The 136571-nt window shown below is 36.4% G+C and overlaps 21 protein-coding genes and 1 pseudogene across 49 annotated transcripts in view; 14 read left to right on the top strand and 8 right to left on the bottom strand.

Annotated features, from left to right (window-relative positions):
• Window positions 1–3408, bottom strand: part of LOC127258818 (uncharacterized) — a 10616-nt gene extending 7208 nt beyond the window's left edge. For 2 of the 4 annotated variants that reach the window (XM_051285843.1, XM_051285852.1), the window contains exons 1-4: window positions 2590–3408; window positions 2183–2491; window positions 1830–2113; window positions 479–1510 (exon numbers count right to left, since the gene is read on the bottom strand). In XM_051285843.1, the coding sequence (XP_051141800.1) occupies window positions 479–1510; window positions 1830–2113; window positions 2183–2491; window positions 2590–3322 (2358 nt within the window). In that variant the 5' untranslated portion in view covers window positions 3323–3408. The remainder of the gene's footprint in view (window positions 1–478; window positions 1511–1829; window positions 2114–2182; window positions 2492–2589) is intronic. The other 2 variants (XR_007840365.1, XM_051285831.1) reach the window with 2 other exon arrangements.
• Window positions 3409–3980: 572 nt separating this feature from the next.
• Window positions 3981–14110, top strand: LOC127258766 (general negative regulator of transcription subunit 3-like). 3 transcript variants are annotated; one of them, XM_051285765.1, is made up of 17 exons: window positions 3981–4194; window positions 4292–4423; window positions 4501–4638; window positions 4847–4897; window positions 5480–5569; window positions 5639–5785; window positions 6042–6152; window positions 6537–6605; window positions 8412–8577; window positions 8660–9135; window positions 9889–10059; window positions 10718–10874; window positions 11946–12091; window positions 12348–12629; window positions 12711–12845; window positions 12942–13120; window positions 13905–14110. In XM_051285765.1, the coding sequence occupies exons 1-17, from the start codon at window positions 4102–4104 to the stop codon at window positions 13969–13971; spliced, it is 2610 nt and encodes an 869-aa protein (XP_051141722.1). In that variant the 5' UTR covers window positions 3981–4101; the 3' UTR covers window positions 13972–14110. The 3 variants fall into 3 exon arrangements, with proteins under 3 accessions (XP_051141722.1, XP_051141713.1, XP_051141729.1); XM_051285756.1 differs by having other exon boundaries at window positions 3983–4194; window positions 10709–10874; XM_051285772.1 differs by lacking the exon at window positions 6537–6605 and having other exon boundaries at window positions 3983–4194; window positions 10709–10874.
• Window positions 14111–25507: 11397 nt separating this feature from the next.
• LOC127258725 (glucan endo-1,3-beta-glucosidase 8-like) lies at window positions 25508–28558 on the top strand. The gene is made up of 2 exons (XM_051285680.1): window positions 25508–26485; window positions 27300–28558. Exons 1-2 carry the CDS (start codon window positions 26133–26135, stop codon window positions 28423–28425), a joined length of 1479 nt encoding a protein of 492 aa, XP_051141637.1. The 5' UTR covers window positions 25508–26132; the 3' UTR covers window positions 28426–28558.
• Window positions 28559–29061: 503 nt separating this feature from the next.
• LOC127258732 (putative H/ACA ribonucleoprotein complex subunit 1-like protein 1) lies at window positions 29062–30894 on the bottom strand. Of its 2 annotated transcripts, none has more exons than XM_051285694.1 (4): window positions 30613–30894; window positions 30347–30501; window positions 30146–30261; window positions 29062–29459 (listed from the first exon to the last, which is right to left on the bottom strand). In XM_051285694.1, exons 1-4 carry the CDS (start codon window positions 30752–30754, stop codon window positions 29300–29302), a joined length of 573 nt encoding a protein of 190 aa, XP_051141651.1. In that variant the 5' UTR covers window positions 30755–30894; the 3' UTR covers window positions 29062–29299. The 2 variants fall into 2 exon arrangements, with proteins under 2 accessions (XP_051141651.1, XP_051141659.1); XM_051285702.1 differs by having other exon boundaries at window positions 30353–30501; window positions 30613–30888.
• A 9804-nt stretch (window positions 30895–40698) lies between these two features.
• Window positions 40699–43826, top strand: LOC127259623 (adenylyl-sulfate kinase 3). 8 transcript variants are annotated; one of them, XM_051287107.1, is made up of 8 exons: window positions 40703–40959; window positions 41168–41233; window positions 41368–41518; window positions 41844–41993; window positions 42686–42801; window positions 42891–42975; window positions 43161–43207; window positions 43303–43826. In XM_051287107.1, exons 3-8 carry the CDS (start codon window positions 41395–41397, stop codon window positions 43426–43428), a joined length of 648 nt encoding a protein of 215 aa, XP_051143064.1. In that variant the 5' UTR covers window positions 40703–40959; window positions 41168–41233; window positions 41368–41394; the 3' UTR covers window positions 43429–43826. The 8 variants fall into 8 exon arrangements, with proteins under 8 accessions (XP_051143079.1, XP_051143064.1, XP_051143073.1 ...); XM_051287116.1 differs by having other exon boundaries at window positions 41349–41518; XM_051287122.1 differs by adding an exon at window positions 41718–41767 and having other exon boundaries at window positions 40699–41518.
• Window positions 43827–52926: 9100 nt separating this feature from the next.
• LOC127258871 (uncharacterized) lies at window positions 52927–59139 on the bottom strand. 2 transcript variants are annotated; one of them, XM_051285923.1, is made up of 2 exons: window positions 57985–59139; window positions 52927–53281 (listed from the first exon to the last, which is right to left on the bottom strand). In XM_051285923.1, the coding sequence occupies exons 1-2, from the start codon at window positions 58768–58770 to the stop codon at window positions 53078–53080; spliced, it is 990 nt and encodes a 329-aa protein (XP_051141880.1). In that variant the 5' UTR covers window positions 58771–59139; the 3' UTR covers window positions 52927–53077. The 2 variants fall into 2 exon arrangements, with proteins under 2 accessions (XP_051141880.1, XP_051141886.1); XM_051285929.1 differs by having other exon boundaries at window positions 52927–53278; window positions 57985–59138.
• Window positions 59140–60500: 1361 nt separating this feature from the next.
• LOC127259232 (40S ribosomal protein S5-like) lies at window positions 60501–62535 on the bottom strand. The gene is made up of 4 exons (XM_051286412.1): window positions 62328–62535; window positions 61164–61435; window positions 60884–61087; window positions 60501–60777 (listed from the first exon to the last, which is right to left on the bottom strand). The coding sequence occupies exons 1-4, from the start codon at window positions 62421–62423 to the stop codon at window positions 60723–60725; spliced, it is 627 nt and encodes a 208-aa protein (XP_051142369.1). The 5' UTR covers window positions 62424–62535; the 3' UTR covers window positions 60501–60722.
• Window positions 62536–64710: 2175 nt separating this feature from the next.
• Window positions 64711–66892, top strand: LOC127258085 (serine/arginine-rich SC35-like splicing factor SCL33). The gene is made up of 6 exons (XM_051284729.1): window positions 64711–64802; window positions 65014–65164; window positions 65613–65690; window positions 66127–66291; window positions 66393–66509; window positions 66609–66892. Exons 2-6 carry the CDS (start codon window positions 65022–65024, stop codon window positions 66715–66717), a joined length of 612 nt encoding a protein of 203 aa, XP_051140686.1. The 5' UTR covers window positions 64711–64802; window positions 65014–65021; the 3' UTR covers window positions 66718–66892.
• A 209-nt stretch (window positions 66893–67101) lies between these two features.
• On the top strand, window positions 67102–70810 carry LOC127258062 (histone-lysine N-methyltransferase ATXR4). 3 transcript variants are annotated; one of them, XM_051284720.1, is made up of 7 exons: window positions 67102–67239; window positions 68660–68711; window positions 68801–68920; window positions 69348–69417; window positions 69556–69735; window positions 69993–70064; window positions 70390–70810. In XM_051284720.1, the coding sequence occupies exons 2-7, from the start codon at window positions 68703–68705 to the stop codon at window positions 70506–70508; spliced, it is 570 nt and encodes a 189-aa protein (XP_051140677.1). In that variant the 5' UTR covers window positions 67102–67239; window positions 68660–68702; the 3' UTR covers window positions 70509–70810. The 3 variants fall into 3 exon arrangements, with proteins under 3 accessions (XP_051140677.1, XP_051140661.1, XP_051140669.1); XM_051284704.1 differs by having other exon boundaries at window positions 67102–68325; window positions 68660–68715; window positions 68794–68920; XM_051284712.1 differs by lacking the exon at window positions 67102–67239 and adding an exon at window positions 68228–68325.
• Window positions 70811–70953: 143 nt separating this feature from the next.
• Window positions 70954–74865, top strand: LOC127258053 (fatty acyl-CoA reductase 2, chloroplastic-like). Its single transcript, XM_051284696.1, has 8 exons — window positions 70954–72031; window positions 72122–72225; window positions 72320–72519; window positions 72636–72736; window positions 72864–73083; window positions 73168–73329; window positions 73519–74043; window positions 74156–74865. Exons 1-8 carry the CDS (start codon window positions 71641–71643, stop codon window positions 74334–74336), a joined length of 1884 nt encoding a protein of 627 aa, XP_051140653.1. The 5' UTR covers window positions 70954–71640; the 3' UTR covers window positions 74337–74865.
• Window positions 74866–81101: 6236 nt separating this feature from the next.
• LOC127258135 (dirigent protein 19-like) lies at window positions 81102–82159 on the bottom strand (annotated as a pseudogene).
• A 101-nt stretch (window positions 82160–82260) lies between these two features.
• LOC127258139 (60S ribosomal protein L21-1-like) lies at window positions 82261–84223 on the top strand. Its single transcript, XM_051284839.1, has 2 exons — window positions 82261–82595; window positions 83791–84223. The coding sequence occupies exons 1-2, from the start codon at window positions 82359–82361 to the stop codon at window positions 84046–84048; spliced, it is 495 nt and encodes a 164-aa protein (XP_051140796.1). The 5' UTR covers window positions 82261–82358; the 3' UTR covers window positions 84049–84223.
• Window positions 84224–84617: 394 nt separating this feature from the next.
• LOC127258120 (carbon catabolite repressor protein 4 homolog 1-like) lies at window positions 84618–91739 on the top strand. Of its 4 annotated transcripts, none has more exons than XR_007840219.1 (12): window positions 84618–85299; window positions 86730–87474; window positions 87706–87792; window positions 87867–87950; window positions 88039–88125; window positions 88230–88316; window positions 89191–89244; window positions 89568–89659; window positions 89756–89870; window positions 89960–90104; window positions 90233–90447; window positions 91337–91739. XR_007840219.1 is itself a non-coding variant. In XM_051284809.1 (12 exons), the coding sequence occupies exons 1-11, from the start codon at window positions 85142–85144 to the stop codon at window positions 90376–90378; spliced, it is 1800 nt and encodes a 599-aa protein (XP_051140766.1). In that variant the 5' UTR covers window positions 84619–85141; the 3' UTR covers window positions 90379–90384; window positions 91337–91739. The 4 variants fall into 4 exon arrangements, 2 of the variants coding, with proteins under 2 accessions (XP_051140766.1, XP_051140757.1); XR_007840218.1 differs by having other exon boundaries at window positions 84619–85299; window positions 91387–91739; XM_051284809.1 differs by having other exon boundaries at window positions 84619–85299; window positions 90233–90384.
• A 737-nt stretch (window positions 91740–92476) lies between these two features.
• On the bottom strand, window positions 92477–95136 carry LOC127259481 (uncharacterized). 2 transcript variants are annotated; one of them, XM_051286849.1, is made up of 3 exons: window positions 94880–95136; window positions 94690–94815; window positions 92477–94188 (listed from the first exon to the last, which is right to left on the bottom strand). In XM_051286849.1, exon 3 carries the CDS (start codon window positions 94174–94176, stop codon window positions 92899–92901), a length of 1278 nt encoding a protein of 425 aa, XP_051142806.1. In that variant the 5' UTR covers window positions 94177–94188; window positions 94690–94815; window positions 94880–95136; the 3' UTR covers window positions 92477–92898. The 2 variants fall into 2 exon arrangements, with proteins under 2 accessions (XP_051142806.1, XP_051142814.1); XM_051286857.1 differs by having other exon boundaries at window positions 94690–94810.
• Window positions 95137–96803: 1667 nt separating this feature from the next.
• LOC127258675 (actin-like) lies at window positions 96804–99556 on the bottom strand. The gene is made up of 5 exons (XM_051285614.1): window positions 99401–99556; window positions 98621–98693; window positions 98153–98546; window positions 97218–97831; window positions 96804–97118 (listed from the first exon to the last, which is right to left on the bottom strand). Exons 2-5 carry the CDS (start codon window positions 98678–98680, stop codon window positions 97053–97055), a joined length of 1134 nt encoding a protein of 377 aa, XP_051141571.1. The 5' UTR covers window positions 98681–98693; window positions 99401–99556; the 3' UTR covers window positions 96804–97052.
• A 3154-nt stretch (window positions 99557–102710) lies between these two features.
• LOC127257956 (nudix hydrolase 23, chloroplastic) lies at window positions 102711–105497 on the top strand. Its single transcript, XM_051284561.1, has 7 exons — window positions 102711–103230; window positions 104184–104315; window positions 104461–104537; window positions 104605–104740; window positions 104856–104996; window positions 105088–105152; window positions 105277–105497. The coding sequence occupies exons 1-7, from the start codon at window positions 102922–102924 to the stop codon at window positions 105335–105337; spliced, it is 921 nt and encodes a 306-aa protein (XP_051140518.1). The 5' UTR covers window positions 102711–102921; the 3' UTR covers window positions 105338–105497.
• Window positions 105498–105671: 174 nt separating this feature from the next.
• On the top strand, window positions 105672–108089 carry LOC127257951 (probable plastid-lipid-associated protein 13, chloroplastic). The gene is made up of 7 exons (XM_051284548.1): window positions 105672–106028; window positions 106340–106461; window positions 106545–106628; window positions 106870–106966; window positions 107250–107466; window positions 107587–107639; window positions 107770–108089. The coding sequence occupies exons 1-7, from the start codon at window positions 105777–105779 to the stop codon at window positions 107863–107865; spliced, it is 921 nt and encodes a 306-aa protein (XP_051140505.1). The 5' UTR covers window positions 105672–105776; the 3' UTR covers window positions 107866–108089.
• Window positions 108090–108219: 130 nt separating this feature from the next.
• Window positions 108220–111778, bottom strand: LOC127257964 (zinc finger CCCH domain-containing protein 14-like). The gene is made up of 3 exons (XM_051284571.1): window positions 111486–111778; window positions 110774–110834; window positions 108220–109222 (listed from the first exon to the last, which is right to left on the bottom strand). Exons 1-3 carry the CDS (start codon window positions 111547–111549, stop codon window positions 108460–108462), a joined length of 888 nt encoding a protein of 295 aa, XP_051140528.1. The 5' UTR covers window positions 111550–111778; the 3' UTR covers window positions 108220–108459.
• A 217-nt stretch (window positions 111779–111995) lies between these two features.
• Window positions 111996–115119, top strand: LOC127257938 (enoyl-[acyl-carrier-protein] reductase [NADH] 1, chloroplastic-like). Of its 2 annotated transcripts, none has more exons than XM_051284527.1 (13): window positions 111996–112161; window positions 112479–112772; window positions 112871–112980; window positions 113077–113132; window positions 113225–113309; window positions 113383–113430; window positions 113820–113894; window positions 113983–114094; window positions 114178–114229; window positions 114308–114359; window positions 114436–114493; window positions 114570–114668; window positions 114752–115119. In XM_051284527.1, the coding sequence occupies exons 2-13, from the start codon at window positions 112496–112498 to the stop codon at window positions 114907–114909; spliced, it is 1182 nt and encodes a 393-aa protein (XP_051140484.1). In that variant the 5' UTR covers window positions 111996–112161; window positions 112479–112495; the 3' UTR covers window positions 114910–115119. The 2 variants fall into 2 exon arrangements, with proteins under 2 accessions (XP_051140484.1, XP_051140493.1); XM_051284536.1 differs by having other exon boundaries at window positions 112001–112161; window positions 112489–112772.
• Window positions 115120–122659: 7540 nt separating this feature from the next.
• LOC127259031 (uncharacterized) lies at window positions 122660–126278 on the top strand. The gene is made up of 3 exons (XM_051286168.1): window positions 122660–123009; window positions 123133–123838; window positions 124939–126278. The coding sequence occupies exons 1-3, from the start codon at window positions 122660–122662 to the stop codon at window positions 126055–126057; spliced, it is 2175 nt and encodes a 724-aa protein (XP_051142125.1). The 3' UTR covers window positions 126058–126278.
• Window positions 126279–126524: 246 nt separating this feature from the next.
• Window positions 126525–129687, top strand: LOC127259039 (transcription termination factor MTEF18, mitochondrial-like). 3 transcript variants are annotated; one of them, XM_051286195.1, is made up of 3 exons: window positions 126525–128817; window positions 128901–129020; window positions 129535–129687. In XM_051286195.1, exon 1 carries the CDS (start codon window positions 126626–126628, stop codon window positions 128378–128380), a length of 1755 nt encoding a protein of 584 aa, XP_051142152.1. In that variant the 5' UTR covers window positions 126525–126625; the 3' UTR covers window positions 128381–128817; window positions 128901–129020; window positions 129535–129687. The 3 variants fall into 3 exon arrangements, with proteins under 3 accessions (XP_051142152.1, XP_051142145.1, XP_051142137.1); XM_051286188.1 differs by having other exon boundaries at window positions 129525–129687; XM_051286180.1 differs by lacking the exon at window positions 129535–129687 and having other exon boundaries at window positions 128901–129185.
• A 1049-nt stretch (window positions 129688–130736) lies between these two features.
• On the top strand, window positions 130737–135593 carry LOC127259000 (FT-interacting protein 3-like). 6 transcript variants are annotated; one of them, XM_051286146.1, is made up of 4 exons: window positions 130737–131242; window positions 131968–132061; window positions 132163–134503; window positions 134727–135593. In XM_051286146.1, exon 3 carries the CDS (start codon window positions 132181–132183, stop codon window positions 134500–134502), a length of 2322 nt encoding a protein of 773 aa, XP_051142103.1. In that variant the 5' UTR covers window positions 130737–131242; window positions 131968–132061; window positions 132163–132180; the 3' UTR covers window position 134503; window positions 134727–135593. The 6 variants fall into 6 exon arrangements, with proteins under 6 accessions (XP_051142103.1, XP_051142112.1, XP_051142096.1 ...); XM_051286155.1 differs by having other exon boundaries at window positions 134711–135593; XM_051286139.1 differs by having other exon boundaries at window positions 130740–131242; window positions 131974–132057; window positions 132163–135593.
• The last annotated feature ends 978 nt before the right edge of the window (window positions 135594–136571 follow it).

Below are 136571 nucleotides of genomic sequence, written 5' to 3'. Positions count from 1 at the left end.
TATAGCTAATTTTATTTATTAGAATTGTACTGTGTATGTCATTTCATGTAAATGTTTGTGAATCATACAAACAGTAGTAATATACATCAGGTAAATTTATTGTTCATGTTTTTATGTATTATAATCAGTTTCTTATGTATATATTTCTGATTTGAGTTTAAATATGGGTATGGTTTGATTTCAAATAATTCCATGCATAAATACATTGATACATAGGAGGAAAATTGGTTTAAAAATATGGTGTTTTGTTAAAAGGGACTTTATTAGAATTCAAACTAAACACAGACTATGTTTTTTATACTTGGTGTGCCGTTTGCAGAATTTCATAAGGGATCTGATTACTTGAAAACTTGAGTTATACATCACAGTATTGGGTATAAAATCCGGGTTTCAACAGAAATTTAAAATGTTTTAGTTGATATTAATATTTCTGTAAGCAATAAATTATAAAGAACTCAATCTGCCAATAGAATCGTACCTTAACCACTGGAGAATCAGACAAAACATGAGAAGCAACAGTTGGAGAGGATTTCAGCAAGCCATTATACGTTTCCTTCGAAGCCCAGCTAGATATTGCATCATTCATCCTATACTGTGTCATCAACTTTGTCGCAAGAACCCCTTCATGTAAAGATGATGCTCTTTCCAATAAAGACACTCCTAGACCACCTTGTAAGGCTTTCCTAGATAAGATAACAGGTGCTAATTGGCATTGATCTCCTGCAAGCACACACCGCTTTCCCAGCAATATTGGTATCCAACAAGAAGGTTCAATGGCTTGACCTGCTTCATCTATGACTACCAAGTCAAAGGGGCTGAGCCATCTAACCATTGGGTCAGCTGCTCCGATATTAGTGGCAAGCACAATCTGAGCACTTGAAAGAATTTCTCTAACTGTCTCCCTCTCCTTCTTCTTCATAGTCTTTCCCAACTGTTTCAAAAGCTGACGTATACCAGCAGCTAAAGAATCATCTTTTAAGCAATGGCTCAGGTCCTTTCGTAAATCAGATTTCTTCCTTTCAAATTCTGATTTAAAATCTGCAAGTCTACAGTTGACAATTTCAACCAGGGATTTAGATGCAACAGCAGGAGATATTCGTGCTGGATTACCTACCCGCACAACATCAGCTCCGATGTCAGATAATTGCTCAACCATGTTATCCACAGCAGCATTAGTGGGTGCTGTGACCAGTACCTTTTCCCCCTGTTCCACAACAAGTGAAATTAGTTGCTTCAGCACCCGGGTCTTCCCAGTTCCAGGAGGTCCTTGAATTATAAGTACAGGACGCTTTCTGTTTAAACCTAATGCAATAGCTCTTTGTTGTGATGTGTCAAAAAACTCAGTGTCTACTAGATCATTCAATTCCACATTCGCCCAATCTATCAAGCTATTATCCTCAAACCATGCAATATCTTCTTTATCTCCAAAAACTGTAGTCACAACAGCTAATGAAGCATTCTTTTTCTGTAAACCCTTCTTCTGAAGCAGCATTAAAGCTTCGCAATTGCGCTGCATGTAGTGATAACGGAAGTGAAATCCTATGTCCTTTGCAAATGAAATTATAAAGAAAAAGAAGGCAACATCTTGAAATAATATCATGTTAAATAAAAAATAGTCCTTGATATCATAGTACCAACTTTAATAGAAAAACAAAATGAATGCATTCCTCATTTACTTCAAGCTAACATAATAATCACCTTATGCAAAATAAAAATGAAGAGCTCAAATAAAATTAGCCATTTCTATTTCCCATGTGGTTGTAATTCAATGTATATGGGCTCAGAAGAAATGGGTTGGCGTGGTGGGTAAGGTTAGGCCAATTTAATACCTCATAAGTGACAGCATCAGCCAATCCTTGGATGCGATCAATACGGATATTCTTGCCAAATAATTTAGAAAAGGTAGGATCTCCATGACGGGATTCTAGCGCCACACTTATACTACATCCATCATCCCCCAGATTATTAACAAATCCTTGCATGCAAGAAGTTGCGCCAGCTCCCCTACTATCACATATTCTCACGCAAACCATATCTCCTGGAGAGAGGTTAGTGGGAGGCAATCTGTGGTTTCCTTCCACTCTGAACAAAACCAAATGCATTCCTCCTAGACCTGCATGCGCAAGCAAGCGTATTGTTACTACCAAGTATGTGATAATGGTATGAATCCTAGATATTCAACCTATAGATGTGCTGACTGCAGTCAAATTGCAAATGGTATCACAAAGCTCTTGCTCAGCCTGGGCATGGCTGACAAGGAATTCAATGGGCTTCAACGAATTGGAATGCTCATCAGGCATAGGAATAGCATTCAGCTCTTCCTGAGTGAACTCCAATTCCGCGTCCCTTTCTATGCGTAGTAGATCAGACATGTGCTTGGTAAATTCATCGATCCTACTCTGAATGGCATTGACCTTGATGAGGTCCAATCCCAACACACCCCGGACCAACTTGGATGGGGAAGTTTTCCTTGCAATGGCTCTATGTTGTGCTGCAAATTCCGAACCACATATAAATTAAAATTTAAGAACAGGCAGATCAGATCAGAATGGTCAAATGGGCGGGCAGTACACATGATATGAAGAAAACCTGAATTGGCGAGTTCCTTGAGCAGCTTCCATGACTCGGTTTTACGCCAGTCGTGAATGAGCGTTTTGTGCTGGAGCTCCTGAAGAACGTCTCTGAGTTCCCTCTGAAAGTGGTCAAAGAGGGTAGGATAATGAGTGCAAGTTTTGAGGCAGATGGCTTCCAGACCTAGGGGCATGGGAACAGCATTGAGGTAAGGCTGAGCCTGGAGTACAAAGGTGAGACCCGGCCCCATACGCTGTTTCAATTCCGCAAAATCGCCCTGCAGATCTGCCATTGCGAAATCCAGGGCCATGGCTTTCATGGCTTGGCATATCCATTTCACCACGCCTTTGCCCAAATCCTTCCGTCCCAATGGATCTCCATTCTGATATAGAGCACGAACGCCCACAGGGTCGCTTTTCAGATCATTTTCTTGCGGGGGCAATTTCTGTTTGCGCACATCATTACCGCCACCGGCGCCGTATTCTCTTCTGTTCCTGTGTATTCGTCTCTTGGCAGCGCTGCTGCTGCGGGTTCTGCTATTGCTATTGCTGCCGCTGCTGCAACTTGCACTTGCACTTCCCGGAACATGGTATGAAATTGAGGAACCCAAGAATACTCGTCTATCACTGTGACGGTAAAGAGAAAAAGATTGAGTTGAACGCCGGCGTGTGCCCAAGGCCAAGGATTCAGTAGTTAGGCCCACACGTCGCCACAGAAAATGTACGATGCTTCCCTCCTTCCATGCTTCCATCGTAAATAGCAGCAGAGCAGGATTTGGAGAAACTAATTAAATATCATCATATCAATAAAAATGCCTGTTTATTTATTTTATATATGTGGAGAGAGAGGGGGGGGACAGTAGCCAATAGCTAATGGCTGGTTCACGCATTGCCATGGCCCTTGTTTGTTTGGGTGGTCGACACACTTCCAAGTTTCTACCAAGTGCCACAGTCACTCGCCTTATACTCTTCCCAGTTCCCATCGGGCCCCGCCCTTGCAAATTAGAGAATAATAATTAACTAAATGGAAAATTGGAAATTAATCCTCATTTCATAAATTAATTATAAATCAGTTCTTAATAAAAATTACTCACACAATTGGTTAGCGTATGGTTTATAAAATATTATATCAGAACCATTATTATTCAACAATAATATTTTTGTTATTTCAAAATCATATTATATTTTACTTAATAATAATATTTTATTTTTTTATAATTTACTATAAATGTGTCCATGTAAATTGGGACGAATGTAATATAAATTAATTGTGAAAAAAGGATATTACAAGACTATGGGGTTGACATCCGTGCAGGCTCAGCTTCAGTCCAGCCCAAGCCCAGGGCAGAGCCCAGGCTGGGTGACCGACCCGCAGCCACAAATTAGCGAGCGAGAGGGCGAAACATATATAATAACTCTTTCTACTCCTTTGTCTTACCTGTGATTTCTGGAACGCCTCACCCTCACTCGTGAATCGGATCGTAGGGTTTTAAAAGATTTTGTGGTTATATATTTCGTAGAGAAATTGTCAATGGGAGCTAGTCGGAAACTGCAGGGTGAGATAGACCGAGTGCTGAAGAAGGTTCAAGAGGGTGTGGATGTTTTTGATAGCATTTGGAATAAGGTCTTTCTCCCATGCTATTATTGATCGCTAACTTTGAATTTCCCTTGATATGATAATCTCAAGTATAAAATTGGTATTATTGTTTTTTATTGTGCAGGTCTACGACACGGATAATGCAAATCAAAAGGAAAAATTTGAAGCGGATTTGAAGAAAGAGATAAAGAAGTTGCAGAGGTACCGAGACCAGATCAAGACATGGATACAGTCCAGTGAAATTAAAGATAAGAAGGTTATACTAATCTCCTGCTAAAGCAACGTATTAAAATTTATTAAAACTCACGAGATGGTTTCTTTCTTTTGGCATAGGTAAGTGCCTCCTATGAGCAGGCTCTGATTGATGCTAGAAAGCAAATTGAACGCGAAATGGAAAGGTTTAAAATATGCGAAAAAGAAACTAAGACAAAAGCATTCTCTAAAGAAGGCCTTGGTCAGCAACCTAAAACGGTAGGCATCACAATACTGTTCTGCTATTATATTGTTCAAACCTTTAATATGCTGGTTCGAGTATCTCTACAATTAGCATCCATTAGTGGTTCTGAAGGCCATTCAGCATGCAGCCGAATGGTTATACCATGAGGGCTTTCTGATTATAGTCTACTACTTGTAGATGTTATATCAGTTGAGTGAGTATGTGTTCTTTCCTTTGATGCAGGATCCAAAAGAAAAGGCTAAATCGGAGACAAGAGAATGGCTTAATAATGTGGTATGACATTGCAAATTTGTTTGCATCATATTCACTTGATGCCCATATTTTGAAAGGGGTGGCAGTATTATAATTTATAAGGATCTTTATGTGCTCTTCTTCCCTCCATACTCTCCATGACTGTTGAGGAACCTATGGAATAGCTATTTGCCTAATTGTTTTTGATATATATATATATATATATATATAGTTCTCATGCTGTTAACAAGCCTAGGAATTTTCTTTTCTATCTTGTTCAACTGACAATATTATGAGTAGTACTAACTGATCTGGTTAGTTTCTTTGCAGCTTTTCCCATGGTTTATTTATTGAATTATTAATAGCCAATATTTAGCTGTATTTCTGGCCTTCAGAAAGTGCATATATATATTTCATTACCTTATAAATTCTTTGAATGATATTTCATTAAATGTACATTGTGTTGGTAATTTGGTATGCTATAACGAATTATGATTATTATTTTTTTTTTAAAAAAAAAAAGAATTATTATTCCCTTCTGTCACTGTTTTCTTTTCTTTCTTTGAACACTCCCCTTTAATGATCGATGAATAATCTAGAAGATACAACATTCCTCTTGAGTAGGTCAGCGTACTGGAAAATCAAATTGATAGCTATGAAGCTGAAATAGAGGGGCTTTCTGTTAAGAAAGGGAAGACAAGACCGCCGAGACTGGTATGGTAAAAGGAAAGACATCTTTTGTGCAACTAACATGTTTGCATTATACAAATCTTTCTTTTGTAGACTCATTTGGAGACATCCATTGCTCGTCATAAAGCTCATATCATGAAGTTAGAATTAATTCTGAGGCTTTTGGATAATGATGAACTGAGTCCAGAGCAAGTCAACGATGTAAAGGATTTCTTGGATGACTATGTGGAAAGAAATCAGGTCTTTTTAATGAATTGTCGTCTTTATCCATCTTGTGAAATTCTTTTATGGAACCTAGTGGTTGATGACCAGCTTTGCTAACATGATTTGGATCATAAGAAGGTTTTATTGCTGCCTCTTTTTTCCTTTCTTCTTTCTGATAAAAGTTCAAATTTTCGTTAAACTATTCTTATTGTTAGATATTGGTGAAAAGCCAGCCATGCATATTGGTACTTAACTTGGACTTACACTGATCCTCTGTAAAAATATATTTTAGGAGGCCTTTGATGAATTTAGCGATGTAGATGAACTTTACAGCTCCTTACCATTAGACAAGGTTGAGGCTCTTGAAGAATTAGTTACTATTGGGCCTCCTGGCCTCATGAAGGTGAACAGCTTATCCTCAATTAGTTCTCTTTAAGATACTTTAGTCCAGTTGACTTCTTTCAGTTTTGCTTCTGTGTCTCTATCTGTCTGCATTCTTAATATATGCGCCCAATGTTCCCCCATTTCTCTGTTATATTATCATTTATCTGCCATGCACACATGGATGTAGCTCATCCTCATTGGTTTTTGTTTTTTTTTGGAAGAATCCTGTTAAAACAAACACATTACACATAGTAAGCAAGCAAGATCTGAATCTGTTTCTTAATCTAAAATTTTTTCATATTGGTCTTTTGTGTGTTCTTTCACGAAAAGTAAATTCCAATTCCTTTGTTAGGTGGAAAAAAAATATTGAAGCAAAATCCTAATCACATTCTGTTATTGACAGGGTGTTGGTGCTTCTAATACAGTTTTAAGCATGAAAACTTCTTTGGCTGCTGCACCTGCCCAAGCTCCTGTATGTACATTTCCTAATGCTGCACATTTGCACTCCAGTTGTCTGTTGAAGTGAAAAAAAAAAACTGCCTGCTTTGTTTTGTTTCCTAAATTGATAAGCTGATGGCATCAAATACTAAGGGTGTGTTTGTTTGTGGGTTTTAGTTTTTGGATTTGGATTTTTGAATAGTAAAAAGTTGAATTTGAATAGTTGTTTGATGTGATGTTTTGAACATAAAATAAATATGTAGTATAATATAAGAAAAAGAAAAGTAACTGTTGTGATATTTTTTGAGGGAAAAAAGAATCTGAATAGTAAAAACCTGTGGTAAAACTAGGGGTGTCAATTCGTGTTTTTGGGTCGTGTTCGTGTCGGGTTGAGCCATGGGGATAACAGAACAACTGTCAACCCGAACCCGAAATCTGATCTAAATTCGAACACGACACGAATTCTTTCAGGTTGGGTTCAGGTTGACCTGAATTAGTTTCAGGTCACCGAAACCCGAACAAACCTGATACAAACCCGATACAAAACAGACCCGAAAATTTTAAAAAAATTAAATTGACCTAAAAAATATCATTTTTATTTTAATTTTTATATTATTTTATACTTAAAATAATATAAATATTATAAATTAAAATAATAATAATAAAAATTTCAGGTCAACTTGAAACACGACCTGAATACGACACGAATTTTTTCGGTTCGAGTTCGGGTCGACCCAAATCTGAGCCTGAAAATTTTCAGGTCGAACGGGTTCAGTTTTTCGGGTCGAGTTTGCTTTTGACACCCTTGGTAAAACCCACAGAAGAATACAACCTAAGATTTTCATTGGGGTCATTTCTGTTTTAGCTATTAAGAAAACAAGTGCCATTGATAGATGGTGGTGCTTAAGATTTATTTTGTGCACTGGAGCACCCATTCACCGTGCTAGCAAACTTTTATGTCTCTATGTGATACCAAATTTGTTTTTGTGCTTGAACGTTCTTTCTACCCAGTAAACTTGTGAATTGTTTTATTGAAACATAGCTCTGAACACTAAAACTTCATACAACTGCCCTATTGTCTGCTTCACCCTTTGAGCGTTTCTCCTGTTCATTGTTGGTACTTTTCATTTCTACAAACTTGTCCACAGAAACTGGTTGCAATTTCACTTTTTGTGTACCTCATAATCCTCATTTGTGTTATGTATTCAGCGAAATATTCTACTGTAGAAACACCTTGATCATATGAATGTTGGTCTACTCCAGATACTGAATGTCTCTTCTATTCCTTTTTAGGAAGATGATGCTAATTCTGGGTTGTATTTTTTTAAAAAAATCTTTTTATGCCTTTTCCATATTTTCCAGACAATTATGTTTGAATTAACACTTTGGGTCAAAGTTATTTATTGATCACTTATTTGTTAGTTGGGTCAAGGTGGCTCAAGCTGAAGTTTGTGGTTGTGCCGATTTCTGTGAATGAAATTTGTGAATTGTGATTTTTAATGTGCCCATTTTGGCAAAAGAAATTAGGCATTGTTTGACCTTACACTAACCAGATGGGGTGCATATTCAAATGCGATCCCATTTAACCTTTGGGGACCAATTTCAACTTCTGTACTCCATGAAACAGAGATCGAAGCTACTATTTTATTACAATTTTATTCTTTTTATTTATTTAGTTATTATCTGTTCTTTAATATCTAAGCTTGAATATTCTGATCAGATTACTTTGAATTATTTCTTTTACTTGTCTGTATCTTTGTATTTGGGTTCTCTAGTTGCAATGTTAATGCTTCTAGTTTAAATCTCTGTTACAAAGTATCCTGATGACTTCTCTTTCCAGCCAACTACTTCTGTCTCCATCCATGTTACTTCGACGCACAGTCAAGTAGATGAAACAGCTTTTCAGGACAATGTCGTTGCGAGAACCCCTCCCCCCAAGAGCGGTGCTATCAGTAGTTCTGTACCACAATCGACTACAGCAGGCCATGCAACTACTGGCATGACAGGTAAGTCAATATAATTATGTTTAGTCTCATTTTTTTCCTACTTCATTCTTTGAGTTTCTCATTTATGTTTCTGAAACATCAGTCGCTGCTGGTTCGTCATCTCCGCTCACTGCATCAAGTGTTGCAAAAGAAGAGGAGAGTGCAAACTCTCCTGGTCCGAAAGTGTCACCAGCACCTACAGAAAGTGGAATAAGGACTGCAGGTAGAGGAGGCACCTTGCCTGCTCAACCTACTTCTGGCCTCCTTGGCTCTGGCAACACAACCCCCAGCAATGGTTCCCTTGGTGCCATTCCTTTGGTTCCTGAAATTGTGAAAAAAGCTACTTTGGGTTCTGATGATCGATCGAGTGGTAATGGTATGGTACAATCTCTTGTTTCCCCCTTGAGTAATAAAGTGCTCTTACTGCCACAATCTGCCAAAGCTAGTGAAGGTCTGGCATCAGCCGAGACTGTAAGTGTTAGTGATACTGCAGTTATGGGAAACAGAGTTTTCAGTTCACCTATGGTTCCTGGTACACAGTGGAGGCCTGGAAGTCCCTTCCAAAGCCAGAATGAACAAGTATGTTCTACTGTTCTGCTTTGTAGTTAGAGGTGACCTGTAGCTCACTCTTTTGTGCTTCATTTGTACATTATGTGAATTCTCTTCTAGTTTGAGTATGCATATATACATATATATGTGTGTATAAATGCATATCTTTAGCCATTCTTTGCCCTGCCAATATTGTTGCTTATTTGATGATTTTCTCTCAAGGAAGATCTGATAGGCCTATTCTTGTTGTTGGAGAGAGTGGTTTGAGTTTGCGAATTTTTTACTATTTAGCCCTGGATAGTGGAAGCCTTATCTTGTGTCATGAGTAAACTTACAGGCACTATGGCTTGAATTTCCATCATCATATTTGTAATTTGAAAATCGAAAGTTTAATTATTGAGGGATTAAAGTGTTAGAAGTACATTTTAAGGAGCTAGATTAAAGCAAGGTTTTATGCTCAAGGGGTTGAACGACTTGGAGAAACACCCTTTTTAAGGTAAATGGGATGAGAAAACGGTATACTGGTGTTGTTGCCTCTTTATATATGTGATTTCAGTTAATTTGATATTCTTAGTCATATGTGGAACTTAGTTCATGCTTTATATGTAATTCCAATAGCTCCTGTAATTCTTGTTACTCCAATTGCTTCCAGATGTTGTTCATGAGTTGCCGCAATTACCCTTCCAACAGAGACCTTTCTCTCTTACCCTCCTTTTGATGTTCCTGAACATTGATGTTGAAGTCATTACTAACCTTGAAAGAAATAACTTTCTATAATTTTAGGGACAGTTTCGTGGAAGAGCTGAGATTGCCCCTGATCAAAGGGAGAAGTTTCTACAACGATTTCAGCAGGTGCAGCAGCAGCAGCAGCAAAGTCAGGCTAATCTTCTTGGTATGCCACTTACTGGAGGGAAGCAGTACAGTTCACAGCAGCAGAGCATTCTGTTACCACAGGTGCTTTGTGCTTAGGTTTTCATGCAGTTCCTTCTTTTACTTCCCTTGGTCAATTTTAGTAGGTTGTTTATACAAATAATAATAATAATAATAAATTGTACTTATTTAAATGAAATCCTAATGCCAAAGAATTTGAGGGCTGTCTAGGGTTTTTGACAGGTAGTTACTTTTAAAGAATTTTGGTCTTCTCAAGAAAACCCTGCATGCATATTGGTGTATCTTCTTGGCATTCTCTCTCAGCTCTTCCATTAAACTGATGAGAGAGAGAGATATATATGAGCGATGAAAGGGTTTTCCTCTCATCCCATGACCTTGTATCCTTGACATTTAATATTGGTTCTCACATTAAAGATATGATATCTTAGAGATTTGGAAAATTTATCCTCACTTGAGAAATTAATTGTAGTTCTGCATTTATCAACTAGTAAGGTAAAGACTGTTAAATGTGTTTCGATTTACTCTTTAAAAGTTTCTGCGTACACTTTCAGAGTGACTGAATGAAAATATTGAATGTAATGGGCACTGAGTATTGTATATAATCCATGTCTGGGTGGCCGAGTTGATCTGATTGAAGAAATTTCTTTAACTTCTATAAGCTCTGTTGACATTGTTGATGTATTGACTATTGAGAATAACTTTCACTTGCTAGAATCCTCAGTTCAATGTTCAAAGTTCATCTATCTCTCCTCAACTTGCATTGGGGATTGGAGTTCAAGCTTCAGGTGTTACTTCATCTGCTTCACTGCAGCAGCAACCAAATGCCATTCAGTCATCTAATCATCAGCCAACTGTAACTTCAACCTCAAAGGATGCTGGTAAGTCGATCATTGCTTTGTGTTTTGGCATAACATGTTCATTGACTATCCAGAAACATAATAGTATGGATTTATAAACCAAGGCAGTTTTATGTGATTTACTTTATGCAAAAAATTTGATTTATACTATGATAAATATTAAGGGTGTGTTTGGTTACCATCTTGATTTCAATGGCACTATGCTTCCAATTTTTTATTTTTTTTTTCAAATATTACATTATATAAAACCCACACAAAATTTTATATTTCTACTTCTCTCTTTAATAAACAAATATATTTATATACATTCAAAACTTTCTATTTTTCTATAATATAAATTTATGTTAATCAAAAATAAATATTTATATATTTTATTTATTTGTATTATATAAAAGTTTATTCTATACAAATAATATCTATATTATATACATTTTATTAAATTGTTAGTTTTTAAATACTTTTGGACACACATAATGAAAACTGAGAAATAACAGGATTTTGTTGAGTTCATATATGTTTTATGTAGTGCTTTCCTGCCAAAATGAAACTGCTGTATATTGAGTAAGCACCAATTGATGCCTTCTGTGGGCAGCTGATTGTTGCAATCACCTTCCACACAATGACACAATGAACTTTTAGTAAATTCATCACACACGCACATATATATAATAGAACTGTTGTAATCCATGGAAATATGTTTGACAGTTCTAAGTTGTGCATAGTTGTATAACTTGATATGTTTGTTATGTATTAACTATATTGTATGATTTTGTATCCTGGAAGCATCTGACCTTATATATATCCTAAGTATTTGTTAGACTGGAAATAATTAATTTTATATAAAGTTGTGAAGCACCTCTCTCCACTTCCTCCTTTTCTTCCATAAATTCCAAATTCAAATAAGGCATTAAGGTTTTTTAACTATATGTATTTTTTCAAGTATGTAGTTATTTATTTATTTATTTTTCTTCAGTGCTATGATTGTAACAACTTATGGGTCTGCAGCACTGCTCAAATTCCAAAAAATAATCCTGTTGTAAGACAATTGACAGATGGTAACATTCTAATAGCAAAGTCTCATTACATGTGTAGAAACAGGCCAGGCAAATTTTGAAGATATGCAGCAGAAACAATCACTTGTAGAAGATCCATTAGCAGATTTCGGTTCAAACACAGGAACTGGGAAAAGCATTGTGCAAGAGGATGACTTGAAAGCTTCTTACACATTAGATTCTGTGGTATGTTAAAGATTTTTATTGTGTCTGAGAAATTTTCTTTGATCTCTATACTTGTTAGGACATTAGTTCAGGCACTGATGTTTGACAATCCTGCAGCACATTTACTCAAAACTGATAATATTGTTGTGAGATGATGAGGCTGCATGATTCTTTGATTTCTCAGTGTACCTAGAATTTGGTGTCATAAAATTGCAAGAGGCATTTTCTCTGAACAATTGTGAAAGTAGTTTAATGTTGTGCAATTGTGTGCAAGCAGGCTGCATCTGCTTCTGGCTCGCTTACTGAGCCTTCACAAGTGATTAGGGAGACTGACCTATCTCCAGGTCAACTTTTGCAATCATCATCATCTTCTGGAAGCCTTGGTGTTATTGGCCGAAGAAGTGTTTCAGACCTTGGTGCTATTGGAGATAACATTAGTGCTCTAACTGCAAATTCAGGAGGAATGCATGATCAAGTATACAATTTGCAGATGCTTGAGGCTGCTTATTATAAACTTCCTCAACCCAGAGATTCTGAACGTGCAAAAACATATACTCCAGTATGTGGCTAAATTGTCCAAGATTTTGGTTCTCAGCCCAAAATTTTCATTTATATAAGGCCTTCCTTTTGGTGTGTACAGAGACATCCTGCTGTCACAATTCCTAGCTATCCTCAAGTCCAGGCTCCTATTGTTAATAATCCCGCCTTTTGGGAGCGGCTTGGTGCAGATACTTATGGAACTGATGCTTTATTTTTTTCGTTTTACTACCAACAGGTAGTTTGAAACTCTATTCAGTTGTATATAGTCAACCTGCACTGTATAACGGTTTTATGTTTTTAATCTTGTTGTAATGTCCTCCCTTCTTTGCAGAATACTTACCAGCAATATCTGGCGGCTAAGGAATTGAAAAAACAGTCATGGAGATACCACCGGAAATATAACACATGGTTCCAGCGCCATGAGGAGCCCAAAGTTGCCACAGAGGATTTTGAACAAGGAACATACGTTTACTTTGATTTCCATATCACCAATGATGAGCAACATGGATGGTATGCTTTTCCGGTCTCATGGTTCTTCTACGTATAACTCACATCTATATTATTTATTGCATTGTCTTAAGTTTATTTCCCAGTTTTAATATCTGCACCCAGTGCTGCGATACTTTTAACATTCATTATGTTGATTTGCTATCTTAATTAAATTAGTTTATCTGAAAGGTCTGGCTCTGATTGTTTTCATTGACTTGTATCTGCTGTTGTTAGGGGAAAACATTTTTCTAAATTAAATTAGTAGGAAATAAGAAAGATCGATTTCTGGAGTAGCGAAGGGTAATAACGAGCATTGAACAGCCACAATCTCTGTCAATCCTCACTCTATTCCTTTATGTTCATGATATTGAATTATTCATATATGCTTTATCTGGTTGCAAGCCTTGCAACTACATGTGTACCGTCTTTCTCATTTCCTCCTTGTTTCTATATACTGGTGGAAGAATTTTAATTTATTATTTATGCTGTTATTTAGAAAAATTAAAGTAGTGATTGAGTTGAATGTGTTTATTTATTTCATGGGGAAACTTTTAATTTCTTGCTATTAATAATTGCTGCCACTGACATAGGATCTTGTGTACTGTTATCTGCTGGCTACTCTGTCTTGATTGCACTTTAAATAATTAAAATGTATTGATTGTTTTATTAGGCTAGGCAACTTTGAATCTCGATATCAAATATCAAATCAGTGTTAATTTAATTTGTATGTAAATTTGGTTTTCTAGTTCACCCTGATGATTGATCACTTATTGATTGTAATTGCATTTTTGGGTTGTTGTTTCAGGTGTCAGAGAATTAAGACAGAATTCACTTTTGAATACAGCTATCTTGAAGATGAACTAATGGTGTAAAATTTATCTCTCAGCATGTTTATTTTGTTTGTCTTTCTAGTTTGATATGAGATAAACTTACAGAATGCTTGCTACGGTAGGTGTTCTTTTTCTTGTATATGTGAACTTTATTCTGTCAATTTAGTGAAAATTTCCTGTCTCTTTAACCTCTCATCCAAATTTTGTTTATGTAAAATCCTTAAATTTCTGGGAGCTTCATTCATGGCAATGATGTAGAGCATAGCATGGGTTTCTCAATTGACCAGGATGAATGTCACTTTTGCTGCCCTACAAAATGTATATAATGCTGTGACTGTTATGAACTTGATGATGTTCTCTTGTGCTGATGAATCTGATGGTTGGTTTGAGGGTGCTTTTAACCTGAAGATTGGTCTTTAGATGTGATTCCGTTGTCATGTTTAGGATTCAAAATGTATTTCTCATGATAAAAGCACCTAAAATCATTAGCACAAAAGGCATAATCAGCGTTCATCTGATGAGAAATACATTTTTGAATGGGAATAGACCTGTTGCAATCGTGGTTTACTGTCTTGGCCGAGTCTAAGTTGGACCCGGAATGACCGAATTCCAATTGGAATCGCAACTATTGATTTCATTTCTCTCCGTTTCATTTGACTAATGAAAAAATTGTTGTTTCTGGATCAAATAACAACCTATGAAATGAGACTCGAAAGACTATGTAATAAAATGCAATATTCCCTTTTGATCCAGTGTCTATCAATATTCTCTTCATTGGTTGTGGTCTAAAGCTATATTGGACGTAAGGGCTATTTATATAGTGTCGGGCTTTCTTTGTCTTTTCATCTTGTCTATTTTTAGGCGGCTTGAAAAATATCCAAATTAGGCTTTAAAGAATGACTTTGCTTAATTCTTGATCATATTTGCTTGTCTCTAGCTAATCAGATCTTCTTTCTACTAAGAGACAGGTTTTTTCGTAATGAATAACCTTCAAAATCATAACATGTTGATATATGGTGTAAATCCCGAATCTGTTACTGAAAATTTGATTTTTGGGCAGAGAGGTTGTGCGCGGTGAAGAAGGGTTTTCCGATAAAATTTATTAACTATTATAAATATATTTGTATAAAATGAATTTAAATTAATTAATTATTTAAATTATATACTTAATTAAATCTATATTAATCTAGATGGTTTGATATTATTTTCTTAAAATAAAATTAAATATTAAATGTAAATTTATTGTTTAAATTTATTTATTTAATCTTTTAATAAATTTTATACAATTTCTAAAGTTATTGCTAAATTTGCAACATAGTAAAATATCTTGTGCTTTCAATTTCTCATATAAATTCGCTTTAATTCATAAATTTCAAAGTCGGTTTCAATAATATATCTTTTTGTTTTCAGTTTCCCCACATTAGAATTAGTTCTTTCATATATTTTGTGCTCTGGTCTCTTATTCTGTAGCAAGGAAGCAAAATCGCTGCACTCAACAATATGAATATGAAAAATTTACATTGATTAACGCCTGGAGGTGAGGAGCATTGGAACTTATTATGAATTGAATATTAAGTCTAAGATATTCAAATAATTTAGATAAGAAAATAAAATGTAACTAGTCGAATTCAAATTTATGAATTAATTAAGAGTATTATATTCTTCAAAGTTATTTTTTACTTACGGGACTCCAGTTACTGAACTAAAATGATAAAAGGCAAAATATTTTAGATTTCTCTACAATTCTTTTCTACAATGAGATATGAAATAGTAATGTTATCATATTATTTTTTTTATTAATTAGTCACGTAAGTTAATAATTTAACGAGTCTCTGCAAGTAGGAAGTCTCATTTACTAAATATTTTTTAAACTCAATAAATTTGATAGATCAGTTCAAATAGTTTAAATTACTAAATATTTTTTAAATTCAATAAATTTGATTGATCAGCTCAAATAGTTTAAATTTAATCCATTAGTGAACGTTTAATCCACCAAAGAAGGCGTTGGGGTGAGAGTGGAGGAGGGAATTGATCAATCTAATATAGTTGTGTTGTGTGTATCAATGCTATCTATATCTCTATCTATCTATTTGATATGGCAAGTACATTTACTTTATATTACATGTGTTGTTGTTGTCGGTAGCGCAGTGCAGAGTAGATGGATTGGATCACATAAATCGGATCAGGGAATTAAATAGCCATGCTGCAACAGCTTGGAACAAATTATGGGAAGTGAGGGAAGTGATGAGAACAAAAACATCTATAGGAATTATCTCTAATTTCTCAAAGAATATTGGGGCAAATTTATAGCTTCGAATTCTTGTATGCAAAAGAGGAATAAAAATCTACAATTGAGGACGAAGGCTTAACCACCCCCAACAACCTCACTAAACGACAACTAAAGGGAGTTAGGCTACAAAATGGGCTTAAGGAGAGAATAAAAAATAAATACAAGAAACAAGAGAAATTGTTCAATTTCAGACCTCGTTAAATACAAGCAAGCTTGTCTGATTCTTCTTCAATCTCGTCAAAATCTTCATAGAAGCATAAACGAGCTGAATGAATCCCGTGGAGGAAGAAGCAGTTGGCACTACGTACAAATTAATGCGAGCAAGCTAGCTAACACACACAACATCCAATTGTCGGAAAAAGAACTTTCACTAGCGGGAGGTGAGGGGCAATCACAATTCACAAGTGAAGGTGAAGGTGTAGTTGTAGTTGTTTCTGCGGTATTATCCATCCAGCATCGATCCATCTAATCTTTCACCGGTGATAAAAGCAAACTAGATTTGGTGATTGGTGATTGAATTGAATACTTGTGAATGTGTGGGCATGATATGTTAATCAAAAGCTCCTTTATTTTTGTTGTGTAAAATAAAAATGGTCGATAAAAAAAAAAATGACTGAACAATTGTGTGTGAACATGTTGTATTGATCAACAATTCCTTCAAGTACTTAAATATATTTGTGGTAGATCCATAAAGGCCTTTTGTAACTTCTTGGGCTCTTTGTTGTATTATCATTTGTTAGGTCCAATCCATTCGTAGTCCATTCTCCTTCTCTTTGTTGTTTCTTTATTTAGTTTGTTAGAGAGAATCTAGTTTGTTAGCATAGAAGCTTCTCCTCTCCTTCCTCTCCATCAATTGTATATATGTACTGCGTGCTCTCTTGAATAATATTGTGGTGAGAAGTTTTCCAAAAATTCCTCTATGCTTTGAAATTTCTCATGATATCAGAGCAGCTCTAATCTTTCTATATATTCTCCAAAATGGATTCAAGCCCCTCATCTGCATCTGCTACGATGTCAAACCTTTCACGCCCAGTTGTGAGCTTTATTTCTCACATGGAGCTTCCTTCTTCAGATCATCCTGAGATGATGTTGATTACCACCCAACTAAGTGACTCCAATTATCTAATCTGGAGTAGAAGAATTTTGCGTGCCTTGGTTGCCAAAGGCAAAACTGGATTTGTCACATGAAGCATCCCAAAGCCAACTGAAGTTGTTGCTGCTGCCATCTAGGAAAGGACAGACAACATGATCCTACAATAGATTTTAAACTCCATTTCCCCAAACCTTGTTGATTCCTTTGGATATGTCAATACAAGCAAAGAACTGTGGGATATTCTAAAGGAAAAAGTATGAACAATGCAATGGTCCTTTGAGCTACCAGCTTTAGAGAGAAGTGTCAAACACTGTCCACGGTAACATGAGTTTATCTGCTTACTTCACAAAAATGAAGAATGTGTGGGATGAAATACGATGTTTGGCTCATATACCTGAAAACAAGAATGAAATGAAAGAATATATTCATAGGCAACAACTAATTCAATTTCTTATAGGCTTAAATGATTGTTATGACTCTGTAAAAAGTCAGATCCTGATGCAGGACCCTTTGCCCCCTATGAACAAAGTCTATGCTATGCTTTATAGCATTGAGAAACAACAAGAAATTCAAGGTTTCATGCAAGAAACATCACATACAGTCCTGATGAACTCACACAAGATGTCTTTTAAGGCCTTTGAGAAAAAGAGAATTGACAAAAGAAATATTGTTTTGTGATCACTGTAAGAAGACAGGACACACAAAGGAAACATGCTTCAAGTTGCATGGAACCCCTGAGTGGTTCAAAGCTATGCAGGAAAAATGAAAGAATGAAGGAATAAAGGTGAACAACCACAATGTTGCAACTACTCTAAATCTCATTGATGATGGTACTATTGGCTCGTATGGATCCTCTTGGTCCTCAGATTCCATCGCTGAATTGATTAAAAGGGAAATAAGTAAAGCTCTTGGGGGAAATAGCGACACTCCAATAGATCAACTCAACTTGGTAGAGTCTGAACATGCAGGTAATGAGCTTATCAATGTCAGTATTATGAGTTTGAGTACAGGGACATGGATCTTAGATTCAGGAGCAACTTTCCATGTGAGCAACACGATGTTGCATTTTCAACACCTAACCCCTTGAGGAAACCTGTCACGATTCACATGCCAAATAGAGCAATTCAGCTGGCATATCATACAGGCACAGTCCATCTAAACTCATTTTTTATTTAACATAATGTGTATTTTGTGTCCACCTTTAACTATTGCATTAATTACATATTCAAGCTCTGCTAGGATTCAAAAGTTTGTGTGACCTTTCAGGTTGATACTTGTGTCATTCAGGTCCAGCAAAGTGAAAACATGGTCGGGAGGGGCAGGCTCAAAGGACACCTCTACCACCTTACCCAAGAATCACATCATCAGTTACTCTTCATCTCTACTCTTAGATCTCCCTGACACCTCAGATTAGGACTGTAACACCCCCAGTTGACTCACACTGGAAATGCTACCGCCACACTGCATCATGAGGTCGTTACCTCCTACTTCAGGCCCCACAATACAGTGTTAAGGCTAAAATTAACCATAAAAGCGCATAATTATATAACAAAATCTGATTTATGAATATTTACAAAACACACTCCTAAACAAAAGGTTTTTCCGGTTAAAAATTACATATGATACAATAGATGTAAGTTCACTCACTCAGCCCGTCTTTCTATATTCCAAGACGTCCCCTGTCCCGGAGGTGCCATGCATACTTGAACCAAATATTTTTCTTAAAAGCAGTATAGAATTAAATTTATGTTAAGAACTAACATGAAATATGTCATGTTATACCTTTTAAAATAAAGTCTAATTTTCGTCAATCATAAAATACGTGTCATGTCATGCCAATAGTGAAATGATGCAACAAAGATATCAAACTCGACAATAATGCACATGCACACATATATATATCCGCTAAAGTGAGCAATTGGAGTAACCTCGGCTCCATAACAATAGGCTCACTGGACCATCATCAATAAATAGCCGAAAAATCATCGGCTCAAAGAAGGACATGATAAACCCATAATAATATAATGGTCATCCGGTCACTTTCATATACTCACCATACGACTCCCAAAATCAATACATGGATAGCCGAACGTTGTCGCCATTAACCACAAGACGCCCCATAGTCTGAGATAGTGAATATAGGACCCTCACTTACTAGCTCTATCTCATGTAATATAGTAGAATCCGTGCAACCTGGAATCACCCAATGGAAACACGGAAACTCTACTCCTCCTCGCGTGCCCTAACGGGATCACGCTTGGAGTTTGACATATGATCCTAAACTACCGGTAGACCTCACTAGTAGCTACTCCAATTAGTGGAACAACACCGAACACAAACTAGATCAAATACGTCTCAACTACAATGGGTCTAATCCCTGAATGACCGTGTGACTAAGTCACCCAGTTGTCCGACTACTATCGTCCACTATCGCCAAAGTGTTACGATACATCGAGGTCGAATATTCTAACCCCAGATGATGCCCTCGCCTAGTGCTACCGCACACGGCGACTAAACGATAGATCCATAAAATATAACCGATAAACTGTGCAATATGTATACAGCATGTCAAATAAGTGTATTTATCAAAAAGGGCTGGTGAGACCGCTCACCTATCCTTATTTTCATAAATTCACCGACGCGATCAAATATCATAAACCATGAAGTCTTTCACATGCATACGCACACATATATATAAATATATACATGCACTGACAAAATGATTCACATAATATCACATTAGCATATTAATCAGAATCGCATGCAACATGCATACTAATTTCTTAAAATTAGATTTAATTTCTTATTGTTTACCTCTTATCGACACTCTCTAACTTTTGCAATCTCACCCAAATCTCCTCCAACATACCCCTGCCCCATTATTTACTCAAATCAGATGAGCTATATGTTTATTCATAGGAGCTATCTGCTTATTCAAAAGCTAATTTCTATAATTAGCTCGTTGGGTTTCAAACTTTTATATTTGGTAGAATACGATATTTTAGCTATAAAACTCTTATACCTCATAATATTTATATCGCCCGATTATTAAGTAAAAATATTTAAAGATATGAACAAATAGGCAGCTTCAGTACATTTCCGTTTTCAATTCGGCTCGGATCGATACGAAATTCTCAAAATATAACGCTAGAACTACGAATAAGCTATTTGCTAAAGAAATTGATCGATTAAATAGTCAAATAGTCAATTATGAATTTTTGAAGAATTTTTAATTTAATATACCCAATATCTAAATTATTAAAATTCATTATTAAATTTTACGTATAGTAAAAAATACAATACCAAAGTCGAATTTAAAATCAGACGACTAAATTTTTTTTTTCTTTCTTCCTCTGCTTTCAGTTCTTCTGTTGCCTTCGTAAGATTTGAGTTTGTTTATATATATATATATATATATATATTATTATATTATACTTATTATTAATCTTATTATTATTATTATTATAATCGTTAACATTATCATCCATCATCATTATCATTTCAATCAACGCTATCTATTTATTATTATTATATTCTATATAATATAATTTAATTTAAGTTATATTTATATTTATATTTATTTTTATTGATATTGATATTTATTTGTTTTAACAGTGATTATAATTATAATTAATATACAAAATAGAAATAAAATTTATTCCAAAATATTAATTTCTTTATCCCAAAATATTATAAAAATATTTATTTGTTATAATAATATTATTTTATACACTCCGAAATCGGGGCATTACAAGGACATCCCTCAAAAGCTGTTAGAACATCTACCAAACCTTAGTGATAATGCTTTGCCTAACTTTCCTTGTGATACTTGTCACTTTGCAAAACAAAATAAACTCTCATTCAATAAAAGTTCTTCTATATCTTCAACTTGTTTTGAATTGTTGTATTTGGATGTGTGGGGGGACCTTATAATATTTCATCCAATGGTAGTAGATACTACTTAACAATTTTAGATGATCACAATAGAGCGACCTGGACTTATCTCATGAAACTCAAATCCCAAACTCAATCCATCTTTGCAGTTTTTCTAAAATTGATCCAAAACCAGTTCTAAGCCCATGTGAAGACAGTTAAAATTGATAATGGCTCTGAATTCACCAACCACATGTTTTATCAATTACTTCAAAAAAAATGAAATTATTCACTAGAAAATCTACCCTTGTAATCCCCAGCAGAATGGGAGAGTGGAGAGAAAACATCAACATCTGATGAGAAGCCTACTTATTCATTCAGGGTTGTCTACCTCATTTTGGGGAAGCCTTGCTCACTGCCACCTATCTAATTAATCTTCTTCCCACACCTATTCTAGAATGGAAATCTCCTTACTACATCCTCTATAAAACCAACCCCACATTAATTCATCTTCGGGTCTTTGGATGTTTATGCTTTGCATTAAACTCCAATCTATCAAAAACTAAACTTGAAAGAAGTGTTGTAAAATGCATATTTATTAGGTATGTAGATGGAACAAAAGGGTACAAGCTTTTAGATGTTGAATCAAATAAATTCTTGATTTCTAGAGATGTTGTGTTTTATGAACACCTATTCCCAAAACAAGTTGAAAACACTCTTTGAATCACTTTCTGTAAGTTGTTCCTTACCCTATGCAGGTACTTGGGTTCTTGCTCATTCAATTGCCCCTTTCTCAGTCCACGGATCTCGCTCTAGCTGGCTCCTCTTCTCAGGCCACTGCAGAGAACTCCTTAACTCTGCCTGTCAGCCTAGAGGTAAGCTCTCTGTCACCAAATTTGAATTCAGAACCTAATCATCAACCTTCCTCCATTTTTCTTTCTAACTCTCCATCACACACCACTACCCATGATTCATCCTTACCCACTGAACCAACTCCAAGACCTCACAAAGCCCTTAGAAAACCAACTTGGATGCAAGATTATGTGTTCTCATGTGGCTTGGTGTCTAATGACTCTAGTGAAGTGGAACCTTACTCATAATTTGAAGTTATCAAACATACTCACTGGATATCAGCCATGAAAGAAGAGTTGAAGGCCCTTGAGGAAAACAAAACTTGGGAATTGGCTCATCTGCCATAAGGGAAAAGAGCTATAGGATGCAAATGGATCTTTCGAATAAAGAAGGATATAGATGGTTCAATGAACATATATAAGGCACGACTAGTGGCAAAATGATATCTCTAAGTTCATGGAGTAGACTTTGGCGAATCCTTTGCTCCTGTGGTTAAAAGTGTAACTGTTAGATTGATTTTGGTTGTTGCAGTGATAAAAGGATGGAAAATACAACAAACAAATGTGAATAATGCCTTCTTGCATAGCTACTTTGATGAAGAGTTACACCTTAAGCCACCACCTGGGTACTTGGCTCAAAATGGTCTGGTCTGCAGATTAAAGAAGTCCTTGTATGGACTTAAGCAAGCCCCCCCGTGTATGGTATAAGACATTTACAGAAAAAGTGTTCGCCTTTGGATTCACACAGTCTTCACACGATCATTGCTTATTTGTGAAATTCCATGACAGAGACATTCTCATTCTCACTGTTTATGTCGATGATATATTACTCACAGGGTCATCAGAAAAATTAATCCATGAAGTGAAGGAATACTTGCATGAAGCCTTCACAATCAAGGATTTTGGGGATGTTAGTTTCTTTCTGGGCATTGAGATTAAACAGCATGATGATGGAATGTTGTTGTCTCAATCCAAATATATATTTGATCTTTTAGAAGACCACAAGATCCTCGATGCTAGACCTACATCTACTCCACTGCCTGCTGGGTTGAGATTGTCCTCTCAGAATGGAAACTCCCTCTCAGATCCCACCAGATATAGAAGACTAATTTGAAGACTTCTATACTTGAATTTTTCCAGACCAAAATAGTGTTTGCTACCCAACAACTCAGTCAGTTTATGGATAAACCTTTTGTAGCTCATTGGAAGGCAGGATTACACTTTCTTTGATACTTAAAAGATCTATGAACCTCCATCTGCAATTCTCGGCTGATTCAACACTACAATTTCAAGCATTCTGTGATTCCGATTAAGGAACTTGCCTAGATTCAAAAAAATCCATAATTGGGTATTGCGTGTTCCTAGGGTCTAATCTGATCTCATGGAAAGCCAAGAAGCAACCCACAGTGAGCAATTCATTCACTGAGGCTGAATACAGGAGCATGACAACCACAACTTGTGAATTGCTTTGGCTCTCGTATCTGTTTACTGCCTTGAAGCTTCATGTACTAAAGTCTATCCCTCTTCATTGTGATAATAAGTTTGCTCTGCATATTGCTGCTAATCCAGTATTCCATGAAATGACTAAGCATATAGAGATTGCATGTCATTAAGTTCGACAGTGATACATGGAAGGTTTCATTGCTCTTAATTACGTAAGGTCCAAATCTCAATTAGCGGACATCTTCACTAAACTCTTCTTGGTTTTGTGTTTCAACCTCTGCACACCAAGCTTTGTTTGATCTCGCATGGCTTCAGGAGCAAGTGTGAAAATCAAGATGAAGAAGAAGTAGATCCATAAAGGCTTTTTTTAACTTTTTCGGTTCTTTGTTGTATAATTATTTGTTATGTCCAATCCATTCACAGCTCATTCTTCTTCTCTTTGCCGTTTTTTCCTTTAGTTTGTTAAAGAGAATTTAGTTTGTTAGCATAAAAACTTCCTCTCTCCTTCCTTTCCTTCAATTGTATATATATGTACTGAGTGCTCTCTTGAATAATATTGTGGCGAGAAGTTTTCTAAAACTCTTCTATGCTTTGAAATTTCTCAAACATGTTGTATTGATCAACAATTCCTTCAAGAACTTAAATATATTTGTGGTGGGTATTCATTGCACTTAAATATATTTTTTTTTTTTCATTATTTTTTAGGTTTGTACAAACTCAAAATTAATACTTATCTATTGTACTTCCAATGTTACGGTTGCTATATATATATATATATATGTATATATTGCTGGTCTCGGTGCTTGTATTTTTATTATTTTGTGATGGAAAATCAATGAATGCATTTTATTTATTTGTTTGATTATTAAAATGAATAGTAGAAGTGTCATGGAGGATTGAATTTCAACTTTAAAACACCCAAAGAAAATGAGATTTCCAATCGTCGTAACTGGAAATAGAAATAGCCGTTGGATGACGGAATCTGGCTCTTCCTTTGAACTTTCTTTCCCACGATTAATTACTAATTAAATTAGTAATTACCAGTACAAATGATTGGGGATGGTTTGGCGATCAGATATCCCAATTTAAATTTAGCCGGGCTGATCTGGATCTGGGCCCACCCTTTCTCTTTCCTTTCGTCGCAAACAAATCAAGTCAAACCCAACGGTTGCTGACGAGACGAGACGGCCGCGCCAATTTGAATTCCTCATCTCATCTCCCCACAGCATAGAATAGAATAGACAGGAACATTTGAAATAATAATAAGACAGTCAGTAGGGTAGGGCTGGCATGGTCGGTTGTAAGATTTGCCCCACCGATGCAACTTTTTTATATTTCTTAATAGAATAATTTATTTTGTTTTTTTTTTCAAAAAAAGCACCTAATTGTTTTGCTCATATCACAATAATAACCGATGATAAATGTAACCGACTAAAAATATAATATTTTTTCCGCTTCGAAAATATCCATTTTTTTTAATAAGTATACATAATATTAAATATGTTATTATATTTTTTATTATTATGTAAATATTTTTATTATTTGCATATCTTGTTTCCTGATATTATTTATTTCTAATAATAATAATACTAGTTTATCGGAGGGAGGAAGTGCCCGTGGGCCGTGGGGGTGTGGATAGATAGTAGGAGTAGTATTAATATTATTGTAGTGAAGTGTACGCGTAACGCGTGGGTTTTGGTTCTCCTGGACTTGACCTCATCTAATATACCCAACGGTCAGATGAACTCGGATTTCAAAATTAGGGTTTTTAAACTCATCTTGGCTGGCTTGGCCAATTGGCCTCCTTAATTTGCTGCTGCTGCTGCTGCTTGTATTTGAGGTCGGTCGCCACAGCCGCCGCATGGCCCGCCCCGCCTGGGGAGTGGAGCGGGAGGTTTCGTCCGTGCGTCCAGGGGGAATTGAATTACTTAATACATTTTCTAACACAAATACAATCAATAATTACGAGGAATGGTTATCAAGCATAAATAAATAAATCAGGAATGGAACATAGAATAGACACGCACACGTAATAATAAGCACCCACCCACCCACGAATCCGAGTCGAGAATCTCTCCCCCCACTAATCCGATCTGCACTCTTTTTACGCGTCCGCCGCCGCTGCATACTCTTACCATTTGGCTTGGCTTGGCTTGGCTTGGCTTGGCTGGCAGGCAGTTCCCTCCCTCCCTCCCACAAAGTCTGGCACGTTCCAATCCAATCCACTCCGGCAACGGCAAGCAATCCCCATTCCCCACACACATTCATCTCCTCCATCCCCATCACCCTCTCTGTCTGTTATTCATCGTTTCCGGCCGGATTCACACCCACGCCCCTTCTTTTCCTTCCTCCCTCTCTCCCAGCCCAACCCAACCCAACCCAATATACAATACAATACAATACTATTGCCCCTTTATCTTCTCCTCAAGATTCATTATCTCCGCTGCTTCCATCCACTTTGCTTGGAGTTGCTTGTTTCAACGCCTCTACCTTCTACCCAGAGCAGAGTCAGAGCCTCCTGCTTCTTCTTTCTCTCTCTTTTTCATTTTCTTTGCCCCCTTTTTGCAAAATATATTTCCTTTCCGCCGCTAAAGCAAAATATCAAAATCTCCATCCAATCCCTTTTCTTTTCTTTTTTTTTTTCTCGCAAACAATGTCAATATCAATGTCGCGCTTTCGTCCTTTCTTCTTCCATCTATTATTATTCCTCTGGGGCTTCGGAGTTTTGGATCAAGGCGAGGGCCTTGGTGTGAACTGGGGTACCATGGCTGCCCACAAGTTGCCCCCCAAAGTGGTGGTGCAAATGCTCAAAGACAACGGAATCACCAAGGTGAAGCTATTCGATGCGGACGACTCCACCATGAGCGCCCTCGCTGGCACCAATATTGAGGTCATGGTTGCAATCCCTAATGACATGCTTTCTGCCATGGGCAACTTTGATCGAGCCAAGTCCTGGGTCAGGCGTAACATCACCCGTTACAATTTCAACGGCGGCGTAAATATCAAGTACCACATTTCTCTTCTCTCTACCCTAGCTTTCTTGGATCTGACTTTTTTTTAGATGATAAACTTGTTCCCAACTTACTGAGATTACCTCACCTCCTCCATCGAATCAAGGATATCTATCCATCTATCTTTATTCGGCATCTAGTTACTTTGGTTGCATTTGTGTTTTTGTATTGGTTGAATGCTTGATTTTCTTCCCATCTACTGCTGACCCCAGCCTTCCTGCCTTATTTTTTCCTATATGCTTGTGTTTGAAACGTTTCTACATTCGGATGTGTATAAATAAAAGTACAGGATGCCGCTCTTGGAATTTGTGTGATTCAATTGACATGAATCCTTATTGAATTTTCCAAGCAGCTGTGTAAACCCGCTGGATAGATAACAATAATTTGTGTTGCCTTGCCCTGTGTTCTTAGTGATTTCTTTCAGTATCTGTTGTACCTGATGAATGCAATGAAGATGTATTAAGAAACAATGCAGATTGAAGATTTTCATGATAAAGCTCTTCTCAAGTGATAACTTTACTTTCTACTTTGATCAAAGTCAGCCCACAAAATCTCATATCTTTGCAGAAAACATATATGGCATTCTAGGCAACTTTCAGGGAATTGCTTTGTTAAAGGAAACTTCAATATTGGTTTTGCCTGACAATAGATAAGAATTCTCTAAGTACAGATTCCAGGGAATTTGTAGTTAATTGTATTATATGCATTTCATATATAGTCTAGTTGTATAATAATATAGTATTTAATTTCCAGCTTAATCTGCCGCGGTTTCAGTAGAATTTATAACATTACTGATTTTGTTTATGCAGGTATGTGGCAGTAGGCAACGAACCATTCCTTACGTCCTATAATAACTCCTTTGTGAACACAACGTTCCCAGCGCTTCAGAACATTCAAAATGCTCTTAATGATGCAGGATATGCCGACTCCATCAAGGCAACCGTGCCTTTGAATGCAGATGTGTATGGTTCGCCAGAGGGCAACCCAGTCCCATCAGCTGGGAGATTTCGCCCGGATATCCTTGGTCAGATGACACAGATTGTTCAGTTCTTAAACCAAAACAAGGCCCCCTTTACGGTGAATATATATCCTTTCTTGAGTCTCTATGCCAACGAACATTTTCCCTTCGACTACGCCTTCTTTGATGGGGTAAGCAACCCTATTGTGGACAACGGACTGCAGTACACCAACGTCTTTGATGCCAATTTTGACACCTTGGTTTCGTCCCTGAAAGCACTTGGTTATGGTGACATGCCCATTTTCGTGGGGGAGGTGGGGTGGCCTACAGATGGGGACAGGAATGGCAACATAAATAACGCCTTGAGGTTCTACAGAGGGCTTTTACCTAAACTTGCAAGTAATAGAGGAACCCCTCTTCGCCCTGGTTATATAGAAGTTTACTTGTTTGGGCTTCTTGATGAGGATGGAAAGAGTGTAGCTCCAGGTAACTTCGAGCGCCACTGGGGAATCTTCAGATATGATGGACAGCCTAAGTTCCCCATGGACTTGTCGGGACAGCAATTGGATAAGTATCTGGTGGCTGCAGAAAATGTGAAATATCTTCCAAAGCAGTGGTGCATGCTTAGGCCGGATGCCAAGGACCTAAGCAAACTCGCAGAAAATATTAATTTTGCCTGCACATACGCCGACTGCACTCCGCTTGGGTATGGCTCCTCCTGCAATGGGTTGGATGCCAACAGCAATGCGTCGTATGCATTCAATGAGTATTTCCAGGCCCAGAATCAAAAGGATCTGAGCTGTAATTTTCAAGGTCTAGCCGTGGTAACAAATCAAAATATATCTCAAGGCAACTGTAATTTCACCATCCAGATAGTTGCTGCGACCTCGAGCGCGCCCCCTTCAAGATTGTTGTTGAAACAGGGACAGGGGTTTTTGGTTCCTCTGGCATTGGTTGTAATATTATTGTTCCTATAGGTAGTGATTGAGATTTCCCTTTGTAGATACCTTACAGGAAGTGCAGTGCTGCTGTTTTTGTTGGCTTTATGATTTATTGGTGATTTATTTGGATTTATAGCTCCTCCTTAAATTATCAAGTGTCCATTTCTTATATTTTCCCTTTAGGTCTCTCTGTCTTTCTCTGTGTCTGCCTGTCTTTGTAATGTGTTTTTTTTTTTGGCCACACGAATGCACCGCCTGTTGGAGCTATATCAAGATTAGAATGACAAGGCAATCAATCAATTAATCAATCAATCACTAACACAACAACTTGCGACACTTCCATTCATCTATTGTTTCTTTTCATCGACCACTGTCACAATTGAAACCGGGAGTATATTTCACCGTATATACACGCGGTGGATGGGAGAAATAGAACTCCAACCCACTAGGTCACCCTAGTTTCATTTATATCATAGCAACTTTATGTCTTGTATATATTGCCTAAACATAATATTAAAATAGCAAACTAAAACCCAACCTTCTAAATTACAAATTTGGCTTCACTTTGACTGGTTTGGTTTTTGATTCAGAGTCTTGTTTCCGACAGTTTCATTATTGAAGATGGCAGGTTTTCATTTGTTTTCTCGCCAGATTCTTGCGGAACAGACCCCATTGGCAAAACACAACAAAATAATATTAGCATGTTCCAGTTCAAAAACTGCAGCACTTCCACATCAGAAAAATGACCAAGCCAACCATACAAAGGGGGGGGGGGGGGGGGTGGGTTTTCCACAGAAAACTATTCTTTAGACGCACGGACACTACCAATGGCTTAAATAGTTAATCGCTGATAGATAAATAGGACTTGAAATTTCTTCACATTAGAATGCTTAAAACACACCCAAATACTTTAAAATCTTCCTCTGCCCCTGAAACCACCACGACTACCACCTCTTGAACCACCCCTTGGAGGACCTCTTCCACGGCCACCTCCACGACCACCACGACCACCTCTTGCACCCCCTCCTCTTCCACCTCCACGCCCCCCTCTAGAACCTTGCGGTTGCCCCCTGTCAAATCAATTCAGCATAAACGCATGTGAATTACCACTGAAAATGATCACATCTTTTACAACAGACCAATGTCATTATTTAGTTCTTGTGGCATACACACAACAAAGGCTAGCTAGCTACATTAACCAGCATCCTGCATTCATATAAATAATGGGCCCTAAGGTAAATCATTATTGATAGACGAAGAAGTAAAAAATAGCTCTTAGATCCACAGATACAAACGGAGGAAAATAAGGAAAGAAGATAGTAAAATAGCAGAAAAGAACGGGAGAAAAACAAGAAAAAACAGATTGGAGGGAGAGAAGGGGGGGGCGGGGGGTGGGGGCGAAACAATCATCACAAGTGCTTGGAAAAGATGGGCAGAGATAAACAAAGAATGGAATAGAATACTAGACAGCAAGAATCTCGAGCTTATTAGGCTTCCTTCCTACATATAACAAATGCATCAATATTGTGCATGTGGAATGCATTAAATCTTCTAATTGTGAAGAAGCAAATGCCTGGACATACCACATCAATGTCCACCCTAACACAGTGACACTGCATCTATATGTCAACCATGGATGGCTGTTAAATCTTACAATTTGCAACACATTCCACATAATTAGAATAGAAAGCAGATATCATGTTATAGTTATATAGAAAGAGTTAATGGATGCAGAACAAGCAAGGAATGAACGTACTTTGGCTGGGGAAGAAATCTTGCAAGTGGCAAAAGCTTAGCTGGGTCGATGAAGAATTTGTCACCCGCAGAATATGAGGTAGCAACAATGCCCTCCATCATTTTGATAGAAAAATACTGCAATATCACCATAAAGACTAATTCATACAAAACCATGAAGCGACGTGAAACTCGAAATCAGGTGTGGAGGGAAGGTATATACACTCACGCATTCATTGATGGGACCAAAAATTTCGTCTACTTTACCGATCTGAGTCTTATTCTGAGTGTAAATCGGAGCATTGAAGTAGGGTATCTTCTCGTTCGTCAGCTTTGTCACTGCATCGCCCTCGCAAGCATGAAGAAAGCTCGAGATCTCTGCACAGGTAAGTTAGTCCGTATGTTTTAGTGGTAACTCAAAGGAGAAAAAAGAAAAGAAAAGAAAAGATCGCAGTGAAAGAAGACAAAGCAAGGGAGAAAGAGAGAGACCGACAACTTCGGAGGGAGGGCCTTCGTCACGAGGAGGAAAACGGCCGCCACCTCTGCCACCCCTAAAGCCGCCATCTCTGCCACCTCTGAAGCCGCCATCTCTGCCGCCCCTGAAGCCGCCGCGCCCCCTGGGAGGTCTCATGAGGTCGAACGAACAGCTAGGGCTTTACTAGGGTTTGGTTTAAGTATTAGGAGCCTGTGCGGAAGAAGGAAGAGTTGAAAGAATGGGGAATAATAAGTGAAAAAAATAATAATAATAATAATAAGAAGAAGCGTTTGGTTAGGGCGGCGGAGGTAGATGTGTTGATTAGGGCAAAAACATACCCTATTTATATAAAAACATATATATTAATAATTAAAATTATTATACTCCTATATTATTAAATTTTATAAAATTAAAAATTTATTTTATTTTATTTTTTTAACATGAACTATCTTCGATTTCGTTATTAATGATCCAATTTTCTTTTTTAATTTTGTCTCATATAAGATAATTTTTTATAATTTTGTATATTTTACTATTTTAAATATATTTAATAAATATGAATTAATTTAATAAAATTTCAAACATAGATTCATTTAAATTTTTTTTATTTTATCTCTTTTTTAAATAAATAAATATTTTTATTTATATTTAAAACATTTTAATTTTTTAAAATTATTTTATATTAATTATAAATAAAATAAATATATTTTTTATTTATTTGTTTTATATAAAATTTTATGTCTACAATATGATATTCATATTATATATATTTTATTGAGATATAGTATTTAAAATATTTAAATATATATTTTAATTTTTTTTAATCATATATATTACTCTCTCTGTCCCGGCTATTGTGTCTCATTTGTTGTAGACACAAAATTTTGAAAATGTATAATTAGTAAATAATTAAGAATATATTAATAAAAATAATTATCGTATAACAACTATAATTTTATATTAAGATTAACATAATCAATTAGTAACAAATATTTTCTTTCTTGGAAAAGCATGACAAAAAAAGTGTACACGATAAGTTTGACGGGGGGAGTAATTTTAGGGTAAAATACAATTTTGTTTCCCTAGGTGCTTTATAGACCGGGGCTTTCCAGGGATTGCAAACCCTTAAATTTTTTATGGGACACATTTAAAAAATAAACACGAAAGTTGTCCACTGAGTGTTATAGCCATCGACATGTTTACTTTAGTCTTTTCTAGTACGTACATTTTAAATGCATGTTGTTAATTGTGTCCATATTTCTTTTTATGACGTGGGAACCCCCAGCCGTTACCTGAAATTGCGCACTGGGTAAACCCCCGGGCGAACCTAATATCCTGCAAATCAGGCTCGACGGAAAAGTCACACTGGCGAACCATGTGTGGCAGGTGACCTGAGGCGTCGGGGGTTTGAACCCATTACCTCACGGTCACAAGTCCAACCCCTACACCACCAGGTCATCTCTTACGGAACAAAATGTCCATATTTACTGATATGCAGTGGTGCATGTGCAAAACGATGAAAATTGATATTGGTTTTTCCGGAACTTGAAGTCGGTTTTGGAATGTTAGGAACACATGGATTGGTAAGAGTACACCTTCTTCTCGGATAGACACTCGGGATTACTAAAGTCAATCTATTGCGTCTTTCCGGGTGCACATCATGCGTATTGTTTGCGGCACTTGGTGGACAACTTTTTCACTCATGTACGTATTTATGTTACTTTCTCGAAGGCATCATCAATGAACTGGCCGACCAAAAAACTTTTTTACTTATAGATTATGCAGAAATACCTAATGCATAATAAAAACCAATGGATTGTTGTCTTCAACAAGGTCGATTATGTCCCATTAATGAAAGATTTTGAGTGGCACATAACTTCTGCTCTTAAGGCGATGTCATTGGCCAATGAGTTCATTTCATAGTCACAACCCAAATGTTGGGTGAACTTGCTCTTCGAAGGTACTCGGTGGGGCATAATAAATAACATAGTTAAGCTGTGGAATAGCTGGGTAAGGTTTGCGAGATCAATGTTGTTTGTTGGGATGGCTGATTCTATCCGAAAACAAGTGATAGTAATGATGAATGAACAGACGAGAAACAGAGGTAATGCATTGGAAGCTATGTTCGAAATAAGAAAGTAAGTTGACATTATCGTATATATTCTCACGAAGGCTTCAGTGAAGCCAATCCTCTAGGGCTGCATTTGAGAGGACAAATTCCAACAATAAATACGTAAACGATTTAGCACTACGAAAATGCTTATGCCAGGAGTAGCAAATATTCAGATTGCTCTAAAAGCATGCCTGTGCTTATATTAAAAAAAAGTAATATATTGATTTAAAATGATTTATGTGATGCTTACTGCAGTATAGAAATGTACAAAAAAAAAATTTACGAGAAACCCATCAATCTGGTGCCGATGCATGACATGGATGTGCTATATATAAGTTTGGTCATCCGCATCAATTCTTTTGTTTCATCTGTGCAACTAGGCCTACTGAAAAAAACAATGTTGTGACTCCTAGAAGATAAAATAGTCACAAAAATGCGGTCATTGTGGTCATCTCGGCACGACATAATAAGTTTTAAAGATCAGGTACCGTAGTTCTTTCGAATGTGTAATTTTTATTTGTCTTGGACATTCATTTTGGCGTGCTTAATATTATATAAACTGGTAGGTAAATATACAACAATAAGACCCCACTTGTATAAAACTATTGTTGTAATTTGGATGTTATGTGGTACATGAACATAAACAATGGGTATATGACGACATTTATTTGGGTATGGTAATTCAATAACATAGGTTTCAAAAAAAGTAATAGAGGCACATGAATTATCTGGGGTATTTTGTTGATCTCTCTCTCAAAGTAAGTTGGCGTGGTAGCGTATTATTGTCCCAACAATATCAGTGCAGTATAAATAAGTAATAACCGAAATAGGATAAAATACTTAAACATATTATGTGGCATCCATTATATTCAAACACAATTAATTGTAATTGGTACACTAAAGCAAACGAAAGATACATTGGAGACGTATTGAATGTATTGACCTATACAGACACGAGCAACGGGTAGTGATGGTGTTCATTTATGCATAATACTTTAATGCCATAGGTTTCTGGAAGCATATCACAAGCACACAAACGATTTTGGGGAGTGTACAATTGATGTATCAAAGCATGCGGGCGTGGTAGCATATTACTAACTTAAAAATTCCATTAGAGTTGTGACAATTAATTATATAGAAAGGAGAAAATAATTTTCACATTGTGTTACATACGTTAGAAACATATGCAGAGGATTACAAAGTCTTAATCTATTTCGGAATCTATCAAGGTCTTATGCTTAATTCAAACAAAAATTAACTAGAGCTATGAAGGTACACAACTAGAAAACATGTTACAAGATTGTGTTGTTTAGTTATATGCAAGACTACAGTAGGTACATAACTAGTAGAATTTTATACACCAAGTCAAGTTGGGGCCAGGTACGTCAGAGCTGCTCTAAAGCACTCGTTTACTTGGCCGAGTCATGCCTTATGCAAGTATATTCTTGACCAAATGTTGTGTGCAATATGGATTAATTTGTAATAGATTTAAAGATTTTCAATTTGTGGCAGGAATCATGTATTATAACAACCAACATATCTTAACATAGTCATTTACGACTTATTTAGCCATCTGAATGGAAATTGGACTATGATTGTACATATGTCATACAACTTCACTAAATCATTTATGATTTGTTTAACCATCTATAGTAAATATATGTTGTTTAATTTTTTCATATAATTCAAAGTGTCGCGGAAACACTATCATTGATGAACTCATCTCTTGTTACCATCAGCAAATGAGTATTTCAACCGAAAACGGTTGGTTCCCCAACCATGGGTTACTAAGGCATATGTACTCGTTGCTGAAGTATATAGATTGCTATTATAGGCACGTAAGATTTTATCCAAGGTATATAGATGTATGGTTTAGGTATGTAAGCATGTGATCCGGTACAAAAATCGACATACGAAGTATAAATAATGGTTGCTTAGGTAATATCATTGTGTTATCATGTATCTTCGAATGCAGTTGATTTCACTCAATCCCATGCAGATGGGCCAATTTGCAAGCTCGGTGTGAGCACTTCCTCTCTCAGACCAGTTGATCGAATGTTTTTTGTATGCTATGGTGTGGATTATTGTATAGTAGGTCTAAATAACAACCAATTTGTATGAGCAGTGATATATGAGTAACAATCAACATAACTTAACCAAGTCATTTCTGACTTGTTTAGCTATCCATAGTAAACACATATTGTTTTTCTTTACTTAAAGTTCAGATTGTCACAAAACACAATATTGATGAATTCACCCCTACGTACCAAAAGCAATTGAATATTTCGAATCGAGAATGGCTTGTTTACTAAGCACAAATAATCAGAGCAAAGATACGCATTACTGAAGCATATGAAATTATATTACAGGTACATAAAAACTGCTCTGAGGTATGTCTTAGGTGTAGGTACGTAAACAATATGCTCATGGTACAAACACTGACAATCAAGATATATGCATGAATCATAAGCCGATATAAATGTTGTTATTGGAAGTATTTGTGGGCATTCGGTCTAATATATTGTAATATCTAAAAAAATTTTGCTCAATGAAAACTACAGACAAGATCAAGCATAACATGGTTAGAGAATCACTGTAACAATTTCAGGCAAATAAGTTATAGGCAATCATCAATTCCAATATAAAACATATTAAACACCAATCCGACTTAATTAGCAAAGTCTACATATCAAATGGTGGGGAAACGAAGACAACATCATTTTTCCTCTTCTGGTCAGTACGTGCAACCATGCCACGTACGATCGATTAATATTGCACTATCGGTCTCTGACTTGTCTACAATAACATCTAAAACATAATCATATAAATTGGGAAATTACACTTAGAAATCAAAGCTACAACCATATTTAAGATATTTTAACTATGTGACTTTACAAATCTGCTCCTCCGCTAAAACGACATACGAGACAGTTGCCATCAATTTATTGTATTGATCGATAGTGCCCCCTTCGAGCTCTCCGTCCTTTATCTCTCGCATCAATCAGTCCAGGCTGATCGAAGTCCTGGTCTTGGCACACATCTATGTGTTGGGATTCTTCCCCGCTTGACAATGTGTCCTTATTTCTCTTGCTTTGCCGCTCCATGTGAACCTCATCCTCACCCGCGGCGTCAATCATCTCATCGTCTTCCTTCTCATTCGTCACCTCCCCCGCCTTCTCCTCTCCCGACTTCCCATTCTTATCCTCCTAAAAATTCTCCTTATTGTCTTTCGCCAGCCATCTTCTTCCTCCTCGTCATCCATTGTAGCATCTGCCCTTACAACCTCGGACTCTGTCTCACCCCACTTGAAACATCCAGCTTCATGTTTGCCCTAGATTTGTCCCACTCAATTTTACGAGTTTGCTTGACTATTACGGGATTTTTTTATTTTATTTTTTTTTTTTTGCGAATCTCAATTTTTAGTGAATTAATCCCGTCCACAAATTCTTGCATCATATTGTTCATCACACTACATAAAATATCGTTTACATTTTTACAAAAAATATATACACAACATCATTAAGTTACCTCCGAAGCATGGCTTATAGGTCGGACAAACTTCTCGTCAGGGCCTATTCGATAAAAATCTTGAATATCAGTCCTTTTCAGGGACGAAAGCTCACTCGTGGAAGCGACCCTAAAGATAGGTCCTACGGTACTGAGCCACAAAACAAACACGGAATCTTCGGTAGCCCTTGTCCCTCTACATGGACGGAATGCGTTCGTGCAACTACACTTTCAATTTACAATATTATCAATAAAGAATATCAATCTAAATATTCTACAGTATACAAAAAAAATTGTATAAAACAATAGACATTATAAGAATGTTCACCAATAAACCAATTGTGCACCCTGTCAGATATTTCTTGCCAGCCTTGAACTTGTTGATCAACTTCATCGAAAATCGGTGACATGCAAAGAATTGAAACAAACAAATAAAATAACTAAGTAGGTAACTGATGACTCCAAATATGAGCATATTCTTAGCTTGAAAAAAATGTGTATTACTCGAATTTCTGCATAAGAACCATCAAAATAATTCGTAATCGGCATACAATATTGATTTATATCACTAGGCATGATCCAGAATTCGTTGTTGAGATTATTAATGATTTTTGTCCTCGTAAGCGGTAATCTGGAACCTGAAAAGCTAAGGCAGACGCCGCAAGCGACAGCCACCTCCGCTCACAAGCGCCCAGAAAACACTTTGAAAATACTAAGGCATGAGAGGCAAGCGGCCACCTTCATAGCCTGCAAGCGATAACCTCTCCCGCTTGCAAGCTACAGTCCAGATACCCGCCGCTGCAGACTATCACCAGATTTCAACTAAGTACTTCAACTGCAGCGGTACAGCCATTCCAACTCCAGCCAGCACAAGCGAGCCGAGCTACGCTGATACCCTCCTGCGCCCCAGCAAGCGAGGAAGATCTGTGCCCTTCACCTTCAATGCAAGCGAAGCGGGCACCCTGGGAGTTATGGTCAGCAACTGCTTCAACAAAATAACCACCAGCAACCGCCTAACTGCCCAGCGGTTGGAACTGCCTAACAGCTACTTGCAACCGCCTTTTCACACCTGCTATAAATAGGGTCAGATATCTTTATGTAAATATATCGAATTCTTTGGTGATTTCAGCATACATATAGCATTCGTCGTCTTCCTGTTTCCAAGAGCTCCAACCCTGTAAGGGAGTTCTCCACATGAAAGGCCAAGGGAGTAGGGGTTTTCCCTCTCCCATGGCCACGTCTTTATTGCTTTCTTAGATTAGATTACTGCTTTCATTTACAGCTTTGTAGTCTAATTTTTCGCGCTTTCGCAGTATATAAAGAAATATCGTTCACTTCTTCGAATTAAATTCTTTCGTAATTTTCCATACTTATATAAATCAAGTTTAGAGAATTTTATATCACTGGTATAGAGCGAGAGAAGAATTGATCATTTAAGCCTTGTTATGCGCCAAAAGAGGTTTCAAGGTAGTTCAATGTAGTTAAGTACGCGGGAGCCTTGTCGACCTGCTTAACTGCTGTGCTAAATTCGATTCTGATGAAATAGTAGTAACATCAGGGGGTAAAGCCACTAATGAGGCAGAAATTGGGAAAATTAACGGGACATAGACGGGGGTCTATTAGGTCACAGAAATTCCTAGTGACAGTAGGGTTTCTTTCTTATAATGTCTTAATTCTGGGTGTCATTGAAGTCTTGCTGTAAATCCCCCAGGTCAAAAATACCAATGCGATGAGTTCTTTATAATCCAGTTTATATAATTACAACATCTTTCTCTCATCATTTTCATAATATACATATATTCCTCCGATAACACACTTACGTCATTCGCTCACTACATCAAGGGAAATCTATCCATTTAGTAACGCACAAATCAGACACAGCACCTCTCCTTCACTCTAATTCGCTCATATACATATATATATATAATATGCCGCTCACTCACGCCCCGATACTCTGGTAACCACGATTCATCCATGCCCCGATCATCTGGTCCCCATTTTCGCTTATGTCCCGATCATCTGGTTACCATTGGAATTCCACCTCTCGCTTTCGCTTCGCTCGTTCCGTTCACCTCATCTTTATTGCTTTATTTACCGCTTTCAGTGGTTAAAAATTCAAGCCCGCTCCAAGCGGACCCTCTTTTGTATCCTTCGTCGCTTTCTCCAAGATTTTCGCCATTGAAATTCATGACTTTAAATCCTTGTGTTCGACCTGGAAACTCACCAGTAAAAAGAGTATAAATAATTGTGATAACTATTCAGGGTCTACAACCACACAATTGCTATATCTGATCGTTTTCCTATAAAAATCTACTCATAGACTTTCGAATAAAATTCCCTGCGAATTTGTATACAAACTACAATAACAAATTTTAGTTATCAGTAACGTCAGAAAGAGCTAGAGGCTCTAGCCACTGTGCTAAAGCCTCTTTCAATTTCTACAAAATACGGACGAAGCTCTCACATTGAGCAATGATATTGTCCGTAACATACATTCATTTCGAATGCAGTCCTAGGATCACCAAATGTTCCTTGGCAGAAAATGGCGACTCCAAGTCTGTACCAATAGTAAAGGCCATGGTGTCCAGTTGAAAATTATAGACAAATGCAAGTAATCGGTGCCACAAGAGTCTTATCTTCGGACAATAAAAAATGTCCGAATGGAGTCCGTTTTATTTCTTTAATATGATAATCTGATATTTTCTTTTTTAGCTTTTCTACCTCATTACAGAGGTGTGGGATAACAAACAAGCTACCAGAGATTAGGGGTGGGAAAACAAATCGAACCGAACCGCCACACCGTTGAACCGAACCAAATTTTTGGTTAATTGAGCAAATTCGGTTCGAATACAAATACTGCATATTTGATATTTGTTCGATTCGGTTCGATTTTAATTTTTGATTTTTTTTTCGATTCGAATATATTTATATTATTATTTTAAAATTTATATTAATAATTATATTCGATTCGGTTTCAATTCGATTTTGGATCGGATATTTGCATATATTTTTATTTAATTATTTTTTAATAAATATTTTTAATTTCAGTTCGGTTCGAATTATTTGCAAATATTTTCGGTTAACTAAAAAATTTCGGTTCGAATACAGTTTGCGATTTCGGGTATTTGCTCGATTTAGTTCAAATATCAAATAGCTGCATTTTTACAAATACCCAAAGTGCCCACCTCTATCAGATATTTATTTTTTTTTTCCCACTTTATGAAAAATTATCAGTCAGCCGGGGCTATCTTGATTTGCTTTAGAAGTTTACCAAGTTCACTAGGAGCACTTTCATAAAACAATCTAAGGACACATATAACCCCAGTAGAAATATTACGTAGCATGTTAGGTTTAAAAGATGCAGTTGTTGGTAAATAACAATACCATAACTAATTCTCAACTGATTTAATTTGTAACAACGCTTTCGACTCTCAAAACATGATTAACATACATAAAACAACCAACCAACATATAAAAATCACTGCCAAAACGAACTCATCATCTCGTAAAACTTTTCCGAAATATATAACTCAAAATAGGGTAAACACGTCAATTATGCCCAAACACAAATTTCGGTAAACCAGAGTTCTCGAGGACAAACTAAGGCATACTATATTAGGACTGAAGTTTAAACCGCAATCGAACGCAGGTTAAACAAACGCAGGTTAAACATATTGTTGTGAATAATAGGAAAATTTTAGGAAGAATCGACAAAAAGCTTACTTCTTCGCGGTACACCGGGGTAGAGCTTCTTCGCCATACAACTTCATTTTGTCGGACGGCGAGCAGACTGGGGGTAATAAGACTAATCGTCTGCACAGAGAAGTAGTGCGGAGTGGTTATTTTGCCACACTTTCTATAATTGTTATTTCATTTATTTCATTATTATTATTTTTTAAAAAACCAAAATAAAAAAAGAAAAACAAAGATATATAAAGAGTATAGAAAGTATATGTTTTTGAACAAAGTAAATAGAGTAGAAAATATTATGGATATATTGAATATTTATGTGGGCATATATATATATATATATGATATCGAAATATTCGAATCTTTTAATATTAAATATTTTAAAATGTAAATAAAAATACCAATAGAGCTTATGCCAATAATAATAATAATAAAAAGTATAATGCAAATCAATTTATTATTAATAGAGATTAATATAACTTATTATGTGTGAAACATTTTTAAAATTTAATTTTATAAAAAAATAAAAAGCAAAATAATAAATAAATAATACTTTTTTCTTTTACATATAATTTGTTAATTTTTTTTAGTTCTGATTTACATAATTTGTTTTTTTTTTAAAAAGTATAATTTTAAATTTTAAATTTTAAATTTAATAATTTATAATTTTTTATTTTAAATTATTTTAATTTTAATTTTTTTCTTCTCCCCATTTCCGTGTGGACAGGACAGTAGTAGTGGTGTCTCAACCCCCCCCCCCCCCGATCGCAAAGTACGTCCACATTCATCCCTCCCTTTATCGCATTAACATCGCACCCACCATCGGTCCTCTGCCATGCCATTTCTTCCCCTCCCTGCCTGACCTCACCTAGGTAATTTCATTTCTCCTCACTCCCTCAGTTTTCTCCATTGATATCTAAGGATTCCTCAAAACGACGATTTAGAGCGCCACCTGGATTTGATTGTTCATATTCCCCATATGTTGGGCTGATCGATTCAGGGATTTTTGCGCGACCTTGGTGGTGTGTTGATTACCTGAGTAGATATCCAGGTTATTATTTATTTTCGTATATTGTTTTTATTCCGCTGCTTCCGCGTTAGTCCATCTTTGTTTCGTACTTGCGGTTTACTCCAATCCTCGGTTACCGTTGTATCAAAGCAATGTAGCTTCCTCCTGTCGATGATCCATTGGATTATCAATTACTTGTTATTTCTCGAATGTAAAACTTCTTATATAAATATTTCCTTCACTATTGAAGAACTTGTGCAAGCTTGGTGAAAATATTCCTTAATTGTTTACCTAGGATCTATATGGTGCCATAAAGGTGAGATCTTGCTTTCACACTTGTTTTTCTAGACGCATTTCATGGATTTCATATCTCGTATTGTGCTGAATCATTTACTCTTTCAATTTCCATATGGGAACTTTCTGTCTCTAAGGTCAATCTACTCTTGACAGACACTCAAAGCAGAGCGTTGTTTCCTAATGTCTACTGTTAGCAATTCATCGAATATTTTCTGGCATGAATATCCTGTCAGTAAAGTAGATCGGCAGAAGCTGCTTAATCAACAAGGATGTATTGTATGGATCACTGGTCTGAGTGGATCAGGTCAATATCTGATACTATTTGCTCTTTTTCCCCCTTCTTACATTTATTCATTTCCCCTGTATTCAGGATGGTGCTGCTGCTGGTCTTCTTTATGTATCTTTGTCATTTGTGGTTTTATGCATGCTGCTTGTGCAATGCCTCTGTCCATTACCTTTAGGCTTCATTCTCTTGAAAATAAATTGATTTACAATAATTGCAGCTTCTCTTTTCAGTTTTGGCTTATGGATAGAAGCAGCATATCGCATCCTTGTAAATCCAAACACCCGAGCCTTGTAAATGGGTGGTGAAATATCATTTGTCAGTGACATTGGATCCATGTTTGCAGGGAAGAGTACATTGGCCTGTTCACTGGGTAGACAATTACACTCCAGAGGAAAACTGTCTTATGTCCTTGATGGAGACAACCTAAGGCATGGCCTAAACAAGAATTTAGGTTTTTCACCAGAAGATCGAGCTGAAAATATTCGAAGGGTTGGTAAGTATACATTGATTGATAATATAGGGAAAAACATAATTGGATCCTTGGTTTTGAGAAAGCATATGAAATAGATTTCCCTTGTGTTTCATTTTTGTTTGGTGAGCAAATTGAAGTAATCCTTTTCTATTTTCCTCGCCTTCTCTGCTCAATTATCAACCCGTGAAACTGTTTGTGCCTGCGACTATCACGCTCTTTATTCTCTCTTTTTTTAACATAGCTGAGAGTTTTATAATTACTCATTACTGTCCAATATATATCATATAAATTTTAAAATATTTACTTAAGAAAATACACTTTGAAATATTTGAATCTATGGTGGCAAATCTGCAAATACATGCAATTCATCTTCATTGATGTAGGCCAGGTCCCTCTAGTCTCTTGGAGGTAATTAATTTAGGAATGAGTATAATAATAGAGTATATGAGAGCGAAGTGTCATATGTTTTTCTACCTTCAGGAGTAAATATATTGCAATATATTGCATTTTTCATTGCTGAGCATTAATGATGATGATCTTCTTGACTGTAACAACCATGCTTGTTATCTGGATGTCACAATGCTTGAATGACTTTACAAAGTGTTGTGTTTATTTGGAACTGTTATTCTTGGGGGCCGATCACTTTTTTATGGTTTATTTCAGAAGTAAAGCTTGCTTAAATACAATATTGAGTTTGTTTCTCATCTCTCTAGGGGAAGTTGCAAAACTCTTTGCTGATTCTGGGTTAATCTGCATTGCTAGCTTGATATCTCCTTATCGTAAAGACCGTGATGGTTGTCGTGAATTGTTGCCAGAGAATTTCATTGAGGCGAGGCTCTTCTTGTTTCGAAATTTATTTATTGAAATCTGGGCGGGTGGTTGATTGGGGGGAGGTGTAACCAACTTAACTTCTTTCAGGTTTTCCTAAACATGCCTTTGGAGTTGTGTGAGAGAAGAGATCCCAAAGGACTTTACAAGCTTGCACGAGCAGGGAAGATCAAAGGTGTGTGTTCTTAAAAAGGAAAAAGGAAAAATGATGTTAGGATTTGGAAATACCAGAGGTCACATAATGGTTTGGTGCAAGCGAGCAAGCATTGTCACAAAATGTTGGGAATCTGATCTGTGTTGCACATTAAGCAGTGGTACGATTATGAATATTAATATAGTAGTGTTATGTTGTGTGTGCAGGATTTACAGGAATAGATGATCCTTATGAGCCTCCTCTGAAGTGCGAGGTGTGTGAGACTTTGTGTTGGTGTGGGTGGGGTGAGTGAGATACTCCCTAGCTATAGCTCATTAATGATGAATGATCTTTGTTAATGGGGTGTAGATTGAGATAGAACTGGAAGGAAAGGGTGGCCATTGCCCCACACCAAATGAGATGGCTGGGCAGGTGGTGTCGTACTTGGAAGACAGGGGATATCTTGAAGCTCCGTCAGCCAGCTCCCAGAGGTAGAGGTGGTGTACAAGCAAGCAAGCAGTATATACAACAAGAAGAAGCCTTTCTACGAGGCAATAATAGTAATATTAATAATAATAATAATAGTCTTTGGATAATTATGATATAAAGGGATTTAGATTTGATTGATGCAAGCAAGACAGGCGAGAGTCGGCAGCCAGTCTGCTGTGTGCGTGCAAGGTTGTGAATGCAAATGCTAGTTTAGTTTAGTTTAGGCGGCCACATTGGACAGGATGGATGTTAGATAGATAGATAGATAGATGCCTATGCAGGCTATGAATGGATCCTTGTGAAATACTACTACTCCTACTCCTACTCCTACCCGTAACAATGGATGTTTTGGGACATTACTTGCTTCTCCAATCCAAGGAAATCAAGCACCATTTCTTTTTTTATTTTTTTATTTTTTTCTCATTAGGTCATAGCCTTAAGAACAAAAATACCTCACTACTTGTCCTAGATGGTTACCATAATGTATGCCAGTCGAAAGACTACCAACGGTTTCCGATTCATTTAAGGAAGTCTTCGAGGCCAATTTATATTAAGTTGAATACATAAAATAATGAAAATTAACAATAATAAATTTTTTAAAGAAAAGAAAAAAAAAACAAATGAAAATTAATATTGAAATTAAAACAAAGTAAAAGTATGAAAGCAACATAAGGTACTAGCTAGAGTTGAAAATAAATAAAAGCAATAGGTTGAAAAAATATAAAATAAAAAAATCATAGTAGTAAAAGAAGTGCATCACTTTAATTTTTTATATTTTGTATAGCAATATGATAAAATAGTTACGATATACTCGTTTCGTCAGCCTATAAATCTTAAACCCTAAACCTATGTAAAGGTTACTTGTACTTAATATTAAAAATATTTTTATATTTATATAATTTTTTTTTACAAATAACATTATATTAATATTATAAGATACTTGTAAAAATACTTTTGTCATTTTGTGTTACTTTATGCTATATTTTTAATACAACACGATAAAAGTAAATGTAAGAGCCGATAAAGAGAATATATGTGCTTGGATGCCTTAAATTCAATCCAATAGGTTTGATTGGACTATTATAAATATTCATTGTAATTTAGTGTTACGTGTTCTGGCGTTTTAAAACTCTAATAAGTAGTTTTTTTTTTTTTTTATTTTTTATTGTGGAGGTAATTCCTTGTTGTTGAAACATAATGCTATTTGTTGGTTTTTTTTTATTATTTTTATTGCGCATATATTTACAATACTTGCTTGGAAGCAGAAATTCGATTTTATATTTAGATGAATAATTATAAAAGTAATTTTTTATATAAAAGTATTTTTAAACGATTAAGATTATCAAATAGGATATAGCAATGTAAATAGTATCTTGTTTATTAAATTTTTCTAATTTTGATAGAATTTTATAAATTATATTTAAAAATTTTAATTATCTAAACTAATTGAAAATATATTTATTAAATTTTATGTATAAACTATATTTTTATTTTTTTATTTTTTATAAAGATGAAAATTAAAAATATAATTAAATTTAAATAATACTATTCTACAACTTATTTTAACTTTATAAATTATAGTATTTAAAATATTAAATTATATATTATATAATTGAAATTTATATTTTTAAAATTTGATATTTTCAATAATAAAATTTAAATTTAATTAAAATAAATATATAAATTAATAATTAAAATACCATTATATTTAATTTTTATATAAATGAATTATTTTTTATTTTATTTTATTATTTAATTTTGTTGTTTTTATTACTGTTACTATTATTATTATTATTAAGATTAAAATTGTAGTTTAGATAATAAAATTGCTTCCGCTTTTTTCAAAAGCACCCGCACTTTTAAAAATATTTTTTTGGAGCCTTAAAGCTATTTTTGCTTTTGAAGAGAAATCAATACAAATAAAAATAATTACTTTTTTAAAAAAACAAAAGCCAAAAGCGCTTTACAAAAACTAATCCGAACAGATCATAAATACAATGAAGCCTACAATTGTAAAGCCCAGAGAAGAGAGAATAGTGCTTTTAGCCCAAGAAAACCCCAAATGAACACCTTCATGGGTTTCTTAATATATAAAAGTAAGAAGAAAAAAAAAAAAAAAGATAGATAGTTCACAATTTTGGTGGATTTTGAACTTTGAAGTTGGGCTTTTAGATTTTATGGACAATTTAACGTGGACAAGCCATATATGCATATAGAAATCTATCTGGAATTGGTCCAGCTAGGGTTAATTAATGAATTGGTAGATATGCTTGCATGTATATATATACAATATATAAACTGTGATTTTCCAGAAATAGAACGTCTAGCTAGCTGTTCTGTTGTAGTGATCGATCAGAGAAATGGTCATCGAGGACATGAATTAGTAATAGTATACAATAACAATATACATGCATAATAATAGAGAAGAAAGAAAGAAAGAAACGGGAGGTAGATGAGGAGGGATGGGATGGGATGCATGCATGCATGCCTGGAAATGGAATATTGTTAATTATATATATATATATATATATATATGTGGTTCTCATTCAATTCAATAGGATGGATGGATGGATGGATATATGATTTGACTGGCCAACTAATTAACTAACTATTACTACAATTTACATAGATCCATATATTGATGGAGAGCATGCAGGACGCGTGTCACTGAACACCTCGTTTGTCGGGCCAAGGGTACCCTTATTTATACCCACATTCATTCTCATTCTCATACTCATTCATTCATCAATAATCAATCAATCAATCACTCTCTCTCCCTATTACATCCATCCTTCCAATAATACCAAATAACACACACCTTACTACATATACATAAAATGGAGGCCTTGAAGCTGAAGATGATCTTCGCGGTGGCCGTGGTGGCCCTGTCGGTGCAGAGCGTGGTTGCTGCAGCAGCAGCGGAGGAGGCGGCCCCCGCCCCGAGCCCAACATCCGGCGGAGTCTCATTGGCGCCGGCGGCCTTTGCCCTCTTCGCCTCGCTTGCCGCCGCCTTCCGGATGACTCTGTTCTGATCAATAACACCATCCCTCCATCTTCGATCATTCTATATTTTATATATATATATATATATATAGCTGACCATCGTTTGGTTTGTTATGTTTAATTAATTAATTTCTTCTCTTTAACGTGCATATTCAATCCAGTCCATTGAGCATGTGGATGTGGATGTGCATGTGTAGTTGTAGTAGTCGTAGTAGCAATTGTAAGTAGGAGGAGGAGGAGGCAAGATTGCTTTCCATCTTTCTATGGATAATAAGTAAATAAATAAATACGTTTGTTTATTAAAATTTCTTCCATCTTCCTTAATTAATTCTCTCTCTCTCTCTCTCTCTCTCTCTCTCTATATATATATATATATATATCCATGCATGCATATGGATATTTCCTTAACCATCGTTTGGTTTGGTTTTTCATATGTTACGTTTCATATCTTTCTTTTCTTTAACATGCATACTCAACTAGAAAGATGATCACAGAGAGTCATCAGAGTTAATAGAGATATATGGTGAATGAATTAGGAAAAATGAAGTGAGCAAGTTTAAAAGTAACAAAAAGAAAGTATCTCGTGGAGCTCTCATATTAACATTCTTCTATCTCTTCCTTTGTACCTTGGGCAATATAAAAATTCATTTTGGATGTTATCTTTTGTATTCCATCTTTATGCATTTTATGACTTTTCATGTTGAAGCCTACTTACTATAAACTAAACAAATAAAACTGAAGGCATCTTCTTCATTATCAAAAGGCATTTCAATTTGAGGTGTTCATCTGGTAGAGATGTGACCATTATGGGATGGGATTGAGCATCATTTTGTCACATCGTTGTTACACGATCCATGGTTAAATCATCAATCTCCATAAATAACCTAAATTGCTAAAAGGCTTTGAAAAGAAACAAATTTAAACTACAAGGTTTTTGAAAAGTAACATATATATATGTAAACTACAAGTTACTTGAAACACACAATTAACTCTCGACATGAAAATTAGAATAAAAGATAATCCATCAATAGAGAACGTAAGTTTACACCACACTACATATAATAAATCCTGCTTCAATTAAATTACATTATAATTTGGCTATGAGCCTCAAAACAAAGCCATTAAAAGAAACCATCCAATATGAAAGAAAATCTGGATATTATACATCTCAGAATGAATCAATCAAGCCTCATAAACAGCAACGCACAAAAACTAAAGAAGAAGCATCAACCCTAAAGCGGTTCATGTTTAAAGCATTACACAATTCTTTTCTATCACTAAAATCAAATGTTGAGCACTGTTGCGAGATATAAATTGAAGCTGATCGAACTTGACTTATAATAATTGCCTAAAATTGAAGCCGAACTCGGAGTGAAATTGAAGTTGATGGGCTCAGGCTCGCACAGGGTGGCTGCAAAGAAGAAACTTATCGCGAGAGAGATAGATAGATTAAAATTTCAAACAAAAACAAAGAAGTAGATAGAGACAAATCTGAACGACGTCGGCAACACAACTGTTGGTGGGAATGAGGTCAGCATCGGCGAAGAGGGGAACGATCGATCGATCGATTTCCCTTATTGTCTTTTGTTTTTTTTTTGATCGGACCCTTATGGTCTATTTGGTTCAACAGAAGGAAGGGTAGAGAAGAGATTTCAAAAAAGGGAATGGATACGAAAAATTAAAATTAAAATTGTAATAGCATATATATCTAATCATGCTAAAGCAAAGGAGAGAAATGGAAGATAAAAAATACTACTTTCATATTTACTTAGATAGGATAGGATAGGAAAATGAAAATAGAATAAAATAATTATTATTTTATTCATATATTATATAAATAAAGAAAAAATATATATTCAATAAAATTAGTTTATTTATTTATAAATATGACACAAAATTTACTAAATATAAAAGAAAACAAATACTATCTACATAATGATCAATTTATATGTTTCAAGTGGGCATTTAATAACAGCTCGAAATTAGTTTGGATTATTCATGATAATACAATATATTTATTAGACTTACTAATACAAATTAACAGTAATTTTAACTGTAAATAGTAACAAGATAATAGAAATTATATAAACTAAATACTCTCTCTGTCTCAAAGCAATAATTTTATTTTACTATTTTTGTTCCTAAACAATAGTCCTATTTTCGGTAAACTAATTTTTCACTTTTTTACAAAACTATCTCAACTTTTTCACAATAAAAATATTTTTGTCTTTTAAAAATATTTTTACACTCACTGTCAATACTATTATTCTTTAATTATCGTGTTCATCTCAAATGTCTATGTTGTTTTGGGACTAAGATAGTATATTATAAAAACTAATTCTTATCCTATTAAGTCAATTCAATTTTTTTACTAAATTAAATTGATTATCAAACTAAGTCAAATAATTTAAAACTAAATCAATTAAAGTTATTTTAATTAAATAATTTTTTATAAATATAACTATATACTTATTTATATAGTAAATTTGAATAAAATTATTTTTATACTCAGGCCCATTCCCGCTGGGGGCCCAATAATATATGTATATATATACTCCTATATATTACTATTATTATTATTATTATATAATATATAAAATAAAATTTTAAATAAAAAAATTATTTCATAATTATTTTTTAAATAAATGATTTGAACATTAATTTTTAAATTATTTATTTATATATTTTAGTGTGTTTATTTAATAGTATAATTTTATATATTTTTGTGAATTATGAAAAATTAAGAAGATATGATAGTTTAATATTTTGTATGTTCTTGTTAGCTTTATATCTATATGTTTAAATTTGTATTTTTTAGAAGTATTTTTAAATATTTGTGTATTATATAAAATTGAGTTTGTTTCTTTAATCTAAACTTTCTAATTTTTATTATTAGGACTATGTGTTTATCGAAAAAAATATATTTTTCTCTCTCACAAACATCCCATCAAACATTATTTTAATATCAAATTCAAACCAAACTTTTCTTTAAACCAATCAAAAGAAACAAACTCTTAATAAACTTTTTTGTTTAAAAATTTTTTTTTAAAGACTTCTGATTGTTTATAAAAATATTCTTGAAAAGATATTAAATCAAATATTTTTTTTTATTTTTATATTATACTAAACATGTCACATTAATTTTATATTTATATTTTTATCTTTTAATAAATAAAAAATATTTTATTAATACATTTATATTTAAAAAATATTTAAGGGCCCAATATTTTAATTTTGCCTCTGCCTAATAAAGTTCAGGAACGGGTCTGGGTGTGGTACAAATAAAGTAGAAAAAGACTCAAATAACCTTATCAGTATTGTGTGATATAAATGTAACGATATTTGTGTAATATATTGTAAGTTGTAAAAGTATTTTTAATGTTACTAGAAAATATAATTACTAAAAAGAAAATTGATACTTGTTATAAGACGAATCAAAATAGAAAAATTGATATATTTTTAAAGGACGGAGAAAATATTAGTTTATATACTTTTTTAAAAATATATATATAACGAAACTTGGTTAAAAATTTTAGTTAAAAATATTTTAAAATATATAATATAATTTACCTACAATATATTTCTTTCGTTCCGGTTCAATTGAACTTTTTCGTTAGTGATATAAGATTTAAGATAATAGTAATTTTTAATTAGTTAACAATATATAATTAATAATATTGATAGTTTTAAATAAATTCAATATATATGATTAATAAAATTAGACTATGTATTTAAATATTTTAAAATTTATATTACAATAAAAAATTATATGCAATATGGATATCATTTTATAAATAATTTTTTTATAATACAAAATAAATAAATAAATAAATATTTATTTATTTATTTATTTATAATTAATATAAACTAATTTTACAAAAATGATGGAGTTTTAAATATAAATAAAAATATTTATTTTTTTAGGAAAAATATAGAAATAAGAAAGTTGGTAATATATGATGTATAAGAAATATTATATATTATGTAGTTAATTAAGTTAATTTATATTTATTAAGTATGTTTTAATTTAATAAATTTTATCCAAAATACAAAAATGTCAATTGTTATGGAATAAAAAATAAAAAATGTGTCAATTAAAAATGGATAGAGGGAGTATATGTTAATATTTATTTGATATAAAATAAATATAAAATTGTTTAAAATGTTATAAACATTTTAATAAAATATTAAAAGGATAATAGGTAATTAGATTTTTTTTTTAATTAATGAAATTCATTATTTCCAAATTTCCTCAAATTGGAATTAAAGAAATGTTAGAAAAGATTATATTCCTTTCTAAACTTTCGAAGCAAACAGGCCTTAACGAATTAGATTATGAGAAGAGTTTCGTGCCGTACGCTGTAGAAGGAAAGAAAGGAAATAAAAACTTGGTGAATCAAGGACTATTTTACAATTAAGCCAAATTTTATTTTCATATAAATATAATACTCCCTCTGTTCCAAACAAGTTGCAACATTTGTTTTTTTGCACGAGTTTTTATATGGATAGTATTAAGTAGGATAATTTAAAAATTAGATGATTGGTGGAGAGAAAAATGTATTTTATTTTTTTATTTGGATGATGTGAGGGGTTAAAGTGTAAGATAGTGATTAAGTATAATTAATTATTTCCTATTTTGAAAATATTGCAAGGTGTCCGGGACATACCAAAAAAAAATGTAAAATATTGCAAGGTGTCTTTTATAAATAGATTATCAAATATTAGTATTATAATAGTTTATAGTAATATATATATATATATTAGTATTATATAATAGTCCACTTACAAAGTTTACATTTACTTTTAGCGCGGTGTTTAAAAAATAATAGTATTTTAATTATAGTGAGTAGTTAAAAGTAGTGTAATAATATTTTTGTCATTCTTTTTTTGTGTAAAAGTAATGATGTGATGTAAAGTAAGGGTATTTGTGGAAAAAAGTAGGGTATTTAATGAAATGTTAACTTTGTAATTGGACGTTCCAAAATAGAAATATGTAAACATTGTAAGTAGACGGAGGGAATATAAAAGTAATGACATTTGTTTAATATATTTAAATTGTAAAATTATAAAAAAAAAATTTATGTTAACCAGACAGTACAATTACTAAATTTAAAAACTACATATTTGTTTTGAATAAACAGAAATGAAAAATGACAATTCTTTTTCTCACGAGACGAAAGAGGTAATAAAAAGCACGTGTTGATGTTGGCAGCCGCAGGTATGTCCGTCAATGGAACAGATTTGGTTTGGATTCTAAAGTTTCAGATCCACATCCGTTGTTCAATAGGGTTCTCGAATTTAGAATTGGATATGCTATAACTTAAAAATTGATCACTCGATTCGGCCTCAAATCCAATATTCTGGTACATATCAAATTCAAATTTATGTTCACATCAATCTATAAAATCTATAAATATTTCCAAATTTTCGACAATTAAATTTTAATTAATGGTTATTTTTAATTTTAATATAAAAAATCATCTGATTAACAATAAATTATAATACAAAAAAGATACACTAAATCATCTAATATTATATATAAATATAGATCTGAAACCATATAAAACAATTCGATTTAAGATACAGACCTCGAACTCACATATGAGATTCTAAATACGGAAAAATTATACTAGATCCAAATCGGATTGATCTGGAACCGACCCTAAACCCTGTGATCCTCTCTCCTTAGATTTCTGATATAGCTCAATTTCTTTGTTATAATTCGTCGAAATTATGAAATATTGAAGTTTCACCTAATTTAGAAATGAACGTCGTTTTATCTTTAAATACGTTATGCCGTGAACGGGAGACACTACCGGACATATTCATTTTGCGAAAAGAGATTCTATCTCGACTGTTCGACGTGATTATCGAATTTATTTCGATAAATTATATTGATATCGAAATTATTTTCAATAAATTATATTGATTATTGATTTTTTATAATTATTTTAATATTCTGATATTAATTTTTCAAATATATCCTGTGCAATTGCTGCTGCTGAATGATCCATGATCCACCCGTGTGGATGCATAGAACACTGCAATCAATTCAATCCAATTCCAAGTCAATGTTTTGTGGAGTAGAGCAGCAGGCTATCGATATACACTGCTAGCCAGCTTGCTTGCTTGCTTATTGGTGAATGGGAATTAGACGCCTGCGGCCTAGGCCTGTCAATTTGCTCCATTCCAAATTAAATTCGATTTTGGATCTAGTATAATTTATCCGAAATTGGAATCTCATATAGATTGGAGGTTTGTATTGTGATTTGGATCGGTTTTGGATCTACATGTTGATATGTTTGAAGAATGAGGTAGAGAGAGAGTTGATTACAGGCTCGATCATATATGTATGTAATACTTGACCATAAACATCAATATTTAATTAGGATCATAGATATAATATTTAAAATTTAAATTTCAAACAAGGATGTATTGATGCATGGAGTTTTTTTTTACTAAAATTATTTCTCTACTTTGATAAAATAAAATTCCTTATAGTTAATAGTTAATCTAATGGCTTATAATTAATTTAAGTACCAACCCTCTCTTACTTTGTACACAGTCTCTGTTCAGCTCCCCACCCTTCCCTCTCACAGAATATACGCAATTAGTTTAGATTGTTCTTCTTAATTATTTACATATATATGTTTCAAATGAGAGAGGTGGGTGCAGGAACAACATCATCATCATCATCGCGGTATTGGTAATAACCCCCAAAAGTGATACGAGTTGCGGTAGTAATGGGAATCGATGATCCTCTTCCTCCTCCTCCTCCTCGAACTGCTGCAGCAATTGCAACATGATCGACAAGAGCACCTGCACCACCCTTCCCCGCTGATTCCTTCGTCCCCTGCTGCATATATATGTGCCCACATTAATCAATTACATTAATAACAAAAATAAAATACTACTAGTAAAGTTACTGTTGAAACGTGATTTGAATTTAGCGGTCTATCCGATCCGAAACCAAAGCGAAATGGTTGTTTCAATTGGCAGCGTTCCTTTCGGACTTATCTTAATTAATAACAAATAGGCTTAGGGTTTAGGGTGTTTTGGGGTGCTTATAAATAGATATTTATGGTTTCTAGTTGTATGACATGATTGTAACTCTCTGAATCAGTATAATAAAATCTCTCTGGTTCCTGCCTGCGGACGTAGGTTGACACACCGTCATCAAACCACATAAAACTTATGTATTCTTTATTTGCTTTCTTTCTTGTTTTCTCGTAACAAGTGGTATAAGAGCCATATATGATTGATTGAAGATGTCCTCGTATAAGTTTGATCTGGAGAAGTTTAATGAGTCGAATGACTTCACGCTCTGAAAGGTCAAGATGAGGGCACTTCTGGTTCAACAAGGATGTGTGGCTGCGTTGGAGGGAGAAGACAAGTTTCCTAAAGACACGAAGGGAGAGATAAATAAGGAGATTTTGGCAATGGCTCATTCCGCGATCTTGCTGTCAGTTACTGATAAGGTTTTACGGGAGGTTGTAGATCGGACGACGGCTTTTAGGCTATGGAATAAACTGTGTGAGAAGTACCAGAAAAACTCTATCACGAACAGGCTATATCATAAACAACGTCTCTACACCCTCCGGATGTCCGAAAGTACTCAGGTAAAGGATCATGTTGATACCTTTAACCGTATTATTCTTGATCTTCAAGGGGTTGAGGTTAAAATAGATGATGAAGATCAAGCCCTAATTTTATTGTGTTCACTACCTAGTTCATATGAGAATTTTTAGATACTATGTTATATGGTATAAATACAATTTATGTTAATGATGTGAAAGATGTTCTTATGTCCAAAGAATTGAAAAGAAAGGTTTCTCTGGAAGAGGGTTCTGGTTCAGGTCTGTTTGCAAGTAGGGAAAGACCACAGAAGAGGGGTAACTGGAATGGCAGGTCGCGTTCAAAATCAAAGTCCTCTAGCAAAGTTAAGTGTTATCTTTGCAATGAGAAGAAGCACATTAAAAGGGATTGTCCACAAAAGAAGGGAAATACAAAAATTGATTACAGTAACAGTGGCAGCAGCGCTACTGTGGTACAAGACAATTTTGATGATGGGAACTTTGGTGAATTTCTGACAGCGTGTAGTGCTAGTACTGTTGATTCCTGGATTATGGATACTGGTGCTTCTCACCATATGACGTTCTCTCGTGATCTACTCACTTCTTTTAAGGAGTGAAATGGAACGTTAAAGTTAGGTGATGATGGAGTTCTAGCCATAAAGGGGAACGAGATAGTGCAGATAAAATTGCATTACGGTACTGTCAGGAAATTTGACTGTGGGGCTTGTGTAAAAGGGAAGCAACGCAGGGTGAGGTTTAGTACCCGTCATCACACTTCAAAAGAAATTCTGGAGTATGTTCATTCAAATCTATGGGGTCCTTCTCCGGTGAAATCGCAGGGCGGGTGTTCTTATTTTGTCACTTTCATAGATGATTATTCGAGAAAATTCTAGTTGTACTTTCTGAAGACTAAAGATGATGTGTTTGGGAAGTTCAAGGAGTGGAAGACCATGGTTGAAAAACGGACGGGTAAATAGGTCAAGACTCTAAGAACTGATAATGGATTGGAGTTCTGCAACGCTCCATTTGATGATTTCTGCAAGAAAGAGGGTAGAGTGATTAGGGGTGTCAATTCGTGTTTTTAGGTCGTGTTCGTGTCGGGTTGAGCCATGAGGATAACAAAAAACGGTCAACCCGAACGACCCGAACCCGTAATCTGACCTGAAACCCTAGACCCGAACCCGTAATCTGACCTGAAACCCTAGACCCGAACACGACACGAATTCTTTCAGGTCACCCGAAACCCGAACAAACCCGATACGAACCCGACACGAAACAGACCCGAAAATTTAAGAAAAATTAAATTGACCTAAAAAATTAAACCCTTTGATTACTCTAATCTAAGAATATTTGGATGTCCTGTATACGCTCATGCGAATGATGGTAAGCTGGAGCTGAGGGCGGTAAAATGCATATTTTTAGGGTATGCAACAGGAGTAAAAGGTTATCGACTGTGGTGTACAAAAGGTAAAAATCCTAGTAAATTTCTTATTAACAGAGATGTAACATTTAATGAATCTGCTATGCTTGATCAGAGTAGAGGTTGTGAAAGTATTGCAGGTACAAAAGATTGTCGTGTTGACCAGAGGGTGGAGTTTGAGACTCCTAACAGAGTTGTGTTAGATGAATAGCGGCAAGATAATACTATTGATCAATCCGATCAACCAGATCAGTCAAAACCTCAAGGAAAACCGGTTGCGGCAAGATAATACTATTGATCAATCCGATCAACCAGATCAGTCAAAACCTCAAGGAAAACCGGTTGAGGGGGAAGCTGATGATGCTGGTATTGGAGTTGAAGATTTCATAACAGCAAGAAAGGGAAAAAGAAATATTCAGAAATCAGCTAGGTTTGCAGAATGTGTCAATACATATGACATGAATTATATGGCTTATGCACTGGTGGTTGGTGATGATCTTGGCTCTGATGAGCCAAAGACATATGAAGAAGTTATGGCGAGTAAAGATGCAATGAATGAAGATATACAGTCTCTTGAAAAGAACAAGACTTGGGATCTTGTTGCACTACCAAAAGGGGTGAAGCCAGTGGGATGCAAGTGAATCTTTAAAAGAAATGAGGGAATTTTTGGTGTTGAACCTGCTAGGTTCAAGGCGAGACTGGTGGTAAAAGAGTTCTCACAGAAGGAAGAAATCGATTACCATGAAGTCTTTTCTCCTATGGTGAAACACAAAACCATCCGGGTTCTTTTGGCAATGGTGGGTGTTTTTGATCTGGAGCTGGAGCAACTTGATATAAAAACGGCATTCCTTCATGGTAATCTAAAAGAACGAATTTATATATCTCAACCGGAGGGATTCGACAGTTCTAAAAACGACCAAGTATGCTTGTTAAAGAAATCTCTGTATGGCTTGAAGCTGTCTCCGAGGCAATGGTACAAGAGATTTGACTCTTTCATGGTATCTAATGGTTATACTCATAATCAATTTGAAAATTGTGTTTACTCAAAGAAAGTTTCTACTGATTCCTTTGTGTATATGTTATTGTATGTGGAAGATATGTTAATTGAAGCTAAAAATATGGTTGTAATTAATTACTTGAACGCTCTACTAAAGGGTGAGTTTGAGATGAAGGATTTGGGTGCGGCAAAGAAAATACTGGGTATGGAGATTTGGCGTGATAGAGAAGGAGGACGACTATGGGTTTCTCAAAGAAAAGTATATTGAGAAAGTTTTGCAGGCATTCTTTGTTGATCAGTCCAAATCGGTAAGTACCCCTTTGGTGGTACACTTTAAACTTGATCGAAGCATTATACCAGCTACAGATGAAGAAGTTAGCTACATGAACACGGTTCCATATTCAAGTGCAGTTGGAAGTCTTATGTATGCGATGGTATGTACGAGACTGGATCTCGCTTATGCGGTTAGTGTGGTGAGCAGGTTTGGTGGCTAATCCGGGTAAAGTTAACTGAGGAGCTGGAAAGTGGATCTTGCGATATTTGAAAGGAGCGTATGGTGATGGTCTGATTGGCTATGCAGACTCTAATTATGGGGGTGACTTGATGAAACGAAGATCACTGACTTGCTTTATCTTCACTTTGTTTGGATGTGCAGTCAGTTGCAAATCTACTTTACAACCTACGGTTGCACTGTCGACGACTGAGGCGGAATACATGTCAATGACTGAAGGTATTAAGGAGGGTATCTGGTTACATGGTTTGGTACGGAGTTTGGGTCTGAAGGTGGAGAAACAGAGTGCTTTGAGTTTGGCTAAAAATCCAACATATTAATGTGAGGTTGAATTTTATCCGTGATGTTCTGGTGGAAGACAGATTTTCTATTCAGAAAATAGCTACATGACACAATCCAGCTGATACGTTGACGAAGGCGTACCAACGGAGAAGTTCGAGCACTGCTTGAACTTGGTGAATATTCGTAGGAGGTAAAGTCCTCTTGGGGCATTTGGCAGGAAGAAGACGACTGAGAGATACTGACGAACCTTTGGCGGTTGGAGAAACTCCAAGTCAAGGTGGAGATGGTTGAAACATGACTTGAATTTAGCGGTCTACCCGACCCGAAACTAAAGCGAAAGGGCTGTTTCAATTGGCAATGTTTCTTTCAGACTTATCCTAATTAATAACAAATAGGTTTAGAGTTTAGTGTATGTTGAAGTGCTTATAAATATAAATAGTTATGGTTCCTAGTTGTATATGACATGATTGTAGCTCTCTAAATCATTATAATAAAATCTCTCTGTTCTGACCATGAAAGTAGGTTGACACATCATCACCAAACCAAAACTTCTGATGATCCTTATTTGCATTATTGTATTATGAGTTATCAACCAATCAGATCTCATCTCATCCAGCAGCAGGCAGGAGTCTAATTTGGTACGGTGGTTTAAGAATTACATCTGCTGTTGCTGCTTGTGTGTGTGTGTGTGTATGTGATGTGTAGTACAGTGCAGTAGAGGAAGGGCGGACGGAAGGATAATTGAATTAGATGGGCTGGGCATAGTATACGGTACCTTGTAGTTGTAGTGGTTGGAGTTGGGGTAATTAAGCTGAAAATGAAGCTGATGGTGGTGGCTGTTGTTGAGGATGACGACGCAAATTAGAGAGGCGGCAGCAGCAGCAGCCACTCCGATTCCGAATGAACAAATAGCCCCGACTCCGCTCAGCCCCCACCTCCACTTCCAAATGCTATTATTATTATTAGGGCCTCCTCCTCCTTCTCCACCATTATCATCTGAATCCAAGTGGCTGCTGCTGCTGCTCCTACTGTTAGCCGTCATCACCATTCCGGTCAATATCCCCCCTGCAGCAACAGGATCCTTCTCCTCCACAAACTGGAAATTGTCGCCTTCGATCTCACGAGGACGGGGCACGTTTCCCCAGCTGCTGCTGCTGCTGACTTTGATGGTGTCGACTACGGATTCCGTGATTTCCTTGACCTTCTTGAGAAATACTACTTGTGGCGAAGAACCTGCCAATGGTATCGGTATTGGTATTGGAACCACCTCATCAAAACCTGCTGCCGCTGCCGTGGCGGTGATGCGATCATCGTCTCCGCCGTCCTGTGTCTCAGAATCATGGTCAGTTGGGAGATGGGACACGAGGGGGATGAATAATGATTCTGATTTGGGGGATGGGCAGACGAAGTAGTTCATCTGGAACATACTTGGCTGATAGTGAAACCTCCTCCTGCTGCTGCTGCAGGAGTAGATCTTCTTCTCATCTACATCATCATCATCATCATTGATATCAAGGAACCCCTCGTCGGGGAGGAGCTCCCAATCTTTCTCGAGATCCATTTAATTAGTTGATTAATCTTGGCGGTTGGAGGGGAAATATATATGATTGGATTGGATCGGATCGATGGGAAACTAACAACAGTGGTTGTTACTATAGTATAGCCTTCTGAACTGAATTGATTGGGATTTGGGAGCAAGGAGAAGAAGAAGATCACGTACTCTGTTTTTGTGAGAGAGAGAGAGAGAGAGGGATCGGAGGAGGAGAGGGCAGGGCAGGGCAGGTTTGTCTGTGGAGACGAGAGCGACAGAGAGGCGAGGCGAGGGAGGAAGGGCGAGCCGACAAATCTCGATCGATCGTGGCCCCTTGATTGCCTCACCTCGCCCGGCTTCAATCACAAAATCGCGCTGGCATCTATCTCTACATGGATACATACATACATACATACATACAAGATATTTCTCTTTAATTTCTTTTATCGTTATCATGTTGTTATTATTATTGACCCCAGACCAATTGAACCACCGCTAACGCCGATTCACTTGTCCCTTTCTTATAAGCATATATTATTGGGTTTTTCCCCGAAAATATCATCTCTCTCTGTACTTACTATTTAATTTTTTAAACAAATGGACAAGACTGGTATTGATTGAGGAAAGAGATGCATGATTCATCCAAAGATCCACCCAAATTTTCGGTATACTTTTTTTTCTTTGATTTTTATATTTTCTACCACTTTTTCTGGTTATGAAGATGTTAGTTGCAGAAAGTCTCAAAAGAGCCCAATTTTTTAGAATATATACAGTGATTGTGATATAAATTGCTTCTATTGCTACCAAGATTTCATTATTCAAGTCTAATAATACAAAAAGTAATGTTCGATAGCCGACTTAAAATATGAAAGGCTCAGGCTATGAAGTCCGGTTTTATTTTTTTATTTTTTAATTTCTTCTCTTACACCACATTCGCAAATGCATTCACTTTCTGTAAATACACTTTTCTACTCTCTTTCCATTGTGGCATTTTATCTACTTATCTCCCCATGTCCCATAAGGAATTGATGATTTTTCTCGGAACCATTGTATGTATACTCACTCTTTAGAAGCTAAAAAATGGAAGCACATGCAACTTTGCCCAAGCTGATTCCAAGCCCTTGGCTGCTAAGCTCTAACATTATAATAAAGATCGGTGTGTATGAATTGTTTCAATCAAAGATGCATGCGGACATTCTTTCTATAACAAAGCTATTTTATACAATCTTGCAGTAAGCATAATCCCTGAAATTTGAATCCAGTGGCCGGACGGTACGGAGCATATGTTGTGTTCTCTCTCTCTCTCTCTCAAATATAAACTGAGACAAACCATCATACAATTGAGTAAGACACCATTCTTCATTCTTGCATACGCAACTAAGACTAAATACGATTGTTGACCAAGGAAGGATAATCCGGAAACGTGATAGATAGATAGATAGATAGATAGGCATTCCATAGTACCACTCCAGTGAATTTTTCTTTTATCAAAACATTAAATCAAACACTTTTATTTTCTATATTTTATATAAAATAAAACTCCATCGCCAAACATAAAAAATAATAATAATAAATTTTATCGGAAGTTGCACTCTGGGATAGCTGCAGTTCCCGCATCATCAATAAAAATAAAAAAAACAGATAACAATCCACCTACTATCCAATATGTTTCGGAGCGCACATATCACTCAGAGTGTTTCCAAAAACATAACAACACACATTCATAGGCAGGATCAACTCAAAATACACAGAAAACAAAATTGCTAAAACACATAAAATACTTTTCATAACACAATCAAGTTTTGATAAAATAACAAAAGCAGGAAAATAAGAGCTGGCCCAGGTTCTTGCAGAAATGTCTGAACTAGGTGACAAAAACATTTATCTCATGGTTCTGTAACAATAACGACTTCATCGGTACCCTGAAATACCATATTCCCAGGCAGAAGAAAGCACCACATCCTTCCAAAACTGCTCGACCCTCAACGATTGGCTTTTGCAACTCTCTCAATCTCATCTTTCTTCTTAATGGCATAGCTGCATATACGAGAACAAAATAAGTTTTCCTAAAACACAGAACAGGCTTGCAAGAATTGGCGAACCACATTCATTCATTCATTCATTCAGTAACAGGGTTTCCTACCTGTTCGAAGATCCTTTGGCTGCATTGATGAGTTCATCAGCAAGGCACTCAGCAATAGTCTTGATGTTTCTGAAAGCACTTTCACGAGCACCAGTTGTCAACAGATATATAGCCTGATTCACACGGCGAAGGGGAGAGATATCAACAGCCTGCCTCCTCACCACCCCAGCTGACCCAATACGGGTGGCATCCTCTCTTGGCCCACTGCATACAAGTGCTGTGCAGGTGAGCAAAATTTACCATACCAACTATAAACTATAATGCATAACAAGTCACAAACCTGTTGATGACCGCATCAACAATTACTTGGATAGGGTTCTGATCGGTCAACAAATGGATAATCTCCATGGCATGCTTTATAATGCGCACGGCCATGAGCTTTTTACCATTGTTCCGCCCATGCATCATGAGGGAGTTGGTCAACCTTTCAACAATTGGGCACTGAGCCTTCCTGAAGCGTTTTGCCTGGTACCTTCCAGCTGTATGTGGCATATATGTTGGATGCTTTGCTGCAGTTGCAGTGATGTAATCTTCCACCGAGATGTCATTAATCTACAATTAAACAAAAATTTAAAACTACGTTCCTACTTGTTTAACAACCCAGAGGCATGTTCCCAAGAAACTGATTATACTTTACAAGAAAAATATGCAGAATATAGATACCCATAACATGAAAGGACATCTCTTAACCCATATACTTGATTTTCAACCTTTAACAATGAACCTTTCAAACATGTACAAGGTATATCATAGCAATAAGAAATCAGTAATTCTCCAACGACATCACAAAACTCTCCAGATATCAGTTATGACGAATAACTCATTGCAGCGTTTAGTACAAAAATAGGAATGGCAATTAGGTAAAGAATGCTATACAAAGACTAGAAAATGTTGCCACCACAAATATAAGCGAAGTTCTCATTAAATCTTCTGAGATAGTCTCATAGGACATATCAATTCTGTTAGGAATTGCACAAAAGTCTCATCAAAACCAAATCAATTGATTTGATTTAGGCACCGAAATTAACACGGTTTTGAGACAATAAGCTGTCAAGTCACATTTTTTTAATCTAACACGGATAGAAGCATTTCATAAAAACTAGTTTAAGGTTAGATTAAACATGGCGAGGAACAAATGATATTGGTGCCAGTGAAAAATAATTAAAATCTAAAAGCAAAGTCATTATTAACACGGTTTCGAGACAATAAGCAGTTGAGTCACATTTTTTAATCTAACACAGATTGTACTATTCCATACAAACTAGTTTGAGGTTAGATTAAACATGGCAAGAAACAAACGATATTGGTTCCAGTGAAAAATAATTAAAATCTAGAAGCAAGATTATTACAAATAATAGAAACTAAGTTATAGAACAGGTTACGAATATGAGATTCCAAAGGACACAAAATAGCAAGATCCGAAAAGAGGAAGCAACTGCAGGACCTGAACTTCGTCGTAGGACCAACGATTGAAGAGCAACACGCCAGTGTGAGCTTTTTCACCTTCAAGTCCGGGAGCCGCCACGTCTGCAGTCGCCATTCTGGAATAGAGACGAGTAACAACGTAGAAAGATAAGAAACGGAGAAAAACTCTCTGGGACGGCGAACGATGGAGAGAGGAGGGGATGAACGAAGCGAGAGGGCAGGCGAAAGAAACCCTAGCTGCGTTATAAATGCAGAAGGTAGAATGGGTTTGAGTGTGTAGACTGGGCTGGGCTGGGATTCAGTTTAGTATGGGCTGACCTTGTAAATACGTAGAGTATGTTCATTTAATTTTTAAATTTTAATATATAAATCTCAAAAATATTATTTAAAAAATATATATATATACATAGTTATATAAAACTGAATGCAATATATAAAAATAAATAAATATATACTTTTAGTGGAATAATTACTTTTTGTAATACTTTATAAATTATTATACTTTATATTCCTTACCTCACTAAAAAAGTGTCTATGGTTAAATAAAGTATAATCAGTAATTAAAAAATTGTATTATATAAAATAATTATAAATTAAATTTAAAATAATTAAATAATTTAATTAAAAATGAGAAAATTATAAATTATAAAATTAAAATGTATAATTATATTTTTTAAAAAAAAATTATAAATTATATAGGACGAATAAAAATTAAAAAAAAAAATGACATTTATGTGAGAATGAGAGAGTAATAAAAAGGTGTAAAAATATTCAACCGTTAAAGTGTTTACTAACTCAAATGAACATCACATTTATTTGATTCAATAAGAAAATTTAATCAAGTTAAACAGCACATTTTACAATAACATATGATATCTCCGCATCTCACAATATATAACCATTTTTTATAAGGGTTTGTTTTTTTTACTAAAAAAATATCAGGTTTCTACAAAAGAAAAAATTAAATATATATTTTTTTCGCAAGATATTTTACCATACAATTTTTTTTATATAATTTATTATAAAATATTTTCTTATCAATAAATATATTTTCTTATTTACTTTTTATTTAATAAGTATAAACTATAAATATATTAATAAAATATTTTAGCATCACTCTTACAATTCACGTAGTATTTTATAAGTTCATTTTCTTGGATTTAGATGTGTTGGAAGATTGTTCAAGTAGGTTTCAGTAGAGCAGCAATATCTAGGGTTGGGTCGGGTTAACTTTTTCACGATCAAATCATTTTATTTGAATCCAATCCATTTATTATTCAATTTGAACCCGATATGTTTAATACCTTTTTAAACATGTTAGAGATCTGAACTTAACTCGTTTATTCATTAAAAAAATTAATTAAATTTATAAAAAACAAATTATAATTAAATAAGCAATCTATAAAGAAAATTAAATTTTATTAACTCAATCAAAAATAGGTATGCATACACTATATTAATTAATATTCACGTGTTATAACTGAGTTGTCGTGCGGGGTTTGAATTGAAGATTTCAATCATAACTCGACCTATTTATTATCGTGTTGAATTTGTATTGATTCATATATATAATCGGATCAGAATTCTTAACTCAAACTCAATTATTTTGTGCCAAATTCGTATCAAGTTATCATGTTGTATTAGTTTTTGTCACCTCTATATTTTATGGTCTACTAAAAACCATATTTGAGTTTTACACTTGTTTTTAGTGTAAAATAATTTTTTTTTTTTTTTTTTTTTATGATATGAATAACTATATTCATAATATAAAAATAATGGTTTTTATTGAATATCAGTAATTTTTTAAAAAAGAAAATATAATACTCTTTCAATTCTATTGAAAGGTTACCATTTTCTATTTCCGTCTCTTCTCCCAAAACAAGGTTATTATTTCATAATTTAGTAACTGTACTATCTACCTTACTTACAATATATTATACAAATGTCATTAATTTTATATTACACCATACTAATAGAGATATTTTTGTTTTTTTTATTATATTTCAATATAATATTAATATTAAAAAATTTATGTTACAAAAAATAACTGATACTCACCTAACGGGAACACAGGGAAGGGAGTATATATTATATAGAATTGTTAGGTAAAAAGTTTGGGTAAAGAAATATTCTCCACCAAACTTGGATTATGTCACAAATTTCTATGGGCTTTTAACAGGCTCCGCTTGGGAAAATGCTCTTATCTGTCTTATCGGGCCTCTTCAATGTTCTTCACGTCGGGACCGACTATCAGCACCAGGCCATGCTATTGGGGCCAGGTCGCTGGAAGCCCAATACATCCCACTGCATTTGGCCCAACCCATAAGAGGCCGAGGCCCATTATGGAGGTCCACGGAAGCTTCTGGAGAACCTCCAACATCAGACCAGATATCATCGTATCGTATCACTATCATCTATATAAATACACGCGGCGGACGAGAACCAGGGCATCTCGCTTGCGTCTCCGGTCATCGCGCTGCTCGTTTTTATTAAGGTATGGCTTTCAATTCTTCGATGGTTTGGTTTGGTTCAGATTCATAGCTTGGCTTACGAATTATTAAACTCCTAAGTTCTTGGTTAAGATTCGTTTTGATGGAATGTTACTGCGTTAACCTATTAGGGTATTTGGCACGCTTTTAATTCCTGCGGTGATCGGATATATTTTCAATGTTTCTTGCTCATGATTCTGGTAATTTCTTATTTAGATTGGAAAATGGGTCGAAGATATAGCAGAAGTCCTTCTCCGAGGGGTTATAGCAGGAGGTATCGTAGCCCGAGCCCAAGGGATCGTTATAGAAGCCGTGGGGGAGATTATCCAACTAGCCTATTGGTTCGCAACCTTCGTCATGATTGCAGGTATGGCGTGCTTAGTCACTTTTCTATTGCTTACTTGGCTATCGTACTCCTAGAACCGCATGGCTTTTCTGTGTTTTCGCGAGTTTTCTATCTGATTTTATGTTATTAAGTGCGTTATCTGATGTCTTGAAATGAATGACCACTGGAATTTTTTCGAAGTTAATACATGTTCTATCCTACTTTCGCGTGCTGGTGAAACTTTAGTTTGGAAGGGGAATTTGGAATGGGGAACCAGGACACTACCTGATTCTTGCACTTGAGATATGATCCATATTCTAATGAATGGTAAAACCAATATTAGATATGTTCAATCTTTTCTCTCTCTTTAGCGTATGGAGCAAAGAACCATGAGCCGCAGGTTCTGTTAATTTAGAAACTTAGAAGTGACATGCTGACCCTTGGTGACTGTATGACTGTGTGTTATGATTCAAAACTTTTTGGTTTTCAGGCCTGAGGACCTGCGCAGAACATTTGGGGAGTTTGGTCCTATCAAGGACGTTTACCTGCCACGAGATTATTACACAGGGTCAGTACTTTAAATCCATCTCTTACTGCTCGTGATAAATTTGATATAGAAGTTGGTGTCGCTAAATCTGAAGCAGCGGGCATGGTCTTTTACATATTTTGCATTTGTTCATGGAAAGCTTCATTTTTGTTTTCATTCTTAAGTGCTGGAGACAAGAGTGAAGTAGTTAGAGTTCAAGATCATCTTTATGAACTTGAAGGTTGAAGCAAGGTTGAGTATGAATACAATTATGACAAGGTTCACGTCCTGAAGAATTTCAAGTCTTAACCTTACTTGCTAACGAGGTTAGGTGCTGTATAATTGCCTTATCAATCCTTTGGTGAGCTGACATCTGTAATGGCTTGAGTTTATTGGAAAGCTGCATTGGGATCTCACGAAAATTCCCAGTTATCTTAACCACATTTCTTATGATTAGAAATCCTGTTACATAATGCAGGGAGCCTCGTGGATTTGGTTTTGTGCAATACATTCACCCTGAAGATGCTGCTGATGCGAAATACGAGATGGATGGTCAGATTTTACTCGGTCGGAAACTGACTGTTGTGTTTGCTGAGGAAAATAGGAAGAAGCCCTCAGAGATGAGGGCCCGGGAGAGGATAAGGTGAATGGTGCTTGCACACGGTTGTTGTGTTCTAGACTAGTCATATGTTGTTTTACGCGTAGAGTTAATTGTAATGAGTTTTCTATTTTGTTTTGTTGCAGGCGGAGGACGCCCCCAGCAGGCTCTCGGTCACCTCATTATGGGCGATCGTATTCTCCTTACTCTCGAAGCCCTGATTATTATTCTCCATCTCCAAGGAGGCAGCGATATTTCTCAAGGTGTGTGGAATCTGGCTCAAGATTAATTTTACAAGATTCTTATCTCGCAGTGTGTATCAAATATGAGCTGGAGGATATCTTTGGCTTTTGATGAAGCAGGTCCATTTCACCCAGGGGGCGAAGGCATAGAGAGAGGTCCTACTCAAGAAGCCTGAGCCCGGCCAGGAGCAGGAGCAGGAGCAGGAGCCGAAGTCTGGAGTACTACTGATGGTGATGGCAGTGCAGTTAGGAATGGATATGGGTGAATTACTTTTGATTGATGCATGTATGCATGGTGCTATGTGGATCTGTTTAGGGGTAAAACATGTTGAGATTACCATCGAACTGTTATGATCTACAATGCTACACACACATATATACAGTACATACATATGTCTTTTCTAGATGTTCGACTATTAACCCCGTGTGTATGTTTGTGTGTGTATTATTGTGCGGTTTGTTTTCTTTTGTTTTTTCTTATTTTTGTTTCCTCCCAGCAGACACAGGATAAAAATTTCATATCATCCTCAACACTGGTTAGCTGTGTTGTGGTGTTCGAATTTTGGGTAAGGGATGCTGCAGATGTTGAGCAACTGTCGGTTTTGCTGGTGAAAACTTTTATATTAGTGTTGACAGTAAGGAAGGTTGTTGCTAGTTGCTGGTTGCTTGCTGCACCTGTTTCATGGTGCTGGTACAGACAAGTAGATCTCGGTTGAATTCATTCTCAAGTAATCATCCCGTGTGATGTGAGGTGATCCTCATTCCAGTATTTCTCAATCTCCGATCAGTATGTATCACATTTTCTATTCTATCACAATGTAAATAAAATTAAAAAAAATATATATATATATTTACTTAATACTACCATTTTATGTTATAGAGTTGGGTAAGTCTACATTAAAATAAAATCCGTTGATTTGATTATGATTATGATTATGATTATGAGTCCGGGCCTGCCCATTCTAGTCGTTAACATTTTATTTAAATTTTCCTACTTAAATTCAAACCTGGGTGCTCATTGTTCAGAGTCTCGATCAGACTGAGAACTAATAACTAATAATAAGGCCATCCCCACCCGCAACAGCGGATGTCCTGAAAGCTGGAAGGGGATAACCCTCTCTCACCTTTACCTATGCGCTACATAGCCGAAATTATAAAAAGAAAAAAGTCAAACGGATCTCCTGAAGGAAGAAGATACCTTCTCATATGCGCCACATAGTTGCAATAAAAATAAAAATAAAAAAAGAAAAAGAAAAATCAAACGGATTTCCTGAAAGGAGATATTCTCTCTCATCTTCACCTATGCATCACATAGTCAAAATTATATATATATATATATATAAATAAATTCAAACGGATCTCCTGAAAGAAGAAACCTTCTCTCGCCTTCAGAGTGTGAATCATTCATTAATTTGGTTGTGTACAAAATGAGAACGGACCGGTTGCCCTTGGGCGCTAAATTCTTGAGTCGCCTCCATTCAGTTTGAGCTGAGGCTGAGCCACCCAGCCGGCCATGTACGGGTGCCGCCCTCGCCGCGCTTGCCTTCTCTTTCTCAAAACCCTCCGCCACTCTCAGCCCTTCTCTTCTCGCGCTCCCTCTCCTCCTCCTCCTCCTCCGATCCGCGTTGCCCTCACCCACGATGCCGGCCGAGGCGTCTTCGCCTCTCGCCCTATCGCTGCCGGAGACCTCCTCCACACTGCCCTCCCCATTGTTTCTCATCCCAATCTATCTTCTCTTCAAACCGCCTGCTATTTCTGCCTCCGGAAACTTCCTCAAAACCACTCTCAATCCGTCGTGTCCTTTTGCAGCGAACACTGCCGACACCAATCCGAGCTGGTAATCATCGCCTTCAGTCGCCTCTCCCTAATCTGTTTTACGCTACTTATTTATTTAAGCTTTTCTTGTCTGAAGCAGCATGCTCGACTTTTCCATATTAGTTGGCGGCAGGCACTAGCCCTAGTGAAAATTAAAAGTTTAGAACGTCGCTTACTTTGAGTTTACTGACATACTCTTTTTCTTTAACCTTTGTAGCTTTTACACATAATCTGCATGCTCACATTTTAATAATTTATCACTATCCTTCCGTATTGGTCTTGATAGAAGTCTCTGTTGTTCATTTTGTGTCCTCTTATCTAATTTTTTCGCTCCTGTTCTCTTCCCATGGTATTAGAAGTTCTACAACGTTGAGAAGAAGGCAGATTGGTCGAGGTTTAATGAATACTGTAGGTATGGGTATCTCCATCCATGATTGATCGGTCATACTGCACAATGCCATAAGATATATACTATGTCCTTTTTCTCAAGACTGCAGGGACTGAAATATCCACTGTTGGTCAAGCGGTTGGCCTGTCAGGTTATTTCTGGATCCACTCCTTCCAATGCCCTTGATATACTTCAACCTGAGACTCTATCTTCTGACAAAGTATCCAAGGTAAGGCGGGTTTAGTTTTGGTTTTCAATTTTGTTGTATTTAATGTAGCTAAACCACATTCTTCTGCTTTACGATGATTGAAAGTCAATTTTGCTGTGGAGAAATTCTTCAATTAGAGATCTACACAGCACATCTATCCGTGGTTTTCTTGGATATTATAACCAGAAGCAGTAATAGTCTATTATATTCTGGCCCAAGTAATAATTTACATTAAGAATCTGCAAGACTGAATGCAATGTTTCTTGCATTCTAATTATAATGAATCAAAATAAGTCATGTTATTACCTAGTGCATTGTGATTGTATCTGCATCTGCAAAAAAGAGGATTCCTATTTTACCATACTAAATGGGGTTAAGTTTATACTGAATTTATACTGTATTCTCTTATGTTATTTTGTTCCTCCTTTTGTTTTTATATGATTTTCAGATGAAAAAGGAAGTTGCCCTCTTAAAAAGCTCTTTTGAGGTCTCAGACATTAATAGTGAGCAGATAAAGTGTATCCTTATGGAGTGAAGTTTATCAATTTTCCATATATTCACAATTGTCCATATTGGGCCTGCTTTCCAGTCTCTAGTCACACAATTTCAATTCCTAGCATTCCCAGCTGGGAAAAAATTTCTCTTTGACTTGCTAGTTCTGACTGAAGAATGGTACACTAATGTTTTGGCACGGGTTCGTATCAATGCTTTTCGGATTGAAGTGGCTGTGGGACATTATGAAGACCTACTTTCCTCAGCAGCAGCATCAGTAGAAGCAGAAGCGGCAGTTGGAAATGCCGTTTATATACTTCCATCCTTGTACAATCATGACTGTGGTAATACTCTTATTATCCTACTACTCAATTGGAAGGCAATTAGTGCTTACGGGTCATTTGATTGCAGAATCTTATTTGTTTAGCTTGTTTTTATCATCTATAGAACTTGTCCACCAATCATACCTGAAAGAGTTATGTTTTTTAGTCATATTGGCACAAGACACAAGGTTCTCTGTTTGCCCATATCTAGTTCTGCAGAGAGCCGCAATACAGTAGTAATGTGGCATGAACAGTTGATGTTCTTGTTTTCACTGCAGATCCCAATGTCAACATTGTGTGGATTGAAAATGTGGATGCTAAGATCAAGGCTCTCCGGGACATTGAAGAAGGTCTGTCCTTTGATTTGACTATAGCGGTTTACTGATTTTTTAACATATTTGGCCCTCCCATTTGGCAAGCAAGCATTTTAACTGGCCTATATAATACTTAACCAATATCACCTAGATTTTGTGTTAATTCTTTGTTAAATGAAGAATATCAGTCGTTCACTCTTCTGTGATCTAACACGTGTTACTTTCCATTACCTCAGATATATATTATTGGTCATATTTATTTTTTTTGTTGGTCACACTTGGCCAACTAATATCTTGAATGTGTGTGTATGGGGCTTTTTGTTTAGACAGATAGATGTTCAAATTATCTCTGGGATTGCAGGGGAAGAATTACGGATATGCTACATTGATGCAAGCATGGAGTTTGAGGCTCGGCAAAGAATCCTGTATGAAGGATTTGGTTTCCATTGCAAGTGTGAGAGATGTGCAGCAAAGGAGTAATTTTTTTTAATTTAATTTTGAATTGTTTCGAGTAGGGATGGGGGGAGTAGAGAGGAGGAGAAAGAAATGACCAAAATTGGGTTGTTGGGAGTACGTTATAGAGAAGATGTAATTGAAGAAGTTGTGTGGATATTGTTGTTGGATATAAAGGAAAGGAGGGGAAGGGGTGTGCGGATCCATCGCGTTCCCGTTCCCATTCCCATTCCCATGACCATGCTGGTTTAGTTTAGTTGGCTGACTCTTAGGGAGTATTGTTAACAGCCATTGACATTATGCTATGGAAATGAGGTTATTTATTTGCATGGGGGATCTATCTCATCTCAAAAAATGAGTTGAACAGCTAAAACTAATCAACCGGATTCAAATTGGATCGTAACTTTATCATCATCAGAATGGTGTGAGTGATGAGAAGAATTGTGTGATGGAAGAGGAATTGCAGATTTAAACACACAGCACAGCAGGGCATGTTATTGTTTGTTGAGAGGAAAGAGGAATAATCATTACAAAGGGTATGTGTCTGTGTGGTGTGGGGAAGCTTGAACTCACGCCCTTTATCCTGGGAGGGTTTGGGATGGGATGGAATGGAGAATAGCATAGGCCTACACCACACCCGCAGCCGCAGAGAGAGAGAGAGATGTGAAATGGGGGGGGAGGGATGATTCAACAATAAAGAAATACTACTACTAGTAGCAGCAGCAGCTGCAGTAAATAGCAGCAGCAACAGAGGTGTAGTGAGCATGGCACTTGGCAACCAAACTGGTATGGTGCGGTGCAGTGCAATGGCAAAAAGAGAGCCTTCTGGTTATTCTCCTAATTCTCATCTCCTCACGCCTTAAAATCTGTTGTGTTGTGTTGTGTTCTCTCTCACTTGCCAGATCCAACCCCCCTCCTCTTAAATCTGACCAAACTCTCATCTTAAACTTGAACTACCTCTTTGATTGTTATCTTCATCCCCCCTTCCCCTTCCCCTTCCCCAACCCCAAACAGCAACAGCAAACACCCCACCCCCACCCCCACCTTCCTCCCTCAATTCCCTATTCCACATTTACTGATCAACTACCCATTCTCCTCAAAAAAGCTCCCACTCTGGCTCCCTCCTCTGCCATTGTTTTTCACTAGATCACCAGCAGCCATGGAGGCTTTCTCTCTCAGCTCCTCCATCTCTGTTGCTTCCCCCCACCGTGCAGGCGCAGACTATCAGAGGTCCCCCTCCTTCATATATAGGAGCATCAGCACCCGCCTGCAGGTCTACTCCATGCAGAGTGGCAATCATGCAATAAAATCCACACCTCCGTCCTCAGCGCGGATCAGCCCTACTGTGGGGAGCAGCAGCTTGGTTCTGAGCCCCAATGGAAAGGAGTTAAGCACCTCCACCTCCGTTGTGGAAATTAATGGTGAGGGAAGGGGAGAGGGAGAGGCAGAGGCAGTGAGAGACCAAGAGGGAGAGAAAGGTATTGGCATCGTGCAGTTTCTTAAAGGGAAAACCTTCCTCATCACTGGCGCCACGGGCTTCCTGGGGAAAGGTACCTTGGCTGGCTGGCTGGCTAGTGTTTTTTGCATCATCATCATCACCCTTCCTCTTACTAAGCATTTATTTGTTTAATGATCTGCAGTTCTAGTTGAGAAAATACTGCGGACAGCTCCTGATGTTCACAAAATATTTGTCCTGATCAAGGCCAAGAACAAAGAAGCTGCAGCAGAAAGACTGAAAACTGATGTATGTGTGAATATTCATGCCTGCATTTTGAGTAGTATTAGTCTTGCCTGATGATGATAGTGGTGGTGATAATATTCACTGGTTTCATCTGCAGATTATACATGCAGAGCTTTTCAAGCGCCTGAGGCAAATCCATGGAAAATCATATCAAGCTTTCATGCTCAGCAAATTAGTCCCAGTGCTAGGGAATGTCTGTGAAGCCAATCTTGGTCTAGACGAAGATGTTGCTGGTTTGGTGTCCAGAGAGGTGGATGCCATCATCAACTCTGCAGCAAATACCACATTTGATGAAAGGTTTGTTCTTTTCTGTTTTGTTTTGTTTTGTTGCTCACTATATATCTTCTAAGAAATTCATATATGATGATGATGATGATGATGATGGCGTATGGATGGATGGCTTGCTTTTTCAGGTATGACTATGCTCTTGATATAAACACGGGTGGACCTGCACGCCTCATGAGATTTGCTAAACAATGCCAGAAACTGAAGGTGTTCTTACAAATATCAACAGGTGAGTGTGGTATTGCTGCCGTGTAATGTTTACTCCTGCTCCTCTCATTTCCTTTCTTGCCGTCTTGATTGGTGTCCTCAAGGAGGTGTGTTGATAATGTTTATTTGTTTGTATGTGTGTGTGCCAGCTTACGTGAACGGGCAGAGGCAAGGCAGGATCATGGAAAAGCCTTTCTGCATAGGACAGTGTATCGCCAGCGAAAACGGACACCACATCCCACTTCCCAAACTGTGTGTTGAGGATGAGATTCAGATAGTTTTGGAGATGACAAAAGCCCACCGTGAAGATGGCAAGGATGACGACGATGCTTCAGTTATTCAGAACATGAAGGAATTGGGAATGCAGAGGTAAAAGCATGATGACCATCTAGGTTGTCCAAGAGTCCACTGCTTGCTTGCTTGCTTGTTAATTTGACTGTGTCCCTGGTCCAGGGCGAGGAAGTTCGGATGGCAGGATACGTACGTATTCACCAAGGCCATGGGAGAAATGATGATCGACAGTTTGAGGGGGGACATTCCGGTGGTGGTGATTCGGCCCAGCGTGATCGAGAGCACATACAAGGAGCCCTTCCCTGGCTGGATGGAAGGGAACAGGTACTGACTTCAATTCAATGGAATCCTCTCAATTGAATTCTTTCTTTCTGTTGTTGTTGTTTGGTGTTTGTTTGTTACAAGGTTAATCTCTCTCTCTCTCTCTTTCTCTCTCCATCCAACCAACCAACCAACAAACAAATTGAACTCGTCGGCACATGTATATGTGTATGATATGGGTAATGGGTGCAGGATGATGGATCCAATAATTCTGCACTACGGGAAGGGGCAGCTCACCGGGTTCCTAGTGGATCCCAATGGAGTCCTGGACGTGGTCCCTGCGGACATGGTGGTGAATGCGACCCTGGCAGCCATGGCGAAGCACGGGGGAGCAGCAGCAGTGGAGGAGGAGGCGGGGGAGGGGGAGGAGTACAGCGGCAGGGGCAGCAGCAGCATCTACCAGGTGGCGTCGTCGGTGGTGAACCCGCTGGTGTTCGGGGAGCTGGCGCGGGTGCTGCACCAGCACTTCGAGAGGTGGCCGTTCACGGAGGCGGGGACGGGGAGGGCGATCCGGGTGCCGAAGATGAAGCTGTTCGGGTCGATGGAGGAGTTCTCGGCGCACCTGTGGAGGGAGGCCATCCAGCGGACCGGGCTGGGGGCGCTGGCCAACCTGGAGGGGAAGCTGTCCCACAAGTTGGAGGCGGTGTGCCGGAAGTCGGTGGAGCAGGCCAAGTACCTGGCCAGCATCTACGAGTCCTACACCTTCTACGGGGGGAGGTACGTACGTACTGTTGGAATGAATGAATGAATTGATTGAAGAAGAAGAAGAAGAGAGAAAGATGCAACCAACATTGTTCACTCACTGACTGACACACATGCTGGCTCGCAGGTTCGACAACAGCAACACATCGGGGCTGATGGGGAGCATGTCCGCGGAGGAGCGGGCGGAGTTTGGGTTCGACGTGGAGAGCATCGAGTGGAGTGAGTACATCAGCGAGGTCCACATCCCGGGCCTCCGGAGGCACGTCATCAAGGCCAAGCAGGCCCGCTCATCCCCATCTACTGCCTAGCTCATCCCCTTCCCTTCCCATTCCATTTCATTCCTCTGACATACAGATATATATATATATATATATATCCCCCTCTCTCTCACTTCAAGCTAGCTAGTACTGTTGTACAAGAAAGAAAGAAAGAAAGAAACAAACAAACAAACAAAGAAGCCCCGCCATGCTGACGGTGTTGTTGATGATGATGAACTGATTTTATTTGTTGTCTCTCCACCCCGCCTACCTGCCTGCCAACCTATAACTACTGATCCCGATCGGCTCCATCTGTGTGTACTACTACTACCTGCTTGCTTGCTTGCTTGCTTTGGTTAATAATATAGTATACTGATTATATAGAGAGAGTATAGAATAGTGGAGCGAGCCAGGGAGAGGAGAGGAGAGACTGTACTCCCTACGGAAATTAATTAGTTGCATACATATGGTTCATAACTAAATAAATAACAGCATGGTTCATTAGTTCCACATATCATTGATCCACTCACACACGCACGCATGCACGCTCACTCAACATCAACACTCAAAACTCCGACGCCTTTAAATCTTGCTGCCACACATGATTAGCCTAGTGTGACTTGTCTTGTCGGATCTAGTTTGCATCTTATCAAAGAAAATCTCCATCTATCAATCTATCTATACAGAGATGCATATATAAACTGTCCTCGACATTAAAATAATAAAATTGTTTTGTTTTGTTTTAGTTTTCCTTTTTTCTTTTTTTTAGCTTAAAACAATATTTGTACCGAGAGAAAAAGAGATAAAGAAGATCGGAGAATCATTTGCAATATCAGCATCGTCTTTGAATTCTAATAATGATGAGCAGCAGCAACCCTTCTTTATAGCCTGTCATCCCCTCCAACTTCAAGTTTATGTAGAGGAATTAGAATCTTTCATGTGTAATGAGTCGGATGATTCCTTCCTAGAGATTTTTCCGTCGACCTAATAATTCCTTGGCACTTACAAAATCTCAAAAGCACAAAAACGCAAAATGAAGCAAGTACACAAGATGCATGAAAAATTAATAATATTGCTTTCAAGAATGAATCTATTACAAATAAGGAGTAACTCAATTAATGCATGAAAAAAAAAAAAAAAACATGTTGCTTTCAAGAATGAATCTATTACGAATGAGGAGTAACTCCCATCATTCTAACGAATGGGGCTAAATAGAGGCCAAAGTAAATTCATTATTCATACAACTTTTATTATTTATATTATATTTAAAATATTACATCAGTACTTATTTATATTCACATCGTAATTCAAAATTTTTACTATTTAAAAACAAACACAAACACACCCTGTAGTGAATGCAACATGATATCAATTAATATATAGCAAGCAAGCAGCAAGCTCGATCCATTCTTCTACCACGGACTGCATCTCCAGCTAGGATTGGTATGTTTACCCTATGTTCCAATATGAATTTCCGGTTGCGTTGTTAAATTTGAGAAAAGATTACTCGAACGAGTTGCAATTGAAAGAAAAGAAGAAAATTAAATTCAAGGCTTTTGACCCATTTAGCGTCGCATTCACTCGGAACCGTTGTTGAAGTTAATTCTCTGTCGTCCTTTTGTTTTGTTATGGTGGACCGGACCAATAGGAGTATTATTAGCTTAGCTAGGCTCGTTGTTAACAATGACCTCAAATTGGCTGTGCATAGATTAAAATACCTATTTTTATATTATTGATTGCAATTTTGTATAAGTGGGAGGGAGCCCATCTTCATTAATTTGACCCGGCCGCCCATTCATAATTGTACCATCAAAAATTGTTTGAAAGTTCGAAAAAGAATCTGGGTTATTTCGCAACACGGCCGCGTGAATGCTGAAATTCAAATCAAAAGATACAATAGTACCAAAGAAAAAGGATAAAGAAGGCTGAAATGATGAGCCAGGGAGCTGTTGGGCCATGAATTGCTTGCCTTGGACTACTTTATATTGGACCGCCACTAGGAGGTTATTTTTTCATGGATTACAATATCTATATATATATATATATATAATCTTAGAAGTGGGTAATTAAATAAATCCGTTTAATTAATTAATTAAGTCAATCGAATTAGAAAAAAGTGTCTTTCAGCGGTCAGATTTTGGTTTTGATTTTGATTTGAAATAGTCAAATATTAAATTAAAATAGTTATTTGATGCGATATTTTGAATGTAAAATTTAATTTTAGTGTAATATAATAAATAAAAAATATTTTAATTTAATATTTTTTTAAAAAAAATTAGAATAATAAAATTAAAAATCAAATCCACAAGTAAACACACCCAAAATAACTTACGAAGTAACTCATAATGTCAAAATTATAAATAAAAATATGTATAATTTTATATCTTTAATAATCTAATTTAGGTTAATTATATAAAAATATAATTAGTTTATACCATTTAAAATTTTATTATTTATAAAATAATGTACATGTATTATTTATTTTCTTTTTTTTTTAAAAAAAAAAGCATATACTACTATTAAAATATTTTTTAAAATTTCTTTTTAAATTATAAACATATATATATATAAAGTCAGAGGATAAAAATGTTAAGATTTTTTACTACTTTCATTAACCAATAAAATACTATTATCTTTTAATCTACTACAAAATTCCAAATAATCTCGATGGAATGACAATATTGAACTTCCAAATATCCATAGCACCTAAATTCCAACGAAACACTCCCAAAATTATTCAATAACGAATCCTATAATTATCAAATTGTGACATTTTTCCAATCATGGATGTCCTAAATTATATACGTTACAGGGGACTAGGCGTGAAACGACACCACTAAAGCTCCTCTCTCTACCAAATCACTGACAAAAAACACACCCCAAAAGAATATTCGAATGAAGAATTGATTAATTAATTAATGGACGAGCGAGTGATAATCAACCTACCCTACCCTACCCTACCCTACCCTACCCCACTTAATTAGTAGTATAATGATGTGATTCCATGTAATTTTCTTTAATACAATTATTAGCAATAATACTAATTTGATCATTTTATGGAGTATTTAATTTAATAACTTGATAAAGTATCTAGTCCCTTTGAATGGCAGCTTGTGATTAATTGATATATGCGGTAAACTATAGTAACGAGATAGGAATAATTAACACTTTGTTTACTCGTATATTTTTTTTTAATTTTTTGTTACTATTTGTTTATAATATTAAATATATATATATATATCGTACCAATATAATTTAATGTCATAAAATATCACATAAATTATTATTATTTTAAAGTTTTTTAAAATTTTAAATTTCAAAACTACAGTCTTAATATAGCTTAAATGGTATTCGTCTTTTCATTTTCCTCAGTTCTATTTATTTTGTCAATTTATTTTTTAGAAAAAAATTATATTATTACATTTTTATTTTATTTTATTTTAAATTTTAATATTAATTTATAATTATTTTAATTATATAATAATTATTTTTACTAATATATTTTTAATTATTTATTAATTATACACCTTCTAAATTTTTGTATACAGTAACATGATAGCCCGGATTACAAATGGAATCATCATAGTTAACTATCTTCGAATATATATAATCTGTTGGAATTTGTCAGGAATTTAACCATAAGCCCAGGATCTAGCGTGTTGTAATAATTGAGATAAAAAAATAAAGCGAAATAAATCTAACCTTATTCCTCAGCATAGTCGGATTCATATTTGCAAATAATTAAGGGTTTTGTGTTCTTCAAGCCTATGGCGCAATCCTCCTGAGAAAACCGCTAGGGTTTCTGCCCGTTATTCCCACGATGAGATATGGAACATAATGGTTGTTGCGTCATCACAACCCTATTTATACCTCTTATTATTAATTGGTTTCATCACCCAATTAATAAGTTATCGGATTTCTGTACATTGGAGGCCCGCAATTACTAAATATATTTAAGCCCAATAAATTAATAGATCACTTAATATATGCTTAATCTGACTGATAGCCCAAATAGTTACATTTAACCCACAATTGGATTTTTAATCCAATAATCTCCCACTTGGGTAAATGTACGCTGAATAACCTTATGAGCTCATGAATGTTTTGCTATCAGATCCTTAATGTATATTACCAATTTTATCTATAAGTCATGTCAATGCGGATCAAAGCGGTCGTCACTGCATTTATTGCAATGAGACCGATCAGTGGTCATAACACTAATATAACCTAAGATTCGATCAAGTGCGGATGCATAACATGGAAAATTCATATAATGTGATATTAAGATGTCTATTTCCAACTGATCCACCCTAACTTTAATTCAGAACAACTGAATACTCCACACTGAATATTGAACATTGAATATTGAACTGTGCAGTGTAAACCAAAGTAACTTTAATAGTATTTGAACACTACTAATTAGCTTCCACTAAACCGAAGTATCTTATATGGTTCCACTCTCATATGAGCAATATGATCACTATAGAACTTATGTGGAAACCCTTTAGTAATAAAGCGGATCCACAATCATGGAAGCTGTACGAATATGTTCAATAACTAATTCATAATATGAAGTAGACTATTAAGCAAATGATGATTATTATCATCAAATGATGTACTAGTTCCAACCAATTTTGAATTATGGAAGAGATAAAACTTTATATCCGAATGAACAATAGTAACTGAATTTGTTCAAAATAGAGATTGAAATTAAATTTTGACTAAAGATGGTATCATAAAAAAATGTCTCATCCAAAAATAAATAGTAACGAGTACTTAATAATAATCTAAAATTGTCAATATCTTCAACTTTAACGTTCTTGTCGTCACCTATATAGATGTATCTTTCAACACCAATTGATTTCGACAATAAAATAATCTTACATAGACACACTGATGTGTGTTGTTACACCAAAATCCACCCCCAGGCGTGTCTATGAACTGAAATTAAATTAATTTTAAGACAAGACTAATAGGACAAACATGTCCTCCAAAATGTCTAACTTAAGTGTCCTCAATTTAGTAGTAATAGTAGACATGTTCATGATGTACCTCCTTATGTTAGGTTTGTCGTTATACTTTATGGTAATGAGACTCTTAAGAAGAGTACGTATTTCTGCCTTATCGCTTTTGGTAAAGTGTTTCTTAATTTCGACAATGAATCCATATCATCATATATTGTACTCCTAAAATTCATGCAGTGCTTTTCTTAATAATAATTAGACTTAGGCGTTAAACCTATCCCACTTCTCAAATAACTACGTTTAATATGTAGTGTTACTCGTCGTATGAGTGGGTGAGTCTACTCTTAATGCCAAGTCAAGATTCATGCAAAAAAATGAATCAATATTGATTCTTTTAGTGCTTAAAGTTGTCCCGAGACAGTGTTGTGACTGAATAAATATACACATAAATATTCATGAAGCATAATGAAGCTCAATAATAATATATTCTCATCCCAAGATACTAAGTGCTACATCAATGATCAATCTTTGGATCAATAACATTGATTGCTAACAGTCATCTTGTTGCAATAATCATATACGGACAATAAGTAATGTCAAACAGCAACCAATCTTTGGACTGATTTACTATTCACATAAGTTAAATCTATATAATCGTCCCATACATACTATCGCAGATGTATATTTAATTCTGTCAATTACCAACTGCTTTTGGGCCGAAGAATAATCACATGAATTAAAATACACATAAACACTTACGTTATCAAGAAAAAATCTTATATAAGAGATGTTACTTTGGCAACGTCAAATACTTGATCTTCACCGTCAAAACGCAACATGCATTATTAATGAATTTATAATTTTCTTAAACTAAATTATAATGAGAATCATATTCAATATATATGGGTCTGATTCCATATAAAATAAAGAATGCTTATTAGCAACTGAATGCATATGTCTATAAGCTAATGAATGTTTAGTATGTGAATTTATAAAAGAATTAGCAATCTTATCACAAGTTATCAAGCAACATCAACAAATGTCGTTGAAAAAATTACTGACTCACTAGTGATAAACTTATTTGACAATTGAATGTTGACAATACAGTAGTGTGTCAAACAACACCCTATCTTTGGACAGATCTATTATTCACACACAAATAACCAAATTATCATCACTACATTCAATGTCACCAAATATGTACATAACTACTCAACGGCTGACTTGTCTTTGGGTCAATCAACAACCTTATAAGTCACACACAACCTTTTAATATATAAAATAAATTGATTTACATAGCAGATGCTGCTTTGGCAACATAAATGTTTCAACCAATTTATAAAATATATTATATTATTTGTTGCTAATTAAAATCACCTTGAAATAAATATGAATGTCCAATATATATGAAAGCCATAACAACAACAATTAATTTATTGACTCATTAAAATAATTAAATAATCCAAAAAAGACTAACTGCAGTGGAATTACACAGACAAAAAAATGTCACCCAAAGAGATTATAAATTTGATACAATAAATAATTATAGTCGAATTTAAATAAATGCATACTGTCGAGAAATACATGCTGCTGTAATCCAAATTTAATCGAAAATTATAATAATTCATAGTGAATCTAATTATATAAAGTCAGCACTAATGAATAAATAAATAAACATGTCTCATGGATGCATATAGATTCCAATTGCACATATATGACATGCATATAGTTGTACTTGATAATGAATTGTTCCGATGAAAGAATCAAACTCATCCTATTCCAAATATTGAGAATGTATAATCATGATTATACATACATACAAATAATCAATAAATAAAATCTTCAATATTAGACGATCGAACCTAATAAATTTGCAAACTAAACTCGATATAACAAGTCGCATACCTTACAAATTAACTTCAATAAAATAAGTTACATTAGACGAACCATATATGACAGATGAACTTGTAAGTATTGAATTTTGAACTAATAACCTCGCAGTAACCGGGTGATTTCTTGAAATTATGAATAGGTGCGGCTTGACAATCACGTAGCAATTAATAGTAATAAAAGATAGTGATAGTATTAGTAAAAGCAATAGTAATTGGCTACATTAATGGAATGGAATGGAATCGAATCTGGTTATCTGGTGCCGTCAATAATGGAGGACGTAGACGTCGTACTCGACGACGGCATCCCCAGTCTTGAGGTTGAACTGGTGAGTCCTCGACGATGGGCATCTCCCTCCGGGTTCCACCCCAGCAGGCTCAGCGTGCTCCCGTTGAACTCGCTGAGCGCCATCAGAAGCCCGACTTCCCTCAGTTCCGCCGCCGCGTACACCCCCTGCGCCCTCCCCACCCCTCTCCACCCACACGGTCAGCGGGTCGTCTATCACAGCCACCATCCCGAATCCCGATCCCCCCGTCTGCCACCGGCACCGCCTTGGGGTTGCGCCCGCTCACAATGTCGTGGAAGAAGAAGAAGAAGTGGAGGTGGCTCAGCTTCGGCCGTTTCATCATCAGCCCCAGCGCCATTCCATCCTCTTCCGACATTTCGCGCCAGAATTGGGGGTCGCCGTCGTCGGAGTTAACACTGACAGAGAGTAGGAGGAGGATCATGATCAAGGAAACCACAACTTTCCTGCTGCTGCTCATGATCGATCGATCGATCGTGTTGAAGAAGAAGAAGAAGAAGAAGAAGAAGAAGAAGAAGAAGAAGAATTAAGCAAGCGACCGAGATCATCAATCAAAATGGATGAATTGAAGCATTTGAAGATGATGGCTCCATCTCTCACTGCCAACCCATCCCAAGTGGAAAGGAACCGACAAAGTTGGAAAGTCAGACAGACAGTGACGACGGCTTCGCCGGTCAAACCTTAAAAAAGCAGTAAGTACATTGTGGGCTGCAAAATGAAGGGGAAGTTATGATAATGGGGCTCAGCCCAATTATGCATTTTACTCTCCCAACCCAACCCAGTTTGTTATTTTCGAAACCCTAATATGTAAAGTCCTCATCATTGCCTCGATCGGCTCGGCTCCTCTGCCGCATTCTCCCAAGCCTCCCTCCACCGTCAATCAAGCTTAGCAAGCATCCCTAAACCCTAGCAGCAATGCCGGCGGGGCACGGTCAGAGGTCGCGAACCAGGGATCTCTTCGCTCGCCCATTCAGGAGAAAGGGTCCCACACATCTCTCCACCTACCTCCGGGTCTTCAAAATCGGCGAGTACGTGGACGTCAAAGTGAACGGCTCCATCCACAAAGGCATGCCCCATAAGTTCTACCACGGCCGCACCGGTCGGGTCTGGAACGTTGCCAAGCGTGCCGTCGGTGTTGAATTGAACAAGCAGGTGCGTACGGTGCCTATAAATCATTCCCAGCTCCCTCGCTATCTATATCTCTATCTTGTGGATACTCTCTTCTCTGGTAAGGCGTATTTGATTGTGTCGTAAGTGCATCGAGTATTGAATTGTTGTGAAGGAATATTCCATCGTTGCATCAATGTAGTTGTTCTTCTCTTCTCACCTCACCTCACATAGTGAGCATTATTATACTCCTAGTTAGTTAGAATTCTTCTTCTTCAAGTGTTTTAGTGTAGTAAATATTACTGTGTGTTCCCATAGGATGCTAGCAAATGCCCTTGTACCAGCTGTATCATCGTGCTATTACTGCGAATTTGCTATGGTTTTTGCTATGCTGTGCTGGGCTGGGCGCACCTATTAATTTGTTCCCTGATCAATGTCATGTCTAGTCTACTTTTACTTCCAACCTATGTAGCAAATGAATTCAACAAGACTTAGGGTGCACCATCCCCCCCCCCCCCCCCAAATTTGGGTATGGTATGGGAGGGAGGCTTTCAGGCAATTTGGGTTCCCAATTCGTACCCAATCCATTGCATTGGCGTGTTCGATTCCTGAGAGCCATATCATATCCTCCTACTTAAGGTCCGTACAAAGTGTTCCATTAATAAAGTAGTATGAGATTTAAATTTTTCCTTTCACTGTGGAACACAAATCTCAACGAGAGCTGATCCTCATTAAATTATTGTAGTTGGATGTGTGACTAAAGCTTGTTTCTTAATGAACTCATCAACAGTGACCACCTACATTCACCATAGCTTGGCTTCAGTGTACTACTACTTCTTTTCCTTGCTCGGATGTCTAAGGCTTTCTTTTCCGAATCTTAATTTGATTGGTTTATAGAAGCCTTCTTTTTTCCCCACAACATTTTCAATCAAGTGTTGCGTTGCAGTGCTGATGCACTAGGGGATATTTCAAAACGGGGCTTATTTATTTGTGATCTCATCAGAAGAACTATCATCATTTACATGTTTCCTTTCTTTTTCTTTTTTCCATCTGTATGTATGCTTGCAGGAGAATAAGTTCCGAACTAATTTGGTTTTAGGCATATCAAGGTTTCTTGTAGTTGTGTTTTCTACCTCCTAATTGCTGTTTTTTGTTTGTTGTCTTGCAATCTTATATCAGTGTATTTCGAATGCTGGTAAAAGTAAGTGTACTGACCTTTGTTTGTTTGTTTGTTATTCAGGTTGGTAACAGAATTATTAAGAAGAGGTTGCATGTTCGTGTGGAGCATGTTCAGCCGTCCCGATGCCATGCGGAGTTCCTGCTGAGAATAAAAAAGAACGATCAGTTGAAGGCTGAAGCCAAAGCTCAAGGCAAAATCATAAGCACCAAGAGGCAGCCAGAAGGGCCGAAGCCCGGTTTCATTGTCGGAGGAGCAAGAATAGAAACTGTAACTCCAATCCCGTATGACGTGGTTAATGACCTGAAGGGCGGCTACTAGAACTTCACTACGAGGATAGCACTGGTTTTTTCCAGTTGGTTGTGGAACCTTGAGTCTAAATCAAATTCTCTCTCGTCTTTATTTTGAATGGAAAAGAAGCTGGCAATTTATGGCCTGAAAATTTCACCTTTGGATGATTTTTATCGATTAGTTTTATTCATTCTGTTTTCTGCCAGTTTAGTTTGGTTTGGTTGTTTATGAGATTATTCACATTCACATCTCTCGCTCTCTCTCTCTCTCTCTCTGTGTATGTGCAATAACCACCACCATTGCTTTGCTCTGCGCTCTTCTCCTGTCCTCAATCTTTCTCAACACACTCTCTCTCTCTATATATATATATAGAGAGAGATATAGAGAGAGAGAGAGAGTCGATGGTAAGCTTCCTCCCACGGGTATATTTTCTTTTTTTAATAAATGTCCTCCTCCTCCTCCTCTGTATATTTCTTTTTTTGATTGAACGCATACGGTTGAATCTTCATCACATGCTAATCCAAATAATAAATGGATAATATATTATTCGTGTATTTAGAATCCCATTATTACTATTATTATTATTATTATTTAATGCGTTTGTGTTTGTGAAAGACGCTTTCCACCGTTTTCTTTTTCATTCAATTTCCCGTCTCCTCTTCATCCTGCTCCTCCTCCTTCCTCGCCTCGTCTCGTGTCGTCTCTGCAAAACCCTAACTCTGCGCAATCAATTTATTCCTCCTCTCCTCTTCTCTCACCTCACTTCCCCCTTCCCGCCCCAATCTCTAACTTTCCCCACCGCCCCTCTTTCTTTCCCTCCCTCTACATTTCCACCCTGCCTCAACCATCCGTCTCTCTTTCTCTCTCCTCAATTTCATCCCGATTGCTCCAAGATCCTTGCTTTCCCCCCCTTCCCCTCGATACCCCTCGTTGTTTGATCCCCGATTTCGTCTCTTTATTAGGGTTTTGAGGGCGTGAAGCTGGCGATTGGAGCCGGGCACATGTGATGGCGGATCCGCCGAAAGCCCGCCGACAGTTTAGGCTTCAATGTTTGATTTTTGCTGCTTTAGGCTTCCGAGCGACGTTCCAAGAAGAGATTGAGGCATTTCGAAGTTAGATTAAAATGCTGACTGTGTTGCGGGTGCACCTGCCGTCTGAAATTCCGATTGTTGGATGTGAGCTCGCACCGTATGTGCTTTTGAGGCGCCATGATAAGTCTGTTATTAGCGACGATGTGTCCGAGTCGAACCCCGTTGACGGCTATTTCTTAAGATACAAATGGTGAGTTTTTCGCAAGTGATTCTATTTCTATTATCCCAGCATCCCTCGGATTCCTTTCCGCAGTATCCTATGGTTTTTATGTGTCTCTGAACTCTTAGCTGTAAAGTGCAAAGCTTGCAGTGTGTGCTTTGTTATTTGACTGCATTTCTGTCTAATGCATCCATTTACCCAAGTTGTGTTTGTGTGTTTTTCTCATTCAAGCTGCTTTGATGAGAGATTGATAATTTGTGCGATTTGTTTGGAACTAGACTGTTTTTATATTTCTTGGTTTGCCATTAATCTCGACAGTTGAATGGGATGGGTGTGAATGTTAAGGCTAGTTATAACACCATAACTTCATAAGTTTAACCTGTGAGAGCTTTAGACAATTTTAAATAGTTATGTATTTAAAACGGGTGTGTTTGTTCGAGGGTTTGGATTTTGGGTTGGGATTTGAACATTAAAAATTTTCAATTTGGATAGTTGTACGACCTGATATAAATAGGTGTTGATTTGATATTTTGAATGTAAACTTAATTTTTAATATAATATAATATAAAAAATAAAAAATTATTATTTGATTTGATTTTTGGTGGGAAAATTTTGATAAATAGTTAAAATCCTTGGAAATTTTCTAAACAACCGCCCCCATATGATGTGTCTGCTATTGTGGCACCTAATTTCAAATTGCTGAATGTTTATTTCTTTTTCATATTTGTTGGTAGAATCTTCTGATTTGCTCTTTGGGATGCTATCTAATTTTGTCCTGTTATTTACACTTTAGAAGTTGTGGTGCTTTCATTGACATGTGAATTGCCCACAGGTTTTAGTTTTGACTCCAATTTCTTTTTACCTGATCAGCCAGGTTGACAGTCCTGTGGTATATTAACATTATGCAAGTCTGCACAAACATTTCCCATTTGTTCTCTCTCTCATTTAGTTTGGACTAGTACATGGCATGCAGTATCAGTGGTTTGCTTCTTTCACCGGAAAGTTTCATTTTGGTCCTATACTTGTATGCAATGTGCATGATTTCTATGACAGACAAAATACTGGTTTTGACTTATACGATATACCTATGCATCTTTGGTTCTGATGTGTGGGGCTACATTGTGACTGCCTCCAGGTGTTTTGTGCATGCATGTGATTTCCATGTTAAGAATTTAAGATCAGATTCTCTAAATTAGGTGTTAAACCGATCACTTAAAGCTTAAGTGCTTTAGGGTAAAGGATATAAGCCAGTCCACCATGTGTATCCTTGATAAAATAATTCTGTCTTCCCTTGACATTAAGCATTGGTTATTTCATCGACTTACTTGTCTGAGCATATTGAAATTTGAACGTTGGCATGAATAAAATGCAATTGTATCTGCAATTGCATATATGAACAGTTTTTGTTTTTTAGCCAGAAAGTTGGTTTCTTACATGCAAATAACTTTGCTTCCCTGTAGGTATCGTATACAAAGTGATAGAAAAGTTGCAGTTTGTAGTGTCCACCCAACTGAGCAGGCTACATTACAATGCATTGGATGTGTTAAGGCTAAAATTCCTGTTGCTAAAAGTTATCATTGTTCTTCAAAGTGTTTCTATGATGCATGGCAACATCATCGAGTTCTTCATGATCGTGCTGCGAGTGCTGTAAATGAAAATGGAAATGAAGATGAAGAAATCTTTGGCCGCTTCAATAGTACTGGTAGTAATGTAGGTTTGTCAGCTTCTCAATCAAACCCTAGCTTGTCAAATGGTACAACTCCGCTTTATCCTGCTGCAATAGCTCATAGGAATGGTGGGGAAACATGGTTTGAAGTTGGATGTCACAAAACATATACTCCAACTGCTGACGACATTGGTCATGTCCTTAAGTTTGAGTGTGTTGTGGTCGATTTAGAAACAAAATTGGCTGTGGGACCTGCCAATACCTTATTAACTTCCCGTGTCATTCCAGCTCCATCACCCTGTCCACGGCGCATGATTCCAGTAAGTGGAGTTGATGTGCCTGGGCATCTAGATATGGATGTTCGCACATCATCGGCAGGGACTTTTACGGTGCTCTCATATAACATCCTTTCTGATGCATATGCTTCAAGTGAACTGTACAGCTATTGCCCCTCTTGGGCTCTATCATGGACTTACCGCCGGCAAAACCTATTGCGTGAAATAGTTGCTTACAGGGCAGACATCATTTGTCTTCAGGAGGTACCATCAATGTGTGAAATTTCCTACAATGTTGGGTTTAATATTCTCATTATTATAATTGGTTGAAGTAAATAGGAGTAGTCTGGATTAAAAAAGTTAGATGGCTAAACCAAGCTGACATAGAGCATTTGCTCATTGAAGCCTTTTACAATTTAAGAAGTTCATGTGCTTTTCAAGCCCAAATAGTATCCAACTCTTTATATGATATTTTGTATTTTAATCTCCTTTCAGGTTCAAAACGACCATTTTGAGGAATTCTTTTTGCCGGAGCTGGATAAGCATGGTTACCAAGCTCTTTTCAAAAAGAAGACTACAGAGGTTTGTGAATCATCTTTTGTAACTGAAAGATGAAAGCCATTTTTTTTTTTATATCCTATTTTGTCATGTTGCAGATGTTTGGGGGAAACATCCACAATATTGATGGTTGTGCTACTTTTTTTCGCCGTGATAGATTTTTACATATAAAAAAATATGAGGTAATCATATTTGCATTAAATGTATGACACCTTTGAATTTATTTATTTCATGTTGTTGTTTTTCAATTGTGATCATTAATAATTGTAGGTTGAATTCAACAAAGCTGCTCAATCTTTAACTGATGCTTTGGTTCCTAGCACTCAGAAGAAAAATGCATTAAATCGGTTGATACAGGTACATTTATATATGTATTTTACTTTCTGCACACTTATTATATTTTTCACTTCATTTCATATTTCTAATTAACATTTGATTCGAACCCCACTTCTCTCATGCAGGACAATGTTGCACTTATTTTAGTTCTAGAAGCTAAGTTCAGCAACCATGGTGTTGATAATCCTGGGAAGCGTCAGCTTGTTTGTGTGGTGAGTTTCCTGTATTTAACCATAACTGGAACAATACCTTCTATTCAGATAAAATGTATTGCTCATCAAAGGTTTTCAGAAAAATCTAGCACCCTTCCTGAGGATAACCTAACTCGTCTGTGGAATGGTTTTTAGTCAGATTCTCATATGCTTAACAAATTCAATATCTTGGATTATCATGTAAAGTAATCACTTACATAGGATATACACAAGACCTTAGTAAAGTCATGAATTCGGTGGTGGAGATACAAGAATATGTTTTATTTGTGTCTGTCTTCTCCTAAAATTAGCTGTTCAATAAAACTTGGTTAATATATGGTGTTGCTTTTTATATAGTCCCATTTTAGTTATAGGTTTTCCGAGTCTTGTTGCTGATGGGCTTCCCTTTCATGTATGTGATACATGGAAAAGAAAATTGTAAGGCGAACTGAGTCAGGGGGCCTTGGCTTGAGTTGGACCCCAGAATATGAATTTCTTTGTATTTGAAGCTTGATCATAATTGAATGAGAAGTAAGATTGTTTCCTGCAAACAGTGAGGCGGCACTGACTGAGGGGTACACTTGCACATAAGTTGTGCTGTAAGCCATTAGTAACATAATCTGAACATAGATATGCCTTTCTGAGAGTTGATGCTCATAGATGCTAGCTGAGAAATTGCATCATGTTATTCAGCATTTGCTGCCAGGTCATTCTCTACATCTTTTGACACCTGTATGTTGATGTTGCCTTCATCTGTTGTTATATTATTTCTGAACTCTTTTCTTTGAGTAATAATGCCTTCTTCCCCCTCACTCTATTCTATCATCTATTATGCAGAATTGGCTTGTAATTGTTGTTGCATTATGTGATATTGATGTTTCTTTCATGATCACAGGCGAATACACATATAAATTTGCATCAAGAATTGAAGGATGTCAAACTTTGGCAGGTTTTTGTTACAATCTACATTCTTCTTGTGTACTTAGCGTGTGTTTGTTTGAAGGATTCTAATAGATTTGTACTATTCACACTAATTTTTCTCCCTAAAAACATCAAATCAAACACCTATTTTTCATTTTTATATTATTCTAAAAATCAATTTTACATTCAAAACTTCACATCAATATTTATTTATATCATATCATACAACTATTCCAATTCAAATATTTTACTTTTCAAATCCCAACTCGAAATCTAAACCCTCACACAAACACATAAGTGTCTGTGCAGTCTACTTCTTAACGTTTATGTCTATATTTTCCTCCGTGACAGGTCCATACATTATTGAAGGGACTGGAAAAGATTGCTGCGAGTGCTGATATCCCTATGATTGTGTGTGGTGATTTCAATTCTGTTCCTGGAAGGTGCTTTGCCTATTCTCATCTAATACACAACTACTATTAAATTACCTTAGTATAAAATATGTGATTGTTTCCTAACTCTTTTGTTTTAACATGCAGTGCTCCTCATGCTCTCCTTGCTATGGGCAAAATAGATCCAGCTCATCCGGACTTGGCACTAGACCCACTCGGAGTTCTTCGCCCTGTCACCAAACTGACTCATCAGCTACCACTGGTATAACCCTAAAATGAATATTGAGTATAAGTTGGCTTAATGGCTTAGTTATATCTTTATTTGGGTTGTTTCTTTTGTCATTTAACCAGGTTAGTGCTTACTCATCCTTTGCGAGAGCTGTGGGTGGACTTAGTCTAGAGCAGAGAAGGAGAATGGATCCAGCTACAAATGAACCCCTGTTTACAAACTGCACTAGAGATTTTATTGGTACTCATGATTATATATTCTATTCAGGTATGTTTGAATTGTTTATATGCACTTCAGATGTCTTGTATTCAACATTTTAAACTCACTAAGATACCCTTTAATTGTTGAATTTTGCATTATATGACCTAATCCTGTAAGATTGTTCTTCCTTCTAGCTGACACCTTGACGGTGGAATCTCTGTTGGAGCTATTGGATGAGGATAGCTTGCGAAAAGATACTGCACTTCCTTCCCCTGAATGGTCTTCAGATCATATTGCACTCTTGGCTGAGTTTCGGTGCAAGCCTAGGACTCGACGCTGAGACAATGTATGTATTTATGCCCTGATGAAACGTGGTCTGGAAATCTTCTTTTGTTCCTCCACTATCGAAGTAATTTTTTCTGTCATGATTTTATTTGGCATTATTGACTATGATGGGTTAAATTTGACTGAATATCTGATTCCTGCTTGTTCTAGGATGAAGTATGGAGTATTAGGAAAGTTTATATGCACTGCTCTATGGTTAGAATTTATCTTCATCTGGTAATAAAAATCAGAAGAATGTAAATGTTTGGGAATAGTAGAAAGTCAAATAGAAAATAGGTGTTTGACTCAACATAAGTAGATGTTGAATGTGATGTTTTGACCGGAGAATAGTTTTTTTATATGACATTTTAATTTTTTTTTTTAAAAAGGATTTTGAATGTGGTGTTTTTTAGAAAAGGACTTTATAGTAAATAGTGATAAAATAAGCTTGAAATCATAAGCCAACAGAATGCAAGTTTTTGGCATTGTCTGGAGTGTGGATTTCAGCGTAGGCCATTGTGAGCATTTCAGTTTTGTTTTATGCCAACAATCAAAATGGTGCATCCGACACTTTGCTATGGCAGTCACCGCAGTGGCATATGCCCCATTAGGACAATGATGTCCTGTCCTTATAGCTCCATGTCTTGGAATGCTGGGCTTCAATTTTGAATGTGTAGGCGTGTCTTCAGCATTTCATGGCCTTTAGTTATGTCACATGTGAAGCTGAGCTCATTTTCCATTAGAGGCACCCCATGCGCTCTTAAGGGTATGGTGCTGCATGTTACTAGTGTCTGTATGTGTATGTATACCAAGAAGTGAGGCCTTTAAATTGCGCAGCATTGTGATTCAAAAGGATTCTTGCTGGTAGAATGTGTATGTGTGTGTGTATTTCTTTTCCGAGTTAGATGCCAAAATGTGTTCTGAGGCTATGTTGGTTGATTTATTACGTGCCCTGACGATATTTTTTATCATAGATGTAGATGTGGCGGTAGATTCATCGCAGACTTGATTTTGCTTCCTGCAGGTGTGGCCTTGCGCAGGCAGAATATTTTACAAAATTGGTAGCTGGAGATGGTCAAGGAAAGTACAAGGGTTGTTGTTATGATATATATATATATATAGTTGCTATTATATATTATATTGTAGGATGGAATATCCATGCCCTCCTCCCTCTTAAATGTATTATCTTCCCCTGTTCGGGGATGATGTACACATAATCTCTCCTCTCTCTCTCTCTTCCCCCACCTTTGTATCCTGGCAGAAGACTTTGTTCTGTAGAAAAATTATGTAATGGTTATATGTTTTCTCCAAAAAAACTCAGAAAGTTGCAGCAGAAGATGGATGGTATGTTGTGCTGCTGCAGCAGGTCTTGATTGATTGTCCTCCCTTGTATTATTATTGATTGATTGATATGTAAAGAAAAGGAGTGGGGGAGGGGTGGGATGAGGAGAAAAATAATAATAATAATAATAATAATGGTCCACCCCCGTCCCTGTGATAGGGTAGTAGAGGAAGCTGCTGCTGCATTGTGGGGCTGGGCTGGGTTGGGTTGGGTTGTGTTAGACTGACTGTAGATAAAGAGTATTGAGTTTGGATGTTAAGTGGTGGGTTGGTTTGGTTTGGTTGTAGACTTGTAGTGTTGGGTGAATTATACGTAGTAAAGATGAATGATAAAAAGAGAAAAGAGTAATTGTTGGAGAATGAGCAGAGCCGAGAGAGCAGCAAATCAATGAATCAATGATTGGTATTGGTAATGGTAATGATCAAATCATCAAATGATACATTAATATCATATCGAAATAGAAAAATATTTATATTTACATCACATCGTGCATATTAAGAAAATAAATGAAAAATCCACCAAAAATTCAAAAGATTTGAATGAAAACATGCAAAAAAGGAGTTTCAGCCCAGCCCAGCCCTGTTGAATATAAAATGCGGATGATCCAACCCAAAATACCACCGTCCATTCAACCCAAAACAACTCTTCTTCTTAATCCATTCAAATTTTGGAGAGAGAGAGAGCCTGCTTAAGTTCCATCTACTGCTAGTGTCTTTGTCATCAATAATTCAGTTCATGCACAGCACTATATAATTATTACTAATATAAGAAGTAAAAAATAAAAACTTCTCCTGTAAATTATCCCATTAAACACTATGTAAATAAAAACTTCAAATCCAATTTTCTGGAACCACACCCCAGAAGTGATTATTGATTAGTAGTAGTAGTAGTAATAGGTATGGCAACCAATAAGCAAGCCAGTCAGTCAGGCAGTTCAAATGACCAATGTAACTAAACAAGTCAATTAAGGCTAGGCGGGTCGGGTCGGGTCACAACCATAGTACTATTTGTAATCATCCATCTGCCCCACTTTCCACTTCCACTTCCACAGTCCAGTAGAGTACAACAACACAATGCTGCTCTTCTTCTTCCACTATTATACAAACACAAGACTAAGTTCCACACATCCTCCTCGCCACCACTTACTCTCACTCTCAGCTCTTCAGAGTTCAGTCCAGTCCAGTCCAGTTGGGTTCACAGCCTCCTCCTCCTCCTCCTTGGCTGCAGCCGCGAGGACTCCACATCCGCCATTCCCACCGAAGATTCCCCACCCCCATTATCATCATCATCCCCATCGTCGTCATCATCTTCATCATCATCACCATCATCATTTCCTCCTCCTCCTGCTCTTATGGGATGGCTGTCGTAGTATGCATCCCCCAACACCGCACGCCCGTTCCCCGCGGCCTCCATGCTCGGGGCATCCAAATCCGACCTCCCAAACAGCAGCGATGAAAGCCACCGGGCATTACCCACTTCGTGGATGACTCCTTCCTCTTCCCCTGCATCGATCGCCGGAATCACATTCATCCGTTCTCTCCGCTGCCCCCTGGAGGACAGCATCCGGCTGAGAGGAACAGGAGCAGGAAGAGAAGCCCCGGCAGCAGCAGCAGCAGCAGTATTATTATTATTGCGGGCTTGCGCCTGCACCCAACTCAGTTCGAGGCGCCTTATGATCTCATCCATCGGCATGCTGGCGGCAGCCCGCTGGACGGTCTCCCTCCAGCTCTCAACCCTCCGAGCTTGGGGTCTCTCGGGGATATTGAGGCTGGAATCAGTATCATCATCCTGGTCAGGTGGGGGAGCAGCAGCACCACCACGGCCATAAATTGGCGTGACGCTCCTCGTCGTAACCTCCCCCTTACAAACTGGGCATTCCCGGGTTTCGGAATGGTGGTGCAGCCAGCGGTAGATGCACGACCAGCAAAACAGATGCCCACAACACGTCAGGACTGGATCCCTGGCCAGATCGAAGCATATATTGCAGTCGAAGAAGCTCCCGTCGTCGGCATTGTTTTTTCCACCATCTCTTTTAGTGCCTTGTGCATCATCTTCCACACAAGCAATGGCGGTTTTCTCACATATCTTCAGCCCCGTCTCTGCCGCTGCCACTTCTTCCTCCTCCTCCTCAGCAGCAACACTAGCCTCACCGGCAGGGGTTGGAGTTGGAGTTGAGGTTGGGGTTGGGGTTGGGGTTGGGGTAGGGATAGGGATAGAGGTAGGGGGTACATTGCCACCAAGGAACTGCAGTGCAAGGTTAAGAGTTTCTGGAGGAAGGGGAACTTGCCTCCACAGTGACCGCTGCCGCCTCTGATTCCTGGGCTGAGCAATTATTGCCCCGGCTCTTCTAGGAGGAGCTGGATTATGCAACCAATCCTGCAAGTTAACAACGTTCTCGTTCCCATCACCAATGCTATCGGCAGGTACCAGATTGAGATCAAGGTTCATCGAGCCGGTGTTGTCATCCGCCATTGAAGATTCTAGCTGCAAGGCAAGTGAAAGTTGTAGCATATTTCTACAGAAACCAAAACGTCAAGCAAGTCCAAATCCGATTGTCAATGAAAATCAACGAGCAAAATTTCTTATGGCGTGAAGAACGAGATCGATACAAACCCTAGCAAACTTCAACATATTAGATTAGTTAACCCACAAACTCTAATTTCAACGAAACAGGAAGGCGAATGGTAAATGAAATCATGAACTAATTAGCCGCTCAAAGTCTCAAACCGTAAAAGCTACCCACGGAAGAAAGACGTCTGCGTACACAACATTATACTAATCATCTATCCATCTATATATACATATACACACACACACACACATATATACATACACACATCTGTATGCCTGTCTGTATCTCAAAACAATTGATTAACACCCACCCCATCGCATCGCAGAAGAAACAATCACAGAAAATTGAGACTGTAAGGGCATAAAATACATACATACATAGAAGAAGAGAGAGAGAGAAGAAGACGGTCGTACCGTTTAGAGAGAGAGAGAGGGCCGGGAGAGAAGGATTGAAGGAAGGTTTAGGAGTGAGGGGGTGGACGGTAGGAGAGAGATATTTGGAAACAGATCACCCACCCACCCGCACCGCACCGCACTGCACTGCAGAAGCAAACAATCAATTTATAATAGGGAGGGATCTGAATAGGGCTGTTACCCGACTCACCTTTTCAGTGCCCGCTCAGATAGCCTCTTGCCTTGTGCGGGAACTCAACCAGAGAGAGAGAGATGCAGGTCCGCAGAGATGAAGGAAGGAGGGATGAATGGATGGTGAAGAAGAATGAAGAATGAAGAATGAAGAATGATGAATGATGAATAATGAATAATGAATAATGAATGATGAATGAATGCGCTGCGCAGCGTTGGGCGTTGCTGTTGCAGCTGCAGCTGTATTGTGTTGTGAAGCGTCTCTCCCCTCCCCTCCCCTCCCCTCTCTTTTATCTCTCTCTCTCTCTCTCTCACAAATGTCATTACAGACACGCTAGTAAATTTTGAGGTGGTGCATCTGGACACCGCCACGTCATCACGGATATGAAATTTTAGTGGGTGGGTGGGTCGGGCTGGACTCGGCGGAGTTTTTTATGTTGTTTTTATTTTCAATTTTTGTAATTATATTTTTATAATATTTTTAATATAAGATTTCAAAATTACTCAAACTAACAAATAAATTTGAAGACAAAGCATTCCTAACATTTCCTTCGTATCACATCTATTGTCCATACCTTAGCTACGCGTATATACATCTTATAGGTAATTTTAGTTAATTTAACACAATGATTTTCTTGAAAAAGTATAACAATCGTTAATATTTTACAGATAAAATGCAACGGATATTCAATGCAGAAAATTTACTGACACAGCATGTCCAATTGTTTATACTTATATACGATCTTAATTTTGATACTCAATGCAGAAAATTTACTAAATTTTTTTATTCACGTGTTATTTCGATCTTGATCGACTGACATAATACGTACGAAGTTTTTGTATTCATCAAATATAACGATAACAAACATTTGATAGGTAATACGTGCAATTGTTTTATACTTATATGCGATTTGATCTTGATTTATTGACACGTGCAATGTTTGAATATTCACATACCATTTTGATTTTGATTCATTGGCGTAATACATCAAATACTTTTGTAGCTATTTATTAACCGTCAAATATAACAATAACGGATATTCGTTAAACAACACGTATAATTGTTTCTACTCATATACTACATTGATATCGACTTACTAACACGTGCGATGTTTTAATATTTACATATCATGTTGATCTTGATTTACTGACGTAATACGTCCGGTACTTTTGTAGGCATCCATTAACCGTCAAATATAACAATAACGGATATTCGATAAATAACACGTATAACTGTTTATACTCATTGATATCGATTTACTGACACGTGCGATGTTATAATATTTACATACCATCTTGATCTTGATCTACGGACGTAGTACGTCCAATATTTTTTGCATCCATTTATTAGCCGTCAAATATAACAATAATGGATATTCGATAAACAACACATGTAATTGTTTATATTCATATGCGACATTGATCTTGATTTATTGACACGTGCAATACTAGAATGCGTGTATGCGTCTTGATCTTGATCCACTGACGTAATCCAATAATTTTGTATTCATTTATTGGTCGTTGGATATAACAATAACGAAAATAGAATAATTATTATAATTGTTTATACTCACTCATACATGACATCGATATCGATTTATTGACCGATAAAAATGTGCATATGCCATCTTGATGTTGATGTATTGACACAACATATATGTCCCCATAAATTTGTATCCATTTATTAGTGGTGATAGACAAAACGGAACTTATATATGCTGTTGGCTCATGCATTGTGTTTACACAATTTATATACAACACACATGAATGGCTAAGCATATGGTGTAAAAGTTGAAAAGATATCGAATGAATGAAGTACCGTAGATGGGGATGGGGTGCATTGCAATGAGCTAGCTTTCAGTAAGCAAGTATTATGTAAAGTATAAGATTTGGAGTAGTCTTTCTTCTACTTGTACTTTCTATTGAGAATAAAACTACAATCATCATCATAAATCAGGAAAATCAATCACTTACTAGTTCGCCAACAATATCATCATCGAATCTTAAAACAACAAGAGTTTAAATAGGGGTGGGGTGCGGAGGGAGAGAGGGAAAATCTCACGAAACAAATAATAGACAAGGAAGGACAAAGAAGAAGAAGAAGAAATTATTGTTTTAAGGAAAAATAAAAAATAAAAACAGCCCACGACGACCAGATGGATTTGACCAGGAAAAGTGTCTGTTGCTTTGCTTTAAAAGCACTTTCTGTGAACAATTGACGGCCCAGACTCGTCGTACTCTCCCTTGGCAATCCACATCTGCAACACCGACACACAATACCATAGACTCACCTCATACCATAGATTTCAACACAATAAGTATATATACCAACCAACCAAACACACCCACCCACCCACCTGCTGGAATGTGCTGAGAGAGGCCAAAATGGACCCTCCGATCCACACACTGTACTTCCTCTCCGGCGGAGCCACCACCTTGATCTTCATGCTGCTTGGCGCCAGTGCTGTGATCTCCTTGCTCATCCTGTCCGCAATGCCCGTGAACATCGTCGTCCCACCGCTCAGCACAATGTTCCCGTACAGATCCTTCCTGATATCAACGTCGCACTTCATGATTGAATTGTATGTGGTCTCATGGATCCCAGCAGCCTCCATTCCAATCATCGATGGCTGAAAGAGCACCTCCGGGCACCTGAACCTCTCCGCCCCGATCGTGATCACCTGTCCGTCGGGCAGCTCATAGTTCTTCTCCACGGAAGAGCTGGTTTTTGAGGTTTCTAGCTCCTGCTCGTAATCAAGAGCAATGTAAGACAGCTTCTCTTTTATGTCCCTTACAATTTCCCGCTCGGCCGTTGTGGTGAATGAGTAGCCTCTCTCAGTCAGTATCTTCATCAAATAGTCAGTGAGATCACGCCCGGCAAGATCCAGACGCAGGATTGCATGGGGGAGCGCATAACCCTCATAGATGGGGACTGTGTGACTCACACCATCCCCGGAGTCCAGAACAATTCCTGTCATCAAGCAGCAATCCTTTGTATGTTAGAGAGAAGTTTCCTCGCTAATCCAATAATTAGATTAATCATTCACCGCAAACAAGGCTTCATGTCAACTGCAGTCTCTATATATGCAATATAAGGTGTTTCAATCAAATTAAAATGAACTCAACACTATGTGTGGTGTAACTTTTCCAAATTGTAGTAGAGGTTCCCCCTCAAAAACTAAATACATCATAATGTAATGTAATCAAAAGCATTTTCGAACACAGACAAAATAAATGCCAAAGCTGGAGGATCTTTAAGTGGAATAGTAAAAATGAAGTAGAATTTTCTTACCAGTTGTACGGCCACTAGCATAGAGAGACAGGACAGCCTGAATGGCAACATACATTGCAGGGGCATTAAAGGTCTCAAACATGATTTGAGTCATTTTCTCACGGTTAGCCTTGGGATTCAGAGGAGCTTCTGTCAACAGGATTGGGTGCTCCTCAGGAGCCACACGAAGTTCATTGTAGAAGGTGTGATGCCATATTTTCTCCATATCATCCCAATTGCTGACAATCCCATGCTCAATTGGATACTTCAGTGTCAAAATACCTCTTTTGGATTGAGCCTCGTCGCCTACATAAGCATCTTTCTGGCCCATGCCAACCATCACACCAGTGTGACGGGGTCGCCCCACTATGCTTGGAAAGACAGCCCTTGGAGCATCATCCCCAGCAAATCCAGCCTGTCCATTATGAGAAAATAATAAGTAAATTCATGTTAACAACTTTTATAAAGTATCAAACTGCTATGTATTACCTTGACCATTCCAGTTCCATTGTCACAAACAAGCGGTTGAATATCCTCAGTTTCTGCCATCTCTTAATATGATCTGACAAAAAAAAAAGTATTATCTTCCTACTGATTACAATATTATAGTAGTATATTGTAAAACTTCCAGTATATTGCACTATTCTCAGAAAATACACGAAAATTAGCTCAAGATCCGATGTCATATCAAATCATATTGTCATCCAACAGATAATGAACTTATGCCTTGTTTACTTGTGTGGTGATTATTAGGGATCATTTAATCGTCATATGCTCCTATCTTCCATAGAAAACACACCATCTGATATGTAAGATCCATAGTAAACACACCATCTGATATGTAAGATCTGACCAGAAGGATATGGTCGGTGCCAAGTGGGGTAACAGAATTTCCGCAAAGAGCAATTTTTAACATGAACGAAATTACCACACAGAGATTAATCTACTCAACAAAAACAATAATAACCATGGACACCGAAATCCAAATTTTAAAAAACGGAAGCATACGAATTTGTAATAAGTGGTCACCATTAGAGATACACATTCACAGATCCGTGAATCCAGATTCAAATAACGGACGCACGAACAGATCTCACAACAATAATAATGAAACTTCATTGGATCAATGATATCGAAAATGTTTAAACGGCAGAGACTCGACGAGATCCAATCTTGTTCTTCAAAACATAATTTAGAAAAAGCATCAAAATGCTCCCCCGACAAATGAATCAAATCTTTGAGAAATTAATCGCGAGAATGAAAGGATACCTTGAGGCCGCGACGGGAGAGCGTCTCTTCTCCTTCTGTGACGAATGCTCGCACGCTGTCTGCCTCCGCGCGTATGAAGAACGGGAAATGAAGCTTAGCCTCAGATGAAATTCAGCTTAAATTGACCTCTCGAAAGATCAGAGCCGTCCATCTAGTATGTCCTCAACCAGTGTAGACCCCACAATCCAATCCCTTTTGTAAGGACGAAATTGCCCTTCGATTGCCACTCTGTCTGCACCCGTCGCAATAAAATAGAACTCTCTTCCACACGTAGCGCCTCAGCTACACTGTAAAGACGTCAGTATAATTAGTAAATAATTAAAAGTTTATAATATAAATAATTATAAATTAAAATTAATATAACTAATTAATTTAATTAAAATTAAAAAATTTAAAATAAAATTAAATATTTAATTATTTTTTAAAAAATGAAAGTGATATATGACAGAAACAACAATTTAGACATGGTATATAAGAACGAGGGAATACTATAATTTATCTGTGTCTCTTGTCTCAATATTTTCAAGTACTCCACTTTTCAAGTTTAAAAAATTATTTTCTCTAATCCCTTTTTCATGTTTTTTTCCCTTTCAAATTAATGTAAATTGTAATTAGTTATTAATTAAAAATTATATTAGCAAATTATTATATAATAGAAATAATAAAATTTAAAATAATAGTTTGAAATTGATTTAATCTAAAATATTAATTTAACGAAATATTTTTAAAAATAAAATAATATATTTTTATTAAAAAATATAATAAATAAATAGTAGTGATATTATTTTGAAATAGCAACCAACCAAAACGAAAAATACTCACTTTTAGTATTAAGAAGACTAAAATGTTTTAAATAGAAATCCACAAGACTAAAGTGTATCATTGAAATTTCTTAGTATTTGATTAGGAGCCTTCTATTTCACACAAACATATCATTATATTGTTATTATTATGGCTGGTAATAAATATCTTTTAGAAAATACATATTTATATAGCATAGTTATAGTATTTGTAAAATTCTATCTAAACTATAAATAATTTTAATTTAATATTCTAGCTAGTTAATTCTTGTCTACGTTTCCAATGTTTGTGCATTACGGTTATGTAATAGTATACTTTATGGAACTGACTATCATGTTAATTGAAAAAAAAAAAAAAAAACCCAGTACTATATTGATTTTTTTATTTTTTTAACAGTATATGAAGCAACATGGGTGTGTTATTTTAATTAAATTTTTTTTACATATCTTCTAAAAAGAATTAATATATATTACAAATATTTACTCCATAACTATTTATTTATTTATTTTTTATACGTAAATTTTAAAAATATTAGTATTATATTGAGATAAAATAGAAATAAAAGTAAAAATAACTGAATTAAGTATTGTATATGATATAAAAAGCAATGACATTTGTGTAATGTATTGTAAATTGGAAGAGTATTTATAACTCGTACAATTACTAAAATAAAAAAAAAAAAATGAATAGATTGTAAGAGACCGAAAGAGTATTATTTATATTATCTACGTAATTTTCTACATCACTAACAATAAAATATCCCTTCAAACAAAAACACAAAACAAACACACCCTACATTCTTTGAAATATTAACATAGCACAAGCTGTGTGATATTTGAAAACATTTGTTGTATGTTTATATTTAAAATGTATGCTATGTGAATATATATTATTTGCTAAAATTAATGGTAATGTAAAATCTATTATCATATTCATGTTGTGTTTATATTATATAAATAAAATTTTATATTATTTATAATTAGATCAGATATTTCATATATAGTACTGCAGTCATGCTCCCTTCATATTATTGGTACATGTTAGCAAGAAAAAATAAAGTAAAATCAATTTAGAGCGCGACTAAATAATATTTTCTCCGTCCTACGTTGGATGTTTGAGTCACAGTAGACACGAGAATTTAGTATAAATATAATTAATAATATATTAGTAAAAATAATATAAATAATTATAGATTAAGATAACTATTTAGTTTTATTAAAATTTAAAAAATAAATAAATTAAAAAATAAAAAATGAGATTAAAATGTATAATTATTTTCTAAAAAAAATGTGGCATAAAATGCAGAACGGACGGACAAAAACGGCAATATAAATCTGATAGGTGAAACAGAGGGTATAATAATTTAAAATTAGTGTTACTAATCTACACAAAAAAATAAATTCAGAGAGTGTTTTAATAATAATAATAATAATAATAATAATAATAATAATTGATTTTCAATTGTGGGTTATTATAGCGTGTGTTACTACTGCAGGAGGAGGTGGTGGTGGTGGAAGAAGGTAAATATGGAGGTTGGTGCGTGCAATACTGTTTCACTTCACAATTATTAAAAAGATTTCTAACTCCATTTCCATTTCCATTGCATTTCTGTCCTTCCATTCCAAGCAAGCCCAACAGCTCTTTTTTCTTAATTTTCTTCTCTGGCTTGTCTGATGTGATTTGTCTTTACCGAATTTAATTTGCAAGATATTAGATTCGGTCGGGATTTACTCAATGCAAAATATTAGGTTCAATTGGAGTTTACTCGATAAGCAATTTCGAATAACAAATGCGAATTCCTACGTCATTAATATATATATATATATTCCATTTCATTCCACCTTAATCATTTTGAAGCTAATATTTTTTTATTTTTTATTTTTACAAAATTTAATCATAATCATCAATCCACAATAAATCTAAGGTCATCTCCAACCACACGTCAAGATTGACGTTGCAACTGCAATTATCCGCCCCGGGTCTCCAATTCAGTGCCAATTGCAATACCATTTCTTGTGTTTGCTACAGTGCAACACCGCGTTTATGGTGTCTTTGTTTTTCTATTTGTTTTATTTTTTACAAATTGTAAATTTAACTTTTAAATTAATTTTTTTTTTAAATTTTTTAAAAAAATTATTTAAAATTATAAAAATAAAAAATTATTTAAAATAATATAAAAAATTGAATATTTAAAAAATAATAGGAAAAAATGAAGTTATGATTAAAGTAAAATTACTGTAGCAATGAATGTAAATTTAAATTTTAGTATAATAAAATAAATAAAAGTTGAATGTTTAATTTGATGCTTTCGTAAACAAAAGTTTATGGATATCATCGTATTCACTCTTGATGTTAGATTTGACTGTATCAAGTTTGTAGTGAAAAAGAGAAAAGAAAAAGAATTTGACCTAAATGGAGTTTCACCACATACACATATGATACGATGGATGATAATATGCTGTGCTGTGGTAAAAAGAGGTAATCCTTCTTCTTCGTCGTCTTCACTCAACGTCAGGAAACAAAAGCAAAGCAAAGCGAAGCAGCACACCCACCAGACTCTGCCTATTACTACTATTGCCTGCCTTGTCTGATTTGTATGTAATTCCATTCCCATTCCCACACACCTACCAAAAAATCTCGCCCATGTTACCAGCTAACTGTAGGCTGTAGCTATTTCCACCGCTGAGAAAAACATTGCAGACTGACTCGACTCGTCTATAATGCTAAAAGCTATTCAGATTCTCGGTTCATCTTCCTCGTCCTCGTCCTCTGGCTGCTGTTTTTCCCTCCCCAATCGACTCAGGAACCCTCATCCCAATCTTCTCATAATTTCTCGAAAGCCAATTGAACCCGCAGTTCCCGACTCGGGTTATCGGGATTCGGATTCTTCCAAACCACATTCCGCGTCTGCGGCTCCTCCACTTCGCAAGGGTTGCTTCTTCAGAGCTTGCCGAATGTCCCACTCCCGCAATCACTCTGGGGCTTCTCCTTCTTCCCCGTCCGCCACCTCTGTTGCGATTCACACCTCCGTGAGTGCTAGGGCTAGGGCTGCTTTCATGATCTTAATCTTCCTTCCTGGCTTCGATTTTGAATGTTTGCTCCGGCCTTCTTTGCTCTGTCTTCGTTTAGTTTGTGTTGGGCTTATTAATTAAGTTGAATTGAAAATAGGTCATTTACATTCCATTCTGCTTCGTTTTCATGGATATCAAAGTGATAGAGATTAGTGGGATGCTTATTTCTTCCTCTTTTCCTAGAGTATATGACTATGAAACATGTCAATTTACAGAAAGTTTCAGTGAACAAGTTTGATTGTGCATTTTCAAGATAAAATGGCCTCTTGTTGAGGAGATATACTGAGATTCTTTGTTTTGATGATGATCATCATAATAATGTTTACTTCCATTGCCATTTGACCACTATAATAATTTCAATTTGGTTAGATGAACTTTTTACACAATAGCAGCAACTGCAATTTGTTGGTGATGAAGCTCGCAATAATTCGAATTCAAGATCTCCAATTAGTATTGTTTAGTGTTAGTGAGTATTAAAATCAAACCAGGACAAGCAGTGGAATTTGATAGGAGAAGAAATAGCTATATCTACACGGCTAACTGCATTGTTCCTTGGTAGCAAAAGTATGTCATCAGTTAAATAATTAATTATCTATATCTTAGTTGTTTGAACATGTCTCCACCTTCACACCACATTCCTTTTTAGTCAAGTTTAGCATGTGGATGAGTTGTTGCCGAACTTTAACACCGGACACCCCTGCACTGCACATGAATTGTTAACTGGCTATGCCATCTAGATATTCAGGCATGCTGGATGCATTACTTTCATATTATTTATTTCTTGTTAGAGTCCTCATTGTTACAAATATATATATATATATATTGTGCTCTTTTCGAGTTGCTTTCTTTATTTGCACTCTTCCATTGCCGCTGTTATTTCTAACTGTGTGCTTAGTTTGTGACAACCACAGGGCAGTAGTAAGAAAATAAACTTCTGCCAGTGGTGTGGAGGCCCAACAAAGCATGAGATTCCCGATGGGGAGGAAAAGAGAAGAGCTATTTGCACCCAGTGTGGGAAAATAGCTTATGAGAATCCAAAAATGGTGAGTGTGTTTGGAATAGTGGAAAACAAAAATAGGAGAATGGCCCAGAACAGATTCTCTTTTGCATTATATCCATTTTTATTATTCTTAGATATAAAAAACTTGAAGAGAAGCCACTTCTTCTTATTTGGATTTCTGTGGTTAGGTGGTGGGTTGCCTCATCGAGCACGAAGACAAGATATTGTTATGTAAAAGGAAGATCCAGCCGTCATATGGCCTCTGGTAAGCTTTGGGCACTGACACTTTTTCCCAGTGAGGTTCCACATGTAAAACATATGTATATATACAGGACACTTCCTGCTGGATACATGGAGATTGGGGAATCTGCTGCTGAAGGGGCAAGTCGGGAGACGTGGGAGGAGGCAAATGCAGAGGTGGAAGTGCTGTCACCATTCGCTCAGCTGGACATCCCTCTGATTGGCCAGGTAAGAAAGATTAGAATCAAGCAGCCTCATCCATTTTGTGTGAATACATACATGCTCAGTATCTCATCTCCTCCATCATGTTGAAACTAGTTGCTTTAATGCCTGATGTGGACAGACTTACGTCATTTTCCTGGCAAAGTTGAAGAGGCCTCATTTTTCGCCAGGTCCAGAATCCTCAGAATGCCGGCTATTTGCAATGGAGGATATTCCATTCGATTCTTTGGCATTCTCGTCAATGCTAGTCACCTTGAAACTGGTAAGTAGGATCCTATGAATCTTTTTCTAGGTTTGTGTAGGGGGTAATATTTGATCGGTATGTATGGTAACGGTAATGGTAATGGTTGTAGTACATTGAAGATAAAAAGCTGGGATTGGGAAGACCCAAGTTTCACTACGGCATCATCAACAAGAGGTGGTCGAGCTATTTCTTTGAAAAGCCTATTTGTTTAATTTCTCTTTCTTACAAGATGATGTATTGATGTGTGTGTATGTATGTATGTATTCATTCATTGCCGAATGAATTTGCTTGCGGGCAGGCCGGGAACGAGCCCTTCGGAGATCCACGCCTACACTCTCGATCACCATATGAGGTGTTGAATCCTTGTAGCTTCCTCTGCTTCAATGGAGCGTAGAACGAACAAGATTTTGTGTAATATTGATGACGGATACCATGAAAATGACAATGACAATGACAATGACAATGATGTTGTGTGTTTTGTGCTTTGTGTTTTCTATATGTGCAATTATTTAATTCAAATCTGTTGGTGATCGATCGATAGCATCATTTGTAACTTAAATCACGTTTGGAGCTCTACAGCTACAGGTCGAGATGAAAGTGGAGCGGGCGTGGAATAATCGGATCCGGATCCAATCCGAACCCGACGACCCACCCATTCATCGTTTATTATAATACTACTATAAAATAAAAAACTCAGCGGCATCAGTAGTCATTGAGTTCGTTGTTCGTCCGCCGTCCGTCCGCCCGTCCGCCATAGCGCAATCGGGAAAAAGATTTCCTTCTTTCTGTTCGCTCCCAATGGCAATCTCAATCTCAATTGCAATGCACGCCATCTCGTTCCCTTCCAACCTACGCTTTTCTTCTGCTGCATCTTCATCTCAGCCTAGTGCCGCTGCGTTTAATTTTGTAGAGAACAGCTATGGCTGCACCAGACCTAAATTGCGTCGGAACTGTAGGCCTGTAATGGTGCAGCAAACTGTGCAAGGGCCATCCTCTGCTTATGCGAAGGAAATGGAAAGGCTTTCTGCTAAAGAATCTCTGCTTCTTGCTGTAAGATGCTGAACAATTCTTTATTTTTCTATTTTACTTGCTGTTTCTGTAAATTTCATTACAATTCGTGTGTCTGCTGCTGTGGTTGACTTTTAGCCATAATTTGCTAGTTGCTTATCATGTTTAATCTTCATCCTACCTATTCTTCTCTTTACCCCAAATAGGTTGCTTCATGTGAATGACTGAATAAATGTTGTGATGCGAATACAAATTCATCTGTGATATTTGTGAGAATTGCTTGATTTTTTACAGCTAACGAACGATTCTTTATGAAGCTCAGTTAGGTTTATCATTTGTTGAATGTGTTTTAGTTCAGAGATGCTGGGGGGTTTGAGGCATTGGTCACTGGGAAGACAACAGATTTACAAAGAATTGATGTGAATGAAAGAATAGTTAGCCTCGAGCGCCTTAATCCTACCCCTCGACCGACAACGTATGCTACTCTTTTGTCCACAAACATTTAGGTCTGCCATTGTTTCTGTACGAGGCGTTCATTGTGTGATCCTGGTTATTCAGGTCACCTTTTTTGGAAGGCCAATGGAATTTTGAGTGGTTTGGAGCAGGAAGCCTGGGGCTCTTTGCTGCTCAGGTTTTGTTTGTGTAAGTTACCACCCTTCACATCAATGATTTCTTGCACTTTTTGATATAATGCCAGGCTGTATCAAAATGAACTTTCTTGCTATCTGAATACTGGGTTGAAGATATTAGGTTAATTCTCCTAAATGATTAAAGAAAGCTTCAAGCGTAATTCAGGGGCTTTTATGCATGAGAATTCAGTGGATTTTCTACTTCTTCTCAAGCAGACTATAATTATGGTGAGGATTACAATGTTCTTCTGCAGGAGGTCTCCTCCAGAATTAGCAAATCTATCGAAAATGGATGTCATAATCAAGGATGGATATGCCAAAGTTTCAGCTAATCTCAAGTTACTTAATTCGGTATTAGCTTCTTCCTTGCAATTTTCTCTGTTATATGTCAAACCTTGGTTTTCTGCGCAGCCATACTACTGAATCGAGAGGAATATTACCTTCAGTCACCAGAGTTTTCTGGAAGATTTACTAGAAAGACTCACAAATTTTTTAGTTTTAAAGAGATTTTTAAATTGGATTTCCATGAGAACTATATCTGCTCCAGACACGTATTCCCGACAGTAAACTGGAGAATGAAAGTTGGGAAGTTATTTGGTTTTATTTTGTCCACTTTATGCCTGGTTAACTGCAGATAGAAAGCAACTTTATCATCTCGGCCAAGTTATCTGTTGAGGGGCCACTTCGAATGAAAGAGGAATATATTGAGGGGGTGATAGAATCCCCGAGAGTTAATGAAGAATCGATACCACAGCAGCTGAAGGGTGCACTTGGTCAGGCAACAAACACGTTGCAGCAGCTTCCTGCCCCCATTAAGGATGCTGTGTCTGGTGGACTGAAGGTTCCTCTTGGTAATCAATCGATTTTAGATAGATATCATCGATGAACCCTCAAAATCATCTCTGCTTCATGTATGAGTTAAAATATCTGATTCATCTATTTTCTACTTTTGTCGTCCAATGCCTTTTCAGGTGGGAGATTTGAGAGGCTGTTTATGATTTCGTATCTGGACGATGAGATTCTGGTATGCTTATTATCAGCCTCTAACTCTATGAGTTGGTTAAATATCCACAAATGATTCTCCCCTCCCATGAATTTTCACTTGGAAGAGCATATCATATATGATGATGATGATATATCTACTGCTGCTGCAGATAATAAGGGATACTACCGGTGTGCCGGAAGTTCTGACAAGACTAGATCCCGGACCGTCAGTCATGGCAGAACCCATGGCAGAGTATGAAAGTTGAAAGGTACTGCTGCTACTAGTGTAGTAACCTTATGTTGTACATTGGCAAAGAGATGAGTCTGTTATATATGCCATCATCCCTCCCTGAAAAAGAACAAACTGGGAAGAAACCATCAAAGCTCATTAACATCATCATCATAATAAGAACAACATACTTAATACATTATGGCAACATCTTCCCCTCCTAATTTATCATGCGGGCTAGTTGATTGATTATTACTTGTCTGTCTGTCTGTCACCACACTCTCATTAGACAATGAATTCCACAGGTACAGCCATTAATTTTTTATTATTTCCATAGCCTAAACAGGAATTCATAAAAGTAATAATGAAATATTGAATGTCAAACTTAACGAGCAGGAAACAGGAATTCATAAAATGCTAAGAAAAAACACAAGACAGAAAAAGAAGGGTCTCAAATTATCCATCCATCCAAACAACACAAGAACCAAACTAGCACTAGCAGCAACTAACATACCCAAAATTCAGAACCTGTTAGTCAGTTAACAAACCATTGCCTCACCTCACCTCACCTCACCTCACCACATCCACTTTAATCAATCAATCAATCCAACGGCTGCATTGCGCTTTATTTTCACACACCAGGCTTGCGGAGCTCAGCCACCCCGTGTGCAAAATGGCACTTATCCCCAAAGGTGCACGACCCTTTGGAGAAGTTCTCGCACAGCTTCGTCTTCAAGTTGTTCCCAGGCCCTCTGTTTGCGCCTCCACCTCCGCCATGTGCTTTTCCCATCAAAGTGCTGCTACTGCTACTGTTACTGCTGATGCTCACAATCACCTCTCGTACCATCGCACTTGCCTCTTGGATCTGCTCGAATGTGCCCTCCAGCTCAATGTTCCTCAGATTCGGATCCATCTCGTGCTCCCTAACATACAACTTCACTCCAGTTTGCCTGCAAATCTGTTTGGAGTTCACTCCTCCCTTCCCAATCACAGCACCGGCTAGGGAAGCATCCACGCTGATCTTGGCTGTGGCAGATGCACCAAAGCCTGCTGCAGCAGGCCCTGGTAGAGATGGCTCTGCTCGAGCTCCATAGTGACCAGGGAGAGCCCCGAAAGCACGGGAATGAGGATCATCCTGGAATGATGTAATGGGCTTGCCGAGCTCCCATTCTCCATGAGCAAAGTGACACTTGTCGCCGTACTTGCAGCCTTCAGCAGTTTTGTATCTGTTGCATATCTTGGTCTTGACTAGAGCTGGAGCAGAGCCATTCTGGATATGGTGCGATCCAGAGGTTGTTGCAGGGGGTAGGTTCATCATCTGCGCAACAGCATTATAGCCACCAGGAACATAGTGAAGGAAGTGGCAATTCTCCCCGAATGGACAACCAGAAGTGCTGCAGATTTGAGTAAAAAACAAATATCACATCTGATGCTCACATTTTTCAGGATAGCAAATAATCCGGCATTCATCACTTGAATACAGAATCTGATAGACCCTAAGCCACAGCCAGTAAAACCAAGGATGTGTTTATTTTCCCCATTATTCAGCTATTCAATATGTTTATGTTCCCTCAAAAAGCATCACATACAGATCCCTTTTTCCCATATAAAAAACATCACATCTAACCACTATTTTCACCTCAAAAACATCAAACCAAAACACACAAAACAACAAACCCCAAATTTTGGTATACTATTTCATTATATAACTACTGAAAACACAAGAAAAAGTGGAATCCAGATTTCAAGGCTCAAGTTCAAGAATATTGCTGAGATACATAATACCAGCCAACCCACATTCAGACACCAATATAAACAGGGCGGGTAGCTTGGCAGAGACAATTTAATATGCTTTATTAAGTAAAATATTGCCCCCTACCTATGCAGTTATGCCCAAATTAAGTTCTTCAAATAGTATCTAACTTATCAAAGGAAACATTCCAAACGCAAAAACAGTGAGGGAAACAAAAGGGGTTGAAGACCACTAAAGGTAATCCTTTCTACTGTGACAAATAATACACATCCCAAATCCCCAATTGAGTTTTCTTTCTTTTATTCTCATGTTGTGCATTTCATACAAGAAGTGTGGGCAGATTTTGTTGTTTTTGCATGGGTCTCTAAACACAATGCAGTATTGCTACAAAGGGGAAGCTCTATAATCTATAAGAATATCAATTCAAAATCACAAACAATTTCCCATTAAGTAATCTCTAATAAAATCTATCCTTATCATACAGCATATGCATTGTATAACAGCAAATTGAGATGCAAGTGCAAAACTAATCACCAGAACGCCTGATGATTTATCGTTATTCAGAAAAAGCAGTCAATACTTCCAAGTTTCTCTCAGTATATCTTTCACAAGAAAACCAGTATACTAGCTTCCAGATCATTAAAACAGATACAAATCCCTAACATGCTGAGATAAGACTAAGATCAGTTAAGAGTATGATTCAGAGAAGTTCTTAAGCAACGTAAAATTTTGTTATTGAAAACTTGATGATTAATATCAGAATTAAAAATGAAGACTTCTAAGCATAAACAATGCTCCTGTTACTAACATGCCAGATGTGCAACACAGTTAGTCAATAACAAAATGCTAAATTTTGCCAAAATGCAAAATTAAGCTTCCAAACATAAAAGGATTGGTGCATATCCCAAATGAGAATATTGAAAGCTGATTATAATAATAATCTCCATTGACACCAATTGGCTGTAAAAGACTTAAACGTGATTACGAATCTATGTGCATCAAATCTCAAGATGTCAATGTAATATTATTTATTAAAATCATTCATGTATCCACAAAGTATAATATTAAATAATATTCATGATGTAGCCAATGGTTCATGAATGCAACAGAAGCTTTTATTTCATATACCACTTGTCTCTGTTCATGAACATCCAAATTTCAAAGATTATATTAGGCAGGTTGAGATTTGAACCTGAAAAACTTCGTGCATGGCTTCGATTTGCTTCCTATACCACTTGAAAAGGAGTCGATTTCTGTTGCAAAACATTAATTACTTTTTCTCGGTTAGAATTTACCTTGATTCTTACGTTATTAATATGAAAAAATCTACAACATATAAATTTTTTACAAGGCTTTTAACGAATTACACTTGTGAAAAATAATAAATGTAATCCACATCATAAATTACACTAACATCTTAGCAGAACTTACTTTTTCAACAGAACGATCCCATTCACATGATTAACCAGAAAACATATCCCATCAAGTTAACAATAACTTAAAGCCCTTTTTGTTAATCAAATTAAATCTACACGACTGCAACACAGGACGCTAACTTCACCAAAATCAGTATATGCATATATATACACATTTATAGGCTTCAATAAGACTCCTACCAAAAGCTAGTAATACAAACAAGTAAAGAAACTGTCCCCCGTTAACTACCAAACGTTTCACATTCCCATATTTACAACCCCCGAACCCCTTAGACCTAGCTTCTGGAACACATTGAAATAACAAAGAAAGGAAACGTTTGCCCAAGGCACGTTTGCTGATTCATGTATGTAATCGAAATGCGAAAGGGCAATGAGAAGTTTCCGAGTCGCTACTGCATAGACGCGAGCTTTAACAAAAATTTAGAAACTCAAAATCAAAACCACAAAAAGAAGAGACAGCAATATAACCTAGCTTAGATTTCTTCAGGGCGCCGTTAGCAAATTCACCTCCAGGCCTCTTCCGCATGTCCATGGCTAACAGATCAGGATTTTCGACAACGAAATACTCGAATAAAACACCAGAGTGGATGTAGTTACCCTGAACTAATTACAACAGAGAAGCAAAAGAAGGCGCGAATCAATTTATCAACCCCGACCCCATTCTACACCTAGGGTTTCTATCTTTAACCAAGGCTGAGGGGATGGCGATGAATCTAGCAGAGCTGCTGCAGACGCCAATCCAAAAAAGGACTTAAAATAAACACACTTATCGATATATATATGCAGAGCTGTATAGAATTAGAGAGAGAAAAAGAGGCACTTATGGAAAGAAAACGGCGTCACGTGCCCTCTACCCGTGGCGCGTGCACAAGAACTGGGCCCAAGGCCCATCACAAAAGCCCAAAACAAGGGGCAAAATAGTCATTCCAGATGACGGCGAATCTGCCAAAGTGAAGCTCCCATTTCTCGCACTCATAGCGGCGCTTTCAAAGCTTCCCATCAGTCTACACCAAACAACAGCATAGTTTGTATCGAAACCCATATATTTGACGGGCTACCCTCTCTTCTTAGCTCTACATACATACATTCATTGCAAACGACTAGATTGAGTTAAGGGTTTGTTGTACTCTCTCTCTCTACAAAGGTATGCTTGCTTCCGATCGAAATGATGTTTTGATCCGTATGAACACGACACGACGAGCTTGATCTGTTGTTATTTCTGTGTACCTGTGTTTATAGGAGTTTTCGTTTTTGTGTATATCGTGAATACATTGCTGGGAAGCTATATTCCGTCCACTTTCTTCGTTCGAATGAATAATCTTAATATTTATTTTTAAGCAAGCCTGATGTTGTGTGCCGTTAGGTTTCCTACGATGATTTTTCATCTAACCTCGTTTGTCCTTTTGTGTGCCTGCTTTGATTTATCGTACATTTCTGTGTTGTTTTGATCCTAATTTGCAGCATTCTCTAGATTGAATATGGCAGCAAGTGCAACTCCTAGTTCTCAAATTTTGGCACCAAAGCCTTGCCTTTCCTCGTTCCGTAAAATCTCCAGATCAAGCATTGCATATTTTGCTAATGAAACCAACAGCATATCTTTTGCAAAGCTTAAGAGCTCGTCATTCATCCCTACAACACAGCCTTTTGCCCAAAAGTACAGCTGCAGTCAGTCTAAATTCGAAAGACATGTTGTAAAAGCAGCGTCTGGAGAAAGCGAGAAACAGCCATTGCAGGGGTTGCCTGTTGATCTTAGAGGTCGGATTGCAGCCATATATTTGCTACTATCTCATAGATGCTTTATGAATTTGATTGTGTTTGTAGTACGATTACGCTGTGTTTTGTTTCGTCTACAGGGAAGAGAGCATTTATTGCTGGTGTGGCCGATGACAATGGGTATGGATGGGCAATTGCGAAGTCTCTCGCTGCTGCAGGTGCTGAAATTCTTGTCGGCACATGGGTCCCGGTACGTATATGAGCATTATATTATCCTCTTTGCATCATTACTAATTGATCTATCTCAAGCTGTGTTGTTTATCTTTATTACAATCTCATCTTTCAGGCACTGAATATCTTTGAGAGCAGCCTACGACGAGGAAAGTTTGACGAATCGCGAGTGTAAGTATAGATTGTTTTATGCCTGACAACTATACATGTTTTCATTCAGCTTGTCTAATAATGACTTGTCCTGGTATCCTGTGTAACTGTAGGCTGCCTGATGGTTCTTTGATGGAAATTACAAAAGTCTATCCACTGGATGCAGTTTATGACTCTCCCGAGGATGTTCCTGAAGATGTAAGTATTTTCATGGTACTTCTGGAGTTAGGATATATTTGTTCTGTCTAAATTCATGTGTGCGTTGATGCAGGTCAAAGCAAACAAACGCTATTCAGGATCTTCAAATTGGACTGTGAAGGTCTTAGCTTCAAACCACCTCCACTTTCCTTTTTCCTATTTCTATTTTGTGCTAATTTCGACGATGTTAAAATATATACCTGAAAAGAGTCTGATATTGCTTCCTTTTCACCTAAAAAGGCACTCAAATTATGGTCAAGGAGGCCGAAAAATCTAGAGTTTACTTTTGTTAATGGATAGAACTACATGCTTGTAATATATGCCCTCATTCTCCTTTCTCTGATATCTGTTGAAAGTTCCAATAAATTATCACCCTCTTCCATTGATTAGAAGGTTTTGATCACATTTTTTATCAAGAACCTCTAGATTAGTTTGATCATATTTGCTCACACACAAAACCCCTTGTTCTTCAGCACGGGATCCCTCATCGAACCTGATCTTATCTTGCAGGAAGTTGCTGAATTGGTGAAACAGGATTTTGGCACAATTGATATTCTTGTGCATTCACTTGCCAATGGTCCAGAGGTGTGTATTTGCATGTATTTTTATCTTCTTTTTGTTGTCATTATGTGATTCTGAACTGACCGGAGTTTTTTAAACTGTGTACATTTAGGTTATTAAGCCACTTCTCGAAACATCCAGATATGGGTACCTCGCTGCAGTCTCTGCATCTAGTTATTCCTTTGTTTCTCTTCTCAAGCATTTTCTTCCTATCATGAATCCTGGTATGTTATCATTCTCCTATATGACCTGTAATATTTCCCAATAAAGCGTCGTAAAGTTAGTTTCTTTACCCTGTTGTTGACAGGTGGCTCCACAATATCTTTGACATACATTGCATCTGAGAGGATAATTCCAGGGTATGTGTTCCTTAATTTCGGAACAGAATATGATTTTACTTTCTATACGATAGGAGTCACCTTGTATTCTTTCTGCAGATATGGAGGGGGCATGAGTTCTGCAAAAGCTGCACTCGAGAGTGACACGAGAGTAAGTTTCCCGGACATGGTCTAGTCTCATTGTTTTTCCACACAATGATGTCCTAAGAAACTATCCACTTGCTTAGGTGCTGGCCTTTGAAGCTGGACGAAAGCACGGTATCAGGGTCAACACCATTTCTGCCGGTATTTAGCTTCTGCTTACATGGTCTCTGATCTTTCAAAGATTGTTTGTCTGGTTATAACGGTGTATTTTGCTCAGGGCCATTAAGAAGCCGTGCTGCAAAGGCTATCGGATTCATCGACATGATGATAGACTACTCCCTGGAAAACGCCCCTCTGCAGAAGGAGCTCACTGCAGGTGAGTACTGTATATTGTGAAGTTTGCAGTTGCATTGTATTTCTGAAAACCGGACCCTAAAACCCGACACAAATGAATCGCAGATGAGGTCGGGAATGCTGCTGCCTTTCTAGCGTCGCCATTGGCATCAGCCATCACCGGCACAATGGTTTACGTTGACAATGGTCTGAATGCAATGGGAGTCGGTGTTGACAGCCCAGTTTTCCGCGATCTCGACATCCCAACATCCCGGACGAACTGAGAGGCTCAGCGGCTTAGAAAGAAGGAACAAACTTGAGTGAGAGTTTTGATGATCAAGGAATAATCGTTGGGCTTGTCATATCTGTCTTTATTTATCTCTCAGTTTAGACAGGCAGTTGATAACTTTATGTACTTTGGATCGATCTCATTCGTGAATCAGAACCACCCGTGTTTGCCATTCGCAATAACCATAAACATTAATTAGCCTTTCTGCATCATGGAATGCCCAAGAAGCAACTCCAAATTTTCAAACATGCACGGGGGCATTTTTGGGACTCTAATAAATCATTGACCCAATCGGAGAATTTCTCCGGCGGCCATTTCTGCCTTCAAATCTTTCTCAGCTGTCCATTCTGAGCTTCAACAATGCTCATCTGTTTGGAATCTCCGGCGCAAATTCCTGGTCTGAATGAGAAATTCAGAATGCTCAGGGGGATCGTAGCTCTCCGCATCCCTAAACCTGTCGAAGCCTTCATCGTCTTCGTCGATTATTTCCAAAATGAGCCGATGATCTCTGCAGAATTTGTGTGTGTGTGTGTCTGTGCATCAAATGGAGATACGGCGGAGGACGGGGCGGCGGTCCTAGAAATAGAATGACGTCAGGTCCGGTTGGGGATTTGGCATATTTCGTCTTAAGACAAAAAAACATCAAAATTGGTCTAAAAAAAAAAACAATTTTGATCTTTATAAATATATAATCATTAATTCAAGGATCCATCCGCATCCATTTAAAAAATTAACTAAAAGTAAAGAATGTCCGGTGGTTGGGGGTTGAAATTACGAAATAGCGCTTGGTTTATCTAGTGTGACTTTATTGTTATATATATATATATATATATATATTTTATTATTCCTATAACACTACCAATCACATAACGTTTGTTATTATTAAAAGTTTTTTACCCTTTGATAAGAGAATCAAACTATTATTACTTTAATATTTCATTTGTCCACTAAAATTAGCTTATTTATCTGACATAGAGATTAAAAATATATATATTTTATTGAAAAAAATATATATATAGTAAAAAAAAAAATTGGTTAGAAGTATTTTTATAAATTTGTAGAAATTAAAGTAAATAAAATAAATAATATAATAAAAGTAGTGGTATTTGTTGTAAATAAAATTTTGTTCTTTTATCCAAAATTTTTCTAACATGTTTTTCGAAAACACTAAGGGTGTGTTTGTTTGGGGGTTTGGATTTTGAGTTGGAATTTGAATAGTTGTATGTTGTGATATAAATAGGCGTTGATACGATGTATATAAAAAATAAAAAATAAATGTTTGATTTGATATTTTTTAGGGAAAAAAATTAGCATGAATAGTAAATTTAAAATCCAATCCCCAAACAAACACACCCTAAATATACTACACATTTTTTTTATTATTATTATTACCTACACAATTCTATGTACCTAGCATAAAAAAATATTTTCTCAAACCAAAACACAAAAAAACACACCCTAAGTGTAGAAGGAATGAAAATATTAAATTTTAATTTGTTAACTTTATAATTTAAGTAATATGATCAATTTAACGGATAGAATAAAAAAATAATATTAAATTTGACAGAAGAATAAAATATATATTTAAAAAATAATATAGGCTCCATTTAGATTTTACATAGAAATTTTAAAAGTAATCAATTGATTATTTAATTTAATATTTTGTAAAAAAAAAAAAAAAATTTACTAATATATATATAGAAAAATTACTATCCACTAATAACAACGAAGGTTTCAAAAAGTATATATAGCCATAATATTCTAAATAAATTTCAATAAATAAATATTAAATAGATATAAATACATAGAAAGATATATAAAAATAATCAAATCCTAACTAAAATTAATATATAAATTCTACATATTATAAAAATATTAGAAATACTTTTTAAAAATGAATTTAAATGCTCAATCTCAAATCAAATCACCCATCAATTTTTCTATAAATATATGCTAATGCCTTTGATATACAATAATCTTTTTACCATGTTGTATCATTTAAGTATATATCTTTGTTGCTATAGTAAAAACAATTCTAAATTAATGTCAAAATACTTTTGATTAATACAAAAATTACAAATATATCATTATATATATTTCGTCTGTTTCATAAAAATTGATTTATTTTTTATTTTTATCTTTCCCACAACAATTGACACATTTTTATTTAGGTAAAAATTATTAAATTTTATATACTTATAAATCAAACTCACTTAAAAAAAAAAAAAAAAGAAAATCACTAAAAAATTTTAATAATATTTATGAAGACGTGTTACACCTAAAAAATCTAAAAATTCTATAATTATAATTTTTTAAAGTAAAAAATTATAAAAAAATTTAGTGGAGGAACTTGAAAATTGGACAATGTAGACAATGAAAACAATAAATGCACCCATAGAATTAAGAGTGCGGAGCTCTTCCAAGAAGTGCAATGTTAAAATTTACCATACGTTACCAGATTAAATTATTTTATTGTAAAACACCCCCAATATAAATGATCCGTTATATATTTATATCATATGTAATTAAATAAATTTGAAAAATTCACTTTACACCATCGTCAAGTAATCTTTAATTTTACAAAATTTTGGATTTTTAATACTATTTTTGTATTTAAAAATATATTATTTTTAATTATTTAATATATTTAGGGCTCTTATTTTTATTTTTATCATTAATCAGTTTGAAGTACCGGTATATAGCTATAATTATATTTTTGTATTATTTATTTTATATTTTGGTTTAAATTCAAGTCTACTTATATGTATATCTATAGCTGACGAGAGGAAAGCGAATCAGATCCCGGGAAGAAAACCATAGGAAATACATGTATCAAAATAGTACATATCATGTATATAATTAGCATACACTAATATATGTATATATATATATATATATTGACCAATATAGTAGGAATACATACCCATATGTTAACTTTTTCGTCCGCAATAATTAGAGTATTTGGATCTGATACGGAGATTAAGAAAAATAAATATTTTATTAAATAAAATAATAAAAGTAAAAAAAAGTTGAAAGTATTTTAAAAAATTTAGTTAAAAATTTAAAAAAATAGAGAGCAGATAATAAAAATAATAACATTTATTGTAAAATTTGTTGATTTTGTCAAAATTAATAGTAAGATAAATTCAACGTACATATAAAAAAAACTAAAAATAAAAAATAGTATACATTATATATTCAGGCCACGGTCCCGAGCCAATCCATATATATTAATATTAGTAAATTTTATTTAAAATAAAATATTTAAGTAAAAAATTACTCTCTTCCTCCATGAAATTTAGATTATTTGGGCTCAAAATAAAAATAAATATTTTATTTAAAAAATTAAAAAAAAGTAAAAAAAATAGTTTGAGGTGTTTTTGAAAATTTAATTATAAATTAAAGAAAATTAAGAGATAATGCAGTAGAGTGAGTGTATTTATTCGCGAATAAATGTTGAATAAAGGTAATAATTAAATAATGACTTTTGAATTTTTCAAATATAATAATGAGGCAAATTTAATCGACAAAAAGAGTCTTTTGTATTTTTTTACATAAATTATTTTAATATTAAATTGTTTATATATTAATTATGTTATTATTTGTATGTTTTAATGGGTTTGTTTAAGTTTACAATTTTATAGGAGTATTATATTTTATCGTGAGTTAAGTCAAAGTTGTGAAAAAATTATAGAGAATTATATTTTATATATTTTTGTTATTTTTATTTTCATGTATATATATTTAAATTTGTATGTCTTATTTTTATTTTTTGGGTAATATTAAAAAAAATTATATATTTTATAAACACTAAGCAAATATTTTTATTTGAATTATTTTTTTTTTTTAAATTTAACTATTCATTAAAAAATTTATTTAAAAAACATTAAATTTTATTTTTTTATATTATACTAAAAATAAATTTTATGTCAAAAATGTCACATTAATTTTATATTTATATTTTGATCCTTAAATATACAATTTTATAACTATATTTAAATTTAAAAATATCTATTTATTATTATATTAATATACAAAATATATTTAATAGCCCTTTTTTTTTTATTTTGCCCGGACCTTAAGAAAGGTCAGAATCAGATCTGTATATATTAATTAACAGTAGCACATATGTATTATTCTCATATATCTTTAATTAGTTCGTATTAGTAATAAATTATATAATGCCTATATTTGTTGTGCTACTACATTATATTTTTAAAATTCAACTTATTGCATTTATATTATGGTAACTTAAATTATGTGATATGAATTTATTTATTATATATTATCTATTTATATGTCATCTGTTGTTAGCAAGATCGTTATGCAATAATATTGTCATCCAAAATTTACTAAAAATTTATAAGAATAGTTTTTTATTTTCCATTGAAATGCATGTTTTTTTCTTTATGTTTTCATTAAAAATATATTCTCATTTGTGTTTGTTTTTATATTTTAAATAAAGAATACCATTCTATTATTCAATTTGTATATTTTCTAATAAAAATATATTAATTTTATACTACAAAATATTATATTAAAATATTATTTAAATAAAAATTGTAATTGATGATTTATTTCAAATCGATTTCAAATTACAACTAATAAACTTTATATATATATATATATTTACCTTTTTAATATAAAAATAAAATATGTTTTATGATAGAATTAGTAATTGTTTTATGATAGAATTAGTAATTAATAAAGTTCAATAGTACAAAAATATTATTGATAAAAAATATTATGAATATATATATATATATATTTTTGATATACTAATATTTTATGAAAGAAAAATATAACACTTCTACAAAAATTACGAAAATAATGTGTAAGTAAATAAAATGAAATCAAATGCTAAATAAACAAAGTAATCAATTCTTTATATTTTAATTGTACTTTATGTATCCCAAATATATATAATATGTTATTTATTTATTTATTTATTTATTTTATTGCGGTGAAAGTATTTTCTTTGTTAATATCAAAATATTTTTAAATTTTAATGCAATTGAAACAATTGTATTTGTAAATAGGCAAGTGTGTTTGTTTTATCTTTTGGTTTAAAGATTTTTTTTTTTTTTTTTTTTTTAATGTAAAATATAGAAAATTGTATAGATAATATAAAAATAATGAAGGTAGGAAGTATACTAATTCTTTTTTGAAAAATGTGTTGAAATTTTTTTGTTAAAGAAACAAATTATTAAAATATTGTACAAATTTTTAAAAGTCATTTATCCCTAATAAGAAAAACAATTATTTTAATACAAATTAAAAATAATATTAGACTCTATTTAGATAGAAATTGTAAAAGTTCTATAAATTTTTTAAGATATTAAAAAATATAAGTATCGAATATAATGTAGGCAAAATTATATGCAACTCGTTTGTGGTTTGAACATTTTGCACTATTATCATTCTTTGATTTAGAAACTGTATGAGAATCCCTCGTAATTTAGAAAATATTATACAAAATTTTAAAAAATTTGTGCTAGAGTATTTCGTGTTTTCAAAACTATTACACAGAAACTCTTAAAAAAATGAATTTTATGCATATTTTTTAAATACACGAAGGCTTACGATATTTCTAAATCATGAGGAAAAATGATACTCCTTTTGCTCCAAAATAATAAGGACATTTGAGATGAACATGAGAATTAAATAATACTAGTATTATATTGATAATGAGTGTAAATGTGTTTTTAAAATAATAAAATACTCCTATTTTATATAATTTATGAAAAAAGTGAGGATATTTTTGTAAAAAGGTGGGGATGTAATAATAACAATAGAAATAAAACTATTATTTTGAGACATGATGAAAATGATAAAATGAGAATATTATTTTGGAACGGAGAGTGTACAAACTTTTTTAATATAGAAAAGAATTATTTATAATTTTACCCAATATAATCAAATTTCAATAAATTTATATAAATATATGAAAAATAGAAAGGTAATCAAATAAATTCTATATAATATGGAAAATTATAAATATTTTTTTAAAATTAACTTAAATGGTCAATTTCTAAAATAAATCCATCAAATTTTCTATAAAAAGTAATCTAATGCATTAATCTACAATTCAACTACTAAATTATATTTACTCCATCCCGGCCTAACAACTATTATTATTATTATTATTATATATTTCACTCACATATATATATATATTATTTTAAGGTAAAAATAAATTAAATATATTTATTTTTTATATAAATTTAAAAAATATTATTATAATTAGTATGAAATTTATACACAAAATATAAAAATATTAAAAGAAAATATATTTTTTACTGATAAACACTATTACTTTTTAATATAATGCACAATAAAATTACCTTTTATGGACAAATGGAGAAATATGTTTTAAACAAATCACAACTATTATAAAGTTAATACATATAGACTATAATTTTGTAAACTAAAAGTTTATAAAAAATTTAGTGGTTTTTTTTTTTTTTTTAAAAGAATTTCCTAATAGTTTTGTTTATATGTTGTTAAAGTGAACAATATATTATTAAGTATGATTATTTTGTTTTTGATCTAAAATATGTTTGGATCTAGTTAAGCACTTAAATCTATTTTGATAAGTATTTAATTTTGTCACATGTACATCAACCATCCAATAAATTATAATGTGAATGCAAAATGTAAATTATTTAATTACTTCCTTCAGAACTAGATTTGAATTTAGTTATTTAAGTCATTAATTTTTTTTTTAATAATTTTAAATTCAAATCAATACTATTCATTATGTCATATTTTTTAATAAAATTATATTATTTTTTCTCATAAAATATATGTCAAAATACTTAGTTTTGTTTGTCCAATATTTTCTTTTGGATGCAATTTTTAATATATATTTTCTATTTTTTTCATAAAAATCTAATTGTTTTTTTATATTACTGAGCCAATTCTTATATCTCATTTTAAAAAAAATTAAAATGAAATCAAACTAAACAACCAAATCCTTAATTTGCTATTTAAACATTCATAAACGGTCCTGAATAAATTACAAAATTACAACACTGACATGAGGTATTTAATTTTTTATAATCTGAAATATAGTGATATAGTAAATTATGAAAAAAAGAGTAATTTGATGCAAAGAATTATTATTATTACTGTGCGGGTGTGGCGAATAAGTAATAACGGTTGAGGACAGGAGAATTGAGGTGTCATTTATTTTGTTCATTAGTGATTTTTGGTGTCTGAATCATTTTATGATAAGAAAATCTCATCCACGCAACCAAGGAAGAAAGAGTAAAAGTAAAGTTAGAATAATAAGTGAATGGCATGGCATGGCAGCTGGGTCATTTTAAACCCTATGTTAATAATGTTTGTTTGGTTTGGGGTCCAACCAAACTGACCCTTATTCCAATTTTACATACACTCATATTTCAAATTAACAATTCATTAAACTTTAATTAATTTTATTATATTATGCCATGCCCATTTCTAAACTCATTTAAATCGAAGCCGAGAGAGCGGAGCCGAACCGAGCCGAGCCGAGGTGAGGCAGCCGTTTAGGTATGGTATATAAATAGGAGACGGGAACAGAAACACAACCCTAGGTGCGAGCGATAACAGCACACACAGCACAACACACGATACACTTTCCTCCTCCTCCTCCTCCTCCTCCATGACTTGAACAATTGCAAATCAAATCAAATCTCTCTGCAAAAAACCAACACAACACACCATAATACCGAGGGGAGAATCAATCATCGATCATTTCAATGGCAAAACCTAACGCCCAAAAACACGAACCCTCACCTTCTCCGTGGGGTACTTTGGAGGACCTCCTCCTCGCCTTCGCCGTCAACCGCCATGGAAACGCTGCTTGGGATTCCATCGCTTCCGAACTCCGGAAGCGCTCTTCACAACCGCCGCTGCTTCTCACGCCTACAAATTGCAGGCTAAAATATCTCGATCTCAAACGCCGCTTCGCCTCTCCGAATCATGATTCCAACGACGGTGAAGGCGACGATGACGATAAATCCGACGCCGCGCCGTTGCTCGAGAAACTCAGGAAATTGAGAGTGGCGGAGCTCCGTCGAGAAGTGCAACGTTACGATCTGAACATCGAGTATTCATTTACGATTAATTTATTAAGAGATCCGAACGTGATAATAAAAAATGGTCAGGCGGAGAGCGGTTTTTCTAAAAAAATGAATCGATTCTCACCGTGATTTGGTGTGCATCTGTACAGGTCGTTGGAGTCGAAGGTGAAAAAATTGGAGGAAGAGCGAGAACGAAGTCTGAAAGAGGAGAGCGAATCGGATCCAGAGAAAAAAATCGCAGAGAACACATGTATCGAAGCGGAGTCGGAGCCGGCGACGGCGACCGCCGGAGAACCGGTCACCGGCGAAGAATCGGAGAAGGATCAATTGTCGGTGAACGAATCGAATTCTACAGATCTCGGAGCGGAGAAGTTAAAGTCCGGAGAGAAAGAGCCAGAACCGGCTCGAATGGGAGAAGATGGTGATGCACAGAATCGAACCGGGCAGGTGAGCGAAGAGCCGACCGAGTTGAAATCAGAACCGGATCTGAAGTTGATCCCCGAGGACTCCTGCAACGGAAGTTCGAATAGCATAGAGAAATCCGACCGGAAGCCCAAAGGAAAACCGGAAAATTATTCGACCGGTTTAGTTGAACCGGATGCTGCGTCGGACAGCGGCGGTGAAGAGGCGACCAAGGAAAATTCTGATGTGCAGAGTTCCGCAAGTAGATCGAGGAAGAAGGAGAAAAATGTTAAGATGCGTCGCGAGCGTACGAATGGCGATGAGCGCGAACGCGAGGATCAATCTCGTGCCGTAAAAGACTTGACAGCTGAATCGCAGCCGTTGGCTGACTTCCTGCAGTGCATCCGGGCTCAGAAATTCGGCTCCCTTTTTGAACGGCGGCTCCGGAGCCAGGTGAGTTTTTATATATATATATATATATTCTTTAATGAATTTACATTTCGGGGGTGTGTAACAGTGTGAGTGGATTTTGAGTTTAAATTTTTGAATAATAAAATTTAAATTTAAATATTTATTTAATTTAAAATAAATAATGATTAATATAATTTTTTTTAAAAAAATATAATATATAAAATATAAGTATTTGGTTTAATATTTTTTTAGCAGACAATTTTTATTGAATTGTAAAAGATTTTTTGAAATCTCCCAAAGAAGGCAACCAAATTTTTTGTTTTTGTTAAATTGCCTATATACTTTTCTAAGATGTTATCGGTGCTGAACTCAATTGACGTGTTTTCCATGTTACAAACATCCTTGCTTTTTAAGGCTTGTTTCGTCCAATTCTCCAAATCACCAGTCAACTTTAGCCAATGACTTTACAATTTTATTTTCGTCGATATTTATTATTAATTTATTTATTTTATGAAAACAATAATAATAATAATAAAGAGAAAAAATCAAGTAAATTCTTCAGGGGCAAAATGGTCCCGCTAGAGCCACAAAAGTTTTGGTTTGGGATTCCGGGCCCTGACCCATTGAAAATCCGGTCCTCTTTAATTAATTATATGATATCCCATCCCATCCTGTCCGGTGTGACCTAAACACGTTTTTGACATGGAACGACTGGGCTATCCTAGTTGCCGAATTGTGTGTTCATGTCCGAGTTTGGAAGTTAATCCGTTGGTAGGGGATTCGGTCCAACTTCTCATATTTAAATCTTTTGAATCCAAATCTACTCCCTTTCCCTGCTTATCTTATGTACAGTAATCCGCCTGTAGGTATTAAGTATCTGGATTAGTACTGAATTAGGAAATGTCATGACATGGCAATCGTAAAATCTTTACGAGAATGTTCTTGCGGCGCAAGAAATCATATTCTCTGTAATTGCATTAACATTTCGTGTCAGAGAATATCTATTTGATTTTCAAAATTGACCCGTAACTGAAGAATCCCCAATTTTCCCCAAGAGGAGGCTTCTGGTAGAAATGGAGCTGCTGTTTTTTTTTTTTTTTTTTTTTAAGATTATGCTTATCGTTAAATCTGAACGTGTGCAGGAAACGTCAAAATATCAGAAGCTGGTTCTTCAACACATTGATCTTACGACAATCGAAACAAGGTTAAAAGAGGGGTGGTACTCGGGCTCCTCGAGCAAGTTCTTCCGAGATCTTCTTTTGCTAGCAAACAATGCTGTAATCTTCTTCGGCAAGAAGTCCTCCGAGGCCAAAGCCGCCACTGAGATGAGACAGTTCATCTCAAAAGAGCTTTCGGAGAAACAAGAAGACGGGTCGAATTCTCCATCGAGGAAGCAAGTCTCATTGAAGTCCCTGTCACTGTCCAAGAACGAAGAACAACAGCCCCCTCCTCAACCTGTGCCCCTCAAGCCTAGAATATCAAACCCCCTGATAGTTTGCCGCAAGCGCAGTTCTCTTGCAGCAAAGGCGGCGGCGGCGGCGGCGGCGGCGGGATCAGGAACTAGTGCTAGTAAAAAGAAAGAGGAGAAAGATACAAAACAGCATTCGCCGCAACCGTCAGACAGCAGTTCAGACGAGCCTAAAATCACCAAGAAGAGGACAAGAGACAGATTCTCTTCAGTTCCGGCCAGGACAAAGAAAAATGGGAAGAACCAATCCAACCACAGCAATAGAACCTCAGCAGCTGCTTCAGACTCGCAGCAGCAGGGAAAGGGCGGCTCATCGTCTTCCTCGCCCAAGAGCGACAACAACAAGAAGAACCAGTCATCGACATTGGAGTCCAAGAAGCGTGGGGCAGCTAACTTCTTGAACAGAATGAAGCAGCAAGGCTCAGACAACGGGGCGCTGGTCGATGCATTGAAGAACAGGCCGCTGACTAGCGAACGCGCCACCACTTCCAAAGGGGAAGGGTCCACAGAGCAGCAGCGGAAGAAGAAAGATAATGGCAAGAGCGGTGAGAAAAAAGAAGCTGCTTCTACTGCAGCAGCAACTAAGACCAGGCAGCCTGCCAAGGAGAAGGAAAAAGAAAAGGAAAAGGAAAAGAGTAGCCCCGGGAAGAGGAACGTGGGAAGGCCACCGAAGAGAGGAGCTGCGGCAGCTCCTCCGGTGGTGCTGGGTAAGCGCGGCAGGGAAAAAACACAAGACACAGAAACTAAAACTCCGACGCCAAAACAGGCCAAGAAAAGAACAAGGAAGCAATAGTGTGTTTTTATTATATTGGTTTGGTATGGTAGGTTAAAGGGCCGGGGCCGGGGCCGGGGCCGGGGCCTGGCGGAGGAGGGATCTAGCTAGAGCTAGGGCTAGAGCTAGTTTAATGATAAGAGGAAAATCGTGCATTTATATACTTTTTATATTTATATTTATGCATTACTATTACTATTACTATTATTAATAGTATATTTGTATTGAGTTAGTTCCATCCATCCATCCATCCGTCATCATAATGTTCTTTCTTCATAAAATGACATTCATTGATTTTTGCCACTTCCTCTGTTTCTTTCTTAGTGAGCCCATGGCGTGGAGAGGAATCGAATCTAAATGGGCCGGACGGCCTTCTCAGCCCAACGGACCGTCCCAAATAGAGTTGCAGTTGGGTTTGTTGGCCCCGTCGGCCGTCCCTAACCTCCTTTTCCTCGAGTTTCTTCTGCGCAAGTCAGTCGGTCAGTCGATGAACCCTAAACCCTGTACTGTTGTACATTACTTACTGCCCAAATTGAAGAATCCATACTTTGCTTTCTTCGTAATTGATTGATTGATATCTATCTCTCCCATGACCGGTTTCCACAAGCTTCGAAGCCTCAATTCTCTCTCTCTCAAGCTCTGCCGCCGCTCGGATATTTACGGTACATCGTCGGAACCTCAACTCTACGTGAATGGGCTGCGCCACACTTGGCACTTCATTAGGCTTTTCCGCGCACAGAGGGCGGATACTCCTGAATTCGAGGGGAATCGTTGCGAGCTACCGAAGAAGTCAGTACTGGCTACGAAACACGAAGCACAGGCAGCTTTTATGGAGTACCTGCACACCACTCGGAATCTGAGGTTCACAGATGCTGAAAACATGAGTAAGAACGCCTCAGATTTTCTGGATGGATTGTTGCAGAGGGTGGAAATTGATGCCGGTGATGTTGGCGGATCGCTGGCGCGTTTCTTGAGGTACCATCCTGTTAATGAATTCGAGCCATTCTTCGAAAGCATTGGTTTGAAACCATCCGAGTATGCTTCATTCCTTCCACGCAACTTGATGTTTCTAAACGACGATCAGTTTCTATTGCAGAACTATTATACATTGTGTAATTATGGAGTTCGTAGGGATAAAATCGGGCGTATCTATAAGGAAGCCAGGGACCTTTTCCGGCACGATTCTAGCATTTTAAAGTCGAGGCTTGGATCATTCGAGCTCCTCGGATTAGAACAGTTTCTTGTTGCGAAGATTATTACTTCGAGTCCTTATCTTCTGAGGGGAGATTCCAATAAGGAATTCCTTGAGTTTCTTGAAAAGTTGAAGAACATAGGGATTGGGTATGATTGGCTTGCAGAGCATATACACGAAGGGTCTTCCTACAGCTGGAAATGCATGCTTGAGCTCATGTGTTTGTTAACTAAGATGGGTTTGAACGAGGACAAAGTGGGAGAAGTAATTATACGACATCCTGGGCTTTTGTTTGAGGGATCTGGACGATTTGCCAACCGCATAGTTGGGATGTTGTTGAAATTTGGCTCCACACAAAGTGATATACAGACTATGTTTCTTCAATTCCCAGATTTATCTGCTGCAAAGTTTGTGAACAATTTAGGTCGGTGCTATAAGCTCTTGGTGAAGATAAGGATGCCGGTAGAAGATATTGGTTGGATATTTCGCTCGTACCCACTATTGTTGGGTTCTTGTGAAGTCAGAGAGTTCCACAGCATGAGGTGTGCATTAAATTGTGGGAGGGAAAGGCTTCGCCAAATGGTCATGGATGATCCCACTGTGTTGAAAAAATGGGTTATTGGAGTACGAATTGAGAGGCCACCCGAGATGAAGAGGATTTTAAAAGTTAAAATTCTTAGAACTAAGTTTCTATTAAACTTAGGCTTTGTTGAGAAGTCGAAGGAAATGGAGAAGGCTATCAAAGCATTGCGGGGGAAAGCCGGAGAACTCCAAGAGAGGTTTGATTATTTGGTGAATGCTGGATTGAGTCGTCAGGATGCCATAAGGATGGTGAAAGTATATCCTGAAATTATCAACCAGTCCACAGACTCTATCGCAGCGAAAATTGATTGTTTTGTGAGGGATTTGGGGTATCCTTTGTCTGATTTAGTGACTCATCCGCGCCTTCTCTCTTATACTATTCCCAGGCTGAAGCTAAGGCTTCTGACGTATAGATGGCTCAAAAATGAAGGAGCAGTGAATCCAAACCTCACCTTGAGCTCTATCTTCGCCTGCTCCAATGATACATTTCTTAGGTGTTATGTAAAGTCCCATTCAGGAGGACGTGAAATTTGGGAGAGATTGAAGGAAGAATTATATTCTCATGAGTAGGAACAATCAAAAGAAACGCGGATTTGATCGGAGCTTCATTTGAAAACACAGTTGGCAGCAAAATTAGGATTTTGAGAAATGCAGAATCTTCTTTTGGGAGTTCAACCAGATTTATCCGGACATCAAGTAACTGCATATTAATGACTCAAAACATGTTTAGCCTAGCATATTTTTGAGGATTCAGAAGTGAAAATGTTGGGTTGAAACAGTTGGGTTTCTTGCATTTGATCAGATGTAATTGCTCACTTGAGGGTTACTGGTGTTGCTACCGTGTTCTTCCGGAAATATTTTTGTCGTGCAAAGAAGATCTGCGGCTGGAATTCTGTTTTCTATGTTAATCCAAGATTCATGGAAAGCTCTGTTGTCAAGGTTTTCAGGCAGCCAGGTACTAACTGGCCCTTGTTGTCTTTGGTGGAGGCTCAATTGGATTGTGGCAGGTCAGTCATATGTTTTTATTTAAGTTCGATTCTACTTCTAACAGGCTAGGCTTATACACATACTTGCAAATTTCTGTGTTTAGGAAAAGAAGGATGATGATGCCAACAAGTATGATTTCTGAAAGAGATATGGACACCTCACCCAACAAAAGCAGCAAAGCATTTAGGGGATTGAAGTGAAGTGATCATCATAAACTTCAGAGGTTAGTTACTTATCTATCCTTGTGACTCGGTGCATTACATGTTGTATGAAAGTGAAAGATAATATAATTATAGGATAACAAACACAAACCATTATGTTGTTCTTATGGAGTAGTACAAATGAATAGTATGTAATGCCCCTGTTGAAATATAACTATGTAGAGAAATTCTGATGGCTTGTAGCTAGATAGGTTTGCATTGAGATTCTTTCTAGTTGTTCTGAGATGGATGGATGCATGCCTTGATAGACAAGGGCCAAGAATACTTAATGGAGAAATGCACCTCCCTCCCTCCTCCTGCCGATGCAGAACTGCACTGCAGCAAGCAGAGTTACCTCAGTCATTATTAATTAATTAACAATTATTAATGCCCCTGCATATGAATATAAGAAATGCTTGCAATAGCCACATTTTAGATGGCTTTTCTCCTGCTATAGAGGCCAGCTTTAAGAAATTATTACACAATGGATTGATTGTCTTTCCAAGCTATTGACTGACACATGAAAGTTTGAACAAGCCTTGGTAAAAGAGAGAGAGGTATGTTGTGCTGTACACATATGAGAGAAGACAAGACATGACACGAGGGAGAGGGAGAGGGACACGGTGAGTAGAGGACAGTAGATCCAGTGTCTGTGTATATGCATTAATCACAATCTGCAGAATTAGAATCCGTTGAAAGGGATGGTTAATTTTTAAATTTTATATCAGATTATATCTTGTACTGAATCCAATTTTTTGGTATGTTAGAGAACATTGATACTGAACCCAAAAGTCACATATGATAAATGTACATACAAATATCTTTTGATATATCCAATTTTTGGTATGGTATTATGCTAAAATTTTAAAATTTTAAAAAAATCTAGTATGCTGAATTATTGGAATAAGCCTAATAACAAAATATCAAAATAATATAGGATATTTTTTATAATACTAAAATACAAAATTATTTTAGTATTTTGATACATATATCGAAAGCATAAAATTATATACTAGTATAGTAACAAAAAAATTCAATATGATACGGTATCATCTCAAAAATTTTAATATATAAAAGTTCTGATATTTTCAATAAATAAATAAATAAATAGAAATTCTTAATATACAGAAAATTTAATACTTATTTTTTAATTAATTTTTTTAATTATTCCCTTAACTATCTATTCAACTTTTTATTTTAGTCCATTCTAAAATAAAATATTTATTTTTTAAGTAACTCTTATATCTATCTATTATTAAAATTAATTTTAAATTTATACTTATATTACAAATATCTCACTACCATATATTTTTATCTTAAAAATATTTTAATTTTTTTTTATTTCTACTAGATATAATACTAATATCTTCACAATTTTATGTAAAAAATATATATAAATATAAGAAGGGATAGAATTTTAAAACAAATAAATTATAATAAAATAATAAAAGTCCCTTTCCTCCTATACAGGTCCGCCAATACTTCTAATACAACGCGACAAAAAATTAAATAAATAAATAAAAAAACACATTCCCAGCGGATGTGAATAATGAAGAATAAACGAGGAGGATGAGGCAAGACAGACATGTGGGGAGGCGGCACGTGTAATTGCCCGACCGGCGTCTTGGCACATGTGACGCAGTGTTCCATTGCCATTGCCAATGCCGAGCAAGGCCTCGTCATACCCATAGCTCTCTCTCTCTCTAGTTTTTACTTTTTCTTTATTTAACTGTAACAGTAAACAACAGACACCGCCACCATCTCCCCCAAACACACTCGCTAACTCACTGCATTCGGTAATTGGGGGCTGGGGGCTGGCTTTGATTACAGCAACAGCTACTGCTACAGCTACAGTAGTAAAGAAAGACAGAAGACGACGACTCTGCTTCTGCTGCTGCTGCTGCTGCTGCTGCTGCTGAGTTGGGTTGGGTGGGTGCCTCCCACCACCACTCATTTATCAGATTTCTCCTCTCTCTCTCTCTCTCTCTCTCTGCTCAATCAGTCAGAAATTTGGAAATCGAAGGCCCCCACTCTTCTCCTCTCCTCTCTGTGGTAATTCAATTAAAATCCTCTCTCCATTTGTTTGTTGCGTTGCTTTAATCAAACAACAAGACCCAAAACCCCTTTCGTTTCCTTTTCTACCCTCTCTCTCTCTCTCTCTCTCTCTCTCTCTCTCACTTCTCTGCTTTTTCCCCATTCTTTCAATCCACCCCTGGAACAACCTCACCGTCAACCTTCCTTCAAGGTATATTCGTATCAGGATCTCTCTCTCTCTCTCTCTCTCTCTCTCTTACGCTTTATTCTCTATGTGTTGTTTTGCTTGGGGTTTTCACTGCACTACAGAATCAAAGATCTACACCTTTTGTATGTCTATTTCTTTATATTTTTTATAGATTATTCCAAGTACACGATGTGGACTTTGAAAGGCTTCACTTTTCTGGGATCTGATGTAAAAACCGTTCCATGTTTTGTATTGTAATTTCCAATGCTTGCTTCTTGTTCTTGATTCCACTTCTTGTTTACTACAGTTTAGTTACGATTCCAATTTCATTCCCTTGGTTCCACAGCTTAGATCTAAAGGACCTTTGATTAATTTTCTGGGTCTCAATTCATGTTCTTGTAGGTAGTACTGACTTGACTAATATTATTATTTAACCTTCGATTCGATTGGATTCCCCTCATCAGTGAAGACTATGACTATGTATGTACTTTTCAGCAATTTCATAAGTTTACTAATCTGCAACCCCTCTGACATCTATATATATATATATTATGTTCAGATTTTCCATGTGGAGCAACTTTTTTACATTGAAGGATAAGCTTTGCTAATTTTCTGTCAAATTTATGCTCATTCAACTAAAATGTCTTAATTCTGAGTTTGCATTCTACATCTTGTGCTAACATTTTGTTCAATTTTTGTGTTATGTGCAACATCATTTGTGTAGCTAATGCTATGGCTTGTTGCTTTAGCCACAGGCTTTTAAGGATCTGAAGCTCTGATTAGGAGTTTTTTGCTTCTTTCATTCAATACAAGGAAGGATAGATATATATATCCTAGTAGTAGGTTTGTTTGTTCTTTCCCTTTCTTCTTACTGATGCTTGTTTCTTGAATTGAAGATCACATTTTTGAGCTTATCCATTCATTGATCATTCTCTGTTTTGCAGCTTTGACAAAGAAGAAAAATGCAGAGGCCGCTGCCGGAAGATTTTTCGTTGAAAGAGACAAAACCCCACCTTGGTGGCGGGAAGGTTAGTGGAGATAAGCTCACAAGCACCTATGACCTCGTCGAACAAATGCAGTACCTCTATGTTAGGGTCGTGCGGGCAAAAGATCTACCCTCAAAGGATGTTACGGGTAGTTGCGACCCATATGTCGAGGTGAGGCTTGGTAACTACAAAGGCATTACCCGCCATTTCGAGAAAAAGTCCAACCCCGAGTGGAATCAAGTGTTTGCCTTCTCCAAGGATCGAATTCAGGCCAGTATTCTTGAGGTTACCGTTAAAGATAAGGATTTTGTCAAGGATGATTTCATAGGCCGGATTCTGTTCGACTTGAACGAGGTCCCAAAAAGGGTGCCCCCCGACAGTCCATTGGCTCCGCAGTGGTACCGGTTAGAGGACAGAAAGAATGAGAAGGCCAGAGGAGAGCTAATGCTGGCTGTTTGGTGGGGAACTCAAGCTGACGAGGCATTTCCCGAGGCTTGGCATTCGGATGCTGCTGCTGTTGGTGGCGCCGATGGCCTTGCAAGTATCCGGTCGAAGGTCTACTTATCGCCTAAGCTTTGGTATCTGAGAGTGAACGTGATCGAGGCTCAGGACTTGATTCCTAGTGATAGAGGTCGGTTCCCGGAGGTTTTTGTGAAGGCCATCCTCGGAAACCAAGCGTTAAGGACAAGAGTTTCGATGAGCAAATCTATCAATCCTATGTGGAATGAGGATTTAATGTTTGTGGCTGCCGAGCCATTTGAAGAGCCATTGATATTGAGCGTGGAGGACAGAGTCGCTCCCAATAAGGATGAAGTTCTTGGACGATGCACGATTCCTTTGCAGTACGTCGACCGGAGATTAGATCACAAACCCGTGAACACAAGATGGTATAATCTCGAGAAACACGTCATGATCGAAGGGGAGAAGAAGAAGGAAGTGAAGTTTGCGAGCAAGATTCATATGAGGATTTGTTTGGAAGGCGGGTATCATGTTCTTGACGAATCGACGCACTACAGCAGCGACCTTAGGCCAACTGCAAAACAGCTGTGGAAGTCAAGCATCGGTGTTCTTGAGCTCGGGATTCTGAGCGCTCACGGGCTTGCCCCAATGAAGCCCAGAGAGGGTGGACGGGCTTCGACGGATGCTTATTGTGTTGCCAAATATGGACAGAAGTGGGTCAGGACGAGGACAATCGTCGACAGCTTTACTCCAAAATGGAACGAGCAGTATACGTGGGAAGTTTTTGATCCGTGCACAGTTGTCACTATCGGCGTCTTCGATAATTGTCACTTGCAAGGCGGAGATAAAGCGGGAAGGGATTTAAGAATCGGGAAAGTTCGAATTCGTCTCTCCACTCTGGAGACGGACCGCGTCTACACTCACACATATCCTCTTCTCGTCTTGCATCCTTCGGGTGTTAAAAAGATGGGCGAAATTCATTTAGCCGTTCGATTCACATGCTCGTCGTTGATGAACATGATGCATATGTACTCCCAGCCATTGTTGCCCAAGATGCACTACATCCATCCCCTGACGGTCCCCCAGCTCGACAGCTTGAGGTTTCAGGCCACTCAAATTGTCTCCATCCGGCTAAACAGAGCTGAGCCGCCTCTGAGAAAGGAAGTTGTAGAGTACATGCTCGACGTCGGGTCCCACATGTGGAGTATGCGAAGAAGCAAGGCGAACTTTTTCCGTATCATGGGAGTCTTGAGCGGGATAATCGCAGTTGGGAAATGGTTCGATCAGATATGCCATTGGAAGAACCCGATCACCACGGTTCTCATCCACATCTTGTTTGTCATTCTGGTTATGTATCCTGAGCTTATTCTGCCGACTATTTTCCTCTACCTGTTCTTGATCGGCGTATGGTACTATAGATGGAGGATAAGACATCCCCCGCACATGGACACCCGCCTCTCCTGCGCGGACAGTGCTCCTGCAGATGAGCTGGACGAGGAGTTCGACACCTTCCCGACTTCCCGCCCTGCAGATATTGTCAGGATGAGATACGATCGCCTCAGAAGCATTGCCGGGAGGATTCAGATCGTGGTGGGCGACATGGCGACGCAGGGCGAGAGACTGCAGCTGCTGCTGAGCTGGCGAGACCCGAGGGCGACAGCCTTGTTTGTCATATTCTGTCTGGTCGCTGCCATCGTTCTCTACGTCACACCATTCCAAGTGGTGGCGCTCCTCGCCGGATTCTACATGCTGAGGCACCCCAGGTTCAGGCACAAGCTTCCTTCCGTGCCGCTGAATTTCTTCCGAAGGTTACCGGCAAAGACAGACTGTATGCTCTAAGGTACCTACCTACTGTGATCCTATGTTTCATGAAATTTGCTTATTATGTGAATGGTTATTAGTTAGAATCTGTGTGTGTATTTTGAAGGAAGACAGGCAGAGGCAAGTAATAATCTGTGCTCTTATATATGATATGATATGATATGTATGTAGAGAGGTTATGTTCGCCATAGCTGCTACTGTTGAACTCGTATTTTGTATACGATAGAGAATTGTGTTTACAGGATGCTGTCTGCCCGAGACGGCAGCCGTCTGAAGAAATCGTTGGGAGCTGAAGGCGTCTTGCTTCTGAATCTCGGGTGCCTGAGCCAGAACAGGACTGTCAGGAGCACGACGATCCAAAATGGAGTCAAATACAGAGCAACGTGTCCGGAAGTTGACACGCCCGGTGCCTAGGCCACGCTTGCGCTGAGGCTCAGACCGGCCATCCCCTGTGCGCAACGCGCTTGGAATATACCATACCATACAATATGGAAGAATCATGCGGAACACGTATTTGCATCAAGACCTAAGCTATCAATCAGCCATATAGGACAGGGGTTCGCACACATGGGACGGACTATGGCCGATAACCTGGGGCTGGAATGTCAACCTGTGACAAATGGCTCCAAACAGGCACAGCACGGCGAAAATGCTTGTGGCCCTCCGGCGGGATCCTCGTCGGGACTTTGTGCATATTGAACGCCACTTCGCTGAGGTAATTGTCCCGCCCCGCGATTCCCTTGTCTTGGACGAACACTCGTGGATCTTTTCCTTGGAAACGGCGAACACTTGGTGGCTCCATTCGGGGTTCATCTTCTTCTCGAAGTGGCGCGACTTGCATTGATAGTTCCCGAGCTTCGCCTCCACGTAGGGATCGCAGGGTATTTGTCGGAAATGCATCTGTTGGACGAGGTCGTACGTGCTCGCGGAGCTGTGGCTTTTTGTCTTGGATCTTGTTGTCTCTTGATTCATCGTACAACAACTTGTTAGTTCTATGCAAATGAAAATTCAATCAATCAATGGAAATGGAAATGGCTCTGTTATCATGTATGTGAACATGCTCCATTATGATTTGTATTATGTAATTTTGTAAAAATAAATTCTAAGAAGCTGTCCTATAATTAATTATAGTGGAGTATATATATATATATGTTAGGGAATACTTTTATAATTATTGTTTCACTATTAAAAACAATTGAACGAGTTAGACAATTGTCAAAAGTCGTCCTCAATTTGTCTTATATTTAATCAAGGTAAGGCTTAGGCTTGTATAATATAATATTAATTGCCATTCCTTTCGATAGTTTGATCAACATGGTCCCTTTTATAATCATTCATTTTACATTTTTCCAATTTTCTGATTAATTATTATAATGCATAATATTCAATTTAATTTTGTGTATCATCTTTAAATTGCTTTCCACACTCTATTTATCAATAACAAATTACAAAGTATTTATAGACTAGGCCTCATGTGGCCTGGCCTGTAAGAGAGAGATCTATGGGATGACCTACACACGGTCTATTCTTGTATGATACATTCATTAAAAATTTTAATTTTAATTTATTTTTAATCAAATAAAATATGTATATAGTAGCCTTTGGACTTTAATTCTCTAATACAGCAATAAAAGTTGTGATATTTTAGTCCAATATCTTGTTCCCTTTAATTAATAGATGATCAAACATGAATCACAAATTAACTTGTTACTTTTTCATTTCCACGCCTATAATTACATCACAATCTCTTTAATTCATGGATTTTCACAATCAATGACCCACATGATTAGCACAAATCAAGATTATACCAAACTTAGTAAAAGTCTATCCAAAATATTAATCATAATTTATAATTTATCTACAAAAATAGAAGTTAACCTATGATTCATCCGTATAGGTTTGAATAATAATAATAATAATAAACGACCCGACTTTTGTATTTTTTCAAATTCTAAATTAGGAAATTTCTCATCCGTTATGTTTACCTCATTAATTATAATTACGACTAAAATTTTATGGAGTATTTGAACTAAACAAAATATTTAAATTTAATATATTAATTCTACGTTAGACTTTAACCAATCGAT

This window comes from Andrographis paniculata, unplaced genomic scaffold (assembly GCF_009805555.1).
Source record: "Andrographis paniculata isolate CXL003 unplaced genomic scaffold, ASM980555v1 Contig14END, whole genome shotgun sequence".
NCBI classification, from domain to species: Eukaryota; Viridiplantae; Streptophyta; class Magnoliopsida; order Lamiales; family Acanthaceae; genus Andrographis; species Andrographis paniculata.
This window is presented reverse-complemented; position numbering and strand designations above follow the sequence as displayed.

Excerpts from the sequence above, each read along its gene's own strand:
- LOC127259039 (XM_051286195.1), top strand. The coding sequence starts at position 126,626 with ATGACCGGTTTCCACAAGCTTCGAAGCCTCAATTCTCTCTCTCTCAAG.
- LOC127258053 (XM_051284696.1), top strand. The coding sequence starts at position 71,641 with ATGGAGGCTTTCTCTCTCAGCTCCTCCATCTCTGTTGCTTCCCCCCAC. Across the intron at positions 72,737-72,863 it reads GTTCTTACAAATATCAACAG|CTTACGTGAACGGGCAGAGG; the intron begins GTGAGTGTGGTA and ends TGTGTGTGCCAG. Across the intron at positions 73,330-73,518 it reads GGCTGGATGGAAGGGAACAG|GATGATGGATCCAATAATTC; the intron begins GTACTGACTTCA and ends TAATGGGTGCAG.
- LOC127258871 (XM_051285923.1), bottom strand. The coding sequence starts at position 58,770 with ATGGATCTCGAGAAAGATTGGGAGCTCCTCCCCGACGAGGGGTTCCTT. Across the intron at positions 53,282-57,984 it reads CCAACCACTACAACTACAAG|CAGGGGACGAAGGAATCAGC; the intron begins GTACCGTATACT and ends ATATATATGCAG.
- LOC127257956 (XM_051284561.1), top strand. The coding sequence starts at position 102,922 with ATGCTAAAAGCTATTCAGATTCTCGGTTCATCTTCCTCGTCCTCGTCC. Across the intron at positions 104,316-104,460 it reads CTTATGAGAATCCAAAAATG|GTGGTGGGTTGCCTCATCGA; the intron begins GTGAGTGTGTTT and ends TTCTGTGGTTAG. Across the intron at positions 105,153-105,276 it reads TACGGCATCATCAACAAGAG|GCCGGGAACGAGCCCTTCGG; the intron begins GTGGTCGAGCTA and ends GCTTGCGGGCAG.
- LOC127259031 (XM_051286168.1), top strand. The coding sequence starts at position 122,660 with ATGGCAAAACCTAACGCCCAAAAACACGAACCCTCACCTTCTCCGTGG. Across the intron at positions 123,010-123,132 it reads CGTTACGATCTGAACATCGA|GTCGTTGGAGTCGAAGGTGA; the intron begins GTATTCATTTAC and ends GCATCTGTACAG. Across the intron at positions 123,839-124,938 it reads AACGGCGGCTCCGGAGCCAG|GAAACGTCAAAATATCAGAA; the intron begins GTGAGTTTTTAT and ends GAACGTGTGCAG.
- LOC127258139 (XM_051284839.1), top strand. The coding sequence starts at position 82,359 with ATGCCGGCGGGGCACGGTCAGAGGTCGCGAACCAGGGATCTCTTCGCT. Across the intron at positions 82,596-83,790 it reads GTGTTGAATTGAACAAGCAG|GTTGGTAACAGAATTATTAA; the intron begins GTGCGTACGGTG and ends TTTGTTATTCAG.
- LOC127258120 (XM_051284809.1), top strand. The coding sequence starts at position 85,142 with ATGCTGACTGTGTTGCGGGTGCACCTGCCGTCTGAAATTCCGATTGTT. Across the intron at positions 89,871-89,959 it reads TGACTCATCAGCTACCACTG|GTTAGTGCTTACTCATCCTT; the intron begins GTATAACCCTAA and ends TCATTTAACCAG. Across the intron at positions 90,105-90,232 it reads TGATTATATATTCTATTCAG|CTGACACCTTGACGGTGGAA; the intron begins GTATGTTTGAAT and ends TCTTCCTTCTAG.
- LOC127259623 (XM_051287107.1), top strand. The coding sequence starts at position 41,395 with ATGTCTACTGTTAGCAATTCATCGAATATTTTCTGGCATGAATATCCT. Across the intron at positions 41,519-41,843 it reads CACTGGTCTGAGTGGATCAG|GGAAGAGTACATTGGCCTGT; the intron begins GTCAATATCTGA and ends CCATGTTTGCAG. Across the intron at positions 43,208-43,302 it reads AGCCTCCTCTGAAGTGCGAG|ATTGAGATAGAACTGGAAGG; the intron begins GTGTGTGAGACT and ends AATGGGGTGTAG.
- LOC127258732 (XM_051285694.1), bottom strand. The coding sequence starts at position 30,754 with ATGAGACCTCCCAGGGGGCGCGGCGGCTTCAGGGGCGGCAGAGATGGC. Across the intron at positions 30,262-30,346 it reads CCATCAATGAATGCGTGAGT|TATTTTTCTATCAAAATGAT; the intron begins GTATATACCTTC and ends GTGATATTGCAG. Across the intron at positions 29,460-30,145 it reads AGATTTCTTCCCCAGCCAAA|GGGGCAACCGCAAGGTTCTA; the intron begins GTACGTTCATTC and ends TTGATTTGACAG.
- LOC127257951 (XM_051284548.1), top strand. The coding sequence starts at position 105,777 with ATGGCAATCTCAATCTCAATTGCAATGCACGCCATCTCGTTCCCTTCC. Across the intron at positions 106,462-106,544 it reads CCTACCCCTCGACCGACAAC|GTCACCTTTTTTGGAAGGCC; the intron begins GTATGCTACTCT and ends CTGGTTATTCAG. Across the intron at positions 106,629-106,869 it reads GCTGCTCAGGTTTTGTTTGT|GAGGTCTCCTCCAGAATTAG; the intron begins GTAAGTTACCAC and ends GTTCTTCTGCAG.
- LOC127258675 (XM_051285614.1), bottom strand. The coding sequence starts at position 98,680 with ATGGCAGAAACTGAGGATATTCAACCGCTTGTTTGTGACAATGGAACT. Across the intron at positions 97,832-98,152 it reads TGCTAGTGGCCGTACAACTG|GAATTGTTCTGGACTCCGGG; the intron begins GTAAGAAAATTC and ends GCTTGATGACAG. Across the intron at positions 97,119-97,217 it reads CTCTCAGCACATTCCAGCAG|ATGTGGATTGCCAAGGGAGA; the intron begins GTGGGTGGGTGG and ends TCGGTGTTGCAG.
- LOC127259481 (XM_051286849.1), bottom strand. The coding sequence starts at position 94,176 with ATGGCGGATGACAACACCGGCTCGATGAACCTTGATCTCAATCTGGTA.
- LOC127259232 (XM_051286412.1), bottom strand. The coding sequence starts at position 62,423 with ATGGCGACTGCAGACGTGGCGGCTCCCGGACTTGAAGGTGAAAAAGCT. Across the intron at positions 61,436-62,327 it reads GGTCCTACGACGAAGTTCAG|ATTAATGACATCTCGGTGGA; the intron begins GTCCTGCAGTTG and ends GTTTAATTGTAG. Across the intron at positions 60,778-60,883 it reads GCCAAAGGATCTTCGAACAG|CTATGCCATTAAGAAGAAAG; the intron begins GTAGGAAACCCT and ends TCGTATATGCAG.
- LOC127258766 (XM_051285756.1), top strand. The coding sequence starts at position 4,102 with ATGGGAGCTAGTCGGAAACTGCAGGGTGAGATAGACCGAGTGCTGAAG. Across the intron at positions 4,424-4,500 it reads GTGAAATTAAAGATAAGAAG|GTAAGTGCCTCCTATGAGCA; the intron begins GTTATACTAATC and ends CTTTTGGCATAG. Across the intron at positions 6,606-8,411 it reads CTGCACCTGCCCAAGCTCCT|CCAACTACTTCTGTCTCCAT; the intron begins GTATGTACATTT and ends TTCTCTTTCCAG.
- LOC127258725 (XM_051285680.1), top strand. The coding sequence starts at position 26,133 with ATGTCAATATCAATGTCGCGCTTTCGTCCTTTCTTCTTCCATCTATTA. Across the intron at positions 26,486-27,299 it reads AACGGCGGCGTAAATATCAA|GTATGTGGCAGTAGGCAACG; the intron begins GTACCACATTTC and ends TTGTTTATGCAG.
- LOC127257964 (XM_051284571.1), bottom strand. The coding sequence starts at position 111,549 with ATGGACATGCGGAAGAGGCCTGGAGGTGAATTTGCTAACGGCGCCCTG. Across the intron at positions 110,835-111,485 it reads CCTGAAGAAATCTAAGCTAG|AAATCGACTCCTTTTCAAGT; the intron begins GTTATATTGCTG and ends GTTTTGCAACAG. Across the intron at positions 109,223-110,773 it reads CCATGCACGAAGTTTTTCAG|CACTTCTGGTTGTCCATTCG; the intron begins GTTCAAATCTCA and ends TCAAATCTGCAG.
- LOC127259000 (XM_051286146.1), top strand. The coding sequence starts at position 132,181 with ATGCAGAGGCCGCTGCCGGAAGATTTTTCGTTGAAAGAGACAAAACCC.
- LOC127258085 (XM_051284729.1), top strand. The coding sequence starts at position 65,022 with ATGGGTCGAAGATATAGCAGAAGTCCTTCTCCGAGGGGTTATAGCAGG. Across the intron at positions 65,165-65,612 it reads AACCTTCGTCATGATTGCAG|GCCTGAGGACCTGCGCAGAA; the intron begins GTATGGCGTGCT and ends TTTGGTTTTCAG. Across the intron at positions 65,691-66,126 it reads CCACGAGATTATTACACAGG|GGAGCCTCGTGGATTTGGTT; the intron begins GTCAGTACTTTA and ends TACATAATGCAG.
- LOC127258062 (XM_051284704.1), top strand. The coding sequence starts at position 68,002 with ATGTACGGGTGCCGCCCTCGCCGCGCTTGCCTTCTCTTTCTCAAAACC. Across the intron at positions 68,716-68,793 it reads AGGTTTAATGAATACTGTAG|ACTGCAGGGACTGAAATATC; the intron begins GTATGGGTATCT and ends CTTTTTCTCAAG. Across the intron at positions 69,418-69,555 it reads TAATAGTGAGCAGATAAAGT|TTCTGACTGAAGAATGGTAC; the intron begins GTATCCTTATGG and ends TTGACTTGCTAG.
- LOC127257938 (XM_051284527.1), top strand. The coding sequence starts at position 112,496 with ATGGCAGCAAGTGCAACTCCTAGTTCTCAAATTTTGGCACCAAAGCCT. Across the intron at positions 114,230-114,307 it reads TCTGAGAGGATAATTCCAGG|ATATGGAGGGGGCATGAGTT; the intron begins GTATGTGTTCCT and ends TTCTTTCTGCAG. Across the intron at positions 114,669-114,751 it reads GCAGAAGGAGCTCACTGCAG|ATGAGGTCGGGAATGCTGCT; the intron begins GTGAGTACTGTA and ends AATGAATCGCAG.